This window comes from Cavia porcellus, unplaced genomic scaffold, assembly GCF_034190915.1.
Source record: "Cavia porcellus strain 051 isolate PalLab524CR breed Dunkin Hartley unplaced genomic scaffold, mCavPor4.1 scaffold_1, whole genome shotgun sequence".
NCBI classification, from domain to species: Eukaryota; Metazoa; Chordata; class Mammalia; order Rodentia; family Caviidae; genus Cavia; species Cavia porcellus.
Genome location: NW_026947484.1, coordinates 189,785,895 through 189,928,692, shown reverse-complemented (window position 1 = coordinate 189,928,692; position 142,798 = coordinate 189,785,895). Strand labels below are relative to the sequence as shown.

Here is a 142,798-nt window from a genome sequence, read left to right as displayed (position 1 = left end):
AAAAAGAAAAGACTCAGGAACTTGGCCAGCGGGCATTGCTAAATGGCCTGGGTGTCGTAGAGCTACTTGACCCTCTGCAGAGGGACATGCTGTAGGTGGACACACACCTCGGCCTCTCCATTTTCTCATTCTATCACGGAGGGTCAGCTGGATGACCGCTGGAGGCCCTTTCAGTTTTACTATTCCAGGCAGATTCTGGGCTCCTGGAAAGTGACCAGAAAGAATCCTCCACACTCTTCCTCTTTCTAGAATGATGATGGAGCATGTCGGCCCCACCCCTCAGCTCCGAAAGAGAACAGCAAGTATTGGCAAGGATGTGGGGGACTGGACAGAGGGTACTCCTCAGAGAGGGAACAGAGTCAGTAAGGCACAGAGCTGGCAAGTGTCATCAGGGAAGGGAGTGGCTTGGCATGACAGAATCAGAAGGTGTGGAGATGGAGCAATGTGAGCATGTGCAGCCCTTCGTGCCTTCTGGAGCCCTCCTCACCCTCTTCCTGCCCACACTATGCAATCAGTATTTTTACGCTTCTTTTTCAACAGAAGGAAACAGAGGCTCTGTGGTAGTCCAGCTGGAGATCACGAGGACTGAGCCTTGAACTCAAGTCTCTTTGTGCCCTTCCTCATACCATAGAGCCTTGGATACTGCATGGCTGAGCACCTATTTTGCAAGATTCTAGTGACAAATGAGTGTGTAATTCATTAGACCTGCCTGTCTTTCAGATTCTGCAGTCAAAGTGGGAGAAAAACCAATCCATCATTGCTTGATCCGAGGTGTGCTTTTATTTTGATTCCCTTCCTGCTGCTTTCCGGGAAACCCAAGAGAAGAAAAACGTTTTGATTCTAACAGTGTTAGGTACCCCAATGCCCGTGTGTGCACAGGTGAAGGAGAGAATGTAACTTCTCGCTTGGGGCAGCTGGTTATGTCTGGAAACATTTGAACATCCCATAAAGCTCATTTCTTTTGCAAATGAGCCAGATAACACGGAACACTTCAAAGTGAAATTCCGTTGGGCTTTCCATCTGGCTGGCCTCTGGGGGAATGCGCCTGGGCTGCCTTTGTTAATCAGGTCCTAGGAGTTAGGATTTTATGCTGAAATACAAATAACTATGCATTTGTGGGGAACAAAGCCAAGATATGATCTCAGCTGCATTTGGACTGAAATTCCCCACCTCTTGCTAACTCTCTCCATGCACTTGCCCTCCAGGGAGAGGAGAGCAGTGAAAGTTTCCTGGTTTGTTTGCTCTGAGCAGCTGGACTCTTCAGTCCCTAGGAAGGCAGGCAGGTGAGGGCCTGCCTGGTCACCTGGCCTCGGTTCTCCACATACTCTGGGATAGGACTCTGGCCTGTGGGTGCCTCGCTGCGTTGTCTGTGTGGGCTGCTGGCAGCTTCACAGTGTCCAGGGGAGTTCCTAGAAGATTCCTCTGGTCCTTCCCGTGCTGCTTCCAGTGGGGAGGTTGGCCAGCTAAAGCCACACTTCCCAGAGTCCCTTGCGGTGAAAGTATGGGTGTGAAGTAAGTGCCATCCACTGGGTATGTGAGGTTGGAAGGAGGCAGTGAGGGAGGAGGATGATTTTCCTGTTTGTTCTTGCTATTCCTTTAGGGCAACCGGGTACAGGGGTGCATGCTGTTTTCTTCAGCAGGAACCCTTCCCTGTTCTGTTACTTCTCAGCTCCCTGCTATCAGAGCCTCTTGCAACAGCAGATGCAGCCGTGGCCTCTTCATGTTGGATTCAGACAGCCCCAGTGGCCTTCTCAGAGGCACTGGCCACCCCATGAGTAATGGTTCTGTGTTGTGCCAAGAGTTCTTGCTGGAGGGGCCTGAAGTCTACACCTCTATCTTCCCAACAACTGAGCTAGAGTCCAGCAGAATGGCCTTCCTGTCCAAAGTGCCTAGATGTCGCGTGCATACCCTGTGCTGGAACGATGCACGAGGTTTTCCTGTATTTTATGAGAAATTCTTAAATAGTTTTCAAGAATTTTGTGTTTGGGGTGGGGAAGGGAACTTACATGCTTTGGATTTTGCTTGCCATCTCTGTTCCAAAATTCCATCATAGCATCTGTTCAGCCATGGCTGGTTACCTCTACGCCGTGTGCGTGAGTCAGAGCTCTCCTGAGACACGGGACCAATAGGATGTGTGAATGTGTGATGTCACTAGAGTACACAGATCGTCCCCAACATATGATGCTCAGCCTGCAATTTTCCCACTTAACAATGGTACGGAAGTGATTTGCATTCAGTAAAAACTGTACTTTGAATTTTGATCTTTTCCCAAGCTAGTGATATGCAGGATGAGACTGTTGAGATGCTGGGCTGTGGGAGTGAGCGGCAGCTCCCAGTCAGCCATGCCATCTGGAGGGGAGGCCACCGAGACCTACAGGGTACTGTGCGACCAAGCCACCGTACTAGGTGGGTTGAAGTAGTAAATGAGTCTGACTTAACAATATCTTCAACATAGGGCAGACTGGTAGGGATACATCCCCAACCTAGGTCAAAGAGCATCTATATCTGTATCTCTATTTATCTCTATGTGTCTCTGTAGTCTGTCTCTGAGACTTGGTTCACATAATGCTGTCTCCTGTCATCCCCTTCCTATCTTCCAGCTTCACGAGCTCTCCACACTCTCTGCCCAAGGTCACTGCCCCTTCCTAGCCGGGTCCAGTAACTCCTTCTCAGTCCACTTAGTTCTTGGTGGCTCTTCCCCAGTTCCCATTGCTCAGGGTTTCCTCCTCTCTTGGGGACTGCAGGAACCTGGACTGTCCAACACCTTGGCATAGGGAGGGAGGCTGTGCCCGAGCTGTCTGTGGGATATGGTTCCAAGATGGAGCCCGGGTCACCATCAGAGGCTGGCTCCTGGGTGGGGCAGACAGAGGGGGCTGTTCAGTTCACTTGCCTCAACATCTTACACATTGCTGCTCTCCTCTTGTCCCCACAGTGGCCAGCCAGTCTTCACAGTGCTCACGGCCACTGTTGACCTCTGTTGGAGCTGGGGAGCCCTTGAGGTTGGCAGCTATGCAGAGGAAAGTCCAGCCTCTCCACACTACACTGAGCTTGGCCCAGCACCCTTGGCATGGCCTCCCCTCCTTGTTGCCTGACATTAGTCTTGCTGTCCCCCATCTGTCAGATCTGGTTTTTGGCCCTGCTCAGCTTCTGGTCATCAACACCACAAGAGGTGTTGTGAGCCTCAGAGGTAGAATGGATGCTCACTTTCTTGAGAAGCAGGGGTTAAATGGTAGAAATTTGAAATCAGACAGGGCTGGGTCTGAATCCTGGCAAAGACCTCTGGAATGGATGTGGTTCCATGCTCTGAGCCTCAGTTGCCTGGTATGAGAGCAATTAATCAACTCTATCCAATAAGACTGCTTTGTGGATAAAGTGAGGGAGTCCTTAAGGACGACTCTGCATCTGTACGGTGAACCCATAGAAGCCACTGGGAAAGCACATGATGCTGGGACAGAATGAGGAAAAACAGGTGAAATCACTCGGCATCTCTTGGTGTGCGGCATACAGTAGACGCTCCACATTTCAGAGGCCAAGCCAGATGGAGCCGTTCCAGATACCCAGGTCTCCTGCCTTCGGGGCCAGATATGTTGCTCTGCCAGGTCCTGTGTCCCTTGTCAATGTCAGCAGTTGCCAAGAAGCACACTGTAGAAATCACATCAAATGTGTATCTGATCCTAGGTATGCAGCATCCTCTCCATCTACAAGGATCCTCTTGCTTCATTTCTTGATCCAAGCAGCATCTTCATTTCACATACCTGTGGCTTTAGAGACACTGTCCAGCCACTTTCTGAATAATACGCATTTTATAATAAGCCACAAAAGGAGCTTGAGCACGTCTGGGACTCCCAGAGTTGACACAGACAATTCTTCCCCAGTTGCCTGGCTCCAGCTGTTACACCTCCCACCAGCTGCTCGGGTACAGGAGGAACATGTTGCCAGGCCCAGGGTCAAAGATGAGCTGAAGGAATTTCAGGCACAAAGAACAAAAGGATCCAAAATGTGGAGGTGGTGACTGGAGCCAGCTGCCTGCGTTATCAGGCCCTGCAACTGTGGGGACTCATAAGAAAGAAGGAGCCACCTCCTTGCAAACCTGGGCACTGGAACTTTCAGGGCCCTGGCACGTTTTTTGGTTCACAGTCGGTCTGCCAGGGCTACTTACAGATCATGGAGTGAGAAGCGAGCTGGGCTCAGCTGGTCCAACTTCTTCGTGTCATAAACTGAGGCTCAGTGAAGGAGAGGTCTCAAAGTCAGTACCCAAGGTCATTTAAAGACAAATGATACCACGACCACCACCTAGCCCAGCATTTCTCTCATGACCATGACAAACTAGGCTTTTCATGAAGAAGCCAAGAGTTAAGGGTCATTTCTCTAGTGGCACCGTGAGCATGAACCCCAGAAGGAAACCAACAACGCTTCTTTACCCCTCCCTTCCTTCTCTCTGTTTTTATTCTTTCCTTTTTCCATTTTCCTTCCCGTCCTATTTCTTCCTATTTTCTTTCTCTTTTTACTTCTGGATTCTCTCTCTCTCTCTCTCTCTCTCTCTCTCTGAAAAAAACTAATTCATTTCAAAAATATTCAAGAATCGTTCAAGACATCTGGACCTTTTAAAGAGTTACTGTGATTTCAAGAAATAAGATGTATTTTAAAATATGTAAAACTGAAATTCCATTTTGTTAAGATCAGTAACTCATTAAACAGCCTTTAAGATCATTTCTGTGACTTTTTTAACCAAGGTAAATTTCTAAGAGTTTAGTTATATTGTTTCCATATGGTTCTCTATGATTGTCTTCATTTCGTGCTTTTTAAAGCCTCATAAATATCACTGGGGAAAGAGCTGTCCCTTTTTGCCTCCTAAGTGTAGTCCACATTCAGGAGACATTGAGCAAACACACACTTTGAGAAGGGGCCACGGAGTGAGCAAACCGAGACACTGATGTCACACAACTAAGCTAATGCTGAATTCTAGGGCTTGGACTACCTGGTCACTCTGTTGCTTTAGGAAATCAGAAAGTTCTGGTCTTCCTGCACCCCACATCCCTGTGATCTACACCCACAGAGCCACCAAAGAGCAGAACACCTGGACAGGTCAGTACTACTCCTGCTGGGCCTGGCAGACCCAGCGCCACCCCAGGCTCCAGTCTTCTTTGGACCTTAGTGGTCCCATCTGAACAACGTGGGGCTGGACTGGGCTTTTTCCAGAACCACTCAGCTCTGACGTTCTCAGCTCCTGAACTCAAAAAGCAAAGCAAAACAAAAGCTTTGCACCCTGCAAGCTGAACAGGTGGCCTGCTTGCCAGCCAGTGGCCTGGCCAAGCATGCATAGTTTGTCCTGCACTAGTGCCTGGTGCTAGTCTGGAGGATGGTTTGGGAAGAGGCTCAAGCAGACTGGCCCCACAGATGACTTCCCAGCTGCCACGCCAATGGGAAACCAGGGGAGGCTGGTGGCCAGGGTGGGCAGCCAGGAGGCAGAGCAGGTGGTCTTGGCACAGCAGCCTGAGCAAGTCATGTCTGGATGCTGTTCTGGGGCTGTCAGGCTGCTGGAACAAGAGAAGGGGACAAGGCACAAGTGTTCTCGGTGCCCAGGAAGAGATGGGGGTGCACGACAGGCAGGCTCTGAAGAGCCTGAAGAGCACAGCCTGCACCCAGACAGTGGACACTCAAGGCTGTGGTCAGTGTTGATCAGGTGCCAAACCTGCGATGTGCAGAGAAAAGGACGGACGATAGAAGTCACTTGCGTGAGGATCAAGAGACAGGGCAAGAGAAACAAGTACTGAATGGAAGGGAGGGGACCCAGGATTACTCCATGTCTTGTCATTGTGACCTGGGCCTCCATGTTCCTCCCTGGGCTTCAGTTTCCTCAGAAATAGAAAGGGGACTATTACTGTCTGTTTAGTCTTACCCACAAGAATCAGGTGGAAAGATAAAAGAATGAGACAGAAAATGGATGTGAAAGTGCTGTGCACAGTCAGAACTGAGCTGTGTCCTCTAGTACTGGCTTCACTGGATGCCAGTCACAATTGCTTTTTCCTTCCTTCCTTCCTTCCTTTCTTCCTTCCTTCCTTCCTTCCTTCCTTCTTTGCTTCTCTCCTTCTCTCCTTCCTTCCCTCCTTCTTATTTGAAGTGCTGGAGATTGGACCCGGGCTCTTCATACTGAGTTGCATGCCAGCCTTTGGGAGTTGCCCAGGCTAAGCTTGAACTTTTGATCCTCCTACCTCTGCTTCCCACAGTGCTGGGAGTATGCCACTTTGCTAACACCATATAATTTCTTGGTAATGGTATTTAGTGGAAGCAATAAAGTGACACTTGTGGCAATGCTGGCTGTATTTCCATGCTGTTTGGGGGGCAAACCCCCAAACCATGTCTAAAATTGTAAGAGATTTTAAAATGGGCAAAAGAGATGAGTGGATATCTTTCTAGACTAGAGCGCCCTTTGGTTTGGGTGCTTCTCTCATTGTTTTCAAGGTTTCTCAGAACTTTATAAACTAAAAAACTTATAGCAATTATTCTGTCTGTGGAAACACAGATGGATTTTGCTCATTGGAAGTGCAATTGATTATTGCTGTGTGGGTATTGACAACTTTTGTATCTATTTCTGTAATCTTGATTGCCTACATGTGCTGTTCTGTGAATTCTCCTTTGAATCAGTTGTAACAGATGATGGATTCTTTCATTCATTAGGGAGAGTCAGCTATTTTAGCTGCCAACTTTATATCTATGAAAGCATCACCTTAATTTCCTAATACTGCACAACACATGACCCCCACTGTATTGGTTTAAAACAGCTGTCACATGTGATTTCACGGATCTGTCGCTCAGAGGTCCAAGTGTGACATGCTGGATTATTCACCCTAGTCTGGCGATCTCAAGGTGTTAGCCAGGCCTGGTGTTCTTGCCTGGAGGATCCGAGGGAAGAATCAGCTTCTAAGGTCATCCACACTGCTGGCCATGTGAGCTGTTAGTGGTTGCAGGCCTGAGATCCCTGTTTTCTATCAAGCTCTCAGTTGTGGTCACTATCTGTCTCCCTAACAGATGAATAACTCCTCTAGAACCAGTACGAAGTGCTGCTCATGTCTCACCTGACCTGCTACTTCTAAAGTAAGCCCTAGGGAGTGGTTTGATATTAGGTTGGATATTAATCCATTTTCTGTTGCTATAACAAAGTACCTGAGAACGGATACATTTTAAAGTAAGGAGGTTTACTTAGCTCATGATTTTGGAGACTGAAATCTCAAGATCAAGCAGCCCCATCTGTTCAGTCTCTGATGAAGACTCCTTGTCAGGATCACAGTATAGTGGAGAAGCAGAAAGAGAACTGGCCATGTGCAAAAGGGATTAATCACCTAATGTGCCCTTGCTTTCTGGCAACCCACTCTCCTGAGGACTTGCTCCAGAAGACCAGGTCTACTCTTCCCTTTCCATAAGCAGTGCCCCCTATGACCATCAGCTTCCACCAGACTCCACCTGTTAAAGGTTCAAGTCCATCTCATGTTGCTGTATTTTGCACATGACTTTTGGGGCGCAAACCCCCAAACTATGTCTAAACCGTTGCAGGGGCTAGGAGTGTTCCTCTCTATTTTGATTTATCCTTCCTACAGATGCAGCAATGAAACTAACACAATTCTTTAATACCTTGGAGAAAGGGATCCAGAAAAGTTCCAGTGATGACCATAGTATTGGTTAAACAGGTCTCCAGGGACTCACAAAGACCCTCAGACTATGCCCCCAGAATAGGGGGCAGTGTGATTCTGCTTCCTGTTTGCTGTGACTGAAAGTTCAAGTGTTCAAGATCAAAGAACAAAACAGAACCCGCGAAGCACCCACCTGGTCTGCCTCATGGCCTCTGTCTGATCCGTCTCTGTTAGCAGAAAGGTTGGCAGCCCTCACCCACCACATCTCTGCCCCTGAGCTTCAGCTTATGTTGTCATCTGTATTTCCTTCTCTCCAACTTCCGCAAAGAAACTTCTATTCACTCTTTAACACCCGACTGAAATATCCCAGTCTGGCACACTTTCCTTCAGGGGCCGTTTCAAGCAAATTTCAAGCAAATGGGCTTTGAAACTCGTTAGATTTTGCTCTTGCTCTTTCCAAGCTGTGTGGCCTAGGGCAAGTTACAGAAGCACTCCGATCTTCTAGTTTCTCCTTCTGCGAAATAAATAGAATACAGTCTTTGATGTGGAGCCCATCTTAGTGACTGACACACAGAATAAGAACACTGACAGTGACCGTGTGCCGCATGCTTGGTGCATGCTCACACTGCAAAATGCTTTCTATGCGTTTTTCCATTGACTCTGCCCAATGACCCAATCAAGGAAGGCTTTTATTGTTCCTTTTTTCAGATGAGGAAACTGAGGCTTTACAGAGGTCAAGTCCTGTCTTTCTTGTCTTTCTCGAAGTCTGTGTATATTCCCCAGCATCACCGTACTGCCCTCCAGAAGCTTCCCCTTCTTCTCCAGCGCGCCTGCCCCAGGAAGACCCTAACCGCCTGCTCCTTCTGTATGCCCTCATATTCCTTGCACATGCAATGTCGCACACTATTGTGGAAGACACAGTATTACTTTTTCCCGTGTGTTTCTGTCTCCTGCAACTCCCAGCCCAAAGTCCACCAAAGAGCTGGTACCTGTCATACAAGTGAATTATCAAGTTATCTTGGGTGTTTTTAGGAAGTGACCAGAGTATAATTCACATAGTGAGGTGATGAGGACCTGCACACAGACAAGCGTGAAGACCCCCCTTCCACTCCTTTCCCCTCCCCTCACACTGTCTCATGCAGCTCTGCTGAAGCGATGGCCCCACAGGAACCCAGCAGCAGACAGATAAAATCATCAAGGCCTGTTCCAGCTTCACACCAGACCAGGGAATTTAATTTAACTCCTGCAGACAGCAGTGTTGACATTGTCAGGGGCTCCCAGGGCAGCCTTGGGAACAGCTAGGAACAGCTGTGATAGGTCTGGCTTCACACCTCCAACAGAATCCCAGGGGAATCCGGAGACACAGAGCCCTGGCAACTATTTCCCAGAAAAACCCTCTGGCTCCCAGGGCCTCAGTTTTGGAAGGAGCTGCTGTGACCACCTAATGACCTTGCAGAGTTTTTAGAACTTCAAAAATGAGGTCAAGGATTTCCCTGAGGTTAGCTGGCTTTCCCCAGTTTTGATGGACAGTGAAACCAGAGCACGTTAGAGCCTGGTGCATGTGGTTCTCACATTAAGACCCTGCCTTTCCCCGCCTCCCCGTATGCCCTGCAATGGGTTCGCTGTCACCAGCCCAGGGCAGACATGGGTGGGAAAGGTGGGCCACCTCATTGAGTTCCAGATGATTATCTGAAGCCATCACTGTTATTTTTATATTACATTCCTACTTCTCATATTAAACCATGACTATTTTTATATTAAACTATGATTCTTCCGTATTAAACTCTGATTCTGAAAGCAGATAATTCAGTGACTAACACAGTTTTTAAAGCAAAACAAATGCAGAACATATTTTTTGTGATCTTTTTAACAGTTTTCTATTACCAGCTGAATTTAACCCTGGTCTCATTCCACACATGGATTACAATTACAATTTTCTGATTTGCTGTGCATCCTGGTTGTAAGCCAGAGCACCTTGGAGCTTTTCCCTCCACGTTAATCTTGGAATTAAATTTTCTACGCTTACTTATTTGACAGCACATGGAACTGTCAATTAAATGAAATTTAAAATCGTATTTATTTATTGAGTACTTATCACAGCTGAGGCTCTAGGGAGAATGATTTTTGGAGTTGGGTTCTACAGTTAGGAATAAAATGTAGCCCACACCCTCAAGTAACTCATGATGAACTAAAGAGTAAAATCACTAACTGATTATTAAAAACAAGATGGCAAAATGAAAATGAGGTACGAAAAAATGAAAAAGTAAAGCTTTACTTAAATATTGAAATATCTGTGAGGCAAAAGCTATCATAAGAAAACAAAAGTACAAATGACAAATTGAAGAAAAAAAGGACTTTTAACATTATTACATACTAAAGTTAATAGTGTTAGAGTATAAAGGACTTTCTACAGTTCAATAAAAAAAGAAAAGCATCCTAATAGTAAATGTGCAGAAGACTTAAACTAGAAGTTCTCCTAAGAAGAAAGACACTGTACTGAAACCAATGAAGAAACGCAGATTAAGGCAACAAAAATATATTGTCACCAATCAGATTAGCGGAACACTGTTAAAGATGAATACATTTGCAACAATCCAATTGGTTGAGAAGGGAAAAAATTAAGAGAACATTTTAAAGGCAATTTGCCAGAATCTATGAGGGATTAAAATGTGAATCTCCACTGAGCCAGACATTCTGCTTATGGAAATTTATTCTAAAGATTTCATTATTCAGCCATTCAGAGATACCTGTCCAAGGCTATCCATTTGTAGCTGTTTGCACAAGTGGGGAGTCTGAAACACCGGTCACGTCCACTAAGAGATGTGTTAAATGAATTAAAATACTGTCATAGAGTGTAGTATCTTCACATTAAAAGAATTTATAGGACAAGACACCAAAATATATTAAGTGAAAACAGCAAGAAATTAGATGGTATATACTATATATATAATGCTACAATATACATACACATATGTTTATTGATGCTCGTAGAGTAAGTGATCTGAGAGGACAGACACTATTACAGTGACTGTCTTTGAGGAATTGCAAAGTATTAATAAGTGGTAATAAGAAGTGACATGCGCTGTTTCTATTTTTATTGCATACCCTTGATTTTTAAGACGCATATTGGATAGTATCAAGTTAACCATTGTCTATATCTTCTTTTTAAACACTAAAGGAAGTTAGAATACCATGCATTCTATCATGCCCCTCCTGTCTTATTGTTGCCTGGCATTTGAAGCGGGCATAGTTCTTGCCTAGCATGTGTGAGGCCCTGGGTTTAGTCCCCAGTTCTGAAAAAAAAAATTAAAATTAAAGAGTAAGAGGCACCTTATTTTTAGAACATCCAGATTATAATTAGTCTTTTACACATGCAGTCTAGGTTTAGATTTAACAACATGATTACTTTTTCTTTCCTGACATAGCTTCTTTTTTTTTTTAAGGAGAAAAAGAAAAAAAAAAGCAGAAAAAGGGTACAAGTTATACAGAATTTCAGAAAAAAAAATAAACAGTAGGAAATCACTAGTTAATGGATTACATATTGTCATCTTAGAAATATTTGTTCAAGTTACAAAATTAAAGCATATAAAGTGGACATTCAAACAGTGCTGACATAGCTTCTTAATTTTACTTCTCCTTCTTAGGTTTGAATTTCTTTTTCATAAAATGTACCCTAGCACAATTTGTTCAGAATCTATTAGTTCTTAGTATTTGTCTGAAGATTGTTCCATTTCAATCTCTCTTACCATCTAATTAGTTTTAAACTTTTGTTTTCACTTGCTTTATAGTGGATGAGCAGGTTATAGAATTCTAGGGTGATCCTAGACAAGCCAAGTTATAGGAGTTTCTAGTACTAGACTTGCTTTACCAGAAATTCCGAAGGGAGTTCAAATTGAAACAAAATGATGCTATGTACAGTTAAGAATTCTTATGAAATCATTGTTAGAATATTTTAATACTATAATTGTTATATGTAAATAACATTTAACCTGCATACAAAGGTTAAAAGACATTTGAGGCCACCCTCAGATATATAGTGAGTTCAAGACCTGCTTGAATTACACAGTGAGTCTCTTTCTCAAAAAAAACTAAGGGAAAGGGAATCAAAGCATATGACTACAAAAAAAATTTAAAAATCACAAAGAAAGACAAGAGAGGAACAATGGGACAAAGAAACTATAAAACAGAAAACAGCAAACTGTCAAAAGTAAGTTCTTATTAACAATTATGTTAAATGTAAATAGGTTACATTCTCCAATTAAAAGACAAAGAATAACTGAATGGTTAAAAGGAAACAAAACAAAAACCGAGATGCAACTATGTGCTGCACTCAAAAGGCTTTTAACTTTAGCTTTAAGAATATACACAGGCTGAAAGAGAAGGGATAGAAAAATATTCCACGCAAATGGTAATAACAACAACAGCATCATGATGCCAAGGCATGGCAGGAGAAAGAAAATTGCTTACCTCACGGCAGCCAGAAAGCAGAGAGAGGGAGGGAGAGACAGAGAGAGAGAGAGAGAGAGAGAGACAGAGAGACAGAGAGACAGAGAGACAGAGACAGAGACAGAGAAACAGAGAGACAGAGAAAGAGACAGAGAGAGAGAGACAGAGAAACAGAGAGAGACAGAGAAACAGAGAGAGACAGAGGCAGACAGAGAGACAGAGACAGAGACACAGACAGAGGCAGAGGCAGAGGCAGAGGCAGAGGCAGAGGCAGAGGCAGAGGCAGAGAGGAAAAGAGAAAGAAAGACCCAGGGAGAGAACAGAAGGGGTTGGGGAGAAGTTATGCTGTTCAAAATTATACTCCCCAGTTACCTACTTCTTTGAACTGGGCCCTCCTTGTAATAGCCCATTCAGCTATGAAATCATATTCTCATAATTCCAATGAAATTAGCACACTCCTGATCCAGTCACCTCTCTCGGCTCCGTCCGTGAGCACTATTGCATTGAGGATCAAGCTCTTAATTTCAAAATTCTGGGGGATACTTCATACTTATTTCAAACTGTCACAAGAGACAGGGTGTCATTATGTAATGATAAAGGGATAGATTCATCAAAAGGGTTTAGGAATGTAAATATGTATGCACCCAAATATCAGATCACATAAGTATGCATGCAAATATCTGAGCAAATATTAACAGCAAAGGGAAAAATAGCAATATAATGATAGTAGGGAATCTCACAAGCCCACTTAAAACAGACACATCAACCATACAGAAAATCAGAAAACAGCAGACTTGGACACAAGTGGACCTAACACGCATATGCAAAGCAGTAGAATATGTATTTTCTTTCTAACACACTTAGAGCATTGCTCATAATAGATCTCATGTTGGGCCACAAAACTAGTAATAAAAAATAAGAGCATTGAAACTACAGCAAATATCTTTTCAAAGTGTTGTGAAAATAGAAAATAGCAGAAAGTTGAAAAATGCGTAGGTATTTGGAAATCAAACAGTAGAGTTCTGAACAACCAGTGGGTCAATGTAGAAATTAAATGAAAAATTTTAAACATCTTGAGACAAATGCAAATAGAAATACAATATACCAAAATTTAACACACAGCAAAAACAATTCAAAGACTGATTTTTACAATGATAAAAGAACAAAGTTGGAAGCATCAAACTACCTGATTTCAAAGCATACCACAAAGTTACAATAATCAAAGCAGCATGATTCTGGTGCAGAAATGAATGCATAGACCAGTGGAAAAGAATAGAAGTCCCAGAATAAATCCACACATTTACAGTGAATTGATCTTTGACAAAGATACTGAAAGCACATAATGGAGAAAGGGTTAGCTCTTTAATAAATGGTGCTGGGAAAACTGCACATTCACATGTAGAATAATGAAACTGGATCCTCACCCTACATTATTTTGAAAAATCAATTCAAACTGGATTATGGATTTATATGCAAATCCATAAAACTGTAAAACTAGTAGAAGAAAACATGAAAACACTTCTTTTTTTTTATTTAAAGAAAAGGAAACAAAAAAAATACATGGAGATTAAAAAAAAAGGGTAGAAATAACACAAAATTACAGACAAACAAACGGTAAGAAATCGCCGGTTGACAAGCCACACACCGTCATCCTAGAAATAGCCGCTCAGGCTACAGAACCAAAGCATCCAGACTGACATTCAAAAGTGACTCTACAAACCATTCTGCTCCATGATCGAACAAAAGCTCAGTAACATGACTATCAGTCCACACACTCATCTTACATCTCAAAGAGGGCAAGATCAAACATCAAAAGGTCTAGACAATTATTTTTTGGATATGAGCCCAAAGACACAGGCAAGAAAAGTAAAAAATATACATATACAGGGAATTGAATCAAACTTAAAAGGCTTCTGTACAGCAAAGAAAACAATCAACAGGATAAAGACACAACCTACTGAGCGGAAGGAAACATTTGCAAACCATCATTAAGAAGTTAATATTCGAATATATATAGGATACTCAGGGGGATGTAGTATTATATGCCTGTAATACCACCTACTCGGGAGACTGAGGCAGACGGATTGCACGTTCAAAACCAACCTGGGCAACTCAGTGAGATCCCATCTCAAAAATAGAGAAAGAAAAAAGAAAGAAAGGAAGGAAGAAAAAAGTCAGGATGGGGATATATATAACTCAGTGACAGCTGGGCTAAAATTCCCAATTTATAAAAAAAAAGGAAGGAAAGAAAGAAAAAGCAAGAAAAAAGTAGCACTATTAGAAAATGGGTGAAGAGCCTGAATCAAAAACAAAGAGTGAGGCTGGGTGTGGTGGTGCATCCTATAATTCCAGCACTGGGGAAGCTGAAGCAGGAGGGTCATTGTGAGGTCAAGGCCAGTTTGGGCTACATAATGAACTCAAGGCCAGCCTGAAATATACAGCAAGCCCCCGAATCAAAATAAATAAATAATGAAAAAATAAAAGGAAAAAGTGGTTTAAACAAAGACATGCAAAGATGATAAGTCCAATATTTTTGGCATGATGGCACATACCTGGGGAGGCTGAGGCAGGAGGATTGTCATGAATTTGAGGCTAGCCTGGGCTACATGAATTCAAGGCCAACCTTAACTACATAGTTCTCTTTTTCAAACAAACAAACAAACAAAACCCCTCAGTATCACTCTGTACTTGTCTCACTGACCAATGAGATGTCGTCTCTTACCTGTCAAAATGGCTGCTATTAAAAAGACCAAAAACACATGCATTGGTGAGGCTGTGGGGAAAAGGAAGCCCTTGTGCACTGTGAACCTACCTGGAAAATGCAGGACAGCCTTTCTATTTTAATGTCCTTAATCACATCTGCATAGTTCCTTTTGCTTCAGAACATTTTTATGTTCTCAGGATCCCGGGATAAGAATGGGGATCCCTTTGGGGGTCACTATGCTGCCTGCCAGGAAGTGTTCCAGCCAGGGAAGAAGTGGGGCAAACAAAGATCACAGGAGTAGGGAGGAAGGAAGGGCAGATGCTGCCCAGGTGGGAGGAGAGAGAAGACCCAGCTGCTCTGGGAAGTGTGTTAGGAATGTAAACAGTTCACGACTAGAGGTGTGGGGAAAGGATGCCTTACCAAGGCGTCTTTCCTGGTCCTGAACACCAGGTATGGGCTTTTGTTCTCTGTGTAAAGGCCATGAGCAGGATGGACGTGTAAACACTTCTGAAAAAAACTTAAGGCCGCCGTGTGGGCAAGGGTGCTCTCATGGCACCTCACAACACCTGTCGCCCAACTGCTCTTGGCACAGAGGACCTGGGAGGCTACAGGAAAAGTGGGTACACATTGGTTCCTGTTGCGTTGTCATTTCTCTTGGGTCTGTGAAACCAGTGTCCCACCGGAGCCAGCTGGACTGTGTGCTAAGTAAAAGAGGCCGCAGTCGGTAAGCAGTGTAACACTTGTAGTAGGAGGTTCTTCAGTGTGGCCCTTCCTAAGAGAGGTGAAGGGAGCAGATCCCTGACTTCCTGCCCCACTAGCCACAGCAGGCAGCCAATTAGGGGCCTGCCTCGGGTGCGACTCAGGGGAGCGGGCGATGGAGTGATGAGGGACACTTAGAAATGTGCCTGGAAGTGAGCCATTGCGATGGACCCTCACTCCCGGCCTGACTGAGATGCTGTGACTCTTCTCTCCGCTTTGTGACCTTCTGATCCCTACTCATTTTCCAAACATGTTCTCCTAGCTTCCCCTGCTTCCGCAAACCCAATTATCCTCTGCTGAATCATCTTTGATAAACACTAGTCCCTTTTCCTTGTGACGGGGACCGCAATGACTCTTGCTTCAAGCCTTTGCCAAGCTAAAGTTGCTTCTTTATGCTACTCAAAGCATCTCTGCAGCTCCTAACTGGTCCACATTCTGTTGTGAAGGACACAGGCACCCACAGAGAGCTACTGGCCTTCCCTCTGGCTGAAGATGCAGACTGACCTCTGAAATTTTCATGACCCAGAGACACGTGTCCTCACGCCAGGTGCCAACACCAAAGACAGTCTCTCTAAACAACTGTGTCAAATGCACTGTCAACGCATCTTGTTGCAAAGACTTACAAGGACATGTGTGTCAAATCTCAGTTGCAGACAGCACCTGTGTGGGCTTTGGTGCAAACTGCAATGTACAAAGCTGTCCAGCAGTCATCTCTTGCTCTGAGGTTTGTCCCTGAATTGAGGTGCTCAGCCGGGATTTCCTAGCTCACTCACCCTATAAAGCAGGTTCACATTAGGGCAGAATCGTGACCCTCTTTTTTCCAGAGGTTGCATGTGGAACACTGAGAAGTGTCACCGCTGAGCAGCCATGGTCCTAAGTGAGTTATTTACCTGAGCTGTGTGGACATGTGAAGGAATAGTTACATCCTGCAATATGAAGTCAAATAGAAATTCCTTCTGCAATTTAGTTCTAAGAAAAAACTACCTTTGCCAAAAAAATGATCCGTGGGGTCTCTGCTCTCAGAGATGAAAGAGGATAGCTTTAGTAGCCAGAGTCTTTTACACCGGAGGTGGAAACCCAAATGGAAACAGTGTAAGTCGAAGGGGATTGACAGGCCCTTGGATCCGGAAGAGGGCAGAGCTGAGGCTGGGCTTAGCTATGCCTGGAACTGGGATCCACCCATCCATCAACACCTTTGTGTTCTCCCCTGAAGTCTCTGGCCAATGTGGCTTTCTGCATGTTGGCTTTGCTCTCCTCATCTGCACAACCTTTCTTCACATGCTGGGGGATGCAGGGTTTTAACCCCCATGCCCCAGATTCTTTTCTACTCAGTAACCATAGAAGGAAAGGAATCTTCCCATTCAGCTTCAAACCCAAACATCTCAGGGAATAACTCAGGCTTGTCAGCCTGGGCCAAAGTGTTTTGTCTAGGGAAAGAGTATTTGATGGGTAGTAGAGTGTTAATTGCTCCCTAATATCCCTTCTTCCCTATATGCTAGAACCTCTCTTTCTGATATGGGCATATTACTGCCAGGTGAAATATATTCTCCAACCTCCTTTGCAATTAGGTGTGGTCATTTGTCCAAGCTTTGATCAGTGAGATGAAAGCAGAAATGTTCTGGAATATTTCTAGAAACTTAAAAAAGAAGTGTACCTTCTCTTTCTTCTCTCCATTTCTATTGCTTGACATGCTACAGTTCCAGTGGCTGCATATGGAGGAAAAAGACTGAAAGAGCCTGGGTCCTTGATGCCATATATATTTCCTTCTGGCCTTGAACTGCCTTCTCTACATGGTTTTATTTAATTCCAGCCACTATTGTGACATCTGTTTGCAACCAGGTCTGAAGTGATACACATCTCAGACTAATGTGAGAGTACTACAGACAAAAAGGTAGAGAAGAACAACTCAAGAAATGTGAACCCAAAGCAGTAATAGTCACCCAGTGTTTCCCTTCTTGCAGTGGCCATCGGGAACCCTTGGGCAGCCTGGGGGTGTTTCGTCCCCCACTTTCTACAGCCTTAATTTGCAATGTCCTCCTCATTCATTCTTTAGCTAATGCCAGTCCTTACAAACAGGTAGCTGCCTTTCCAGCCACATGCTCCAGGAAGCCCTCATCCTCTGAATTACTCTGGACTGGGAAGAATAGGTCTCTGGTCTGTGGATCAGGGGAATGTTTCCTGCTTCTATCTTAGAGATTGGCAGAGACCCCGTGACATAGTAAAGCCTTAGAAAAGTCCTTAAAGAAATCAAACTTTCTCTTTTTTAATTATAGAAATCACCGCTCTCCCTATCTAATACCTATTAATATCCCATAAGAAAGTTGCTTGAGGAAAAGTTGGATTAGGTAAACGGTCAGGAAAAAGTAGTAGCTATGACCTTGGAATCAGCTTGGGTGACCAGCTGTTCTAACAGAATCGCTCCTGCTCAAAGTCACCTAGTCCTAAGGACCTCATGGTGCTGGCGGTATCTGATCACGAAGTCCTGGCTAACCATGGTGGGACTTTCATCACTCTCATTCCAGACCCCCTATCCAAAGACTCACAGACAGCCCATTTCTTTTGTGACTTACTCATGGGAAAACTGGGGACGATTCTGAGTCTGTTTTTAACAGGTTCAGCCATCACTTAACCCTACCCAAGAAAGAGAAGAGCTTCCTGCAGATTACCCCTGCAGGTGCAAACCTGTCTTTAACACACAGATCAAAGACAGCGTAAGACTTAAAGCATGAGGCAGCTACCTAAGCTCCAGACATGATGCTTTCATAGCTTTGGCCAGATCGAAGCTGTGGCCCCTGTGGGCTGTAATCTCCTCCACTAGCCTATGAAACGTGAACCTTGCCCTTGAGCAAAGGGCCCAGCAAGCTAAGGCTGCTTGTCACAGATGCTAACAAGCAGATCCAAGGCTGCTGGGTCCAGGGGCCTGTCCTGCAAGCTGTGGGGTGGGAAATTCTATGCTTTGACTTTCCAGCCAGATTGCTGTCTGTTGTGCTCCCCACAAACTGACAGACCAGGGGCTGCCAACGAGAACAAAGCAAAGGAAAAAACTCCGGCAATCCCTCTGTGAGGAGAGTCCCCGTCCCTTCTGTTATGAGGACAGGCGGCAGCAGGCACATTTTGCTGTTTCTTCAAACTGAAGCTCTTCCTCCTGTCACCCCCAAATACCCAGATCTGTCAGATCCATCGCAGACGCAGCGTAGATTGACTACAAAGCTGATAGACATACATTGGTTCGGAAGCTGCTCTTTGTTGCTCCAGTGGCCTCAGGAAATTCCCTGTGACCTCCTTGGACTACAGAGGACATGAGTTATTAGGAAGACAAAGTGGGTTAGAGGCACAGGGAAACACTGCAGTGCTGAGCACATTAGGGGGCTCTCCAAGGCAGTTTTAAAGGCTCCCTGTTCCTAGCTTCCAACTTCTTTTGATTCCTCCACCCAAATCCCCCCATCCCTGCTGTCCTGGGGATTGAACCTAGGCTCTGATTCATGCGAAGCACGTGCTCCACCACTAAGGTACATTACTAGCCCTTTTAAAATTTTACTTTGAGACAGGGTCTCTCTAAGTCGGTAAGTTGCCTAGGATTATTGCAGGAAGCTGAGCTAGTTAGAAATATTATAGGCAGTGGACAGGGCTAGGTCCTCAGTGGAGCCAGTGTAGACACCTGGCGGCTGCTGGGGAAGCTGAGGCCTCTTGCTGTGGGCCAGGCCTCAAGACACGTGCACCCATATTCTGGGATTGATACCCTAAATAGTTCCCATCCCCCTAGGAAAGAGTCACTGCTCTATAAGAATGCCCACTTTCTAAGTGACTCGCTTCCCCATTTGTCCCTAATGTAATCAGTGTTGCCTGAACTATTGATCTTATTGGCTAACTATCTTTATGTCCCACCACATGCCCATCTGCCTTGTGAGCTCCCAGTCTTTGCCCACCTTGAACCTATGATTTCACTCTATAAAATCCCTGGAAATGACAGAGTCCTTGGCAACCCGCTCAAGTCCTCTTCTTTCTTTCTCTCAATAAATATATCCTACTCTCCACCTCTGTTGTTCCTAAAATTCATTCTTCAATTTTAGAGAACATGAACTCATGGACATAGTAGGTTGGGCGTTCCATTCCCCTATATCAAGATGACCTTGAGCTGGCAATCCTCCTGCTTCAGCCTCAGCAAGTGGCTGATGTTACAGGTGCATGCCACCATACAGTGCTGCTATCCTTATCCCTGGGTCTTTCTTAACCATGGCTCCCTTCACCGAGGCAGTGGACTGTCTTACTCTTTCCACTGTGGGAAGGAGACCCCGTCCCTGAAATGGAGCCTTAAGCAGGCTGGATGGGGACTTTGGAGGTAATTTTAGAATCCTTTTGATTAGTTTGAGAGATTAATTCTTGGAGATGATCTGTATGAATTGTGTTGGGGGGAGGAGAGTTTAGGGCTCATCTTGCTTTGCATTGCATTTCTCCGTGAACATATTTCCATCCTAATTCTGTGAAAGATTATCTTGGACCCAGTGTAATTCACCCTCTGTTAGCTGTGGGGATTTCCAGAACAAAGAGATATTGATTCCCGAACTGGGCGGACTTCATATTTTGAACAAAGAGAGAGAGACAGAGAGAGAGAGGACTGTGCCACAGATGAGAGAGTGATTGGTTTCAGATCTGTCCTGCACCCCTAAATTTTATTCATAGAAGTCACAGCTAACCTCGGTAGAGAAAGCAGTAGGCTTCTTTCTGTCTGAAGCTTTCCCAAGCTCTGAAGCGGAGCATGGCTTATGTGCTGTGGGAAAGAAATTAGGTTCTGCTTATTTCTCCTCTTATCTTTGCAATAAAACCCAGGAACTGATGTGGGGTGGATTCCTGCATTCCTGTTGCCCAGGACCCTGACCGTGCTCCCCCATGGACACCTCCTCCCTCTCACTCCTCAGTCTTATTCTTCCAATGCAAATGTGACCGAAGGCCCTGCATTAAACCCTTCCAGCTCCCCTGCGCCTCAGAAAGTGAAACCTGCCTTGAAGAATGTCCTCTCAGTGCCTCACAGCAGATGTGTGACTGTCCCTTTGGCCCAACCCTCATCAGGAGACCCCATGGAAAGCAGGTCCCATGCCTGAGTACAGGCAGATCCCTAATCCTGCACATCTCCAGAAGGCCCCACATCTGGTCCTTGTCAGCCCCTACTACAGGGTGGGCCAACAGGTCCATTAGGGACTTAATGTATAATGCATGCTAGCAGAGTAAATGCTCTGAGAAGTCCCACATAAGGGAACACACTTAACAGTGTTGAACTCGGTGCTTTCCGTGCTTAACTGATGCTGGACTATGTTTCCCAGGAGATGTTCGCTGTCTCACCGAGTAGAATTACACGAAATACAGGGAAAGGCTGAGGAGGATGCAGAAAGTGTCTTTCAGAGAAGCTTGTCTTGGGTCATCAGAATCTACCAGAGAGTAGACGAGAGTTTGTGTGACATGAATAAACGCACGCATTAGTGAAATCCTGCCATGTTTACCCCAGGCTGAACCTGGGAACAAGAACTATGTGCCAAACGCTCTTTTCCAGGGCAATTAAGTCTGTGGCCAAAGCTTAGTCTTGTTAGGACCCAAACCCCTACCCCCAGCGTTTATACCAGTTATGAGCTGGCAGCCCTTGAACCAGATCTGTGTAACATGTGTGGGTTTTTTGGCCGGCGCAGGGGCAGGCGTATTGTTTTTCATGCCTTTTGTACAGGGCTGGGGCTTTACAGTGGGCCCAGACTGCCTGTCCCTACCACCCAAACCCCCTCTCACAGCCACATCACCTTTATTGCTCCTGAGGGCTCTGAATTTGCCAGCTCCAAGAGTTGCTTTCTCAGTCTAACCGTGAATATCATGAATTTATTTTGAAATGGATTTTCCCAGATGACAACCCAGATCTGTAAATTTTAGATCATTTTTAGTGAAATATCTAGGCAGCGCGTGGAGCACTTGCCCTAGTACACTTAAGGCAACCCCCTGAGCTAATTCCGATGATGATATGGGAACGATCATGCCACACATTAATCTTCCTACAGGAACAAGCAAAGGAGACAGGCAAGACACCCTCTGCCGGGTCCTTTTAAGGCCTTTTTAGGGTTAGTGGCAGCAGAGGCAGGGAACTGCTTGTGGGATCCAAGTTGCCGGGCTCCACCCCAGAGCCTGTAGTTCTGCCTCCAGGCCTCAGACCCGAACTTCTGCATTCTGCATGCGATCCAGGAAAGTGCTGAGGCCGATGGCCCAGGGACTGCTTTTTGAGACTTGCTGCTCTTCGTTTCAGAGCCATCATCTCATTAGACCCCAGTGACCAGCCTAGGAGGTGAATAGGACGAGGATGCGTAAGCCTGGGTCACAGCAGAGGGCAGGGCATCTCTAAGAGGGCAGAGCGGTTTGATGGCATCCTTGTTTTCCAGCACCCAGTCCAGCTGCCCACAGGTGAGGACGTGGTTAAAGACTGTCAGGGTCACTCTCAGAACACAGAGACTGAACCAGTAAACCGCTGAGCTTCAAAATTTCAGGATGTCACTGTGTGCAGGAGAGAAAACAGGAGCTCATGGCTATCCTGGGTCCACTGCAGCCAGAGGACCCCACATTGACCCTCTGTCAACAAGGGGGAAGATCCAAAAGAGCCCAGAGGCCCCTGCCTCCAGTGTTTGCCCCATAGCATCCCAAGCAAGACAGGAGGGGAGCAGAGATGCCCGGCTCGCTGGAGCCAAGACTCCTCTCGCTGAGTTTCCCATGTAGCAGCCACAGTGGAGTGAGAGACGGGCACAGACTGCGGGTAGTGCGGACCATATGGAGCAGGAGTGACAGAATTTGGCAGTGGAGGGCCTGCAGATGGGCCTGCTTATGTCCAGGCACAGTCTGAGGCCAAGGCCTGAATCATCTCTCTAGCAATTTCTTGTTTCCAAACATGTCTTTTGAAGAATATGTGGATGCTGCATGCAGATATCAGAAACCCCTGCTGGGAGTGGATAGACAATAGGAGAGAATATCACTTTTGAGGTGGCAAGAGGAGGGAACCAAAGTGCCCTCCTGGGTGGGGTGGAGTCACTGGATGGTGAGGGGACCTGGTGGCTGGGCCCATGCAGGAAGTCTTTATGCGATATGTGCTTTTCTCAGGCACCCTCACAACCCTGGAATGGAGTTAGCCTCCCGCTCCCTGGGGCTCTGCTGCTCTTTGTTATCCTCTCTTGCCTGTGACTTTGCTCCTTTGGCTTCCAGCTTTTGCACCCCACCGCTTGCCATTTCCCTCTGCGCTGCCTTAAGGCGAATCCTCACCCACGTACAATCTTAGGCTTCTGGAGTCCTGCCCCCAGCCAGATGCTCTATTAAGGTGCAAACCAGCTCCATCACAAACCAAGGACGGAGAAGAGAAGAGACCTGAGACCTGGCCAACGTCTCACATCTGGCTAGCTCAGCAGAGCAGACCGAAGCCAGGTTTCCTGTCTCCAAGTGCAGTGCTCTTTCTGCTGTGCCTTGGGACCTCTGAAGATGTGGAGCGCATGGGGTGCGCCCAGCCACAAGACAACAGCAAGAACACAGGTCAGAAGCTCCACTACGGTTCTCACTACTTGGAAGTATACAGGCTGCATAACTCACCTGAACTTTCCTCTCTGTCCTTTCCCATAGTCCTATTTTACATATGAAAGAGTTGGAGACTGAGAGGTAAACTGACTTACACAGCAGGTCTGTCACTTGAGAAGCCCAGATGGGAACCATTCTCCCCAGACACTCACTGAGATAATTCCATTGAGAAACATGCATCCCATGTAACTTTTCAGCTTACAGAACTCTTTTTCCTTTGCCTCTCTCTGATAGCTGTTCTGTCCCTCTGGTTGAATGTTATTAGCACCTTTATTTAGATAGGAGCATGGTGATTCAGAGCAAGGAACAAATCAGCATGTGTATGAGTCACCTATTGCTGTGTAACAAAGCACCCTAAGATGGGCAGCTTAAAACAGTACACATTCATTATATCCCAGTTTCTGTAGGCCAAGGACCTGGTACTGAACTGAATTTTCTGTTTCGTGGTCTCTCGTGAGACTGCCATTGAGGTGTTAGTCCAAGGTCTCTGCTCTCTTCAGATGGCTAGACTGGGGAAGGTTCGGATGCCATTTTCACTTGTGTGATTGCTGGCAAGACTCAGCGTTTGTGTACTGTCCAGCCAAGGGCCTCAGCGCCTCACTGGTTGCTCACTGCCCTCAGCTCCTTGCCAAGGGGGCCAATTAAGGTGGCAGCTTGCTTCATCAGGGTGTGAAAACTGAAAAGAAGAAGGAGGAGAAGGAAAAAGAAGAGGAAGAGGACGAAGAAGAGTGGGGAGAAGGAAGTCCCAGTCTGTAATCTGATCACAGAAAGGACATCCATCTCATTTATTGTAGTATCCGTTAGAAATAAACCGCTAGGTCACACCCTCCACACCTTAGACTCACAGCCTCGGGGAGGGAGTGGCATGAGACATGGCTCCAGAAGGGGGGAATTGCTGCTGATCATAGCAGGAGCTGGAGGGAGATTGCTGTGTCCCCTCCTGTCTGGCCTCTTCCTGCTGGCCCTGGCACTGCGGGCCCCGCACTGCCCATGCATCAGTGCAACATGGCAGGTGGCCATCCTCTTGTGCTCCATGTGCTCCGGGGAGGCTCTCAGGAAGAGAGATGGCCCCATTTTAATTACAGCGCTGCCCTCAGGGAAGCCTATGCTCTTCTTTGGATGGTCTGGTCCTGCCTTTAAATCAAAGCTGTTCTCTGTTCAAGGGCTTCCAGCCCTAGGCAGGAAGAGGATTTATGAGTGGGTGATCTGGAAATGTAATATAAAAGATCGGGACCCAGGCAGTAATATAGACTGGGAGGTCCTGGTGAGGCAGGTGGTGGAGGCCCAGTGACCTCTCAGGCTTAGCCCCATGGCAGCCTCTGCTTTTATGAAAATCTTTCATCATCTTTCCCTCCTGCCTACACCCCACCCCTCACTGCTGCCCACACTGCAAAGCCCAGGCCACCTGCAAGCCTGAACTTGTCTTTCTAGAACTGTTTCCAACCCTGGCTAACTTTTCCCCTTCCCCAGTCCTCCCATGTTCCATCCTGCACCGATAAACTCCTGTCTCCATGCACTGGTGAGCTTGGAGGGTTTTATCCTGGAATTTAATTTTTCCCAAAGTCCCTGTGATTAAACCCTGCTGAGGATGACTTCCATGACCTGTTATTCTGTCCCTTTCTTATGGCCCTGAGTGCTGACCTTCATGTAGAGAAGTTCATTACACGTGCACTGGCCTCTCCCCATTAGACGGAAGTCTCCTGAAGGATCTGCAAGTCACCACCACTGGGCTCAGGGGAGGTGCTCCTCAGTGGTGGACTGATGGGGGAAAGGGCCAGGAGAGGACAGTGCTCCCCTTTGCCCACCCTGTGGCTCAGTGGATGGTCACCCTGCCAGTGCCCCCTCACTTCCCCATATACCCTTCCTGAATCAGGCCAGACCTGTTGAGTGCAATATCCACCCCTGCTGCACACGGAACTCTCCAGAACCCCCTCCAAGTTCTACATATAAATGGGGGACATTGCTACTCAGACTCTCCCAAAGCAGAGCTATCTTCCAACCACGTATATGGGCTGCAGATTCTTATGCTCATTCTCCTTTTCTCTACCTGGCTCAGGTACACTCCAGGGGTTGCTTGGATGGCCTTGGGGACCATCTAAATGAGTCTTCTTCCTCAGTCCCTCTCCATTCAGCCCTGAGATGGGCACGCTTTTTCTTCTGTTGAAGGTACTCTCCACATATGCATGTCTGAAACTCCCTTACAGTCAACTGTCCTGTCCAGCCACCAACTATCCCTTCCTCGATGCTGCTCCCTGCCTCCATGACATCTCTTGGATTCTCCACTCCAGTGACCGGAATCACCATCAGGGCGTTCTTTTGCTTAAAAGCTCACTGTTGCTCGGAAACCAGGTTCATGACCTTCAGCCCTGTACTCAAGCCTCCACCATCTGGATGGCCTGGGACCCGTCTCTCATTTCCCCAGCATCTCTACCTACACTTTTGAAGATCCCCCACATGAAACCAGCTCCTGTTCCTGGTCCTTTCTTGCTGCTGGCCTTTGGGCCAAGCGACTCTATTAGGAATGCTCTTCTTCCTTATTTCTGTCTACCTGCTCCACCATCCTTGCAGGATGGCCCACAGGTGACCCCCTCCATGTCACTCTCTCAGGCCACCTTCCGGAAAGCAGTGATCTCAGGCCTCCAGGATGCCCTCCCCAAGCTTGGTTGGACTCAAGTCCCAGAGACTTTGAATTAAATATACAAAGGATCTGTGTCCTGCCTTTCTGGTTCTCATAGCAAGCTCCCCTGGCCCTGGGATGGTGTATCATTTTGCTCTTTCCAGTCTATCCCCTGCTGCTGCCTTTTCTAGAGACAGGGACAAAGGCGTCCCTTGGGGGAGGGGAGCCTGGCAAAAATCTTTGGGAGGGAGATGGGAGATGGAGACAGCTCTGTCCCAGAAAGCGCCCAGAAGGCGGCCCTCCCAGGAGGCTCTCACCAGAAGGCCCTGCTGGGCCTGAGCCAGGGGCTGTTTGCAGGCGCCCAGGGGTGTGTGTGTTGGTGGTGGGGACTTGGCAGCAGCTCTGGCGCTTCTGATCACTCTAGTTCTGCTTGCCTGATATCTTTGTTTAGAATCCCCAGGCCACTCCTCACAGGAGATAGGAGAGATGGGGACAGCTCAGAGAAGGACCAAGGGATGTCCGGAGAGCTAGCATCTCCTTTATGGGGGACCTGGGAACACAAAGGTGGCCTTTTGTATGGTGCATCCACAGCTGGGCACAATACTCACAGTGAGTGCCTCCTTCCCTTGGAGGACCTCTCAGCCTGGCATCCTCATCCAGCGGGGCAAGTACTGCAGCGGCCCTTGGGGACAAGGAAACCAAGTCTCCGTGGCTTCTGGCTCCTGCTCTTCAGTCTTCCTTTGTGTGTTTGTCCTGAGTCCCAAGCCTTTCCCTGCTGAGTCCCATCAGCTGTGATGTCACCACCAATGACACTGCCAGGGCCAAGTTCAAAGCCCACACACTCCACCTCCTGGGGACCCAGGCATGCTTGGTCCACTTGTGTACCCAGAACACTGCATTCCAGTCTCACTTGCCCTGGCCTGCAGCTTTAACACACAAGGTACCTAGTCTGAGTATAGTCTGGTTTCATTCCCACCTTCCTCGCTTATTAGCCAGGTGTCCTGATGCAGGTCTCTACCACTCAGCACCTCAGCGTCCTCAACTCAAAAGTAGGTGCAATGGAACCTACCTCTTAGGTGGGGAGGTGACAGTCGAAAGTGCTTAAAGCGGGACCAGATATTCAGGACATGTCCCATAGTGAGAGTGGTGAAATCTCAGTAATACTTGGTGGTTATATCAGAATCAGTACCTTGGTTGTGACATTATGCTATAATTTTGCAAATCAATACATTAGAGGAAACAGCAAGGTAAGAGGTCTCTTCACATTGTTTCATACAACCGCGTGGGAATCTGCGATTATCTCAATATAAATTCCAATGGTTAAAAAAGTGTTAGACTGAGTCCCTGTGCACATTTGGTCATCTTCTCAGGGCCCCTCCCTTGGGTCTTCCAGGCTTGCCCACAGGGTGAGTGGCCTCCCAGCTGCCGTATGTCAAGCAGTGAGCTCACTCCTCCGGCTACAGGTGGCTGGGCAGGAGTGCATACCTGACCCAAGCTGAGTCTGGTAGAGTTTGTTTTTTGATCACTTAGGATTGAGCACCAGAGAGAGCCACCCTGAGGATGGCTGGGTCGTTACATATAAACACAGCACTTTGGGTGTCCACGTTCCACCCTGCAGAGCAAAGGAACAGCAGCCTTCATTTGTACACAGGTGATTGGAGTCTCTGTGCAAAGAAACGGGAAGGGGCTGGAGAAAGAGGGGGTTTTCCGTGAGCTTTCCACCACCTGCCTCTAGTATTCTGGAGATGTGGAATGATCCAGCTCCTGAATTGCATAAGATTCCTTGTGCCCCAGTACCAAATCTCTTCTCCTACCCCCCATCTTCCAGCTTTCCAGGAGGATTTGTGTTATTTACAGTACGGATTCAGAGCCCCAGCCTGTCCCCCAACCCCCAGGGGTGCTGGCAAGGTCTGTGTGCCACCCTTCCAGGACTCAGTGCAGGGAACAGAAAGGCCCTTTATATTTTGACTTTGGCTTCACCTTGCCTGGGCAGAACTTGTCGGCCTGTGCAAAAAAGCAGAGGGTCTGCAGACTGCCCCAAGCCTCTCTGCTCTTCTGTGCCACACAGGGTGCACGCAGCAGAATTGGGCAGAAGCCGCCCAGTACTCCACAGAGAGTATCTGTGTTGGAGGATGGTCTGAGGAGCCTGGGTGAGCCTCAAATCCTGTCACTTCTGAGAGAAAAGGAAAGTGAGACGAGCCCAAGTCAGCTCCCACAGGCAACCAGGAAACAATTTGCAAGATGGAATTCAACAAGCAATGCCAACAAGATCATAATGACCATATTTATGGGAGAATGTGGAGGCCTGGGCGCGGGTTTTCATTATCGTGTGTACAAATGTGCTCGTCTCTGCACAGCCCGCCTCCCGCTCCAGGCGGCAGCTGCTGGCTGGCGCATGGTAATTCGATGTAAATTACCCCCAAATATGGTAATTCCCTGCTCTGCCAGGGGAGTCTGAAGTCACAGACCTGGAGAGGTTGGCTGGCAGCAGGTGTTTTCTTACTGCTCTGCTGGCTGCTGGCATTGTCAAAAAAAGGGCAACTGACCAGAGAAACACTGGTTTCCCTACCTGCTGCGTGTACCTCACCACTCTAGTCTCAATTTTCACATCTGTAGAATAGACACGATGTCCTAATTGCTTTGAAAAGTAGAGGAAAGACACTCAGAGCACACAGGACAATGGTTTCATTAATGTTCTTGTGCATCTCAAAGGTACCAGTTGTGGGGCTGGACAGTCAGGGACCAAAAGCATTCCTGGGTCCTCAGTGGTGGGGACCCCTGGGCAGAGAATAGGAGGAAGAAGGAGATTAAGATAAAAGTGTAAATGCTGTGAGGAAAGACCTGACCAGGACAAACTAAGGTTTAACATGTTTATAATCTAAAAGCTCACTGGAGTTTGTAAGAAAAACATCAATACCTCAATTTGTAAGCAAGCAAAGGGTAGAAACAAACAATTCATACCAAAAAAAAAAAAAAAAGATGAATACACATGGGGAGAGATACCTTTTTCCTTTTTTGCTTCTTTTCATTTTCCTTTTAAACAATAGTAGAGGATGTCGACTTAAAACAACCTAAGACGGTCTTAGTCTCACAAAATGAGGAGGATATTGAAACTAGAACACCTGGTACAGATGATGTTTCTGCAAAGTGAAATGCCCTGCCAGGGGCTGGTAGCCGTGTGGTGGGAACATTCTGTTAGGCTAGCTAATAATAAGCACTGGGGAAGTCAAATCAAGATAAATGACCCAGGCATCTCACTAATGTGAATTTCTCCTGAGGAAATCATTCACTAGAAAGAAAAAGACAAATGAACAAAGATGCTGTGAAAACATTGGAAAAGCAGGGCATGCACCCACCAGTGGCAGAAGGTGACACCAACCTGGATGCTGCCACTCAACGTACTCAAGGAGACTCCCTTGAGGCCTGAGATTTCTGCATCTCAGCCACGAAGGGTCGTCAAGGGCAGCAGCCAGTGGCCTTTGATGGGCCCTGCAAAGCAGGCCTAGCACGTGGGAGCAGACTTGGGGCAGATGACAGCTCACCCTGCTCTGAGCCTCCTAACAGGACATGGGCTGGCCCCTGAGGTAGTGAGCTCCCAGAGGCAGAGGCATGCAAGACCAGGCCAGTGCAGAGTCCAGTATGGCTGGACAGCTGGATTAGATGTCACGTAGGGTAGTTTGAAGATACTAATCACATTCCTGCTCATACCACTGCCTCCAGCAAAATATCCCCCAAATCCATAGCTGCATAGAACTCAGGGAAACAAAGAGGAAGAAAGAAAAAAAGAGGTATGGGAGGAAGGAGAGAGAAACAAGGAGGGAAAGAAGAAAGAAGGGGAAGGAATAAAGGAAGGAAGGAGGAAGAGGGGGAAGAAGAGGAGGAGGAGGAAAGAGAGGCCAGGCCTGTCACTTGCTAGCAGGGATCTAATCCCTTTGTAAACACAGGCAGAAGCTTGTATTCCTAATTGAAAAGCCCATGTGGGCTGGTTAATCCAGTCCATGTTAATGAGACCCAAACACATTAAAGCAGATATTGACTCTGGTCGTCACAGTGCCAGGGCTGAGGACACCAGGGAGAACAGATTGACAGAAGAGAGGCTGGGGTCACTCGGGGCCCCACGAAAGCTTGCTTCCTCAAAGCATACCAGGGTGAGGTCCGGCCACACCACACTAGCCACGGAATTTCATGGGGGAAATTCCACTTCCACGAAGGGATCCTCAGCCCCTCAAATGCCTCCCACCACGGGCTCTAAGATAAAATACATTCATTCACACACAAGTATGGCAAAATACTAATCTGTTCATGGAATTTTTTTTCCTGTTTGGTGACTTCAAAGACATCACTACCAACCCAGTGATGGGTCCTGGGGAGGCCGGAGTGAGGCTGCGCTCAGCCCATACTTATTTCCTGCTGGTGACACTTAACCCTTCCTACCAAAGGTTAATGCTCTTCCCACCACCTTGCTTTTAATAGAAAGTCCTCATCATCTGTGCAATCAGTAAGTGAGGCATCAGTGAGGCAACAAGGCCATGGGCCTAGCCCCCAGAGTCATGCACCCCTTGTTCAGGCCTTGGACCCCATGACAACTCTGCACTAGTTTACCTGCCACCTCAGCTCACCTCCCCAATCTGCCTTCTACCTGGCTGCTGGAAGTTGTTCCTGATTTTTTTTTTTTTTGTACCAGGAATGGAACTCATGACCTTGCATTTGCCAAGCAGGCACTTGTGCTGCTGAGCTAAATCCCCAGCCCACTTGAAATTGTTTCTGATTTTTAATCATGCCTTGCTCCTACCCAAAGACCTTCTCTGTTCCCTATCACCTGCTGCATTAGGCCTAAAATCTCTGTTTCTGTTTGTTTGCTTGTTTTTATAGTCAGCAGCTATCACGTACCTCTAACTCTGCTACTTCCAAGTCCTCCCACCAGCAGGCCCTGGAGCTGCAGACACTGGCCTGCTGAGAGAAAGTGACTCGGCCCACACTGCTGGACGGGACCCACCATAGCTAGGCCGATTCATTTTGCTTTTGGTGCAACACAGCCAAATCCATCTGTGAATTTTCTAAGAATCTTCAAGATCTGGCATTAGCCCCATGGCACTTACAGCAATTTCTGCTTCCACCCCTTTTGATGTAGAAGAGCTCATAAGCCCTCAGCCCAGCCCAGGGGCCAGTGTTGTCTGCCTGTTGTATGGATGAGGAGCTGGAGACCCAGGAGACAGGATTCTGCCAAGGTCACACAGGCTGTGGGCAGAGCTGGATCCCGAGGACAGAAGCTTAGTTGAGCTGAGCATTTCCACAGCTTGAGACAACAGTTCTCAGGACCTATGCTATTTCTCCTGTTTTACAGAAGAGGAAACTGAGGCACAAAGGGGCAGTCAAGGAACTGGCCTGTGTCCTGAAGCTGCTGAGCGGTGGGCTACAGTGATCTAGGGCAGTTCTCCTATATCTCAGCTGCTCTTCTGGGACAGCCACCAAGAGGCTACATTGAAGTGACACTTTGACCCTGGTGGTCATTCTTCACTAGGTCCTAGGAGCAGAGTCCTCTGCATTGTAATTTAAATGTGACAGAAAGCTGACATTGAACCAGGCAACAGCTATGAATGGAAAGACTCAATTGTCCTGGAGCATGGAGTCCTCTGGGAGCAGCCCACAGCTTTCCATCCCAGACCTAAAGTAACTAATGGGACCTGGAGGCAGAGAGAAGAGCCTGAAAGCCCCAAGTTCAGTGCTGGTGGAAGCAAGGACTTAAGACTAGTTCAGGACATCACACACCTCCAGCTACGCCTAGGACTTCCTAGGACCTCACGACAAAGAGGTGCCTCACATACACTGCTCCTTCGGTCATTCTCAGGTGTGTATGAAATGCCACACTGTGGTAGGAGCCAGGACTACCACACAGATGAGACCTGGCCTCACCCCCAGCACCACGGCTCCCATGGTGGACCTGCCACCTGCAGAAGGCTTTTCCAGCCACACCCCTTCTTCACCGCAGGAAGGAGCCAAGACCTAGGGGTGTCCTCCTCCCACCCTCCACAGCTTTCAGTGAAGAAGAGATCTGCTAGAGTTTTGCATTCAAGCCGAGGCCTCACTGTGGCATGTGTTCAGGAGGTTGAAGGGGCTGGAATTTCTGTTTTCCCCAAGGCAAGCTGAAAGGGAAAACGGTGCCTTTGACAAGGTAGTAAAACATCTGTGTTTACAAGAGAGATAAGGAGGAATCTGGCGGCTGTGAGGCTCCGCTGCTGCCTCACAAAATCGAGGCCTCAAAGGAGAAGGAGCATTAGAGGTGGGAGCCCACAGGTGGCAGCCTGCACCTGGTCCTGAGCCCTGGGTGCTGGGCTCTTGCTTCTGTTTTGGAGAATCCTTCTGTCTGCCCCCATTGGCGTGCCCAGCACACCTTGGCCCCGGAGGGTTGGAGTGTTGGAGGGTTGTTTAATGTGTGGATTTTATCTCATCTGAGCACTTCTCCATCCAGCAGTCAGCTGCCACTGAGATCAGAATGTGTGACACAAATGCGGCTTCTTCTCACCTCCTCCGTCTCGCAGGAGGCTCTTCCGCACCCCCAAGACCTTTCCCTACTGCCTACCTCGCCAGCCTCACTGCGCCTGCTCCCACACTTCATCCTGATCCCAGACCAAAGGCTTTGCGGTTCCCAAACGTGGCCTGCTTCCCCCTGGGCCTTTGCCCATGCTCTTCTCACTGGCAGAAATCCATCCCCGCTGGCAAAATGCTCTCTCTCACTCTTTCATGCCTGTCCATTAAGACTGCGTCTCTTCTGTGCTCTTCCTGTCTGGGAAGACAAAATTGGTACCGCCTCTCTGAGCAGCCTTTGAGTCTAACAGTTATCAGTAGACAAATTAATGTCTTATGCATTTGTTTTCCCTGTTAGTCTCAAGGGTTCTGACAGCAGAGGATGGAACCTGGGTCCACTGGGTAGCGTCAAAGCTTGGCTTGGTGTCCTGTGGGAAGGGGGAGTCTCTGGATCTTGGAGTGGGACTTGCTTATTCTTTAGTGTGTCACACGGTTCTGGAGAGAGCCTGGTGGAGGTGCGGCTGCTCTGACAGTGAGCTGGCCCCGGAACCCAGATTCATTCAGCAGCCCTTCTTCTCCCTGGTGAAATGACAGACAGGAAGACAACGTTGTCACCATCCTGACTGCATCTCTTTCCAGCACCTCTAGAACTCTCCGAGGAACCAGCAACGAGCAGTTTAGAGGCTCTTACATGTAGCCATTAATTAGGGTACAATGGGCAGAGGGCACAGCCCTGCCAGCCTGTCCTGGCCACTGGACAGCACTGGTTACAAGTGTCTCCTGTCTGGCTTGGCCAGCATCTTATGTGCTAAGAAGGTGGGAGGGAGGAGGATCCTGGACAGAAACCCCAAGCTCCCAGGTCTTTACGAAAGCAGAGGAACTTTGAAAGGCTCATGTAGAGACCTAGTCTGGACCAGTCTGTAGTTCACACCTGAGTTCTGGGACTGCTGGTTCAGCGCCATCCATGGTCCTTACACAGCATGTGCCCAGCTGTCTCCTGACAGGGAATCCCTGCTTGATGCTGCCTCTGTGGTGGCCGAGAGTTCTATCCATCTCCACCCCTGCCTACTTCCCAGACGCAGAGGGACAGGGAGGTCACGAGTGGGCAGCACTTTGTGAAAGGTAAAGTACAGAGCTCTGAGGAAGGAAATGTAATCTATCTGTGCCAACACCTGTGAGACACTGAGGGGTCACAAAGCTTCATTTCCACAAAGCTTTTCCTTATGCCGATGAGGAAGGAAACCACATAACCAAAAAGGGCTCCTTCTAACCACATCCTCTTCCTCTTCAAACTGTCCCTGTGGTCACAGTGCTTACAAGACCTCAAATCTTTGGTGTTTTTTAAAGCAATCCTCAACCTTCCTTGTGTAATATGTGGCTACTTCTGCATGTCTTGGTTTCCTTTGTAGCTTTTCATAGAGCTGCAAGCACCCTGGGAAACTGCCTGGGAATTGGTGGCCTGGGGATGAAACTTTGATGGAAAGAAGTAGAATGTCATACATGTCTCCCTCCCTTGTCCCTGTGTGTCCCTGGCCATCAGCAGAGACGTAATGATGCTTTTCCTGTGTCCTCAGGGATGCAAACTCAGCGGTGAGGGCCACACACCGGTGGCCAGGTCAAAACCACAGCCTCACTGTGGCTTTTCTTCCCACCTCCCTCCCAGGTCACAGGTTTGCCCCCTCTTGGCCTGCACCCCCTCAGCTGGTTCCTGGAGAATCCAGGCTGGACCCCTCGGTCTCCTCCTACCAAACACTCTCTGTAAGTAATTCAACTCGTAATTCATCCCCCCACCCTTGAGGCTCAGTATCAGAGAAAGAGGTCAGAGCCTGGCCACGTGAGTGTGCAGACTGGCCCACACTGGGCTGGTTCGGTGACCTTCAAGAGGTTGCTGAGGGAGCCTAGGGGCAGCGCCCTGGGCACCTTCTACCTGCTGCCAGAGAGCTGACCTCGTACTCTCATCAGCCCCACGCTTCTGAAAGGGGGGTCCTGCATGCACCAGTTATGGGTGCTTTGATGAAAAATGAAGCTGGAGGTAGACTTCCCATCCCCCTGTGCCGGCTGTTCTAGGTTGGGCGGGGCTGTGGAAATGTGAGTCTTCTCTGCCTAGTGTCCACCCACACGTCCCTGGTTATTGGGCAGTGGAAGAACCGCCTGTGTGTTTTCTGTACATACCCTTGGCCAGAGTGAAATGAGCTGTTTAGAGAAAGCACCAGGCCACTCTACAGTTAAGTAACTCCAGAGAACGCAGAGAGATGCTTTGCTCTTTCTAAGCAGACAGTTAAATGAACCCATGACCAAGGTGCCAGCAATGTGGGCACAAACAACCTCCTGTTCCTGATGGAAATGCTCCTCCTTCCAGGGAAGCCTGGCTTGGGGCTGCTTTTAACTGTGTTTGTGCCGTAGGGTGGCTGCAGGCGAGACTTTCGTGCTTTCTGACGGTGTTTTCCTGTGTATGTGACAGGGTGAGGAGGCTCGCTCACAGACAGTGCCCTGCAGACCATGAAGGGCAGGAAGCCCGGCGGGAGGGCCTAGGTACCCAGCGACACCTGAGTTCTGTCTTCTGAGATAAAGAAAACAGTGAGCCAGTGCCAGGCAGCAGGAAGTCTTCCCTCACAGAGGGACTGGGTGTTCTGGGGAAGGGATGTCAGTTGGTTGGATCCGTGCTGGGACCTCGAGGTCCCTGAGCCAGCAGAGACAGGATCCCTGGTCCCCTGTATCCAACACAGCAAGAGACTTTAGGGTTTGTGTCTTAGTCGCTTTACTGTTGCTGAGACACAATATATTTATTGACACCCACATCTTAAAGAAGGGAGGTTTATTTTGTATACAGTTTCAGAAGTGTCACTCTATGGCCGGCTGGCTCTAAGGGGGAAAAGGCCTGGGGGAAGAGTCGGGTGGAGGGAAGTTGCTCACGTCATGGTGGCCAGCAAGCAGAGAATGAAGGCAGGAGCCAAAGAGGAAGGTCCATCCTTCCAGTGACACCCCAGTGATGCACCTCCGACCAGGTCCCAACTCCTAACGGCAAGTCAGCTTAGCACCCTCATGATCCAGTCACCTTCCCTTCCCTTCCCACGTCCCAGCCTCTGAACACACGAATCTTCTGGGGATGCCCCAGATCATAGCACCTGGGCAGGGCTGAGTCACTCGGCGGAGGGCTGGGGGCTCTGGTAGGATGGGAGGGAGGCTGGGAGGTGATCCCAGTCCTCTGCAGGCTGATCTATGATACAGCGATACAGAAGAGGGACAGAGGCCAAGGTCCTGGACATCTGGGATCTAAGCCTGACTTCCCCCCAGCCGCCTAGAGGAGAAGCCCCTTCCTCTCTCTGAGCCTTAGTTTCCCCACTTGTCAAAGAAGAACAAGCTGACCTCAGTGCCTCAAAGGCCCTGCACTGCCATGGGGTGCCAAGAAATCTCCCTTAGTAAGCGATCTGCTCTGGCATAAATCCACGACCATGTGGAGATGCAAAGGCAGACTGTTCTGTATTCATTCACAAACTAATTCCCCAAATCAATCTCTTTTCCACCAAGCACCTGCTGCTGCTTTTCCAGATCTCAACACCAGATCCTGGTAGCCTCACATTTGAGGCAATTTCTCATCAGGCTAGAGAAATCTCTTCTCCCAGACCAAAGCCAACCAGAGCCATCTGTAGCAGAAAGCTGAAAATAAAGATTGCGTGTGTTGTCAGTGGAGAAGAGCCTGAAAAGCTACCAACAGCCACAGAACCAGAGACAATGTCAATTGCCAGCACCCTTCACCACATAGTGGGTTGGAGGAAGGGGCCGTCTGCATCTCATGAAACTGTTCCTCCTCGTAATAGCCAAGGAGTTCGATGCTGTCACCCCCATTTTAGGGTTAAGGAAAGAAGGATCAGAGAGGCAAAGTCTCTTGCACAAGGTCACACAGCCAGTAGCTGACTCAGACTTCAAAATGAAATCTTGAGGTTGTTTACTGTGCTGCACTGCCTGTCTTGGTAGACAGGTGACTTTTAGTGCAGCCTCTGTTAGGTCCAACAGCAAAGGGGGCTCAGCTCTGTGGAAGGGCTCACTGACAGAACCAACGCTGGGGAAAGGTGGTGGTGAATTGGGCTCGATTTCCACTATAGTTCACCTAAGATTTGAAGTTGATGGGCAGCTAATTCCATCTGGGCTCTAGCAGGTTTCACCTCTTGGTGGATCCCAGGGAGCAGACAGGCATCCCAGTGGGAGGCACAGGGCTGACTCTTAGAGGGAATTAATAATATCCAAGGAATTCCTGTGGAACAGTTCGGGGGGGAGGGATAAAGGTTCTTCAAAGAGAGCCTAATAGCAAATTTTCTGGATTTTCCAGCTAATTTGAAGGTACCTACTTGGAACATTTTCTTGTCAGAAAAGATTTTAAAATACATTCATTCAGTGTGACATGATAATTGGGCTTGGCTGCCTGATGAATGCCTTTTATCTGTTCCTGAGCTATTGTTCACTGGGATCGAGCTGATGGGCTGGAACGGGCACTTTGTTAAATGCAGGAGCACAGCCATGTGTGAGGATTCTGGTCAGAGGAGGCAGCGGGGTCTCAGAGGTGCAGCTGAGGGCTTGTAATGAAGGCTGGAGACCAGAAAGGAGCCACAGAGATTAGGGGAGGCAGCTTCCTCATCATCCACCTGGGGAGAGGGAGGTCTCACCAGAGCAGGGACCTGCTAGTGTCATTTGACATGGAGCAGCAGAAGTGTGTGCATTCTGCATGTGCTGACCCAGACCCCAAGCCCCTGCCCCCTGCTTCATGAGGATTCTGTCAAGACGGGCAGCAGCGGACAGCGCATGTCTACGCGGAGCCGCGACAGCCCCTCCTGACCCTCTGCCCCAGCAGGCTTCTGCTTCCCTGCTGCCCAGCAGGACTTGGTTTCCAGAGCAAACTGCTCTCCTGACAGCTGACTTTCCTCAGCCATGCGACATTGTTACCCGAATCAGCTATTTTCACAGGCCTTTTTCTCTCTCCCCCTCTTTTATGTTTTCCTCTATTTTAATGCCTTTGTCTTATCGAAGGCAAATTTCCCAGCCTGGCCATCTGATAATCATTCACAAAGGCTCCATATTTCTTTATCACCCTTCTTGAGAAAGAAGGACTTGTTTGGATTTATTATTCTTCAACTTGACGTGGTTTTTTTGGCTTATCTTGAGTTTTGTATTGAAATTGCTTCAGACTCTTTTTAAAAGCTAGATCTTTCCTGGAGTAGCTCAGAGCCATCCGAATGTTAATAAGGTGTTTGCAAAACTGCAGCTTGGGTTTTCGGCATTGTCAGAACAGGGGCTACTATTTTTCTCTTAAGAGATGAGCTTATCCTCTGCATTGCTTTTCATTAACATTTAATGAATAAAACAGTCCCGCTGGGATTAAGAAGTTGACATTTCCATTGTTTCCCTTAGAAAACAACAACTATTAATCATCTCTCAAGGGACTACATTTTCCACAAAAAGTGAAATTAAAAAAGACTCAGACTAGGGAACATATATGTACACATGTGTTGTTGGTGGTGTTTAGGTATGTAACGCACACCTGTGTTTTCATGCTTATGTCTCTGTGTCTGAATTTATTTATGCCACCATACACATGGCTGTGATTGTCTGCCAAGGTATAATTGGCTATGTCTATATCTGGGCTAATGGTCTATGTGGGTGTGTGTATAAATCTGTGTGTGTATAGGTGTATATCTGAGCATACCTACTGCATGTGTGTATATAATACATATGCATTGTGTGTGTGCCTTATGGCCATGTAACTGTTCATGAGTACATGTTTATGTGTTCATGTGTTAGTGTGTATATACACATAGAAAGATGTACGTGTTTGTGTAAGTGTGGGTGTTGTGACGACTTGTGAGCTTGTGCATATCTACGTGTGGTGGATGGAGGCATATGTGCGTGAATATGTCTTTGTCCATGCTTCTCCACTTGAATATTTGCACGTCTCAAGGGTGATCAGATTTCAGTGTGCGAAGCCTCCTACAAACATATACACAGCACCCTCCAGTGGACATTGGTTGAAAGCACCCCAAAACAAAACAAAACAAAATGAAAGGAAAGGAAAGGAGAGGCAGGCTGGAAATTGTTTCCAAATCCAATTAGGGATGGGTGGGGAAAGAAAATTTGCTGACATAGTGCTTGGAAAAGCAGGTGAGGGTTTGCTTCTGGAGTCGGGCGTGAACTCAGCAGAGGACTGCGCAGGAAGCCCAGTCACAAAGTGCTGCTTCACAGAGCCAGGAGGAGATGAAAGACAGGGTTTGGAGGCTTTCATTTGGAGGGTGGGTCACTGGGGCTCTCACGAGGCTGGAGGAAGTTGCCAGTGCACTATCAGACTACAGTCAGAAGTAAACTTCATCGGTGTGTCCACATGTGTGGGCCCCGGTGTTCTGTGTCAGCCTCATCAGGCCAATTCCAAAAACTTGTTCAGCTCAGTGTCCTTCATATACCACACCAAGGCCCTTCTGCTGGGACACAGGCTCACTTCAACAGGGATGCTATGGTAGGATCCCATTATTCTTGGAACACACACTGTAACAAACTTAGTTGTTAGTGGGAGTCAGATGACTCAAAGGGGTCATCAGGGCAGGATCCTCTGGAAGCTCAAGGAGAGAATGTGTTCTTCTGCCTTTCCAGCTACAGGCTGCTTGTATTCCTTGGCTAGGGGTCACATCACTCTAAAGTTTGCTTCTGGTATCATGTCTCTGACTCTCCTGATTCTGTCTTTCCCTTATAAGGACCATTTGAATTATGCTGGATCTACCAGGATAATCCAGGATAACCTCCCAGTCTGAAAGTCCTTAGCCTTATCCCATCTGCAAAATCTCTTGTTCCCTGAAAGGTATAATTTACGGGCTTTGGGATTAAAACATGGAAATCATGGGAAAGGCACTATCTGGTCACCAAAGACGCACATTCCAAAGTTTTTTCTCTCCCTGAATGGCACTATGGGTTGACCCCAACAAGACTGAGGCACATAGGAATTATGTATGCCTATATCTTGCGCCAATCATACTAAACTTACGCGGTCTCGTTTGAGCTTCTCTACAGCTGTAGGAAGCAAATACTGTTATTATAGCTATATAATGAGGTTGGTGGTATAGTTGGATGTAGAATGTCCCCCAAAGTCATGTGTTGAAGCCTTAATCACCAGTCTGTGACACTGTAGGGAAGTGATGGAGCCTCTAGGAGATGGAACCTCATGGAAGAAAGTTCAATCACTGGGGACAGACATACCCTTGAGGGCAATATTACCCTTCCTCTTGCTGTTGTTTGTCTCCTGGCTGCCACGAGGCAAACAGTACTCCTGTGACACGCACTCCCAACATGATGTACTTTGCTGCCACACAGACCCAAGCAAAAGGACCAGGCAACCATGAACTGAAACTGTGAGCCAAAATAAATCTTTTTGATTGATTACCTCAGCTATTTCATCACAGTGAGAGAACACAGAACTAGGTAGTGAGACTAAATAACATGCCAGAAATTCAGCTGGGAAATTGTGGAGACAGATTTTGAACCCAGAATCATCAAATTTCAAAGTCATGTTCTTCTCTATTAAAAGGCATTGTTACAAAGATCAAAGCTCCATTTTCCAGGAGAGGGAGCACAGATACACGGTGGCTCGTTGATGGTTGTAAGAGGCATCCGTCAATGTCCTGAGAAAAACGTGTACATATGATGAACAAATTTAGTCAGTGGTGGTTCAGGACATAAAGATTTTTCTAAAAGTCAGGTGCATTCTTTGTCCAAAATAAAGCTCGTAGACTAAATGTGAAAGGTTGGGAAGTGATACTCCATGAAACTGCAGCTCAGAAGCAAGCAGGAGTAACCATTTTATTTTCAGAACAACAGCCATAAGCCAAAACGGATCAGGAGAAAGATGGTAAAGAACATACTAGTAAAGAGAACTATTCAGCAGAAAGAGATAACAGCTGACTACACCCGTGCACTGGAAGTCAGCACACCCAACTTCATAAAACAGAAACTACTAACTAGACTTGAAAAGGTAGATGGACACCAATACACTCATAGTGGGGGATTTAATACTCCACTGTAACAATTAGGTGGACCAGACCAAAAAAAAAAAAATCAATAAAGAAACATCAGAGTAAAACTACACCATGGAACAAATGGACTTAACAGATACCTACAAAGTATTTCACCCAACAACAGACTTACATTTTTCTCAATAGCACATGGAGCTTTTTGCAATACGGCCATATCTTAGGCCATGTAGCATAAATACTAAAGAATTGAAATAATCTAGTACTATTGGGTGATACTGTAATTGAAGTTAGAAATCAACAGAAGCTACAGAAAAGCTACAGAAACTGTGCAAACACAGAGATTAAACAGTATGCTACTGGGTAATTAATGGATGACAGAAGAAATCAAGGAAGACATTCTAAAAATTTCTAAAATTAAATGACAATGAAAGCACAAAACATGTGACACAATGAAAGCAGTTCTAAGTGGGGGAAGTTACAGCTGTGAACAAAAAGAATGGAGTGATCCCAAATAAATAACCGAATGATGCATCTCAAGGTACTGGAAAGACAAGGACAATCCAACTCTGAAACAAATAGAAGGAAAGAAATTATACAGATTAGAGTTGAAATTAATGAAATTCAGACAAAAAGTAGAACAGGTCAAAGAATCAAAGATTTGGCTCTTTAAAAGAACAGAAAGAAGATATGAGGATCTGTGAGATGGGAGGTGAGGGAGCAAAAGAGAAGGTAAGAAGGGATTTTAAACAGTCAGGTGAACTGAGGATTTATACTCAGTAAAATTTACCCATTTTAGGGGCCCAGTTTCATGGGATATAGACAGTCCTGTGACCACCGTAATAATTAGCAAGTTGCATAACAGCTAGGCATGGTGGTGCACATCTGTTATCAAACCCTCCTGGGAGGCAGATAGAGGAGGTCTTCAAGTTCAGGGACAACTTAGCAGGACCCTCTACTGAAACAAAACAAGAAAGGCTGGGAATGTAGCTCCGTGGCAGAGCACCCTTGGATCTGATTCCCAGTACCGCAACAAGCAAACAAAAACATACTTCTGTCACCCTAAAATGTTACCTTCTGCAAGGAGAGCAAGAACTCAACAAGAAGCTAAGACCTCCTATGATTCAGTGCCATGGGCAGGCTGACTGGGGGAGAGCCACACGCCAGCCCCTTCAGGTGTGCGGGCAGGGAACAAGGCGAGCCAGTGTTCCCCTCCCCACACCCCACAAGTGACTGGCTGATTCGGAGAAACACAGGCTATGGTGACAGGTAATGAGGCAAAATACAACTTAATGTTTGTAGTATTTGTGTTCACTGACTTTGTGGCTCTCAGGCTGGTGGTGTGATCATCTATTCAAAAGATAACATGCAATGTAGCATCTATGGGGAGCTCCTTTCTGAAGGTGGTAGCCATTGTTAATTCCATATCATCTTATTTTGAAATCCTGTATCATTCTCATTATTTTGTTTGGTTCGGTTTTATTCTCTTTTATTTTGTTTGATTTTGTTGTATCTGGTGGTATGGGCAGCTATTTTGAAGACAACAAGAAGCATTGTGGTAACCATTGTTGATTTCCTATTGCCTTGTTTTGAAGTCCTGTGTCACTTACACTGTCTTGTTTTGGTTGGCTTTATTCCGTTTTACTCTAAAATAAAACTTTTTAAAACATGTTACCCTCTGCTTTTTTGTAATCAAACACCTCTCTCCCTAGCCCTTACAAGCATAGTCAAATTTATATCCCTTTAATTTTGCCTCCAGAACGTCATAAATAGAAGCACAAGTGCCCTTTTAATTATTTTTTATTGAGACATTATTTACATTTATAAAATGAGACATCACTTACATAGAGATATATATAATATGTTCATATGTTTTGCATACAATATACATATGCTTTGGGGTATAGAATTCTATGAGAACTCACACACAGTTATGTAAGTATTGTCACAATCAAGACAGAACCATCATCTCAAAAAAAAAATCCCTCATGCTGTGTCACACACCCTCGTGGGAGTGTAGGTCACCCTCCTGCCACCCTGGCAATCAGTGGCCCATTTGCTGTTCCTATAACTGCACTTTTTCCAGCATGCCTCAAGGTAAAATCGCACAGCCTGTCCTCTCTCCCTCACTAGAATGCATCTGAGACTCCTCTCTGTCATTGCCTGGATCTGCATTTGCTTTATTCAACACTGAGCAGGGTCCCTTAGTAAGAACCAGGTTTTACGATCACTCACTACTTGAAAGACTGGCTGGTTCCCAATGTGCAAATGATGAGGACCACTTTGATAATATTTTACTGAGGATTTTGTGTCTATATTCATGAGGAATTTTAGACTCTACTTTTTTCTTTGGTGGGGAATTTCTTTGTCTGCTTTTGATATTGAGAAAATACTGGGCTTCTAAAATGACTGACAGAGTGCCTGCCTCTTCTATTTTCTGTAGAGATTTGTATAGAATTGGTGTTATTTCTTTCTTAAATAACTTGGTATTTGAATTCACAGGGAAGCCATCAGAGTCTGGGTTTCCTTTGTCAGAAGGTTTTCAGTGTCGATTCAATTTTTTAATATGTTTAGGGCTGTTTTTGTTATTGACTTCTTCAGTGAAGCTTTGGTAATTTGTCTCTTCTAAAGAGTGTGCCCATTTCATCTAAGTTATTAAGTTTATGATAAAGTTGAGGAGAAATCAGTTCTGGAACAATCAAACACACAAATGAATAATTCACTAACGAAACCAAACAGGACAAAGAACAAGGATTCTGGGCTAGGAAATTAGAAATTCATGAAAAACTACAGGCTTTTTTGAAATGAGACAGATTATTAAAAATTACAATTATGCACAGAGATGCAAAGCAAAGTCTTGATATGAAAAAATTGGAAACTTTATAAATGTCAAAGAAAGTGAATATGGTATATTTACTTGATGGAATGTATATTATTTAAACTGTAAAATATGCATAGCAAAATCTAGGAAAAAATACAACAAAATATCAATAGCTATTTTTTGAGGGTTATGATTATGGAGTCTTTTTTGCTTCTTTTTTACAGCCTCCAAATTTCCTGTATAATAATTTTTAAATGGGAGAAACTTGTTAAAACTAAATACATTTCCTTTCTACCTCTATTTGAACGTAGGTAGTTGCTACAAACTTGGGACCTAACACATAGAGCCCCTCCAAAAAAATAGTGCACCAGCATCTGACCTCAGCACACAGATGCTGCTCGCTTCTGGAAACTTGAAGCCTGTCATGTCTGCTGGAAGCCTCCAGAGATGTCATCCTGGATCTTCAAGGGAGGATACTAGCTCTGCCTCTGCCCCTCAGGGCTAGGTGTCACCTCTGGTCATTGTCCCTACCCTAGAGGCCTGCTCTGGGGCTCCTATTCCCTTGTTCCCAGGGGCCCACCCCATGCACCAAGCTCCATTGCTCCTCTCTTGACAAGGACCCCCACCCCGACTATGGGCATCCTCATCCCTGGATGTCAACCCTGCAGAGAGGCTGACACATGGCCCCTCACTAAGGGAGGCTCTGTGAGAGCTTACTGTCCTTCTGGCCAGTCCCGCCACTGCCAGCCCACTAGGCCTCTCTGGGACGCTTGGCAAGATGATGGCAACCCATGTCACAACTGGAGCCTGGCTACAGGTCTGGTCCTTCACTCTACATTAATAGGTGGGGCAGAGGAGCAAGAGGAGAGGAAGAAGAGGGGAGCAAAGAGGGAATGAAGAGGAAAAGGAGGCAGAAGGAAGTCAGGGAAGAATGGGAGAGGAAGGAGTAAAAGCAGGAAGAGAGTGTGTGTGTGTGCGTGCGTGTGCGTGTGTGTGTGTGTGTGTGTGTGTGTGTAGAGGATGGGAGGAGCTGAGAGAGAGGACCAGGAGGAAGAGGGAGGGAAGAAGAAGGATGGGAGGGGTAGGGACCCTGACACACCTGCACAGTGACCGCCCTATGTGTCCTCTCGGGCCTGGCTGGACAGGAGCCCTGGGATTGCAGGCTGCCCTCTGCAGCTTCTGCGTGGACTGGGACTTCCTCCTGGACTCATTTTCCTCCAGGCATGACAGCGGCATCCCTGGGTAAGGCTGTGGCCTCCTGAGCTCAGTGTCCCCGGGGCCATGAAGACAGTGCACCCTGATGGGGCTTCATAGCGAACTTCCTGCTTTGCTCTTCATCCCAGGACAGAGACACTGAAACAGTTTTTGTCTTTATGCCGGAGGGACATTTTGTTAGAACGTCTTGCCAACAAGGGTGTCCATTAACCCCCCAGCCTGGGCAGGGAGATCCAACCCTGTACCCCCTACTCCACACTTCCCTCCTTTGGGCCCCCAAAGGGCTCAGCTGCATTTGTGTGGGATCGCATGCAAAATGAAAAGGTAGCGCCCCTTGTGGAGAAAAAGTGCTGTTAAAGGCACAAAAACGAAGTTTTTCCTTCTAAATTATTTCACTTTAGCCAGGTATGGTGCCGCATCCCTGTAATACCAGCACTGGGGAGGCTGAGGCACTGTGAGTTCGAGGCCAGCCTGGGCTGAATCATGAGTTCAAGGCCAGCCTGAACTGCATAGCAAAACTCTGTCTCAAAAAGACCAAAAAATTTTTTAAAAAGCATTTTTATGTGATGTTTAAATGTAAGTTATGTATAAATATTTATCTAACTAAGCATGTAATTTATTTTATACATAATACTGAATTTATTCTCTCTGTAGAGAGTGAGGTAACAATATGGAATGCATGGACTGGCAGAAACCCTTAAATCCATTGCCTTTTCTCACTGATGAATGCTCATTAATCATCTTGAGGACATCCCTGAGGGTGCCTGTCACCTTCCCACCGGCCTGTATGCTTTGTCTACTAGGGCAGTGGCCTCTCCTCTACACTGACCACACCATAGCCTTCTGCACAGGGAGGAGTGGGACTGTGACAGTCTTGCTCACTAGTCAGAGCCCAGTGCTGGCTTGGGCCTGGGGGACAGTGCTGTCTGGTAGCTATTTGCTGGATGACTGAGTGAGTGAACAAATGCACTCCCAGCAGAGACGGGGTCGAGCTGTCACACACAGCCAAGCGCCCACCACCTCAGCTCATTTCCCCACACTTGCCACCAGCTGTCAGGCAGTCACATCAGACTCAAGTTTGCGCCTAGGAGCAGGAGAGTGCTGCAGCTAAACAAAGCAGGGGATGGAGCCAACCTCCCTGAGGCAGGCTGCTTCCCGCTGCCACCCTGCCTGGCACCCCAGAGCCTACAGCCAGGCCCTGTCCCACTGCCAACCCTCAGCTTCCAAAGCCCCCGGCAGCCAGGGAACATGGGGCTGGGGCTTAGGAGGGAGTCACCAACATGTCTAGCATGACAGGGGCCAACACACCTGAGCCTGGGCGCAGAGGGTGGGCAGGACAAAGGAAAGGAGCCCCACCCTTTCAAGCCCCCGTCAGGAGCCCGGCTCAGCGCTGCCATCATCCTGCCGAGAACTCACTGCAGACCTCACGGCAGGTTTGCTGCTGTCTTACAGATGAATAAACTGAAGCTTAGGAGGTTACAGCCCCACTGAGGTCACCAGTGCAGTTAGTATTTGAGCTCTGTGACTCCAAAGTTGGGGTCTGTCCCCAGTTCATGGAGAGGAGCTGTCCAACCCTCACTGCTGTCTTCCTCTCTGTCACAGTGGCTCCCTCCTTTTCTTCCAGCCACATGGGCCTTCCAGTCTGACAGGCTCAAGAAGGCTCAGGACTAGGGACCTGATGGGGTGTCCCTCCCCATCCCTGCCAGGAGAGAGAAGAGCTATTGAGGCAAGTGGTAAGGGGGCATGGGATGTCAGGCTATGGCAGTGGCTAGGGACAGAGGGGCTCCTTTGTGAGACTCTGGGCCTCATGGGCACAGAAGGTTGCCCTGGGCTGAGATATGAACACTTGGTTTCGGCCCCAATGCAGTTCTGGGAGCACAGTGACCTGACAGAGTCCTTTTTCTTTTTGTGGTACTGGCCATCAAATCCAGCAGCACTCTACCACTGAACTACACCCTCAGGTATTTATTTATTTACTTAGCTATTTATTTTCCTGTTATATAAGTATCTCGCTAAATTCCCCAACCTGGCCTCAGATTTGCAATCCTCCTGTCTCAGTCTCCCAAACAGCTGGGATTATAAGCATGCACCATCATGCCCAGCTCTGAGCAAAATCTTTTCTGTCTCTTGGCCTCAATTTCCTTGTGTCCAGAGGGAAGTACGTCCAGGAACTCTTCCAGGCTCTAGACAGGGCCTGGCCCACTGTATGCGCCTGGGAAGTGTTTACAGCACAGAGGGGCGAGCAGCCAGATGGATGAGGATTAGAGCAGGGCAGGGGGTCCCTGAGTAGAGTTGCTCCCTGGGCTCTAATGCTGATGAGTCTCGTGATTATTGTATATTTACAGCTCTGTTTCCTTCTCCAGTGTTTTCACAGATCCTTACGCTGTTCTGGGGAGGTAAATCAGGAGGGTGGGGCCTGTTATGCAGGATGGCGGATACCGGGTAGGAGTAGAGAAATTGCTGCAGCCAACCCTGTGCTTTCCAGGAAAAATGCTGTCAGAAATGCTGCGGCCTAATTTGGCTGCTATGTCATTGGGATTGTTCACACTAGAGAGATTGAAAATGGGCAGCCACAGAGAAGAGCTGGATCTTTGGCCTGCAAAGGGTGTTTAAAAATTTATAGTTAGAATTTAAACATGGAAAGACATGGCACAAAACTCATCTATAGCTATTAGGGTGTAAATGGAAACACCACTTTAAAAAACTGATAGATACCTTCTACTAAAAGTTCACGCCATGCTTGTCCAGTGAGCCAGCATTTCCATTCATAGGTAAACACCCATCAGAAATGCATGCATGGTTTGGGAAATGAATGACACGTTTAAAACTGTTCAGGCAGCGCGATTTATAATAGACTAAACCCCGAAAGAGGCCCACATGCCCATCAACAGTAGAGTGGATAAATAGGCTCAGGGGCGGGCACCCAAAGCAGCTCTGCTCTACATAACAGAGCAACAGCTACCGTGTGACTGCATCTCACATGAGGTGGAGCATATAAACCACATGCAAACCCTATGACTCCCACTTATAGGGTTCCATTTATACGAACTTCAAAACCAAGCTAGCCTGCCTGATGGTGTCAGGAATGAGGGAGCCTATTGCCCTTAGGGAGGGTGTGCCTGCAAGGGTGCCTGAGCCAGGCCCTTCTGGGGGCTGCAATCCACCTCTCTCTCTCTGGATGCTGCTTTCCCAGGCATGCCCATCTCAGGACCAGTCCTCAGCTGTGCACTTAGTGATGCTGGGTGAACTTCTCCGTATGTCCATTGCATTGTAACAAAAAGATTTTAAGGAGCAGCTAAAGAATTAAAAGGAAAAGAAAGGAAGACTGTTCCTTATTATCTTGATTTTCTGTGTCCCTGGAAAATAGGAAGCACTGAGCATTCTGACCCCACCTGGCTGTCCACCATGTTTTCAGTTCAGTTGCTGCAGCCAGATCACACATGGTTTGGGCAGAAACATGAACAGGAATGTCATTTGCTATATGAGGCAAGCTGAGGAATGGCTCACAAAGATACTCACGTCCTGACCCCTGAACCCTGTGAAGGTGACCTTAGATAGGAAAGGGGTCTTTGCAGAGATGGTGAGAAAGATCTGAAAATGGAGAGGTATTCCTGGATTCTCCAATGGGCCCTCCGTGCAATCACACAAGAGTCCTTAAGAAGAGGAGGCGAAGGAGAGCTGACACAAAGAGCTAAAGCTGTGTGATACTCCAGCCGCAAGCTATGCTGCTAGCTTTGAAGGTGGAGGGAGCTCCCATAAGCAGAAGAATGCAAGAAAAGCAGCTGTCACAGCTGGAAAAAGCAAGGAGATGAATTCTTTCCTACGTCTTAGGAAGGAACACAGCCCAGCCCAGGCTTTGGTGTTGGCCCAGTAGAACTGATTTCAGACTTCTGATTTCTAGAAGAATAGATTTATAGCAGAATAGATGTGTTGTTTTGTGATTTGTTACAGTGGCAACAGCAAACAAATACAGTTTCCTGATTGGCACAATCAGGAAAGTTTGGAGAAGGAATGAATAACACCTCTGGTTCCAGAGCAGTATATGTCAGAGGTTTCAAGCCTCATAAACCTTTGTTGTTAAGGGGACAAATGATTTGACACCAAAGCCATTATTTATTTTTTTAAAAACAAATTATCATTTGGCTCGAACTAATATTAACCGACTCCGTTTCCACCATGTTCAGATGGATGAAACAGAGTTAGGTCTCCTGAGTTAGAGCCCACCAGCCAATAATCTGTGTGACCTTGAGCAAATTGAGCAGCCCCATCTCCTCATCTCTGGCTGCACATTTGAAGCACAGAGCTGGGAGAGGGGGACCCTTCACACCACATGCATAGTCAGGTGCCCTCCCCAGAGACTCCATTCAGCTCATCTGGGTGGGACTTGGGCATTGGTAGCTTTATGAAAACCCCCAGATGATTCTAGCTTGTACCCAGGGCCTAGTGCCACCAGAACCTTCCTGAATCTCAGGTCCTCCTCTAAGAAAGAACTCCCAGGTCGGTCACCCTCTCATGGATACAATGAGCCTTTAATAAAGTAATACATGTAAAGTGCTTAGCACACAGTAAACAGTCAGTCAATACTCATCTCATCAGTTTTCATTCCACACAAAGGAATCGTCTTTCTATGACTTCGGCTGCATCCCCTCTTAAATTTCTGAGTGAATAAGACATTTTAGTAAGCAACTAACGCGGTGATGTTTTCAGGCACACTGAGATCAGACATCTCAAACCTCATGGAGACATACGGCCAGGTCTAGTCCCAAGTCTGGGTCCCTTGTGCTTTGTCTGCTAGGTTCCAAGCCAGACTCACAGTCTGTTTTACAACAGGGGCTTGGGATGTCACCTTGATAGGTACCTTGCTCCTAGCTGGCCTTAAGGTCACAAGACATTATCCATCTATGTGCGTTCTGCTCTGACAAGCAGATCAGAATTTTAAAATCTTCCTTAGGTTTCCCACAGAAAGAGGAAGAACCTGATTTACTGTAGGGCTTCCTAAAAGGGTGGCTTTGAGTTTGGGGCAAGAATTGCTTTCCTCTTCTGTGCTCAGTGGTGCTGATACTATTCTGCTGCCAGGTACAGGAAGGGGGCTTGGAGCCCAGATAGCAGACAGAGATCAGGGGAGCAAACAGGGCCAGCCCCAGGTCTTGTGGGGCCCAGGGCCTATTCATGTGGAGGAGGGCCGCTCTCTCCCAGCCCCTTGCTCTGGGAAATTGATTCTAAGAAGGTGTTGCTTCTAAGACTGATGCAGAGGGTTCAGGTCAGTGAATTTACAGCTTCATTCAGCACATAGCATCTTTGTCCCCCTCTGTCATTCAAATGGGCCTTTTGGTGAACCGCAGTGTCAGCTGCCAGCCTCCATCAGCTGCAGGATGCTTCTGCTCTCTCACTATGCCTCCTCTTTGGGTTTCCTTGTGCTGGAAAACAAGAATGAGTGGTCTTTTCTTTCCCTCTGGGTGTTGAGAGCCAGGAAGCCTGTTAAATAAACATGTCTATTAAAGGCGCTGAGCTGTCCCCAGCAGGCAGTAATTGCACCTCCAAGGCCTCAGCTGGTCTGGTTTCTCATGGGTTGCCCCTCCCCTGCCCTCCCAGATCTCCCTGCCTGGCTAGAGGCAGGTGTGCCCTTCCCAGGAGCTCAGTTTTCTCTGGAGTAGATTCAGGGAGATCATGCTGTTTATTCATGTTCTTCCTATCAGTGTGATGAACCCTCTTGGCTCAAGTCACAAAAGACAGGGCAGGATTTATTTCAGCCGAAAACCGCAGGACAGCCTTGTGATTTCCTTAACACAAAACATTTGCCTTCCAGTTTATAAAAAGCTGATGCCCGTCCCCAGGTGCCTGCCTCCACCCTGGCTCTTCAGCCTCTGCCCTGGGACCCGCCCCCCCTTCAAACCTACTCACGGCATGCATGGCTAATAAAGGAGCATGCCTGAGGCAGCATGGGGAACTCGAGGACCAGGCTGCTGCTCACTGACCGGTCAGGGCCAGATATTCATTAGTGTTTCAAATATTACAGCCGGGCTCCTGCACAGGCTGCAACACCTCTTAGTTATGATCCAACGTTGACAAGAATCTTCTGCTCCATGACACCTAAACCAAGACCAGCTTGAGGAGGAACTAGAGGGTGCAGCTAGGAATAGAGCCATTTCCAACGGCAGGGTGGAAGGTCTGGGCAGAGTCCCCTGTGATTGATTTCCCAGGGTCTATTTTCCTGCTGAGCCACCAAAACAGAAGCTCTAATGTCTTTGCACTACATCTCGGAGCCTTCCTTGCAGTGACATGTCCCTTGTAATCTGTCCTGGCCAATGGTGTATGAGTAGGAGCCTTTGGGGCTTCTTCCTTTAAAGCACATTTTCCCCTCTTGTCTTCACCCCCCTCCCATCCTGCTGCTGGCTGTGGGTGTGGCAGCTGTCATTCTGAATTACAGCAACGGTACCCACTGCCAGGCAGGATGGAATGATGAACTGGAAAGTGTGCATGTCCTTCCCTTGACCGCTTCTTTTACTTATTTGTACAAATCAACTATCATCTGAAGTAAGTTGTTTTTATTAGACCTCTGCTACTCAGAGACGAACCTAATCTCTCACTCTCAGCCATGAAATCTGGAGAAAAGTGATTGCCATCTAAGTCACCCTCCTGTCTTAGCATCCCTGTGTGCCTCCTAGGACAACATCCAAACGCTCAGCCGAACCTATCCGGCCTCTGTGACCTGTCCCCATCACTGCTCCTGATGGGCTCTCTCCCTTGCCCATCATACCACAGGCCCCAGCCACAAGAAGCTGTTCACCTCCCCACTCCCCAAGCCCCCAGCTCTTCTCACCTCTGGCTCCTGCACCTGTAGCTCTGTCTTCCAGAAAAGCCATTTCTCCTCAAGGCAGCACTCTGGACTTGGCTCCATCCTCACCTCTCCCGGGGAGTTTCTTTTCCCCTGGCTTCATTTTGTCTTTTGTTCTCATTTCCTGTTTGTCTGCTCTCTTGCATCACTGGGCTTTCTGCACTGCAGGAAAGAAACTTGCCAGTTGCTGTGTCTATCTGCCTCCTCGTCTGCGAGCCAGCTGAGGATGGGCAGGGAGTCTGTACTGCTAGCCCCTGGCACAGGGCCTGGCCTAGGCCGGCCACTGGTGACGGGAACTGAGTGAAGAAGGAATGGTAGATTGCAGATGCCTGCTAACGTGGGGACTGCTGGGCCTGCGGACAGGCTGTGCTGAGGACACGGTCTTTGAATCAGAGGGAGCTGGCAGAGAGAGAGGACTGAAGGCAAGAACATTCCAAGCTTCTGTTCACTTCTGTTCCCCTCCTCTGCTCAGTCACCCCACGTAAAGCCCCCTGGATCCAAAGAGGCACTAGTGTGTTCCTTGGCAAATCCGCCTGTCCTCAGCAGCCAGGCAGCATGTCAAGCTCAGTCAGTCATCAAACGTGTGAAGATACACTGGATCCCCGCCAGCACTTTGAACTTCAACCAGTGCCTCCTGCCCAGGGCTGTGAGGGAAAATCAATCACCTGGGTTTCACTAACAGTGTGCATTCGGCACCCGAATTGTAGGTACAAGGTCTCTGCTCAATAAACATTATTTAATGACTGTACTAAGTTGGGGGGACTGGGCCTTTGGTGGCTTTCACCTTCCTTTATAATGCCAAAGATGGCTGAGAAGGAGGAGTCACCTAGAGTTACATAGAGAGCCTGAATAGGTACTAGGACCCAGTTCCTGACACCCAACTTCCTACCCTTTGTGCAACCCGTCCCAATTTGTTTACTGCTGTCCAATAATTAACTTTGCATTTAGATAACAGCAAGGACTCCTAGGGACCAATCAGGAGAGTCATAAAGGTCCATCCACACAGTCTCTGAACCAGGAAGATACATTCCACTTATTTGCTAACATAAGCTGTTCCTAAACTTCTTATGAACAAGTTTAGGTACCCACAGAAATAGAGAGGTGGTAATAATGAACCTCTGTGCCTGTCAGTGCCCAGCGTTAGTAATTATCAACACCTGCTGCTCTTGGTGCCCTAACATGGAATCCTATTTCTTTCCAGGAAATGAGAAGAGAGCCACTCTGCGATCAGGATGATCTTTTCAGGTCACAAACTTGATGGAGTCAACTTCCTCATCTTCCTCTAAATTCTACAGGAGAGGGGTCCTCTGTTCTTTAAGCGAAGATGGACAGATACCCTACCCCAGCTTGGACAGCCCATCACTGGACTTTTAAATGAGAGAAAAATACACTTCTGTCTCATTTAAGCCACTTTTACTTGGAGCTTTCTCTTATGTTAGAACCTCACTGCACATTGGAATCCACAGAGAAACTCAAAAATAATACAAGAAGAAGAAATCAGGATCAATACCCAGGATCCCTCCCTGTGGATCAGATGTGTGGCTCAGGTGTCGTTTCTGAAAGTTCTCCAGGGGAGGCTAATGCACAGCCACAGCTGAGAACCACCAGTTAATTCCACTTGTCTGAACAGATTCCAGCCGATAGGTGGGTCAGCTGAAAGGCGATCTTCTCTCAAGGAGTCCAAGGAGGACCCAGGGCTCCTTCCTTTGCTTCCATAGAGCCTGGTGCTATCAGCAGGTGCCCCAGAGCTTACCGTGTTAGTCTGGTTTGGGTCAGCCTCCCCACCACCCCCTGAGCTCCTCCAGGTGGGACCATGTCGGACCTATCTAGAGTACCTGGCCCATGAATCAGAGCTCTTCCAAGATCTTCACAGCCGGGCCAGGGATTTAGCTCAGTGGCATAAGTGCCAGCCTGTCAGGTACAAGGTTGTAAATTTAATCCCCAGTACCAAAAAAAAAAAAAAAAAAAAAAATCTTCACAGCTCTACATGGTCTAGTGTTTGCCTCTTCTATCACTATTAGCCTCTTATCATAAAATCTGTAGCTTAAAACACCACAAACTTATTGCTTTTAGTTCCTGAGGTCAGAATTTCAAATAGTATCTCCTTGGGCTGATACCCGAGTGTTGGAGACACTGCAGGAGAAATGGTTCCCTGTCTTTTCCAGCTGCTCATGTTATTTGTCTTGTGGCTGCATCCTTCCAACCTCTTCTTTCACTACTCTCCCTCTCTGACTCCTGATTCCCTTTTATAACGACCCTTACAATCATGCTGGGCTTAGCAATATAAAAGACTATATCTGTAATGTCCCCATTGTCATGTAAGGCATGATGGGTACCAGTTATTAGGATGTAAGCATCTTCGGGGAGTTATTATTCCACCTATCAAAATCAGCAAACATGGTGTGAAACAAAAGGAAGCGGGGAGATATTATGGTTTAGATCTAGAGTGTTCTCTAAAGGCTCGCGTGTTCGGGGTGGGCCTTTTGAGAGTGATTTCCTCATGAAAGCACCAAGCTTATCAATCAGAGGTGAGTGGGCTTCTAGGAACGGGGCCTCACCGGAGGAGTTAGTCTGAATGTTGTCAGACAAAACCAGCCTTTCCTTCTGTCTGTACCTCACCCCTAACTTCCTGGCTGCTCTGAGGTGGGCGGCTTTCCCCTGCTGTGCTATTTCTGCCTCACCTCAAGCCCAAAAGACAGAGCCAGCCGAAACCGTGAGCCAAAATAAACCTTTTCTCCTCTAAATTACTCTTCTCAAGTAAAAACAAAAAAAAGGAAGAAAAGGAAAAAAAAATCCAAAAAACAAAACTGACCAAAACAACAGGGCTTCCAAATTTTTAAGAAAAACTACAGGGGCTGGGGATTTAGCTCAGTGCCATAAGTGCCTGCCTGGCAAGTGTGAAGTCGTGAGTTTGATCCCTGGTACTGCAAATAACTAGAAAACACTAGAAATACCTTATCTTCTCCCTGTCCCTTAGCCCTGTCATCTTTCTGGTTTTCTCACCTAGGTCTTTGCAGGGCTATCAGGGTGCCACTGGGAAAACAGAAGCCACTCTAGTGTTTTGAGCAGGAAGATATATAATACAGGAAATTAGATTTATATAGTGTTGGGAGCCTGGGAAGTCAAGGGCAGGAAGCCATTTTCAGGAAGTCTGGAAATGCTAGGATTTCAGGGAAGCCATCACTAGTGTCTGCTGCCCATAGTTCCAGAACAGGACACCTCTCTGAGCCGTGGACAGAATCCACATTTACAGATGTCCACACATCTGTCCCTGTGCTCGGCTTCTATCCTAGCGCCATTTATGCGACTGGGCAAGAGCCTGACTTCCAGTCTGAACTCAGAGATGAACCCCTTGTGTGACCTTGGGGGGGTCCCATTCACTTTCTGGGTCTTAGTTTTCTTAACTTTAAACATGAGGTACAGGGACAGAAGGAAAAAGGCTGTTTTTGTCTGACAACATTCAAGCTTTGGCCGTGTACAAAGCATGTAATGTTTACCTTGGAGCTGAGGAAACATACAGATTTTGGTGTGATTTTTACATGCATTTCTATTTAAACTGCCCATTCCTTTCAAATGCTTCAGTGTTGTCACCCAGTCTTCCATGATTACTTCAAACGCAGAGAGAGTATGGAATAAATGGTCCAGTTCGCAGGACTTTTTGTTTGGAATCTATGTGACCTGCTCATTATTCTCAGACCTGGAACCTGCTTCAGGAATTCCCTAGACATGTAAGACTCTAAAACACTGAAGAATGAAAATCATTTCTTTCCCAAATCCCCACCCCTGCCCAGACACATTCTGGGTTGACTTTCCCTTCTAGAACGCCTGGACTGTGGCTTGTGTTATGTAACCCTTTGCCTTTCGATCCTCTTATCTAAACACTCAGTGGCTCCAGCCCAATGTCTGTTACAGAAGCTGGACTTATTCTGCCCTAATTAAAAAGTTGAACCCAAAACATTCCTGAAAAATAGTCAACCCTCTGCAAAACTAATTGGTGCATTTTTCCCTCAGTCTCTGCATAGTTATCCTTCTCTCCAAACCAGAAATGTGAAGCAATGTGGAAGGTTCTTAAGTTTTAAAAATGTTTTATAAATGTCTTCCAACACAACTGTTTGGGGGAATTCTGCGGCTGGTCACCATTTATGAAGTGCCCGGGTGGGTGTCCCGGATACAGTCTAGCTGCAGAGCACACAACATAGAAACAGGAATGACAGGGAATGACAGAATCCCCAGGCTACTTAAACCAGTGCTCCTCAAACACTGCTGCACATCAGATGTGTATCAGGAATTTTTAAAACAATCTGAGCTAAAACCTGTACCTAATAATCTGAAGCTTCGAAAGCTAGGGGATTATAATTTTTTAAAAGTTCCTCATGCTAATAAGCTTGGAAGCCATTTGTGCAGTTCAGTCTTTATCTAATATTCTTTCTACAGGATTCTGCCAAATGTGGTCTCTGTTTCCTTGTTCCCCTCCAGTGATGAAGGGCTCACTACCTTTCAAGGCAGTCCCTTCCATCCTTAGCCAACTCTGCTTTGCCAGCCAGTGTTCCTCCTGTCACTGGTCTGACTCTGCCTTCAAGGACCCACACAGAACCTGTTTTTGCACTTCAGAGATTTGGAGGACATACATACCTTGTCCCTTGAGTTCTGGAGGGACACCCCCAGAACATGACCTTTCCTTATGGGAACCACTTCTTGTCTGCACAGCCTTTCAGACATAACTCTTTCCAAGGCAGTCTGCTGCTGCCTGGGGCTGATGCATGCTCTGTCATGAACCCACCACCCTCCACAGAGAAGGCCTGTTGATGACTGCCCAATTTATCACTAAGTCGATCAACCCCAGCATGCCATGCCAAGTGTCCTAGGGATATTGCCCGTCCACATGCTGTGGGGGAGCTTTGCAAGAGAATAATGTGGTTGCTGGGGAACCCAAAAAAAGTATAGGCATCAGGGTGACAAGATGCGAACACAGTGCCTCGATGAAGAGCTAAATTCTGCAGCAAGTACTGTGAGCATCCTAAAGATAAAATGACAGCAAAAGATTCCTTCGATATGTAGCTTAGGACAGAATTAATGTGTTAGGTTACGTGTGGAGAGGTGGAGATTTAACTCGGAGAAACGGGGAGTTCACATAATCGGCAGACGGGCCAGAGGAAGACCCGTACCGATCCCCACAAGCAGCGTGGATAAGGCCTGCCAACCTTGTTACCACCTGAGGTTATGTGTGCAAGAGACATTCCGGAAGCCATAAGGAGCAGGCAGCTGGAGTTAAGCAGCCCCAGCCACAGCCACCCCTGCACTGTCAAAACACGAAAAAAGGAACAGGAATGCTGCTGCAAACCCTCCTGTTTCTGCCAGTCCTGTAACTGATGCCCCAAAGGGGCACGTGAATACCCTCATCTCACTCCTTCAGTGTCTGGCTGACTGGCAGCACCCGGTTCATAGCCAGAGCTCCAGCTGCAAAGGAAGCTGAGAAACACAGCTGCTGGCTCGTGACCTCTTCAACCAGAAGAGCAGGCCAAGGCGGCATGAGTGAGATGTATTCTCGAGGTCGTCCTGGCATCCTTCAGAGCAACAAGACGGAGGGAGACCAGCAAATGTCCAACCGTCACTCTGGAATGGTGGCACATGCGTGTGACCCCTGTACTTGGCAAGAGGATGCTGACTTTGAGGTCAGTTTGGGCCATACAGTGAGACCCTGTCTGGAAAAACCAAAAACCAAAACCAAAACTAAACTCAAAAACCAAACCAAACCAAAACAAAACAAAACAGCTGTCCAACAGGACTCCCACATTGGACTTGTAGGCTGCCTTGCAGAGCATGTTCTCTGTGGTAATAGGACACAAAAGCTCCTTACATAGTGTTCATAGTGCTATGGTTTATTTTTTTTTTAAGCATTAGAATAGAAACCACTATATGATTTCATTTTTATTAAAAGAGGTTTTTGAAAGATGCACGGGGAAAAGGACCAGCAAGATGAGCATCCAGTCTTAATAGTAGTTACCTTGGGGGCTGGGGATTTAGCTCAGCGGCATAAGCGCCTGCCTTGCAAGCAGGCAGTCGTGAGTTCGATCCCTGGTACCGATAAAAACGAAAAAGACAAAAAAAAAAAAAAAAAAATAGTAGTTACCTTTAGGTGACAAGAGATAGCATTACAGGTAATTTTTCCCACTTCTTGTTCTCTCTCTCTCTCTCTCTCTCTCTTTCTCTCTCTATCTCTCTCTCTATATATATTATATGCTAAGAAAAATGTATTTGTCTTAGGACAAAAAATGTGGATTTTTAATAAGGCTTATATATAAAATCTTAAAGGAACCAGAGAAAACAAGTGACAGCTGGAAAGTTACTCCGCGGTAAGAACGAGAGAGAAGCAATGCAGAAAGGCATGAAAACATGGCGATGGAGTCGGGTGCATGGAGAGCCCGGGAGAATCCTGCCCTGGGGGAGCTGCTTCCCCGTTCTGGGTCTCCGTTTCCTTTGCCAAGCGAGCGCCTGCAGATCGGCCTTGAGCCTCGAAGCCGCCTAGCCCTGGCGGTGCTGCTCCCGGGAGGCGTGGCCGGCCTGGGCAGGCGTGGAAAGTGGCAGCCCGGCCCAGGCGGAGCCTCCTCGGCCGGCGAGTAGCAGCGCTGAACCGGGTCTGCAGCGTCCCGGACCGGCTGGGGACTGGGCCTGGGAGAGCCAGCCCTGCGCTGAACCCGGACTTGAGCTGCATGCGGAGCCCGCGTCTGTCGCAGGTAGCTAACGCCCTTCCTCCCTGGGCCCCGCAGCCCGCCTGCCTGTCCCTGCGTGCGGCCCTGCTCCCCGACCCTCTTCCCTTTCCCGGAACTCCCACGCCTTGCCGAGTTAGCTGGACCCCAGCACCGGCGCGCACTCCGCCCACGTTAGCCCAGCCGGGGCTGTAGCCCAGAGAGGGTGAGGTTGAGCACTGCCAGGGTCTTCAGTACTGAGAAAGCATCTTCCTTTGAGGTCTCCCCCCCACCAAGTGGGGTCCCCATCCGTGCTGAATCCCCAGGAGGCTGCAGGGAGGTTTGATGAATTTACACAGAGACAGTGGTCTGCCCACTGCCAAGTGTGCTCCACCTGTGGGCAGTGATCTTACTATACCCACGTGGAGGTGCTGTCTAGACCCCAGTAGGCCCTGAGTAGGACCTTTTAATAGAAGTTTGCGCGCCTTGATCTGTGATTGGCCCTCCTGCCTGCTTTTCATTTCCAACACCCCCACCCCGTGGGTGGGTGAACTCCCCTTTCCTCCATTCCCCCCCCCGCCCCCCCCCCCCCCCCCGCACTCTTCCTCTCCAGGATCCACCTCCTGGTTGGTTGCAAGGTTGCTTCTGTCCTAGTGAGTGACAGAACCCTGCTCAGAATGAAACTTAAGCCCACCCTTGCCACGGCCACCGTGCTGGCTCTGCACCCTTGGAGGGAAAATTTTCTGGCTCAATACTGGTTTCGTGGGATTCCTGAATAAGTTCTTCATTCTGCACCCTGCACAGGGGTGGCCTGCGATGAGTGCTAGGAATCGGGACAGGCAGGTGCAATTTCACTTTGCTCCTAGTTTGGGCAAGATTCATGTGAGACGCCAAAGATAGAGGCGAGAGATTTTAATCCTGGCTGGAGAATCACAGTTTCAGCTAACTTTAGAACTTTATACACTGTTTGATGTTCACCTAATAAATTTTAGGCACTGTTTAAATCTTCTGGCAGTTGCTGTTTTAATAAACTTGACACTGTTTTCAGAGTCATAGTTGAAAATAAACAGACCAGTTTCCCACTGGCTGCCCTGTTTGCTGCGTCCTGGGCTGGAGGCGGGCTGGGCCTGAGGGGGAGGGCTGGGACGGCTTCTGAGGCCCCGTGTGCTCTGCCTCCATGGTAGAGTGTGCCTGGCTTTTTTAAGTAAGACCCCACTCAGCAGAACCCCAGGCAGCGTGTCACATATCAGGACACTGAGGCTCGCGATGATGCTTTAAAGCAGACATCTCTCTCTTGTGAGTAACTGTCTCCAAGTGCCCTTGGTTTCTACGCAGGTTTTAGGTCAGTCCCTCAGTGGCCTTTGTGAACATCTGGGTGTTCCCTCAGTGTATTATTGATTCTAACTTTTGAGTAACTATGCTGTGGCAGACATAATTCCAGTGTCAGGGACATAGCAATGAATAAAACAAAGATCAGTCAAAACCCCCTGCCTGCCCTCATGGCACTTACAGTGACTGGAAGGAGACAGACAGTAAACATACACACATGTAAACACAGTATTTAGAGTGTGAGCTGGAGGAATACAAAGTTGGGGTGCTTGGGAGAGAGCCTATTGGACGAGAAGAGATGCAGTGTCACAGGGAAGGCCTTGCTGAAGAGACAACATTTGAGCAAAGACCCAGAAGAGGTGTGGGAGGGAAACCACAGAATTCGGGAACATGATGGAATCAGACCCCTTACAGTGTGGTGTTTTGGGTTTTTTTCATCAGTACCGGGGATCGAACTCATGACCACGTGCTTGCAAGGCAGGTGTTTATGCTGCTGAGCTAAATTCCCAGCCCCCTACAATGTGTATTTTTAGAGTTGAGTCAGAATGTCTGAGTTCCTGGTGCTGCGTCTGCTCTGCCTCTGAGGCAGGACCATTCAGTACTCCTCAGCGGCAGCCCTCCCCAACTCCATCCCGAACCTGGACGTCCACTATAGCCAGCTGTTCATCGACAATGTTACAGTCAGCAAGAAGACCTTTCCCACTGTCAACCCCACCACAGCAGAGGTCATCGGGCTTGTGGCTAATGGGGACCAGGCTGATGTGGACCTGGCCGTGAAAGCAGCCCGGGAGGCCTTCCGCTGGGGTCACCGTGGTGCCGGATGGATGCCTCAGAGCGGGCCGGCTCTTGAACAGGCTGGCTGACTTGGTAGAGTGGGATCAGGTCTACTTGGCCTCCCTGGAGACCTTGGACAACGGGAAGCCTTTCCAAGAGTTTTATGCCTTGGACCTGGATGAGGTCATCAAGGTATATCGCTACTTTGCTGGCTGGGCTGACAAGTGGCATGGCAAGACCATCCCCATGGATGAGGAGCATTTCTGCTTTACCTGCCATGAGCCTGTGGGTGCCTGTGGCCAGATAATCCCATGGAACTTCCCCTTGGTGATGTAGGGCTGCAAGCTTGCCCCAGCGCTCGACACAAGTAGCACTGTGGTGACGAAGGTCGCTGAGCAGACCCCTCTTTCTGCCTTGTACTTGGCCTCCCTTGTCAAAGAGGCTGGCTTTTCCCCTGGAGTGGTGAATGTCATCACGGGCTATGGCCCCACGGCAGGAACAGCCATCACCCGGCACATGGATGTTGGTAAAGTCGCCTTCACTGGCTCCACTGAGGAGGGCCACCTGATCCAGAAAGTGGTGGGCGATTCCAATCTCAAGAGAGTCACCCTGAAGCTGGGTGGGAAGAGCCCCAGCATTGTGCTGGCTGATGCTAACGTGGACCATGCCGTGGACCAGTGTCATGAAGCTGTCTTCTTCAACATGGGCCAGTGCTGCTGCTTCCTTCATTGAGGAATCTATCTATGATGAATTTCTCAAGAGAGTTGTGGAGAAGGCCAAGCAGAGGAAAGTTGGAAGCGCCTTTGAACCAGATACCCAACAAGGTCCCCAGGTGGACAAGGAGCAGTTTGAACGAATCCTGGGCTGTATCTTGGCCAGAAGGAGGGGGTACAGCTGCTTTGTGGTGGGCTTCAGGAAGCAAGGTTTCTTCAAGCTGACGGTCTTTGCGGGGATGCAGGATGACATAAGGATTGCTCAGGAGGAGATCTTTGGGCCTGTTCAAGTTCAAGAAGATTGAAGTGGTGATTGAGAGGGCCAGCAGCACCAGGTATGGTCTGGCCGCTGCCATGTTCACTCGGGACCTGGATAAGGCCATGTACTTCACCCAGGCACTCCAAGCGGGGACTGTGTGGGTGAACACCTATAACATTGTGACCTGCCACACGCCATTTGGAGGCTTTAAGGAATCCGGCAATGGGAGGGAGTTGGGGGAAGATGGGCTTCAAGCCTACACAGAGGTGAAGACAGTCACCATCAAGGTTCCTCAGAAAAACTCATGAGAACAGCTCCAGGAATTTCACAACCAGCTGGACCATGCCAAATGAGTTTTAGGCATGGATTTCCTTTTAGGCATGGATGTTCCAAATGCAAGGGAACCCCAACCAATCAGAGCGCTACCCACCTGCTCCACAACCCCTACCCACTTGGTGGCACTTGATTTACTTCTGTGGAATCTTAAGAGTCTCTGGAAGACCAAATAAAAACCATTGACTAGGTGGACAATCACTTTCAGTCATTCCTGCAGGTCCAGGGACTTTCTAGCAGATTAATTCAGTGGCTTTGTGTGGACGGTCTCAGCTCCATCACAGGATTGAAAGGTATTGGGAATTCTGAACTAAGTGGACAGCAAATCTTGGTCCTAATCTTTATGAACTTAACTGGAAAACCAAAGCTCTTTTTTTCTTCAAAGTACCAATTGTTGGGCATTTTGTTTGCTTGTCCTTCATTTTGCTACTGTTTTTCTTTAATTTGAAAGATAGAGTAGGCAAAGGACGCAAATCTATAACCATGCCTTCAAAATAAACTCAAACACCCCAAATGTCTGTCAGCTATTGAGTGGATAAATAGGAGGTTTGCATGGAATATTTCTTCAAACTGTTCACCACAGAAGGAAGAATGAAGTACTTCTTTTGAGAACATCATATTATTCTTTTGAAGATATCATATTATGTGAAAGAAACCACAGATACAAGGCCACCTATTGTGTGTTCGCCTTCATATGAAATCTCCAGATTAGGCAAATCTATAGAACTAGAAAGCACATTAGTGACTGAAGGAGGCTGAGAAGGAAAAAGGGGCACTAACTGCTCATGGGTGTGGAAACTTTTAGGGGGAGATTTTGAAAATATTCTGGAATTGAACAGAAGCGATGATTGTACAAATTTGCAAATGTATTAAAGTGTCAAGTTACCCCTTAATTGTGGTATGTAATTAATTTTATTTAAAAGTTAAACTGAATACATTCTGTTTGCAAATCCATTTTGTCTCAATATTTTCTTGCTGCTACACATTTTAAGAGTTTGAGTGTGGTAGGGACCCATGTAATTATCTAGTCAGCCCCCAGCCAGGTACAAAAGTCCTAACATTTCCACTCTTGTTTTCACTTTCTCTTGGCTAATGACAAAGTGCAAATTTAACACCAGTAGAGAATAGCTCTGGTTCCCACCCAGAGCAAGTCCGTCTCATTTCTAGGCTTCCACTTACATTTTCACTCCAATCTCTATGAAACCACAGCACCCCTCAAGACAAGCCCAACATCTGACATGTTGGGGGTCTCTAAATTGAAAACATCAGTGTTCATTGTCTTGTTAATCTTGCTGCTTTCTTTGTGTTGAAGGTCAAGTGAAACCCAAGCCAGTCAGGCAAGCTCAGAAGCAGAATGCTGAGCCTGTCTTTCTCTTTCCTCCTAAACCATGTTGCTTACAAACCACCCTCTGGTTAAATCCATCTGTTCTACTGCGTGCACACTGGTCACCACTTGAATATCCTTGCATCAATATGATTTTGTGCATTGTTTGACCTGAAACTTTCTTGAGAGTTTAGGATCTGCTAGGTTCCCCTATCTCTTTTCCTGGGGTCACCTTCCTATGCCACTTGTCTAAGGCTGAAGTGACACAGACCCTTCTGAAATGCAGCTTCCAGCTCTGTCTGTTGCAGACTGTGAGCAGCTCTGATGCACAATAGTGGAGCTTCCTGTGGACAGACAGGCGTGGGACACGCGAGTAGAGGAGTGGGTGGGCATGTGTAATGCTAACATCACCACCACAGTGTGTTGACCGGTCCTTGCCTTATCTAATACTTGCTAATTCTATACCAGAGAGGAACTTTGTAGAAGGTATTCCCCTACGGGTCCTCCATTGGGAATGGAGAATCTTTAAGGTCCCTTATCTTGAGCCTTAAAATTCTGACACTGAAGATTCAGATAAATGAGATTAATAATCAGCTCAGGCCTTGAACACCTTTCCATTCACGTTGCACGCAAACACAGTAAAACTCAAAACTACTGAAATTGTCTCTGAATGCAAACCCGTGTGTGGAGAGGTTTCACTAGATGTCATCATGCAGTCCAGGCACGACGGGCAACACTCAAAGTGGTACCCCAGATGCTACAGCTCCGGGCCATTCATCCCACTGAAAGTCTTTCACTGCAATTCAGTGTGCAGTGCCAGGCAGCTTTACACACCACTAAAGCCTTATAACACTACTGGAAACAAGAGTGGAGTGACTCATTTTTCCCTCTCCAGATGAGGATTTGGAAGCCAAGAGGTTTAGAAGGCAGTTTGTTTGGGGTCTGGTTCTCATGAGCGTGCTGCAGAGGCCAGAGAGAGGGACATACTGAGGAGCCTGTCTAGTTCAAAGAACCAAACAACCCACAGTGACGCCAAGCAAGCCCAGTATACCCCATGTCTAGACTGACTGAGCAGGGCTGCAGCTGAAACTTACTTTCTTGATTGGATCTGAGGCCACTTAGGAACTTTAATTTGTACTGGCTCCTTTCTGGGTATGAGACTGACCTCTGGTGGTCACCCTTTGAATTAATTTGTTCGGGTAACATTCCCTGGGGGCCGAGGATGGGAGTGGGGTGGTTTACTCTAGGCTGATTGTTGAGGGAAAGACAAAGGAGCAAGAAAGGCTGCCCTGTGGGAGCTTACAGTCTACCATGAGAGGTGATTGCAGAACAGGGTAAAAGTGCAACGATAAATAGAAGTATAGAGCACATGAGGTACTAGAGGAAGGAGCATCTATTAAACATCCACAGTGTACCATCTCGTTTAATGTTCTCAACTTCCCCAAACCAGTTACTTGACAATACTTACCAAGTCTTGTGGTTTTTACACTTGATAAGCATGGAGCCCTGGAGATGCTCAGCTGGTAATTGGGGCCCTTCTCTCCTCCAGGCTGCTGTCTTCTAGGACACCTGGATCAGCCCTGGACAAGGTTGTACATGAGTGGGACATCCTGTTGGACAGAACAGGACCAGGTAGAGAGACACAAAGGAGCAGAGATGGCAGTCTGTTCCCTAGGGAGAGGCAAGGTGGGAGGGCAGGCAGGGGCTGTGCTGCAAAGGGCTGAGGCCCTGCTAGGAAGTTTTGTAATGGAAAGCATTATGGTTTAAATCTGGAATACCCCCCGGGGCCTCATATATCTCCCTCCCAGCATCTCCTTTTTTTTTTTTGTTGGTCTTTTTGAGGTTGTACTATGCGGTGCAGGCTGGCTTTGAACTCACTTTGTAGCCCAGGCTGGTCTCAAATTTGTAGCAGTCCTCCTGCCTCAGCCTTCCAAATGCTGGGATCACAGGCATATGCCACCACGCCCAGTTAATGCCTCCTTTGCTCACTGTGTCCTTTCCACCATGACATAAGTAGCTTTCCTCCACCCAGGCCCTTCCATGCCGTGCAGTGTTCGAGCCTGCTGATCATGGGCTGAAACTGCCAAAACAAACTTCTCTTCCTTTAACTTGCAGATTTTGGGTATTATGTCTCAGCAACAAGAAAGCAACTAAGACAGGAGAACTTTGAGCGTCTTACAGAAAAAGGGGTAGGGTCACCCTCAGTTTCTAAAGGTAGTCTGCTTCCACATCGAGGGTGAACTGAGGGGGTCACCTTGAGCTGGACACTGCTGCGCATGCCTACTATGATTCTGGCCTAAGCTGGGTGTGGTGGGAGTAGTGGGCGGTTCTGGAAAGCCAGAAGGTGGGCATCAGTCAGTGGTGACAGACAAACTGACAGAAGAGGACAGCGTATTGTTCAGTGAATAAAGACAAGAAAAAGAGTCTGTGTATGTTTGGTACAGTTGCCATTTTTTCCCTAATATTTTCAAACCATCGTTGGTTGAGTGACCTTCAGATCCAGAGACTGACTGTGCTGAGTCAGTTAAAGATATAATGGAGAAAAATCCTGCTGGGAAGGGGAATAGGAAGTGTCAGGGGAGTGGGTCAGAGGCTGTGATTTTCAATCAAGAAATCAGAGATGGTCTTACTGGAGATGATGAAGGCTCGAGCATGCCTGGGGGCACAAAGGACACAGGAAGCCAGGTTTCAGCAGCCAAGGGGCAGATACAGACAGGGCAGTAGCAGGATGTACAGCTTGCTTGAAGGCACTGTGCAGATCGATTGGGACTTCACTGCGAATGAGACAGGAGCCACTGAGGGGTTCTGAACAGGGTTGCAATGTGAACTTGAAAGGCTTACTGGGCAAGGGTGTTGGGAATGGGTTTTGGGGGGAGCAAAGAGAGCTTGACCTTGAGAATGCCCATGGCAAGGCGGGCAGGATCCTAAAGGGGCTCGAGACAAAAGCAGTCTCAGGAATAGAAGCAGAACGAGGGGGGAATCGTGGAAGGTGGACTTCCTGAAGGGAAGGAAATCATATGCTCCCAAGAGATCAAGGAAGGGCACACTGAGTGAGGGGTGTCCCTTGACTGCAGCAGTCTCTGTGGAGTAGCTAGGGACAGGAGTCGGGCTGCTGAGGGGTGAGAGCGCCGCTCACCCCTGAAGCCACAGCAGTGTGCACACTAGTGCTGGGAGTTACGCTAGGATGTGGGGAGCCATTGAAGCTGGAGATTGATCACGGGCGGGGCTAAAGCAAGACCAACCCTAAAAACACAGAGAGCTTCAAACAAGCTGTTCCAGCACCGAGAAGGCCAGGGGCCAGGCCAGCCAGGCGAACAAGTAGCTAGGCAGCAGGCTTGAAATTGACCTTGTCCTTTGCAGGGAATAAACAAATGTGCTACAGTGGTTGAGCAGTTCCTTTCCTCCCTTCAGGAGAGTAAGGGCTCCCCCTGACCCCAGCTTTGTCTCTTCTTTATTTTCTTATCTTCTCATGGTCCTTCACCCCAAGAACCTCAAGAAGCTTTTGAGAGCCTCTCTCACCCGCACCTCATCTCACCAGAGAGAGTAACTGCCCAACGTCACAGGCTCAGTGAGGCCAGAGTGTGGCCTGAATTAAGGTCTCTCGGCTGCCAGGCACGCATTCTCCCCATGTGAATTAATGTAATGAGAGCTGCTGTGAGTGAACCCATAAGTCTGAGGGGTTTAAAACAACAATGGCTTATTTTTTGCTTGCATAATCATCAAATACAAGAACTTGGCTGACATTTTCTCCCACATGGAGATTCAGCGGCAGTTTCCTTCCATCCATCTACAATAGTTCTTACTATATGTGACATGCTTCTGTGAGAAGCTAGTGAAAGCAGTAGACTTTTTCACCAGACTAAAATGCACACATGCACCTATCATAGAACATGACATTCTTTCAGGGGATTCATAGAACCCATGAATTCATCTGTAGAATTCTAAGAGATCCATGGTGCAGGTTAAAAACCCCTGCCTGGGATCTCAGAGACTACATGTTAGCTGCACGGTGGGGCGGAAAGGACAGAAAAGGCACAGTGATTTCTTACAAAGCCCCAGCCTCCCAATGGAGTCCAACAGCTCTATTACATTTCGTTGGCAATATAGCTTGACCCAGTACTGTCAGTGCAAAGAAAAGCTGGACTCAGGTGTTGATGGGACATCACAATACTGTGGAGGGATCCAGGTGGCCGGTGGACAGTGTGCTGCCACTGCTGCCATGTTTGTCCCACTTCAGGCAGGAGTGTGTGACGGTGAAGGTTTCTCACAAGGACGTGCATGCAGTGCCGTCCTCTTGTGGGTCCCTGACATCTAGCCTTGCTCATGTTGCTTCTTTCTCCTCGGTTCATTTATCTCCAGGTTCAATCCACTTTCTTAGGCCCTGGCTAAGACCCACCTTCTTCAAGGCCTTTGATCTTCCCAACTCCCCTCTGGCCCCTTGAGATCACAGCATCCTCTTGTCACTTGGTTTTATCCTATGGCAGCTCCATCATGAAATGGGTCTAATTTTTTTGTCCTACTTGACAATCTCTCGCACAGTTTTGCTTTCTTTCCTTGCCCTCTGCAATCTCCTGCAGAGTGGACAGTGTGTGACCTTTCGCTTAGCACAGCAGGTCAGGGCAATGATGTTCACCTTCTGGGACATTGAGGAAAGAGAGTCTCAGAGTCAATGCAAGTGACCCATACCCATAGGCAGTGATAGCACTTGACCTTGGCTCTAGGCCCTCCAGCTCCAAAACTACTGGCCATTATACCCAAGTGCCCACTGTGAGACCTCTCAGTAGCACACAGACAGTCCATATGTGGCACCACAAGCAGCTCTGTGTACCAGACATTAGACTGACCTATGCAATGCCTATGCACGCAGGTACTCTGCAAATGTGTGACAAGCTGGCTTATGCACAGATAACAGAGGCCTCTACCTGCCACTGCTCCCCAGCAGACAGTGACAGAGACACAGGTGACTTTGTGTCCTGGAGGCCATTGAGGCTGAGTCAAAGGCAGGCCTGACCAAAAAGGAGCTCTTACTGCAGGAGAGGCGGAGCCAGTATGGGATTATGCACTGGGCAATGGGCTCCAAGTTCTCAATTCATTAAGCTGAAGACACTAGAGTGCTGTGGTTCCTTAATTAAAATACCACAGGATAACCACTCTGTGATTTAATGATCAAGAGCCTCAGCAAGACTGAGAGTGAGGAAATTCATTAGAGGAGAGTGTTCACTACTGAGTGATTCTCCTGTTCTTATTCATTTTTCTTATGTCATCCATCCCTCAGGAGGTGGGGAAGGCAATGTTTTTGTAAAGACACAGGAATTAGCTTCACCATAGAGCCTAAAGGAAAAAAAATACACCTTGACATAAAAAAAAAAAAAATCAACCCTTTTTTGGTTTAAGGTAAAAGCTGGATACATGAACACTGACTTTAGAATCACTGGGGCTCTTACCATTAAAGGTTTGTCCACAACCTGTGGAGCCAAACACTGTATGTGTTATGTTTTTTCCTATATCAACATATGAAAAAGTCTAATTTATAAATCAAGCACAGTAAGAATTAACAATAATAAAATAAAATGATTATGATGTTGTAATAAAAGTTATGAGGATTGTCTCTCAAAATCCCTTACTGGGCACCCACCGAGCCCAGCTTAAAGGAGGCCCTTGGTGCACTGCACCCTGCTGACACCACAATACTCCCTCCCCACCTGGCATCTCGTACCTTTCTTCTACCTGCCATTCAATGTGTGTGTCAGAGATGACAGAGTGTGCATCAGTGAGTGCATAAAACACTAGAATGCTGGTACAATGGGATCTCAGAAGGATCAGGCTGGCAGTAGTATAAAATGATCAGGGCTAGTAAAAAATTGCAAATGAGAAATGGCCAGATTGGCCCCTGCACACCCACTACCATTAGAAGTCTTGCCTTCTGCAGGCAGCGGGTGTGGGCAGAGAAGCAGCCAGACTCGCCCCAGTGCCATCAGGTAACAGCATGGACAGGGAGAACAGCCAGATACACTCTGCATACCCACGGGCCATCAGAAGCACTTGCTTCCTGTGGGCAACCAGCGTGGGCTGGGAGAACCTCGTGGACATGCCCCTGGGGACCTACCACCATTGGGGGCTGGTTCCTGTGTAGCCATGCGGGCTGAGAGAAGCAGCCCTGCCATCGAGCCTGTGGCCATCAGGAAGTCACAGTGTAGCCCTGCAGGTCTGGAGAGGCTTGCCCCCCACCTCACTGCCTCCCTGGAGCCTGGGTACAGAGAAACCCAGGTGCCTAGCCCATTCTCCTACACTGCAAAGGGGCAGCCAATGTGGGAGGTGCCTAGGAACATGCTTGTTGGGAACCCAGGAGAATGTCAAGACAAAGGAGCAAAAGGTAATCTCAGATGTCAGCCCACACAGAATAAGTCTGGGAGATAGAGACATGGAAAAAAATGGAAGTCACTCACCTGAAATCTCTGAAAGGATAGAAACTGAAGTAAGGAAACAACTTCATGAGGCTGTAAGAGTAATCAAATCAGAAATATTGTCTTAGGTAAAAGAAGAAATCACAAACATAATGAAAGAATTGCTAAGCATGTCTAAAGAAGACATAGATTAAAAAAAAGAGCATAGGAAAATGACAGAAACCTTGAATTAACAATATAGAAAGGAATTACAATGCATGAAACAGATTCAAAGAGATATCCAGGGAATTTAAAACTTCATTGAAAGCTGGCAAAATTGCTTGAAAGCGACTGAAGATAAACTTTTAGATCTTAAAGACAGGATTGTAATTAGTGCTCATGAATGAAAAGATCTCCTAAAAATAATGAGGAACCAGGATATAACAATTCAATGGCTGCAAGACAATGCAAAGAAAAATAATTTAAGACTGATAGGTGTCAGCAAAAAAGCAGGAGTCAACACACATGACATAAAGAGACAATTTACAGAAGCAATAGTAGAGAACTTCGCAAGCATAGGAAAAGGACCTGACATACAGCCCAGTGAAGCATATAGAACTCCATCTAGCCATTACCAAAACAAAACTATAACCAGACATATAATAATCAAGATCCCAGAAATTCAGTGCAAGAACAGAATATTAAAGGCTGTTAGAGAAAAGAAACAGATCACCTATAAAGGAAGGACCATCAGAATCACGGCAGACTTCTCAACACAAACCATCAAATCAAGAAGAGCCTGGAGTGAAGTGTTTCAAATTCTGAAAGAAAACAACTTCCAACCCAGACTGATGCTATCTTTCAAAACTGATAGTAAAATATGATACTTCCATGATAAAAAAAAAAAAAACTGATGGCATTCATTACCACCAAATCAACCCTACAAAGAGCTCTGAAAGATATTCTACAGAGATAAAGATGACCACGGTTCCAGGAATAGCAGCAGAGGGGGACTGCCAAACAGGGCAGGCAAAGGGGAACAAAGGGGGAAAAGTGGGAGCCAACAGCAAGAAACAAGCCAATGCATCTTGATTGTAATGATTAATGTAGATGGCCTCAGTTCACCAATCAAAAGAAGCACAGGCAGAGTGGATCATGAAACAAGATCCATCAATATGATGTATACAAGAGACACATTTAACTCAAAAAGAAATTCACAGACCAAAAGTCAAAGGAGAGAAACAATGTTCCATGTAACAGGAAACTAGAAAAAAGCAGGAGTAGCTTGCCCATCAGCCACAGAATGAATGAGAAAGATACAGTTTTTTCCTACAAGAGAAAGCTCCTCAGCTATAAAGGACAATCTCGAGGATCCTGTAGATGCACCTTGAGATCATGCTGATGGGTGAAATGGTTCAGACTCACATGGAGGAACATCATGTTATCGTCTAATGTAAAAAACTGAAGATGTTAGTGGGATCCAAAATGTACAATAGATACTATAAAAGTGAGAGGGGAGAAAATGTCTAGAAAGGGAGAGTGGTAACCACTGTTAATTTCCTATTATCTTGTTTTGATTTTCTGTATTGCTTTCATAGTTTGGTTTTATTCTGTCTTGTTTTGTTTGATTTTATTGTGTCTGATGGTTTGGGCAGCTATTTTGAAGATAACAACATGTATCATGGTAGCTACTGTTGGTTTCATATTATCTTGTTTTGAAGTCCTATAATGTTTTCATTCTTTTGATTGGGTTTGTTTCATTTTGTTTGATATTATTATGTCTGATGGTATGGACAGACGATTTGAAGAAAACAAGAGATATTGAGGTACCCATTCCTGATTTCCTATTTGATTTTGAAGTCCTGTATCACTTTTTTTTTTGGTACTGGGGATTGAACTCAAGACTGCATGCTTGCAAGGCAGGAACTTATGCCGCTGAGCTAAATCCCCAGCTCCTTCTGGTATTACTTTTATTGTTCTGCTCTGAATAGCTTTATTCTGTTTTATTTTATTTTATTCTTTAAAATAAAATAAACACAATAAATAAAAATAAATTTAAAAATTGCAAGTAAGCCAGTTACTCCAGAGGCTGAAGCAGAATGATTGCAAATTTGAGGTCAGCCAGGGCAACTTAGTGAGATTCTGTCTCAAAGTAAAAATAAAAAGGACCAAAGATGTAGCCCAGTGGTAGAGCCCTTACCTAGCATGTTCAGTTCCTAGTACTGCAGAAAGGCTTGCGGGGACAAATTGTACAGGCAGTTCCAGCCCAGGTGTGAGAGGTTTTACTAAGATGTTGATGTCAACAGTGAAAGGTCTGGATGCACAGCAAATGATAAAGAAGCCCCGCCCACAGCAACATTCCCAAGAGAGACCACAAAGACCATCCTTCAAAACATTTATTTTTAGGACCAGCATCACAGCATTTATGAAAATAGGGTAGAAAAAACACAGGCTTTGAGGGGTGGGGGTGGATCATGCTTCTAAATGATACTAGCAGCTCAGTACAAATTTTTGGCCTTCAAAGAGGCCCTGGAACACTCAATTTAAAAAACCATGGTTTAAACAGTGATGTTAAAGCACCTTATTGCCACCAAGGCAGATCTGACATGACTTGACTGGTTTCACAGAATGTGCTTCTTCTAAATAGTCTCTTTTTGTACCGGGGATCGAACTCATAATGTCGCCATGCCAGGCAGGCCCTCGTCCCGCTGAGCTAAGTCCCCAGCCCTCCTCGAACGCGCTTCTTACAGATGCTGTTCACTACCTTCTTCCGTGCCCCGGTATCGCCATTCCTTCTGACACAGCTGAAGTGTCTCAGTCATCTCCGAATCATTCAAATTATAGGGGAAGTGCAGGCAGACTCTCAGATGCAGCCCCAACCACCAATAGCTGGGGACAGCTTTCAATTTCAATTCTCATGTTACTCAAAGAAGGGACTCTAATGTTTTAACATTTGAAAATTGGGGCCGGGGATTTAGCTCACTGGCCTAAGCCTATCTGGCAAGCACAAGGTCTTAAGTTAGATCCCCGGTACCTAAATAAATAAATAACAAGTTTGAAAATCCTTTGTCTAGTTCCATTCCCTTCCTATTCAGATGAGGGTTCAGAGGCCCAGGGAGTGAAGGGGACCTGCCACAGTCTCACAGCAAGCCAGGGACCTCATGTTTCCAGACTTCCAGGTTGGCCATTCTGCTGGGGAGTACACGAGACTCATACCCTTCAGATATTTTGGATAATGAATGGCCACATTTAAAGACCATGAAGTTCAATTCTAACAAGTACCTACATAATGGTCAACTTGAGAAGTGTGAGGGTGTTTTTTAAAACCTGAACTTTAAAACCTGGCCAGGCATGCTGGCAGCATCCTTCCCTGCTTTTAAGGTCACCCTTAAAAGGATGGGGGAAAAGCACCATGGAGCAGGAAGTAACCAGGGTCGCTGCTCAGGGAACTCTAGACTTAGACAAGGAATTTCCCTCCCAGAGTCTAGTTTCTTCATCCGTAACAAGGGCAGGACACCGATTCCTGTGGTGCCCACCCTCCTGGGGCTGGGTTCATGGATGGGACAGTGCTTTGTTCACTGTAAGGACTAACAGGAAGAACTTCTAATCACCGGAGATCCACCCGATAGTAAATATTCTCCTTTCTCCACTAAAAAAGGGAGAAAGCCTTATTCTTGGGTGAGGTCAAACTCCACAGATAGAACGCACTGTACTATACGGTGACTCAACGGCCCAGGGGTCACACCTAACCCCTCCCATCCCCTTCCGTGCTGTGACGTCCAGAAGCCAGATCTCACTGCCCACCTGCAGAGTGCTGGGGTAACAGGAGATGGTGTGGTCCCCAAACCCCAACCTAAGGCTGTCCATCAGGGACTAAATCTTAAACTGGGGGGGAGGTAGGAATAGAAAAGCCATACCTGCTGTTCATACCCTGGGTATGAGGTGATAATTTGTCTTTGAGGGAAGACCATTTTAAAAAGAATGCTAAGAGCAGACTTCCTGTACTTTTGTACAGGGCTACCTTACTCTATCTAGGATGGCAGGACTAAAAGGGATTCTGGTGACACCAGTCCAAATGCCACAATCACAGGTGAAGCACCAAGGCCCAGAGAGGGGAAGAGATCTGTAAGGTCACACAGCAAGCAAGAATCAGGCTGAGGAATGCCGGGACCTTCCTCTCTCCTTTACAACACAAACTAAGTCACAGAGAAGCCCCTAACCAGTGATGGGTATGAGCCGCAGCTGATACACAACTTGTTTTGAGCCCTTTAGAATTACAAACATACCAGTACGGGATCTCCCTGTGAGGGAATAGTTAAAAAAGAATTCACATGGAGCAGTCATTCCAAGAAGTATAAAAAGCTACATGTACATCTGTTTTCCCAGTGTTTGTTCTGCTAAAAACTACGTCTGCATATGAATCTAGTTCACATCCATTTTTTAAAAAACATACAAAAGAGGTCATCTACAAACACAGTTTTCCCAAGTCTTCACAAAGCAAAAAGATCCAGTACTTGACTTCTTTGATATCCTGTGATCAGTGTCTCTAAGACCCTAGGAAGAAACAGGGGAAATAATTAGAGGAAAGAAACCTGCTCCATCACAATCCGCTGTGTGTTAAATGGAAGATGATCCTGAAACTCAAATATTTCTTTGCAAGAAATGGTGCCAGGGAGGAGTGGAGAGGGCCTGCAGGGGCCCAAGAAGAACATGCAAGACCAGTGGATGGAGATTTCAGACAGGAGGGACTTTTCAACTATTAGGAAAGGCCAAGGTGGTTGTCTGATGGTAGTGAGCTCTGTGTTCCTGGAGGCATGCAAGCAAAAGCTGGCCAATCCTGCATGTTTTACAAGGAACTCAACATCTGAATACATAATAATATAGGTAAAATATGTTATATAAAATAATACATATAATAACATACGTTTACACAAATCAAAAAAGTCAAGTATTAGGGAGAAAACTTTATAATCCGATTTCCTAACTCTCTGCCGAATTCTATCTTACAGTTTTACAGGTTCACACTTTTCCCCATTTCTATGACCTCTGAAGACCCGCAGATACTTGTCTTTTAGCCCCAATGCCACTTCCTGCCCTCGTTTTCCCCAGTTCTAGGAGCTTCTCCTGCCTCGGACCGACACCCTCCTTCATTCCCGTAGCACTGTGGTCCTTGCGTTCCAGTGATGCTCACCTTGTGTTGTTCTGTGTGTCCCATACAGACCTGAAGAGAGGCCTTGCACACAGAAGATGTGCCATCATAGTGGCCACAAAGTTATGCTTGATTAGAATGATAGCAACATCCTTCTGCTCTTAAGAAATTCCTGTTTCTAATTTTTCCTGCTCTCTTAAAAACTTGTTGGTCAGCCTTGGTGATGGTCCCTGGTCAGGCCTGCTCCTCCCACCCCTCTGTGAGAATCCTGCAACCCTGATTTTTGTCCCCAGTGAGAGGATCACACAATGCCCAGAACCATCCATCCTGGTGTGGTCTGAGGCTTGTGTTGGCCAGGGAACGATAGGTAAATACGACAATGATGTATATTACGTAAATCTGAGTCAGGCCTCCAGGGAGACTGTACACTTGTTTTGGCCTCTTATTCATCCCTTCTGCCACATCCACACTGCTCCAAGTGGGTCTCAAATGAGGAGAGATCAGAGCAGACCCACAGCCAGCCCACAGCAGTGGCAGGGAGTGTGAGCAAGAGATAAACATTTATGGTTAAGAACCAGCAATGCCTGGATGGATAAAGATCCCAGTGCCACCTGTGCGACTGAGAGGACTGAGGCTGTTTGGATCCTGCCCTGTATCCCCTGAGACATGTTGCTAAGCAGCACACTGGGCAGTGGACAGAAAGGTGGGGCAAGAGCCGTCCTAGGACAGGACACAGGAAGCACACTGGGCTTCTCTGCAGGAAGGTTTCCACGTGGATGCTGTCACAGCAACACTGTCTGCCACCTCTTGGGCCTGGAGGAAGTATTCTTCCAGCCTCAGAAACAGAAAAACACTACCGGCTTTTCCATCCTATGGACGCCCATGTTCCCAGCCCCTGACTGTGCAAGCCGGAAGGTCAGAGAAGCATGTGCAGAGCCCAGCAGAGGTTCCACCTGCTCCCTTTCACGTGGCCCAGCTCTCCCTTCTCTCCCCACTTACCTATTTCTCCTCTCATTGCACATGTAGTCAGCCACCTCAAAACTCTCAGGACACAGGGACAGAAATAATGAAATGGCCCAAACAGGTACCTTCATCCATCACAGGCGGCCGGCTGGAGCTGGGGAGCGGGGACTTTTGTATCTGCTCAGATCTAGGACCATCACTGTGCCATGCGCCACGGCTTCCCCAAGCACGTTGGCTGCGTGGCACTGGTACACGCCCTCGTCTTCCTTCTTCAGGGGACTGATCTAGGTACACAGCAGGCACATTTACACAGTTACATGCAGCGCACACACACAAATGAGCTTCGCATTTAGTTCTTAATGATACAGCCAGTCACTCCTCCTTTCAGGATAAAGCCAGCTCCCATTTGTCTTCTTGCCTTGACTGCCAGTGAAATGTCCTTCTTGGGGACCCTTCCTGAAGGGCATGTTCCTTATTTCACTAGAACAATTCCCCTGCATTTCTGCCTTCCACTCTAGCTGCCTGGTCTTTTCATTGAAGGGGACAGCATAGATTTTGAGAAAAACACTGCCAATTAAAAAAACAAAACTCTATTGACTAAAGAAGACCTGTAAATTGTTCCCTATGGAAGCAGCCCTTATAAACAACACCAGAGTTCACTTCTCATGCCTTCTTGGGCAAAAATGAGGAAATGTGCTTCACTTGAAAAGGTCATGGGCCCAACTGCATTCCAAGTCCTTCAGCTGGGTAGAGAATCATCACTAAACTTTCCAGAGCTGTGGAGAAACTGAGGAAGACATCCCTGGAGAGCATCCCTATATCCCTATTCTGTCACTTTTCCAAATACTTGGCATCCCTTTTTTATTTTTATTATTTTTTAGCAAAAATGCTACGAATGGTATAACAACCCTGGAGGGGATCTTTCCTATCTCTTTCCTCTTCACCAGCTATGTCATTTTAGGTGGATTAGTGTCTTGTGGCTACAGTAACAAAACCTTTCCAACTTAGTGGTTTAAAATGCAAATTTGTCATCTATAGCTCTGGAGGTCAGAAGCCCAAATGGACCTCACAAGATTAAAATCAAGGTGCAGCAGCATCCCTATGGCTCTGGGGTATAATCTGTTGCCTGGCCTGGTCCAGTTTCTAGCAGACAGTTGTGCTCATTAATATTGATTGTCACTGAGGCATGGTAGCACATGCCTTAATTCCAGCACCTTGGGAGGCTACGGCAGAAGGATCTCAAGTTTTGAGATCTTCCCGGGAAGTTTAGTGAGACCCTGGCTCAAAATTTAAAATAAATAAATAAATATTTTTTTTAAAAAGGGCTAAAAGGCTAGGGATTTAGCTCAGCGGCATAAGCACCTGTCTGGCAAGTGCAAGGTCATGAGTTTGATTCCCGGTACCAAAAATAATAAAAAATAAACAAAAAGGGTTAGGGACATAGCTCAGTGTTAAGACACCAGATTCAATCCCAGTATCCCGGCTCCAAAAAAAAAAGACTTTCAACTCGACTTGATTAAGAGAGGTGACTGGGGAGTGAGGCACCAATCTCATGAGTGGGATGTGACAACAGGGATCATATGTGGTCCCTGGCCCTTCCACACTGGTGTCTATTCCCTGTGCTCTGCTTCCCGGCTACCACATCCTTCTGTTCTGCCCTTCTGCCATGGCATTTCTGTGCTAGGGCCAATTGATCATGGACTGAAACCCTGCAAACTTGAGCCAAAATAATCCTCTCCTCCTGTAAGCTGGAGGTGTCAGACACCGTGACCAGCCATGGAAAGCTGACCAATGCGCCAGTGCTCCTTGGCTCACGGCCCCTTCCTCCAGCGCCAGACCAGCAGTGGTGGGTGGAGGTCTTTTTACATCACCCTACCTGCCTCTCTGCCTCCCTCCTCCTCATTTACGCTCACCCTTATAAAACTGGGCCCACCTGGGAAACCAGGTTACTTTCTCTACCCTAAAACCAGCTCTTCAACAACTTTAATCTCCTCTGCCACTGGCAGGCTCTGAACAGTGGGACATGGATGTCTTGTGAGGGACTTTACAGTAGATCCCTGTGCTCTCAGGGTTACACAGTCTGCCAGACACTGGAAAGCCTGTGAGACGAACAGGAAGAGCTTTGAGGACTGTCACATCTCACAGAAAGACAAAGGAGGCTCATCAAGTCGGTCAGTAACATCAGGTAACCTGAAAAACTCACCAAAATCCAGGCTGTGGCCTCGTGGTCAGAAGGGCCCCCTCGCACCTGGACAGCTATATTAACGTGGTCCCCTGGTAACTCCTCCAGGACCTCGATGCCCTCAGGAGAGTGTGTGATCTACAGGAGAGAAACCATCAGGCACTTAAAACAAGTATTTCTAATCCTCTTGCCACCGCATCTTCCCAGTGACACCAAGGCTGAAACCCGAGCACCTTTCCTTCACATGCAAATAACGCCAGGTGCCTCAGAAACCTAAATGGGTGTACAAGCAGCACCCCCTGCTGGACAGCAAGGATACTAACGTTGCCACCATCTGGCAGAAGCAGTTCAGACTTTAGTGGCCCTTGTCAGGGCTATTGAGCCGTAGGGACAACAAACATCATGACTGAGTCTTCTGCTCTGAGCGGACTCAGTTTACAACTCAGTTCCACTGTGAAGCTGGGGTTCCCAGGTCCCAGCAGCTGATGGCACAGGCCAGGCTGTACCTGTCCCTCTTCTGGGGTAAAAGTTTTGAGACAGAGGAGTGGTGTGTATGGCTTCTTTTGTAATCTTCTGGCCCAGAGTTACACACAAACACATGTACAGGAAAAATATTTACCACCCGCATCTGTCTGTTTCTCTGTGTCTGTCTGTGCCTCACTCAGTGTGCATGCACATGTCCCCCGCCAGACACACACAGATAAGGGTTCCTGGAGAGAGATACCTTCCTCCATGTAATGACCGGGGCAGGCACCGCCCTCACCTCACAGGACAAGTAAACCTGTGCCCCGGTGACATTGTGAGCACTCCGCGGTGGCAAGGCGATCACTGGAGCTGTAAGAAGAGGACAGGGGAACAGGGGGGCTTTAGGCAGGTCCCCAGCTACCTGCCTCCAACACTGCCCTGGCTGCTGAGGGCCTTTATACCCCTGCACTGAGGGGTGCAGAGATTCCTCAACGGAGGGGAAATATTCCTGTGTAAGGGATTGCCGAGGTTGGTGGCTTCACAGCTGAAAGGAAGCCAACCTATTTCCTGACCCACGGCCATTGCTGTACCACCAGGAAAATGGGTCTTGAAAAGCCAGGCCATTCTCAAGGTCAAGGTCAGAGCTCTGGTCTCACACACTCCCTCTATAGGCACCTTCTGGACCCCAGCTGCCATCTGTGTACAGCTCAGTAACAGGACACTGGTGGCTTCCTACTGGGCCATCACCAAGTCACCAACAACAGACACTTCAAAAACAAGAGTTTCTATGCGACTGTGTGCTGTGTTTCAAACCACAGCAGCAGGACACCACACAGACGCTGCCTGCACCTTGTTTATTTTATACTTTTTTTTCTTTTTATCGGTACTACGGATCAAACTCATGACTAACTGCTTGCAAGGCAGGTGCTTATGCCGCTGAGCTAAATCCCCAGCCCCTAGCTGCCTGCACCTTGTAACGGAGCCCCTTGGTACATCCTGGACATGACGGTCTGAGTATGCACACAGCATGCCACACTCGCTCCACTCCCAAGGAGACCTAGGAACCTGTGCAGGGAGAGGGGGGCTGAGCTTCTGTGACTCTGAATGCAGCTCTAGGGTAGCAGGCACTGTAGGAAGCAGAGAGAGGAACAAGGGAACATGGAGGAGACCTGGGAGTCCGAGTCAGAAACTCAGCTCATCGCAAGGGAGTGGTGACACACCTGCCATCCCAGCACTCCTGAAGGCTGCAGCAGGCCAGTGGGTTCAAACTGAGCCTGGGCAGCTCAGTGACTTAATGAGACTCCGTCTCAAAATTAAAAAAAAATAACAAGGCCTGGAGATGTAGCTCAATGTGAATGCCTCGAGTTCAGCCTTCCAGTATTGAGACCATACAAAAGCAAACAAACCCAAAAAACTCACAATACACACTCTGCCTTCTTCCACGCTTGGCATCTGCTCTGTTCACACCCAGCGGTGACACTCAAGTCCACCCAGCAGGCCTAGCTAAGCAACCACTACGTGGGTCAGGGACTCTGCACCTCTTTGACCTGCGGAGTCATGGCCAGCCTTGTAGACTAGGTGAGCCTACCTGATCTCACCTGCGGTGAACAGCAAGTTCAGCCACGCTGACATCCAAGGTGCAAGGTGGAGGTCTGGCCACGGAAGTGCTCTCAGTTCAGGCCTCCTCGGCTGGACGCTGGGGATCACATACCTCCTCCCCAGGGCTGTGCGGGGGCCCAACCACTGCCAGTGAGAAAGTAATGGCTTGACTACCTGATGTGCAAGTGCGGGCTGGGCTCGGAAACAGGTCTAGTGAATAGACAGCTATATGGGGAAACACACGGCCAATGAAAGAACAAAGGTATTCTTTCAGGGCCATCACACTACAGGCTCAGGACTCTTGGGGCTTTGCCGGGTGACTCAGGGAAAGACTTGCTGCTCTTCTCAGGCCTGTCCTGAGAGGGGAAGGGCCCTCACCCTCTCATCTGCCAAGGCTGTAATAAAAAAAAGGAGCCCAAAGGGAGGAAGATGAGGATGGGGAATGGGGGCGGGGAGGGCCAGGACTGACTGTAAGACACAGGAGTAGAAGGGTGCAGGAAGGTTAGTCTGGCTCCCACAGACAGTCTGGGAGGCAGAGCCCGTCAGGCTGGGGGAGTGTGTGTGTGTGTGTGTGTGTATTCCCTGGGAATTATCTTAGGCCACTTTAAGAGTCTTAAGCTGGAGACAGCATCCCAGCTCCCCAGGATCCTGCGCCTGACTGTCTGACAGACCCATCCAGACTTCACCTCCATGCCTCCAATGACGGAGAGCTCACAGGCCACTCCATCTTTGGAGGGCTCCGCTGGTAAGAAATCTTATCTTCATCCTGAGTGAAAAGCTGTCTCAGCAACTGCCACCTGCAGATTCCAGGGCTGCTCTTTGGAGCCCACATCTCCTGAGAGCCTTGCTTCTCCTTGGAGGTGAATATAAGGACTGGCCCAACCATTCCAGGCCGCCTCTCCCCGTGCCTGCTTAGCCCACTGCTTCCGCTGTGCCCACAGGGCTGCCCTGCAAAGGACACTGCCAGCCCGTATCCAAAGCCCCCACAGATCCGCACTCTGACATACCTAACGTTCCCCACTGCTACAAAGAACCTGGCACTCCGGCTCTGGCAGCAGCCCCATCTGTGATGACAGAGGGAGGCTAATTTATTCACATCCCCTCCAGCGCCTCCCAGCCACATGGGCACCGTGATGTCGCTCCCACCACAGCCCAAACAGCCCTCAAATGGTTCCCTGTGCCAGAACCCCCGTCAGAGCCCTCAGTGGACTCCAAAGGGACCTTCAGTCACCGGGTTTCACTTTCATTCATGTAAAGTCATAAATTTTAAATGAGATTTCATCACTCTCTTTCAGATCTAAGCGAATAAACCAGTAAATCACATTTCCTCTTCCTCGAGCCTGTTCCCCTTACCCTCTCTTTCAATACCTGCAATTAAGGAGGAGTCTCGGAAATACTGCCTTTGCCACTGATTTCACAGCAGGAAATACCATGTCTTTTACAAAAGAGATGCTTTCAGTGTCAAAGAGACGCATCACAATTTTATTTGTAAATCTGCACACAGGACTAGTCATTCTTTCAGATGTGCAATTCTAAGTGTTTCTTCTTCTTTTTTTTTTTTTAATTGATATTGGGAATCGAACTCACAACCTTGCGCTTGCCAGGTGAGCACTTACACTGCTGAGCTATATTCCAGTTATAAGTTTTGACAAATGCATAGAGTCATGTAACTATCACCAACGCCCAGACACGGAATAATTATCTCCAGAAATGTCCTCAGGCTGCACTTTGTCATAATGACTGCTTTTCACTTTAGCACATCTGATTTTAAATTTAAAACATTTTTATCTGAAACAGTTCTTCACAGTCAATAGTATTCGTAACAGCAATGGTGATAATGTCACGTTTGCCTGTGCTAAGCCCTCATCCACTGACAAGGTTGGAGAATCCCTGTCTTTCCAGCAGTCTTACCAGCTGTGCTATGGGGGAGCCTGGAATGGCTGCCAGGCCTTGAATGCTGGGTCACAGCCATGAACCTTGTATCTGTTTCCAGAACCCCCACTCTCTTACCCTGCCCCAATGCCATCTTTCTTTTCCTCAGTGTACCCTTCCTACCCCTGCCATTCTCGAATCAGTCCTGTGAGGCAAGACATTTTACAGATGAGGACAGCAAGGCTCAGCAAGGTGAAGGACTGGCCGGTGGAAACTCAAAGCCAGCTCCCTTTCTGGTTCTACAAACTTCCACACAACTCTTTAAAGTGAGTCATTTAATATCTGTGTGGACCCCATCCCAGAATAAGAGGTTAGTTCTGAGGGATTGTGTCAGGGGTTTGCAAGAGGATCCTCAGATTCAAAGATTTGCTGGAGGACTTAGAACTCATGGTTACACTCATGGCTATGACTCATATCAGCACTAGGCATCAAACAAAGAGGAAGACTACGGTGAGCTTCCACGAACCTATCCCAGTAGAGTCATACAGAGCCCAGCCATCAACAGAGACAGTGCATGTGAAATGCTGTCCACCTGGAGGCTCATGAGGGCTCAGTACTCAGTGTATTAACAGGGGGCTGGTCACATAGGTGCCCACTACGACCACAATTCAGGCTCCTGGAAAGTGAGCGGGTATTTGGCAATGCTGTTAGGTCAGTGTCCTCTAAAGGTCCACGTGTAAAAGGACCAGTCCTCAGGATGGTGGGACTGGGAGGTGGTGGGACCTTTAGGAGGCAGGACCTTGTGGGAGATCCTTAGATCACGGAGGGGGTGCTAACCACTTCCGTATACATACGATCCTGTATGGTGATCTGTCCCTACCCTGCCGATTAAATGGGTCCTTAATAGCTGGAATGAAAGATCTCCACAAATGCCTGTGCGATTTCTTTAAAGTAAATGGTGCTCGGCAAAGAAAGAATATCAGAAGTCATCCCACAGGACCCCGTCTGAAGCACACAACCAAAGAGTTTAATAATCAACGTAACGAACAGCCCAGATAATTTATGCTAATAGTCGCAATACCACGAAGAATGAGAAACAGCTTAATCCTGTTCCCTGCAGCCTGCACTTCAAATCCCCTCCCTCAGCATGAAAGGCTTTTGAGCTCACGGCTCCTTCTTTGTCCCTTTGACAAAGTAGCATTTGCTGCCTCTTCTGGTTACCTGGTAACACACGCCTCAGGTCTCTAAGTAGAGCTGAAATTTCAACCAAGGTGAATTTTCTAAGACTCAGGGTATTGAGAGCTCACTGGGGCTGCTGGGGCTCAACATTCTACGAAGAGCCAGGAAAACCCAGGCTGGGGTCCCATCTGGGCTGAGACTAGAGGGTGGCCTAAGAGAATTCCCTTTCTCAGTGTTCCCACTTTCCTTTCTGTTAAATGGGATGGGGATGGGATAACTACAAAAACCAGAGGAGAAGACAGAGGCAAAGGAAAATCTAACAGTAAGGTTTATTCAGTGTGTGTGTGTGTGTGTGTGAGACACAGGATTACTGCCACTACCAGGCAGCTTGGGGTGTGTTAGAGCACAGGAGAAACAAGCAGCATTTAAGTCTAAGACCTAAAACCTTTCACGCTGTCCCTCAGGGGGCCAGGGGCATGTGTAAAACTGCTTCTCCTCACTGGGACGACCTCATCACTATCCATGGGGGTCTTCTTTCCCTAACATCCAGGGACTGGGGTGCGGAAGAAGCTGTGCAGGAGCTGCGGAGGGGGGATTTTATCACCGATATCCTAGCAGAACAGCCCTGCTCTGTTTTCCTTCAAGCAGAGTCCCCAGGGGCATTGTTAAAATGTGCTCCTGCTGTGTCTTCTGAATTAAAGATGGCTTTAGGGCAGCACGGAATGAGGTGCCAAGTGGCTAGGAAACATCTCCCTGTCCACACCTTCATGCTCTACCAGGACACAAGGGCAGGGGTCACACAAGCACATGAAGACAGAAGGTGACAGGGAAACGGGGCCAGTTCTCAGGTGATGACACAAATGCTGGTGGGAAGGACAGCTGAGCTCAGGAGATCTGACGCCTGTCACTAATGAGGTCAGGAAAAGCCAGCCTTGAGTGTCTCTTTATTCCTGGGGCCTGAGTCTGGGGTGGGTCTCAGAGCCCATAGATCAGAGTTGAGGGGCTGTCACATTTACTTGTCATTTGGTAATTTTCAGTGAATTAGGGGTATGGGGTTTCCATCTGCCATCTGTCCTTACTTTGGTAACCATGGCAACCACCATCTGCCTGACTTAATACTATCAAGTCCTGTTCTGAAACAGCACAGACAGGATATGGGGATCCAGGATATAGATATGGGGATATGGAAGCTGTCCAACCTTCACTGGACATCCTGGACAAGTCCCCTGTCCTCCCTGGGGCTCTGTTTCCTTCTCTTCATAATAGCGGATTTGGCCCATGCATCTTTGCAATGTCTTTCTCCTAGAAGCAGAATACCCCTCTAGGGAGAAATTATCTGAGAGCATCCGCACCATGTAGATTCTGGGAACCTGGTCAGCAATTCTTACGTCTCCTGTGTGTGGAGTTAGTGTTACCTGTCTGCAGACAAAGGGAACTGCCTGTGAACTAAATGCTGACAAAAGCAGATTGTAAGATCCAGCGATAGATACAAAGAAAAAGACTGTGTAAGTGCCACTAGGCAGAAAAAAAGCATTCAGAATGGAAGGGACCTCAACAATGACTCTACAGGAGCTCACACAGCCAGAGGGATGGGGGCGGGGTTAAGCCCAGGGTCACTCAAGGAGCCCGGAAGCAGCTCAGAAGTGCCCTGAACCAGCTTTGTCCTCTACTGGGAGCCCCAGCCAGGAAAAGCCAGTGGTGACCTTCCCATGCACAAGAGCTGGCTGCTTCAGCTTCTCAATGGACCATACATCATCTTTGTCTCCTGGGACAGAAGACTTCCTGGCTCATCTCCAACAATGGACCTGATACCTTGTTCCTGGGGTAATGGGTTAGGGTGCAGGATGAGAGGAGTAACACAATACTGGATATTTCTTAAGGCCTGGAACCCACCCCACCCCTATCCCTGCACCCAGCTTTTTTTTTTTTTTTTTTTTTTTTTTTTTTCTCTTTTAACTGAAGTCATTATACTAACATTGACATTTAGTTTGGACTAGGTCTTCAAGCCCAGGACAGAATTCCTTCTCAGCAGCCTGAAGCCCAGGCCACAAATTTGCCAGCCATTCATTCACCCTCTAGCAGAGTAGACAGGTTGTTTTAAAACCTAAGGGGAGGTCGTCTCTACACTGAGCCCAACAGGCTAGCAAAGTAGGGTGCTTTGCCCGACATCCTTTATACTGTTTTGTTCTTTGAAAACTGCACAGAAAACATAGGCAACTGAGGCACCCCGGGATGCCTGCACTGTGATGCTGTTTACATTTTTATGTCCCTAGCAATTCAGTTTGCTATTCCCTTCCTTAAAGCAGGCTGGTCCTCTGCTTATGTATTCCCTTAGCCCTATAAAACCCAAGTTTGCTCCTGATGGCACCTAATCTTTTTAGAGCCTAAGTCTCCAAAGATCACACCTGTTTGGAAGGGAGCTCGAGTAGGACCCTCAGCTGGGCTTCACCCTACACTTGGGGGCCTGTGCTCCAGCCTAGTGACTCCTGAGTCCCCATGTGGAGCTCCCGCTCTCCAGAGAGCCTCGCCTTCTTTTTCTCTCCATGCAAGCAACCCACCTGGAACCAAGGCACTTGGACATTCAGACCCAAAGGGAATCCTTTCCATAACCCCCTGCTTCCCTGGACCAAACTGCCACAGTGGCACAGAACTGAATCTGCAGGTACCACGGTAAGCACCAAAGGGTGAGCAGGCTCACCAGAACTGTGCTAAGCTCCAGGGCTCTTATCTCTATGAGCTTGATTCAGAGCACGCAAGATGTGGATTCCCACCCCATTCTCCCTGCACACTCGGATAATGAGAAAAACTGATCCAAAGGGGATACTGAGGTTCAAGGGCACCGTGGCTAAGGAACATCATCCACCCCACCCCCCAGGGGACTGAGGTTCCGCTTTCCTGGCCCGCCAAAGTCCTCCACAGCCCCAACCCAACTCACCAAACTGGCAGGGGCCATCGCGTGCCTTGTGCAGGTGGCCGGGGTGCGCGTGGGGCAGGTACCGGGCGCGCAGACGCAGCGCGCAGACGCTGGGGTAGGTGCGGCCGTCGGAGCCGCAGACCGCGCCGCGCTGCGCACACACGCAGAGCCCGGTGCCCTCGGGCGCCGCCCCCGCGGCCCGGCTCGCGCACACCAGCCCGGGCCCGCAGCGCGCGCCGGCCGGGCCCCCGCAGCTCGCGCCCTCGTCGCCCACACAGTGCGCGCAGCAGCCGCACTCGTCGCGCGCCACGATCCCGGGCGCGGGACACCGCGCGGGCGCAGGGCAGCGCTCGGGCAGGCACGGGCCGCAGTCGGAGCGCCGCACGCCTGCGCCGCGGAGCCCGAGGCCGGGGACCAGCCCGGGCAGCAGCAGCAGCAGCAGCAGCGGGAGGAGCGACGGCGAGCGCGGCATGACTTGCTCCAAAACGGCCGTGGCGCCTCTGCTCCGCATTCTCCTCCGAGAGTGCGGCGCCGCCACCGCGCCCGCCCCGTGGCCGCTGATTGGCCGGGGCTGCACCGCGGGGTGCCCGCCGGCTGCTGCCCGGGACCTTCGCGGAGCCCTAGGACGATGTCGCCAGACCAGCTCGCCCACGACAGCTTGGGCTCTTCGGGACACAGATCCAGTGTCCGTGGGAACTTGCCCGAGATCGTTAAGAGGAGTCAAGATTGGATGTCCCGGTCTTCAAATCCAAGACTGGCTCCAATTTTGCCTCTTAATCCTCCCAGAAAGATGCATGATTTTATTTTGCATTGCGTTCAGTGTTTTATTTTTAAAAGCTAATAATGTATGGTTTTAAATGTCAGATTGTACAAACAGATGAATGTTGAAAAAGAGCGTTTCTCTTTCACTTTGTGTCCTAATCCCACCATCCTGACTTGTTACAGAAGCCACTCTTGCTGTCAGGGTTTTGGGAATCCTTTCTGGCTTGTAAAATCATGAATGACTGTGTGGTCCTTCACCCACTTTTAACACGTGCTCGCGGAGTTCCAGAGCTACACCCTACTCTGCACTTGTGTTATAATAGCTCACATACGTGGTTTCCCTGCTTCTTATCATCGCTGAAATTAGGCTCCCCCGATTGGCTTTGTGTGTTTGTTAATGTTACATTAAGCCATGGCCTATGCTATGGTCAACACTGACTTTGTCGACCATACGAAAGGTGATATGTTTTGGAGTTCATGTAAAGTGACCTGGAGCATTTTAACTTTGCGTAGTGTTTAGGCGCACAACATTGAAGTTATTTAACATCCTTTTGTTGCTACAGGAAATACTCTTATGAAGTCCTGTGCACAAGTGGCCATGTACCTGTGGCTTAGTGGACAAAGCATGTTAGAAAGATGCAGATTCTTGTGGTCAGATAATCACGCACCCTGGCCCTGCAGGGAGGGATCCTGCTTGTTGGAATTTGATGTGTGGCCAGGTGACACCTTTGGATGGTGAGAGGAGCTAGCAGACTAGGCTTTATGGGAGCCTTTTTGTACTTTTTCCTCTGTCACCTGACAGAGTGCTAGGAGGTCTCCCCAGAGAGGAGATGGGGACCATGACTCATCCTCTTCTCCCATGAAGGAAGTTTGAAGATTCTCACCACAGAAAAGCATTTGTTAATGAGAAGCATAGATAGATTTAAGCAGAATCAAAGAAGTATACACGCGAGAGCATGGGTATTTGAATGGGAGTGAGGTACCTTAGGGTCTGGGTTTCAGGGTACATATTTCTATGGTCTTGGGGGTGCCATCAGAAGGCATGATCTAAGATGTGCATTCATGGTGTGTGTCAGGCTGTCCCTCAGTGAGCTACTTAGAATGCAAAACATTTGCATGTGTTTGAAGTTTAGAGTTGTGGTTCCTAATTAATGGTGCTGTATCCTCTGGGGTGGAGGTCTATGAAATTTGTGAGTCTGTAGTACATACAGAAAATCAAATTCACAGCTCAATTTACAGGAGAAAGCCACGGCCCTATTTATCAACTTACCGTATCTTTTAAAATTCTTGGGAAGATAGGAGGGACCAGCTTGGAAGGAAAAAGGCATGGGTTGAAAAAACTGCATTGGCACCTTGGGTAACTTTGTGTTCCAAATCTGTAGTTTTCTTACAAGTACAGTTTTAAAATTACAATTTTTCTGGTCTCCTCTCTTTTTTTCCCTTCTATCCTATCCTTCATTTGCCGTGGGCTACTTTTTTCCCTCTTTGCTGATCTAGAGATGGACAAAGCCCCTTGGTGCCTGAGAAGACCAGTTATAGCACTCTCGGATGGTGTAAATTTTGCTTTCTGAGCTCAGTTCTTTCCCAGTTTGCAGTGTTTCAGGGGATGTTGTTATTGCCAGAAAGGAGCCTTTCCATAGGCTACCTTATGTATGTGGTGGCCAGAGCAGAAACACCTGGCCAGCCCACGCCACCCTCAGAGAGCAGGGAGGATGGGGGACCCTGTGGGTGAGGAGGGAAGGAGGGGTGGCACGGAATACACAGGAGACAGTGCTGGTGACGGACTGCACAGCTCTGGGGACTTACCAGTGTTTTCTTCCTCCCAGGCGGCCACTGTCTTTATCAGGAATGGTCTTCTAGCATGTTCGTGTCCCTTGACCCTTTACGCCCATCGCCGAATCTCTCCAGGAAAATAATCATTTTGTGTGAAGATGTCATCCTGGTATTGATCACTAGAGGATAAACTGGGAAACAATTTAAATGTCACTGGGAGGCATTATTAAGTAAATTATGGTCCATATAACAGGAGAGGATGATGTAAGCCCTGAAAATGAGGAAGGAGATGTAGATTAGTTGAAATGAAAAGATACATATTATTTAGTGAAATGGTAACTATAGAACACACATCTAATGTGGTAGAGTATTTATAAATGTGTAAACATGTTTACAGGAAAACCAGGGATCAAACTCAGGACCTCACACTTGCCAGGCAGGCACTGACACGACTGAGCTAAATCCCTGGCCCTATGTACAAAATTTTAAGATTGTTTGACAATGTGAAGAAAACATTTTAAAAGCTTCAGTAGTACATGTTTGCAATGACTGCATTCATTGTGGGGAGCTAGTAGAGCAAATCCTTGACTTATGCATGAGTTCTAATGCAGGACAATGTTCATAAGTTGGGTTTATTTGCAAGCCCAACAAAGAGGCTCTTATACACCTTTAACACAAAGATACAATGTAAAGCATAAAAAACTACCTTTTGATGAGGTCTGTTTGTCTCTGTGAAAGTTCCCAACTTGAATGTTTGTAAGTTACGATGTTAATAGAACACAGAGGAATTTGGAAATGAAAGATAAACAAACTCCATACTGCTTTTCAGGACATCCTTGCTGGTAAACTGAAACTTCTTTAATGGTTTGTTCAAAGAAAGAATAGGATGCGCCACAGATAGTGAGCTTGTCAGTACCAGCATGAGTTGAATGAGATGATCTTAAAGTCCCTCAAACTCAACCAGCATTCTCTTAGTACAAAGCCTGACCCTGAGACCTAGTCCTGAGGACTGGACTCAGCACAGAAAATATATACAGGAATAATTTACCTGCTTTTTATGAAAACATTGAGGGACCAGTAACTGCATGATGTCTCTATCATGAAATTAATTATGCAGGTTTGGATATACAATCGCACTAAGGCAATTTACATATGATCTGCATTCCTTTTAAATGATAGGGAGAGCATTATATATGCATAATGAATGACTCAGAATGAAAGCAAAAGACTTCTTTCCCAGCTCTGAACCAGGAACATCAAAGTCTGACTATCTGGGTGGGAAAAACATTCCAAAGCTTTGAAGGTGATGGACAGGGTCTAATTCACTGACCAGCTCAGAGCCTGGTGGATGTGTCAGTTTTTTTCCTTCTCCCTGGTTCCTAGGGTGCCAGTTAACAATGTGGACCACATGGGGGCGGGGATTGGAGGGGATGCGTGATGCAAGCAAGGGAATGAAATCTCCCAGTAGGGGAGGGGCACCCAGAGAACTGATTTAGCAACAAGGATGGGTGTGACTTTCTGCCTTCTCTGCTCAGAGGCTGGACACCAACACAACACAGGGAAGACTGGTTAATGTCCCAGTTACAATAGACGCCATGCTCACCAGCAGCTGCTGAAGTGGGCATGAGTGTCCACTCATCCCTCCTCTGAGCATAGACATAAAGGGCATGTGTCCCTGTCCTTTTGGCACCCCTACGCAGAGGAAGAGGACAGGAGCTCAAGTGAGAAGAGGCCTCCTCATAAAGGAGCCAAGCATTTGAATCTCTGTCTGCTCATAGACAGCTTTGCTCCAGCTCAGGGAACAACAGATCCTTGTTTTCAGAGCAGGGGGGAAGGTGGGTTCCCAGAAGAAAGTCCTGTGAAGGATGAGCAGGGCTTGCTGGGGACAGATTTTGCTTCAGTGTATGTACAGCCCTGCAAAGAAGGAAATTCAGGTGCTGAGCAAAGGATGATAGAGGATGTTTCCTCCTGTGACAACAACTATAAAATTTAAGCAGCTATGGGTATGCACTGGACAGAATTTTGACAGGGGTATGGAGATAGAGAAGATAGGAGGTAAGCCTCACATCTTTTTTTCTGGACATGTGTGCCAGCTTTGGTGCAGGGATGTGGACCAAGCAGGTCCTCCAGGTCCAACTGGGCAGAGGAGAGAGATGTCAGAGCTCAGGTCTGGGGCAATGAGATTTGGAGATATAGGACATAAAAAAAGGAGGAGCCACCAAGTGGGAAGCCTAGAAGTCTCAGACTTTAGTTAACAATACAGTATGTAATTATAGAACAAGGCGTGGGGACTGGCAGAGGCAGGCTGCCAGGTCTGAAATTAAACAGAAATTCTGGGGCTCACATAGTGCTGGTGGGATGCTGGAATTTGGTCCCCTTGGACCTTTGCTTCAAGCTCCTCTGACATGGTTTATGTCAGTGGCCCCAAGCCTCATACAATTATGTGTTTGTGATTGGTTCATTGTCTAGGGCTCAGACTGGTGGTGTGAGTGCTACACCCGCCTAGGGGTGGAGCCAGGATACAAGGTAAGGAAGGGAAGAAAGTGTGTCTCTCTCTCTTGCCGGTTCACGCCTTGCTGTTTGTAGCCAGCCATGAATGGTAACCCACCATGCCACCTTGCCACTTGGAGCCAACTGAGCATGGACTGAAACCTCCAAGAACTGTAAGAAATAAACCTTTCCTTCCTGAACTTTGGGTGTCAGGTATGTTTTCTCACTAAGCCACCCCCTGAAGAGGTTACGGCTCCAAGCATTTCCTCCTACATGCTTCTAAGTTTGAATCATTTGAGAGACATATCAACTAATACTAGGAGCAGTGCTAGGAAATAAATAGCCCTCAAAGATGAAGTACAACCAGGAACTTAATTAGCTCCTGTAATAGTATGAATTTTATATCTGACATTATTAATGTATATATAATTGATATTTATAAATTTCACATAAACTATAAAATAACACATGAAATCCATTTCTTGTGGCTGAAAGGTCAAGACTGTACACAATGACAAGCGTAATTTAATCGTATGAGTGGCAGAATTACAGCGTAGGTTGAATTCACAGCCTTGCTGCTGTCCTGTGTAAGTCAGAAGGTCAGGGAGGAGGAGGTGCGAGCCTGGGATTGAGCACGCTCTCTGGGTGGACTCTGATAAAACTGAGCACCCTGAACTCATGAGTCACTCTGAACTTCTCTTGTCCAGCATATCTGATTTGTCCATCGTGTCCTTCCCTTCAGTAAGAAGGTCACCTTGGGCAAGTGCCTCACATAGAAATCCTTTCCTCTCCAGACCTACCTCTTGTGGCTACTAGATTTTTCAAGTATGAGCTGGGAAAATAGAGCTTCTGAATGGAAGGACAAGAATTCACTACAGCACACTGGGCAGACTGCGGAATACATGCACGGATGGAGTCCAGGGGCCCGAGGAGGAGAACAGAATGCAGCTCTGTCAGGTGGAGACTCTGGACTCAGCATATTGGTTTGTGTAGCAGGAGACACCTGCATAGCTTACTTAGCTGCTGGAGTGAGATTAGAACCCAACAATGGCCTCCGTATAATGATGTTGAGATGCCAGAACTTCCTGGTGGGTGCAGAGGAAGGCATGAAAAGGCTTTGGGAGATGTTGGAGCAGATTCATTATGGACAACTTGCATACCAAGCCATCACTACCTTCCCCAAGGGGGCCTAGAGGACATTCTCTTCACTAGGACATTGAGAAGTTAACTAGCATGCTTGAAAAGCTCACGGTGATCCTCTTCTGTATCCTCAGCCACTATGATGACAAGGAATTCTGCCATTGAGATGGGCTGTCTGCATCCACTAGGGGCGTTGGGCTCCCAGAATAGCAGAGGCAGAGTGACAGATTTAACTGCTAAGGACTTGGCAGGGCACACGTCTCATCACAGGCCATGGGATGAAGTGGGTGTGACAGTGTTTGAACCATAGGACTCTTGGGCACTGGATAGTTGTCACAGTTCTCCTAGTATATTGGTCAACTTTCTCATTGCTAGAACAAACATATCTGACATGCACAACTTAAGGGGAAGGGGTTATTTTGGTTCATGGTTTCAGAGGTCTCAGTCTGTAATCACCTGACTCTTGAGTTTGAAACTGCAGGGTGGAAGGCCATGGCAAGGAAAAGCTGCTCCCCTCCAGGCAGCCAGGAAGCAGAGCAGGAAAGGGAAGAGTCCAAAAGGAGGGGGCCAGGGGCCAAGTGTCAGATCTCAGAGACCCACCCAGACACACCCTGAAATGTGCTTTATTAATCTCTTAGGTGTCTTTCAAGCCAATCAAGTTAATAATCAAGAACCATCACTTACAAAAAACATACATGTGAATCCTACGGAAAAGTTATACACCCTGTATAACAGGAAAAGCTCTGTGCCTGGTGCCCAAAGGTTGATCTGAATCACCGCCATGAAGAGAGAGGGTCTCTTGTGCAGTTTTCAAACCTATCCTAGACCCAAACCCAGACATCCTTGTGTGAAAGACAGACCGCGTCCACTCAAAGCAACACAGTTGCATTCTATGCTGTTCACCTAAGCCCTCACCGAAGGGCACTCACCATCTGCTGCAGTGAACTTCAGCCAAGGTGGGAGGCTGATGGCTCTCAGCACCCATGTCAACGCCCATGTCTCCCCCCTGCTGTGGTTACTTTCCCAGTTTCTGATTGAACAGATGCATATCACTGTCACCTGAATCTCACGGCAAGTCTGTGTCATATGGAGTTAAGGCCACGATAGAGGCAGGGCCAAGTGGAAGCCATGGACCTTTCTTATGGACAGTAAAACAGCTGCTACTGGTCTCCTCACAAGTAATGAAAGAGAAGTCTTCTTGTGAACCCGAGGATTCATTTTCTTAAAAGACTCCCTGGTCTCCTACGAGGAAAGCATGAGGCACTTTGAAGTTGCCTTTGGTCCTACTCCTTTCAAAAGGAAGATGTGTCCTTATGTGCAAAGGAGCGTTGGCTGCTGCCTGAGTCAGGAGCAACATAAAAGAGCTGCTTTCTCCCTGCTTCCAAAGTCTCTTCTGTTGGGTAGCAGCGTGGTTCTTGGTTCACCCCTTAATTTGTAGATTATTGCTTCACTCACTGTTTATTATGAGTCCTACTGCTCCATGGCAAGCCTGTGCTGGGAACAGTGTTTTGGGAATGGAAGCCATTCTCTGTGAGAGCGAGACGGTAGCCAGACGGTAGCAGATGAGGGAGCAATAACTGTTACTGTAGAAACATGTTGGGTCAAGAGAGTCCAGGAAAGCTTTCTGGAAAAGGCACTTCCTAAACTGAATCTCAAAGACCAATAAATGTTGGCCCGGAAGGAAGGCAGAGGGGAATAATCTAGTGGAGGAAGCAGTGTGGGAGGCTGGGAAACCAGAAAAGGTATGGTGCAATCAGGAGAGAGTCTGGAGAGCCCTAGGGACATGTGGTGACACAGGCAGGGCATGGGAGGAACGGTGAGGACTGGGAGAGAGGTCAGCAAGGGCTAGGTCACCGTCCTGCCTGGCACAGCCAGCAGAGAAGCATGAAAATGGTGAGGCCAGGCTGGTCATGGTGGCTCAGGCCTGTGCTGCTGTCTGACTGGCTGATACTTTATGGGCAGAGGGAAAGGGGCTGGCACAGACCCTCTCTAGGGCCTGAGGAAAGACCTTCCAAGTCCCTTTTGCATCTTCCCAGGGCTTCAGGGATACCCAAGTGCTGTTTCTGCTGTGGCCATTTGCAGAAAATCTCCCCCTTGTGGACAACGCCAGAATTACAGATCTAGGAATGTTTCTCGTAACAATAAATTCAATGCTGTGTATTTTTCCTTCCCTCACCCGTTTGGTACCAAGGATCAAACCCAAGGTCTTGGCACTGAACTACATCTCAGCCCTTTTTAAAATTTTGATGCAGTATTTCACCAACTGGCTAAGTTACCCAAGCTGGGCTCGACCTTGTGGTCCTTCTGCCTCAACCTCCCGAAATTCTAGGCTTACGGATGTATACCACTTTCCCAATAATTATGAGACAGCGAGCTGGGGTCAGGAGCTCATGGTCAGTTGGGAGAAAACAGAGATTCATCCAGAAATCACCCAGTGCTCACAGGAGTGAGCCTGCCTGTGGCAATGCTGTGGGGGAAGAGGATCGGCGTGGGGGTCAGAGATAACTCCTGAGCTGGCTCGATAGAGAGAAGGAAGGGTCTTAACAGGTAACCACTGGCCACCTCGCTGGACAGAGTGGGCAACTACAGCCCACAGGACAGGAAAGGACTGGCACAAGTTTGCTGTCTAGGTTTTCAGCAGATTGGCAAGTAACCAATTTATAAATAAAAAAGTTAATTTTGGTCTCCAGTTCCAGAGGCCAGGATGCCCAGGACCACGGTGCTGGGGTTTCTCAGCTGTGGCAGAGGGCCTCGTGCTGTTTTGACTCAAAGCAGAAAGCGAAAAGGGAAACAGGCGTGTGTGAAAAAGGCAAAATAGGGGCTGGAGGTTTAGCTCAGGGCATAAGCACCTGCCTTGCAAGCAGGCGGTCGTGAGTTCGATCCCTGGTACCGATAAAAATGAAAAAGACAAAAAAAAAAAAAAAAAAAAAAAAAAAAGAAAGAAAGAGAGAAAGAGGCAAAATATGACGGAGACTGGCATTCTAAGGACCAGCTCTGTCAGTGGCTAACCTGGTTCCAGGAGACCAAAAATTCATGACAGAAATCCATTAATCCACTTCATGTCCTAATCACCACAGGAGATCCTCAAACATGACCACAAAGGCAAAACTCACCATGGGTTTTGGAGGAAACAAACCAGCGCAGTCACTCAGCTGTTAGAGCAGCGCTGAGGCAAAAACCCCAGGTTTGCAGGCATCCCGGCCTCAGGCTCTTTTCCTGTAGGTGGTTGGCCTGCAGGGTAGGTAGATTCCACTCCTGGGACTCTCGAAGTGACCTTTGCAAAGCCTGAACTTTTGCTCCTGCCTTGCCCCTGTGTGGCCCCATCACAGTAATTTGTCCCAGCCTGCTCTCTGATGCAGTCATCTCTTATTCTTCACATTCCATGGGGCAGAAATTGCAAAACACTAGAGCTCTCTCCAGGGAGATAGGTATGTCCTGAGAGTATCCGTCCTCAGGGACCAGCACCGAGTATGCTACATAGGTATCCCAGAAGTATTTCGGATGTGAGTGAACGAGTGAGGAGAGGAGGGCTGGTCCCAACCCCTCTGGGGGTTTACGCAGAGGTAAATCTTATCTTGAGTAGACTGGAAAGATAGATTGAGGCCTGATCGCAAAGGTCGCTGAATGCCCAGTGAAAGAGTTGGCCTTATTCTACTAGCAGGGGGAGTCAGGCCCGTGTGTGAGCAGAGAAAGAACGGGATCAGAATAGAAATGAGCTTCGTTCCTTCTAAAGAAAGTAAAACAGTCTCCAGTCATGGATCTTTCCCATCCCAAAAAGCCATTAGTAGCACTTAAGGATTAGGTTGTATCAGATATTCCAGATGTCTGAGTGCTTTGGGGTCCGAATTTAATAATTAAGTCATATCTCTATAGAATAAACAGGAACTGTCCTGAGATAAGTTCCTAACACCCAGGAGACAAGAGTGATCATTGTTACACCTTTGTCAGTTTCCTCCAGTGGCACCATCAAGCTGTGAAGCCCACTAAGTATAGGGCTCAGACACAGTAGCTCACTTTGTAGAAAATGATGCATAGTATGTTAGCGATTATTATTCTTTTATTATATTGTCATGAAATTTTGTTTCATTTTCCATTAAAAAGACAAATGTAAATAATTAAAAGCTGTGCATGTAAAAATATGTAGCAACTCTTCCTAAACTGGGTCCTGGTGTATCCAGCATCACTCCTCACCTCTGCCAACCTGCATTACCCCTCCACAGCTCCGGGAAAGAGTGACATCTCTAGAGCGACGCTGTAGGGTTCTGTTCTATTGAATGTTTTAAACAATAACCTGGATGAACTCAAAGACAGTCTTCCAATTCTCCAAAACTAGAAACAGGAATTGATATACACTGGACAGAAGAAGCAATATTGATGGGGTCTTGCATGGTTGGCATTGTAGAGAGAAATAAAATGCTGACATGTTGCCAAGATGCATGTCAAGTCTGTTTGGATTCAATGCTAGAATGAGAAAACCTGAGAGAGGAGAAAGAAATCCACCAGACGGAGTGGCCACCGAGTTCAAAAGGGTCCATGTGTGGAGCTGGGTAGTCCCTCCGAAATGGGTCCTTCCCAGTCTCCCTAGGCGGCCAGGGACCATTCAATAATCACTCTTTCTTGGTAATAGGAAGAGAATAATTGCAGAGCTGTGAGAAAAACTGCCCTGATCACCCAAGAACTGAAAATGTCCATACGAAGCCTGGGCTGCAGAGCCAGGAAGCACACAGCAGATGGCCGCGCCTGGAAGAGATGGCGTCTCTGCCTGGATGGAAAGAACAAAGCTTTGCGGCTCTGCCCTCTGAACTGACCAAGTTACTCAAAGAAGAAATACCTCTTCTAGCAAAGTGGAGGCCAGGTCCAGAGCGACTGTATACACAGGGCTGCTTTTCCGGTAAGAATCCAGGAAGAGAGCTCTATTGTGCTCAGTTTTTGTACTTTTTTATTCTTTCTTTCATCTTTTCCATGTGGAGAATATCTTGGTTACTTTTCTTTCTCTGCTGGGACAAAATAGCCAACACCCAAAATGAAGGAAGGAAAAATTTATTTAGCTTACAGTTTTTGGAGGTTTCAGTCTGTAATCCGCTGATTCCAAGGCAGGGTGGTATAGCTGAAGGGCAACCTTCAAGGAAGCAGCCAGCAAAAGCAATCAGAACAAAGCGGGGCAAAAGTAAGCCTCTTTTCCTCCCTTGTATTGTGCTCCAGGGCAGGTGTAGTACTCACAAAATCTCTGTGCCCTCCTCTTTCAAGAGATGAGGATACTTACAAAGTAATCCTGGCTCCCTGCTGAGTCCTTCAGTTAAACTTCTAAACTTCTCAAGTTGACACAGTGCATCAACCATAAGCATTTATAATGCCTTCCCTGTATTCCAGATGTTGTACTGATTCAGATCTGGTCATCGCTTCTTCCATGGTCCCCGTGATCCATTGGGGGATCTGAAACTTGGGCACAATGGTAAGACTGTGTGCTCAGATCTCAGCCAGTACCTGCACATAGGAGGTGTCTAGGAATGGCCGATGTGCTTGGAGAGCTTATCACGTGGCAGGGATCCTCCTACACATTTTATCTGTGCTGGCTCCTTTTAAATTCACATGTCCATAAAAAGGGTATAACTCAATCAAAACAGAACGCGGAGAGGTTAGTGATGTAACTTGCCCACTGTTACAAAACTATTCAGTGGTGGTTTCAGCTCCCCAGTACACACGCTGAACTCCAGTACCAGATGGATCTTTAGACGTGTGTGAGGTGGCAAACACAGAAGGTCTATGTGCATGACCTGGGAGGGATCTGGACGAAGCTAAGAGTGCATCGTGATGATCAGGAGGCATTTTGTGGCAGACACAATGCTTGGGGTAGGACTTCATGCACAAATCTAGTGCTGCTGAGCAAGTGTTCCAGGCACTAGTAAAGGGATCACTGACTTGGACCATAAAACAAGTCCTGTACATTCTGTGCTATATCAGACAGGGTAACATGAGCTGCTGTAACACACAAGACCTGCAGGCTGCTGGCTTTGTTTATTGATCCTAGTCTGTGACAGGACAGTCAGTAGAGGGCAGCCACTCGCTCTGGAGCACTGGAGTCCCATCAGCAGATGGAGAAGAAGAAAGTGGCAAAGACATCCTTGCTTCTTAACCATGTTGGCTCATGGCTTCCACTCATGTTCCCTGTAATACCTTGTCTTGCGTTTGCTCATAGATGCCAGGGTGCCCAGAGGGTGGCCCTGGCTGGAAAGCTCCTACCCACAACAGCTTTGATTTCCACGTGGGGAGATGAATACCTAGAAGCAAGTAGTTCACTCTGCCACGAGGGTGGGTTTAGTTCTGAACCTGTCTCCAATGCCTTTGATCAGCTATGGGCCACCTAATATCCAAGGAGACCGTGAGCCTATGTTCCTGGTTTATTGCCTTGAAGCTGAATCCTAGTTTATTAGGTTTTTTTCTGTGGTTTTTTTTTTTCATGATCAAACATGATTGCATGTACATGATTGTACATGCAAGGCAGGAACCCTACCACTGATTCTCATCCCCAACCCCAGAATCCCAGTTTATTGCCTGTCATAACTTTTATAGCTAGTCAAAAGGGCACACCTGCTGGGCAAAGCCCTGGAGCCCGGCAACCAGTGCACACAGCAGGGATTGAAAGAGACAGCAGTCAGGGGACAGGGAAAAGCAATAAGGAGAGAAGGTTTGCAGCGAGAGTGCAGGAGAAAGAGCAGCAAGAGCCAGCCAAGTTGGGAAACAAGGAAGAGAGCTGCCGCCTGCTTTCGTTTCTAAGGTAAATATTGACTATGTGTTTGCCTGTTCGCTTGGTTTTTAGACACTGCAGAGAAAAGTGAAGAGAAGACCAGTTTAGCAGAAGCCGTCATAACCAAGAGCCTCGAGAGCCCAAAGGACAATCCGGGGAGCTTTGTCTGCCAGTGCTGTGCCCACCACGCCTGTGGGCCGGGCTCCTCAGCAAGATGCTTGCAGCAAACACGAGGTATGTGTGCAGAGGCTGGGCTGGGCTAGTCGGACAGCGTGTGCTGTCCTCTTGATGTTGGTGACTAGTGGACACTGGGAGAAGGGCATGGTGTCGGTCATTCCCGGGCAGGCTGGTATGGAGGAAAGGATCGTGGGAGGCTTCCTGGAGCTGTGAATAGATTTCCTTTCTTCTTCAGTTTAGAGTCAGAGTGGAGTGAGCAGAGCCCACATGTGCAGTATTTTGGAATTGAATCCTGGATCTGCAGTGTCTGGCCTCAATTTCTTCATCTATTCATTGAGTGTAATAACCTGTTGTTTTTTTTTTAATTTTGAAAGTAGTAAAATACAACAGAACAAGACAGAATAAAGCCAACTGAGACCATGGAATGAAATTGGTACAGAACTTCACACCAGGTTACCAGGATAACAGTAATAGGTATCATAGTATATTTCATTATCTTTACAATAGTTATTCTTTCAATCACGTATATCAAAATAAAATGAGATACAGAACATTATTTGCTATGTTCAACCTCCCAAGAGATGCTCAGATTTCTGGTTCCCATTTTCCAACGGGGGGGGGGGACAGGGAAAGGTTGGTAGGGGAAGTGGGATGTTTGACTCTAGGCCGTGCACCTATTGCTCACTATTGCTTAGCAGGGAGGCAGGCTGCTTGCTTGGTTTCCCAGGTCCTAAGTTCCAACATGGCACAGATCTCAGGAGACACTGGTGGTTCTCCCCCTGGAGGGGCTGCAGTCTAAATAATAACCTGTTTTTACCTCAGCCACAGCTTTACTGTTAATTGATACTTTCTAATTGCCCGTATTTTATTGGGTACAAGCTGATGTTTTGATACTTGTACACATTGCTCATCAATCCAGCCAGGATAGTTAGCATATCCATCATCTCCTGCATTTAGCATTTCTTCATAGGAGAACAGTTACAATTTTACCTATTTTGAAATATGTAATACCTTACTGTGATAGTCGCCCTTCTGGGGAATGGAGCACAGAACTTATTCTTCTCTCTAACTATAACCTTGTACCCATTGATCTCCTCCCTTCTTTCAGGTAGATACTGTTCTATCCTGTACTTCTATGAGATCAGCTTCTTTTACACTCCAAATATGAATGTGTTCACACAGTACCGTATCTGTCTTTCTGTGTTTGCTAATTTCACTCTGATGTGATATCCTTCAGTTTACCCACATTTTCTTAAGGGACAGGATTTCCATTTTTAAGGCTGTAATATTCCATTTTCTATTAACTCATCCATCTTGTGGACCTTTAGGCTGATTCTATATCTTTGTCACTTTAAATAGTATTGCAAAAAACATGGAATCTTTTTGGCATACCGATTTCATTTATTTTGCTATGCCAATTTCTTTTTGATATACCAATTTCATTTGTTTTGGGTGAGCACCCAGTAGTGGGACTGCTGGTTCTTTTTAATGTTTGGGGAACCATCATACTGTTTTCCAAAATGGTGGCATTAGTTTGCATTCTTATCAACAGTATTTAGGAATTCTCCTTTCTCCACATCCTCACTGACACCCTTTCAGGTTCTCTTTCTGATAATAACCATTCTAACAGAAATGAGGTTAACCCACAGCTTTGAGAATAAGGATGGGACACAACCATTGATCTGTAAATCCCTGTCCAGAGGAGAGTAATTAAGAATTCTTACTCTAACCTATAAATGTTTATGATCCAAGAACTGAAAAGGTAACTCCAAGATATAACAAGAAATGCTGTGCTTCCCTGAAAAGAGACCTAACTGGAAAATAAACTCCAGCTGTAATTAATAGCTGGTTGCTACTATGGTGATGGCCAATGTCATGCAGAAGGTTGTACCTCACTTATCTCTTGCTCATTGGCTGCTGCATAATATAAGGAAGGCAGATAGGTTGACTGTGGCTGGCATTTTTGATCTCTTGATTGGGTCTTATTTTCAGGAAAATATGGTAAGATCACTGCTTCCTGGTGTGGTAGTGTGTGTAGAACACTGAGGGATACAATGGAGGATAAAACATAGAGAGGGAGCCATAAAAACATATCCAGGGGTGATAAGTGTCACTTAGAAAAGATGCATGGAGACCCAGGCACAGGAAAGAAGGGAGCAGATGGAAAAGGTCAGACCAGAAGGGCCCTACAGGACAGGTGGACAGAGCACACTGAGAGCTGGCCAGATGTGCGTGGGAAAATGGAGCTGGAGAAGCTGAGAAACCTGGTTCTTCCTCTCCAGCGGGCGCCGTGGCTGGGGTAGAAGGGACAGGCTAAGCCGAGAGAGAACTGGTGCGGTCCATGGGGAGTTCCTGGAAGATGCCTTAGGACTTCTGGGTAGAAAATGGGTTGGAGGGGGCTGGGGATTTAGCTCAGTGGCATAAGCGCTTGCCTTGCAAGCAGACAGTTGTGAGTTCGATCCCCAGTACCGATAAAAAGGAAAAAGACAAAAAAAAAAAAAAAGAAGAAGAAAAAGAAAAAGAAAATGGGTTGGAGGTTAAGGAAGGGACAGGAGACTACTGTGACAGTCTCAATGAAGACAGCAGTGGCCGAGGCTAAGGTGGTGGCCGAGGGCATGGGCAGATACAGCTGAAGGAAGCAGAGGAGAGCGTGCTGGGAATCTGGTGTGGACTGGGGGGCGTGTGGCATAACCCTTGCTGAGATGAGGGCTCCAGGGGAGGACCACGTGGTGAGGTGTGCAGTTGGCATAGCTGGCCCGGGGAGCCTATGAGACACCCAACAACAGATACCCAGAAAGCTGGCAGTGAAGCTGAGCCACTCCTGTGCCAGCCCGTCGCTCTGTGTGGGCCTCCGGCCTTCCTGTATGGCCAACCTCCACCCATCCCTCAGGACTCCTCCCCACCACGGTTGTCTCACAGGCTGTTCCAGCTATTTATAGCTCTTTCCACAAGACAGACTCAGGCCTGAGTGTGTCATTCAGATTTGTCTATTAGCCAAGAGTACAGGGCCACTGTCCCCGCTGAAGTCCCCAGGTGTGAAACCTTTATCAGTACCCTAATGTGCTTTTAGTGTATGAATATTTCCTGTTTAGAAAATTATAAGAAGCATTTAAATTCCAGCTTTGCCACTCATACCTGAGCGACTCTGGGCTTTTGCCTAACCTCTCCAAAACCTCGGTTTTGTTTTCTGTTAAGTGGGAATACATGCTGCATGGGTGGTTATAGAGTTAGGGAGATAATAACTCAGTGGTGCATGACATCAAGGGCAAAGATATGATGGTGGGTTGCTTTATTGGGCAGTTAAGAATGGCAGTATGTTAACAATCTCGAGGAGATTAGTTGACAAGGGGGAAAGGTTTGCTGTGACTCAGGGTTTCAGTCCGTGGTCCCTTGGCTCTGCTGTCTTTGAGCCCAAAGCAAGCAGGGTAGAACGTCATGGCAGAAGTAGGTGGTGGAGGAGGGCGGCTCACCTCATGGTGGCCAAGAAACAGAAGTCCAAATGCCAATCTGCTCCTCAAGGGCACGCTCCCCGGGGCCTACTCCTTCAGTTAGGCTTCACCTGACAGTGCCATCAGGATGGAGACAAGCTCCACATGTGAGCAAGGCTGTTGTGAGGATGACATCAGCTGATAAACATACAACCCTGCACACAGCACATGGCAGGCCCCGGAGGGACAGGAGCCATTTATCCATTGGTTAAGGACGAAGCAGTGAGCCCTTGGTGTTGCTAGGTAGGGCCTGGGCAGGGATCTGAGCACCTGGGGAAGGATGAGAAGGATCCCAACCTCAAGGAGCTTCTCCTCCAGTGAGGGACATAGATCCATGGGAAGATAGTCTCAGTGGGCTGGCTGCTGTGACAGTAGCCTGTGTTCCACACAGTCCATCTTTCCCAGTTCATCAGTCACCAAACTGAGACTTCAGGTCCCTTGAGAACTTAGCCGCAGGACTAGGATGGACTCAGTCCAGTTTTCCTGGCCTGGTGTCTTCATCAGAGGAGTCTGGGGGCTCTGGATGGCATCTGTTCCATTCTGGGCACAGGTGTACTGCTCTGGGCCACACTTCCGGCAGTGTGGGAGCATAAGACTGGTCATGGGGCCAGATGTGTGTAGCTGACCTGGCTACTGGTTAACCACAGCATGGCCAGGGCCCCAGGGCCGGGAAGCAGTTGGCATCCTCAGCCCTGCTGAGCCTGACACACAGGGAGGCAGATCTGGGAGGAGGGGCAGAGGGATCGGCCACAAGGCTGGAGAAGGGCTCCGAGCACCCTTGGGACAGAACAGCAGACATTCTGGGGGCCAAGGAACCCTTTTGGTTCTGCACAAAGAAAGTCACTGTATCAGTCAGAGCTGTCCAAAAGCAGGGAGCAGTGGGAAAGAAAGCCTGGCTCCCAGGACAGTTGCACAGGCGCTTGGCTCTTGCTATGTTGACCCCTCATAGCACCTAGGAAGGGAGGCAGCAGATCCATTTTCAGGAGAAGAAGAGTGAGGCCTTAAGAGAAAGGCCCAACAAGGTCACACAGCCCTGCGTGGCGGCCTGGCCTCAGACCTGCCTTGCTCCAGTAGCCAGCCCCTTCCAAGGGTCCAAATGGGACTTCCTGGCCACCCCACAGTGGGAGAGGTGTCAGGTATCCAACTCACATGGGGTTGGAATCAGAGCCTGAGTCTCTAAGACTTTATGCCCAGGAGTGGGTGAGATGCGCTACATCTGGGTCAACAGGGTGTGACTCAGCTCCACGTGTGCCCAGGGCACGTAGTATAGCGCTTCTCTCCCTCCTCCCTTCCTCCCTTCCTCCCTCCTCCTCTCCCCTCCCTTATTTGCTCAACAAATACTTGCTCAGATGTTCTCTGCCTCAATCAGAAACCTGAGACAGGGGTGAGGGATGGCGGAAGTTCAAAGATGAAGGAAACATGCTTCTGGTTGGTTTCTTTATTTGCTTATTGAGGTAGAATCTTGCTATGTGGTTTGTGCCTGCCTTGAGCCAGCGGTGTAGCCCTGGCTCACCTCAAACTCACCCTCCTTGGGCCTCAGTCTGTAGGGTGCTGTGATATGGGTGTGTGTCAATGTGCTTGGCTTGCTTTTGGCTTTTGAAAAATGCCAGTGAGAGATCAGATGTGAAAAAAATGTACTTGTAACATGAGACAGAAGAGACACATGGTGGAGAAGACCTAGGAGAGGGATCACACCTTCAAGTGAGGACAGGGCACAACCTTGGGTCAAGAAGAAGAGAAGATGCTATCCCAGCCCCAGAAGGAGGGAGGTAACAGGCCTGCGGTGCACTTTCCAGAGCACCTCACTGGCTGTGTACATATCTGAGCAAGACCCTGTGACTAGGAACTCGTGGCACAAGACACATGCTTGCTGAATGTGTCATCATCTGAGGCCTTCAGGAATGGACGATCACCTGACAAGGAGGCCTGCCTGTGTGTGTGTGTGTGTGTGTGTGTGTGTGTATGTGGGTGTGTTTCAAATAGCTGGTTACCATTAGTGGGCTGTCGAGTTAATGCATTAGTTCTAACCATTATTTTACAAAACGACTGGGACAGAACAGAAATAAATGAAAGCAAATGAAAAATGCCAGAGAGATCATGCATAATTAAGGCGTTGTTTATGCAAATTTATTTTACACACACACACACACACATGTATGCAAACACTTCTGAACCAAGTCGTAGTTATAACTGTGTGTTGTATCTAACATGTGCAAACATGACTCATCAAAAATTTGACAAACAGGGGCTGAAGATTTAGCTCAGCAGCATAAGTGTCTGCCTGGCAAACGCGAGGTCATCAGTTCTATCCCCAGTACCTCCCCTCCAAAATTGACAAACATCAATCTGGCCCAACCTCCTCCTTTTCCAGGGTAAGAAGACTGCCCGGCACAGGAGGGAGGATGAGGTGCTGGCTTCTCCCGAGGTGCCACTCTCTAAACCCCTTGCCTCCTGACGCATGGTTAATCTTTACCTCTGTGCTCCATACTGAAACACTCTCCTCGCTCCAACCTTGCCCAAAGCCAAGGCCACAACTGCATGCTGGGAAATGTCTAACACCAGGCTCCCAGAGGGAAAAAGGGTGCAAACTTATACATAAATTTGTTATGAGTTATGCTACTGATATTACACACAATCTACAAATAACAAAAGATACACTGCTCTTTGTTAAAATTCCAATTAATTCTCACAGAATACTTTCATTGATTTTTTGCTGAACCCTTGTTTTTATAGCTGACCTGTGATTCAGACTGATCAATGAGCATAGTTTCAACACAAATGTTTGACAGTTTTATTTACACTAATGAGTAAGACAAATGGGAAACAACAAAGTAAGAGGATAAAATTTCACTTGTTCATCATTTTTTTCTTTTTTGTACCAGGGATCAAACTTACAACCTCACATTTACCAGGCAGGTGCTTGAGCCACTGAGCTAAATCCCCAGGCCCAACTTGTTCAGCAGTGGAAAAAAACCTTTTTTTTTTTCTGAATGGCACAAGCATTTTTGAATCCTAAATCCTAGAATAATATTTCTTCAGGGTTTAAGTTTGTTATTTACAATGTAAAGGGTACAAACATAGCATCTACATTATTAAAGGTTTCTCTGTCACCTAGTACACAATCTATAGAACAATAAACTGAGCCCTGATTTGTAATGATTACAGAATCTCATGATGTAATTAATCCTTAAGTGACTTACTTAATTAATTAATCCTTAACTGACAGTGTTTCAGACAGTCAGTGGACAGAGCCTCAGAAACATAGATAAAACAACTGGGAAGGAGAGAATTTGGAGTCTTTATTTCTTTTTAAAAATATAACCCAATAACAAGTTTATTTAACTTAGTTTTGGGCAGTTGTGTTATTTAACAATTGCTTTGCAAGTTCCTGATAGTGTTAGTGTTCTTCCAGGCTGGTACAAGTCAGCCTCAGCGCGCTCCTGTAACTACCTTAGAGCTCCAAGGTGTCATTCTGCAGATTCCCGCAATCTCTCAAAAGCAGGCTTCCCCACACACAGGCTGCTGTGCTGCCAGAGGCACATATGGTACACACACACACATACACACACACACACACACACACACATACACACACACACACAATATGCACCTGTCTCTCCCTCTGACCTTCCCCGCAGCAGCTGGAGCCATTCCTTCCACTGGCCACTAGGTGGCCAGCACTCTGCTCACTGAGATCACAGAGCAGTACCTGAAATAATCCCAGCTGCTTGACTCTCCCTGACCCCCAGTCTTCACTGGGCTGAAGCTTCCCGATGGAGATTTCCATGGAATTTAACAAACCTAGCCTGAGCCTCCATGTGTCAAGTGCTGAGAGAGACTCAGGATCAATGACAGTGGCAGTCTAAAGGCTGGGGAAGTCTGGGAGCTAGGAATAGAGTAGCTCGGTAAGCCTGCAGCTGGGTGGACAGAAGGGTGAGCACAGGAAGCCTTGGTTCCAGCCTTCCCTGTTAGTTGGTGAGGCAGCAGAATTCTCCTGGCTTCAGTCTCTCATCTTAGACGGGGGTTAAGAAATCTACCCTATAAGATTCTTATGAGTGCCTGGGACATAGTGATAGACAATAAAGTGATGTCAGTGGGTGGAGTATGGTCTCATGTACTCAGCTTATTACCATACAGCGATCGAGTTAGGACCGAAGGAAGTGGGAGGATCATGGGAGACTGCCCCTATATCCTTGGCAGGCAATCTTCCCTGGTGTTGGAGAAGTGAGGAGGGAGTGGAGATAACTATGTTCTAGATATATGTCGGTACTCAATTGGTTAGCAGTGTCCTTATATTCAATTTCTTACCTTAATGGCAGATTCTTCAGCACAAACTCTGTATGGTGTCATTCAATGCTGAATGTCATGGATGTCTTCCTTTCAGAACAGCTTTCTACTGCTTTGGGATAACATTTAGTCTTCTCTTTTTTACAAAACAACCTATTCATTCCCTCTCCCTGTTTATTATCACCTACTTTGCGTCAGATCATGCTTTACATTCTTAGGGCAGATAGATAGCTGTCAAGTAACACATCTCTGTTGTACTAGAAATTTCAAAAAAAATAAAGAAAAATAAAGCAGAATGGCCTCCAGTTCCATCCAGAGATGGCCACTCTTCACAACTTGTTTCCTATTCTTCTATTTTGCTTACGTCACAGTCTGTCACAGGTACATTTCCAGCCACTCTCAGTGTTGGGCAGACGGTCTACAGTTTGAGTCGCTGCCTTTAGCTCATCCACCCGGGCAGCCCTGATTCCGACAGGAGGCAGTGTGGGGCAGTGTGGGACGTGCATCTCAGCGTCCTTTCACTTGGGTGGACCCTTCTCTGTGCCATCTGTTTATCACGGTGGCTGCTGGAGTTGGAGATTAGTAAGAGGACCAGATTCGGCATGTCTGGTCCTCTTATTTAGAGAGCTGCCTCTGGTCCTTCCTTGAGCTCACCTGTTACTAAGGGACTAGCTCCCAGTCAGTCCTTGCACAGAGGAAGTGCACCCCACAGAGAATCTGCCCAGCAGGGTCACCCATCAAACAAAATTAGGTGTGTTTATATATCCTGGCTTAAGAAATTTCCTTTGTTGATTAATTTTTTACTAACCCCAAACTCACAATGCAGACTCAGTTTCTCCCCATACTCTTCACGTTTGCTTTTGACAGCACAAGCACGCAACCAAACAAATGAAGCCAAATGAAACCAGACCAAAACCATAAGCAAAGGAAATGACTTCATCTGCTGGGCCAGAGACCAGAGGTGGCTGGAAGCCTTGGTGGCCTGAAGCCCAAGGAAGTTAAATTATCAGCCAAAACAAATTGGGTGGGGTGGATAGAAAACAGCAGAAGGAGGACACAAACCCAGGACCTACTGACTCCAGAGCCCACACCAACACCTAGAGTCACGAAGTTTATCACACTTTTCAGATTCTGGCTTCAAATTCCAACTTTTGGGCCAGGCGCGGTGGCACATGGCTGTCATTCCCTTAGCACTAGGGAGCTAAGGGAAGAAGACTCCCCAGGAGGCTGAGACCAGCCAGGGCTCCACAGTGAGTTCAAGGCCAGGATGGCTGCATACAGAGACCCGGTCTCAGAAAACAACAAACAACAAACAACAAACAAACAAGCGGCCTGCCAGCCAGCCTTCCTCCCCCGGAATTTATGCAGGGTTTAAAAGGTTGTTTTTCTTATCAATTTGTAAGAAACATAAGGTCAAGTTAGTACATCAGTTAGTTAGCCACAGGAACTTCTGCATGGAAGAAGGAAACTTTTTGATGTTTTATAACATTAACAACATTAAAACAAAGTTCATTTTTTCAAAAAGTAACTGGATTGGTGTGTTGGCACACATCTCTAACTAGGCAGGACGGACATCCAGAGTTCCAGGGTAGCCTGCTGGTAGCCTGGGCCTGGACTACAAAGGCAGAACCTGCCCCTGTCTCAAAAACAAACAAACAAACAACAAATACCGCCCCCCCAAAAAAAACCCTTCCAAACACAACAAAAAAGTAGTTTTGTAGAAATTCTGAGAAACACACAGTGAGAAATTGAAGCAACAGAGGCAACAAAGAGAACATCACTAAAACAGAAAGAAAGAAAAAAGAAAGAAAGAAAGAAAGAAAGAAAGAAAGAAAGAAAGAAAGAAAGAAAGGAAGGAAGGAAGAACCCTTCTCCCATTAAAACACATGCCCACTCCGCACCTCGGAAGCACAGGCGAGAACATCACCAGTTAAAGGCCAGCCTACAGAATGCAGTGAGACCCAACAGATAGAGAGAGAGAGAGAGAGAGAGAGAGAGAGAGAGAGAGAGAGAGAGAGAGAAAAGAGAAGAGAAGAGAAGAGAAGAGAAGAGAAGAGAAGAGAAGAGAAGAGAAGAGAGGGAGAGAAGGAGAGAGAGAGAGAAAGCCAGAGAGAGAGAGGAGAGCGAGAGAGAAAGCTAGGTGTGGTGGTGCACATGTGGAATCCCAGCACTTCAGAGGTTGAGGCAGGAAGATCACAGTAAGTTCAAGTCCTGCCTGAACTGCAGGAAAAAAAAAAAAAAAAAGAGAAAGAAAGAGGGAGAAAGAAAAGAGCAAAGAAGAAGGGCTGGAGAATGCAGCCCCGCAGAAGCACACCCCCAGCTCCAATCTCCAGTGAAGCAGTAGGCACTCGGGCACCTGAGCAAGTGAGCAAATGGGTGTCTGCATAAATTTACAAACGAATGGAAAACAAGCAAACGGCTGGGGATGAAGTTCAGAGTTCACTGGGTGGGGCGGGAAGTCTGCTGCCCAGTGAACAGAAGACAAAGACAAAGGAGAGAGGGAGGAAAAGAGGGGGAGAGAGGAGGGTGCGTGGGCCAGGCTTGGCGGTGGAAGTCTAGGGTGGGAGCTGTTGTGAAGGTGAGAGGCCAGGCTGGGGGCAGTTAGTGAGACCTTCCCTAAGTCACAGTAAGACAAAGTGAAGCAGGGCTGTGGTTTCCCGCACCTATCATCTCAGCACAAAAGAATGGGGGTAGGAGTGAGAAAAAACGAAAGATGAAGACGGATTAAACTTTTGAGAAGCAAGTTTAGTCTGATCCCATTTTTGCTTAACAATGATGTACAATACCTGGTCCCTGGTCACCCAGTCTGCTGATGCCTACCAGGCGCTACCTGCGATCTAGGAGTCTGCCCCTCCTCTGTGACCCGTGAATTCTATTCCCTAAAGGCATAAACCTCATCACCTCTGGGCAGTAGGCAAGGGTGACAGGACTTTTGCCATCTTTGTGAGGCCCCAGCTTGTCACTCTGTGTGGACTATTCTGACACCATTCTTTCTCTGCTTCTTGCACTGTGGGCATGAAATACTTCTGCATGGTCCAAAAGCCTGTGGTTGTGTTGCCTGGTGCTTTTTGTCATTGGTCTAGTTCAAATTGCCCCATTGCTCAGGATTTTCTACTAGTTTCTGTGTCCCTGACAGATCCTGTTCTTGATTTCAAGTGTGGCTATGGTCTTCCTTTCTCCCTTTCTTCCGTCCTGCCATTGTATATGGATGAGTTGTACTGAGTGAGTTAGTTTGCGTTCCTGAGAGCAGTCTTTACGGTCCTATTACATTACTAATGGCTTGAGTCTCACTGCCTCTACCCCATCACTGAGTGGACCTACCAGCTACATCTAGGGTTAGACTTAACACGGGGTGCTGGCATTGTGAAGAATTACAGGGACATGTGTCACACTCCTGAGTGCTTAGAGGAGTGCTCTTCCTTCAGACCTCTGAGAGAAAAGTGGTCAATGGCCAGGGAAGGAAGCTCAGGAGATGTTTATGGGCATCAAGAACGGTGACCTGGAAGTGCAGCCGAGCAGACTGTGGTGATGTTGTAGAAGTCAGAACAAGGAGAACAAAGTGTGCAGGAGCCCTGGAAGGGAGAGGGTCTCTTTCAAAATGAAGCTGTGAAACTACTGTCACGTGTTGCACACATGAGGCCCCGCCAGCCCTGCCCCACAGACAGTGGGACTGGCGTGGACAAAGTCTGCAGAGTGTAGTCCAATAGCCTCTGGCTTCCCACAGCCTGAGTGGCGCATCCTGATCCTGGCCATGGAAAGGTGTCCACAGACTGACCTCCTGTGAAGCTAACGTGGCCTCAGTTTGAAGACTCCTCACTCATACAAGGCCTTTCCAGAGCTCTGGGAGGGTGAGAGGAACCTCAGTGAAAGCATGCATCATGTGCATTTCTTAAGTTATGAAAACTTAATATTTTTTGTGGTTTTATTTAAAAGGAACACTTAAATTATATAAGCTTTTGGGCCTATGGAAAATCAACCTGCTTTTAACTATGTCATCAAAAAATGAAGAAAAGAAGGGGATAGGAAGAGAAAATAAGGAGAATAAAGATATGCCTTGAACAGAAACCAGATAGTCTCAGTGCATGTAAACATTATATGTCATAAACATGAGAGACGATTAATAATAGTGACAAGAACAAAAATGGAAAAAGGAAGGAAGGATGTGGGAGGGAAAGGGATTTAAAAAACCATCACCAGTCTACGCTCCCACCAACTGTGGAGCAGTGTCCTTTTTCCCCACGTCCTGGCCGACATTTGTTATCAGTTGATTTCTTGATGGCAGCCAGTCTTTCCAAGAGAGATGAAATCTCAATGCTGTTTTAATCAGCATTTCTCGAATGACCAGTGATGGTGAACATTTCTTCATGTATTTCTTTGCCATTTGTATATCTGCATCTGAGAAGTGTGTGTTCATCTTAGATGCCCATTTTTGAAGAAGGTCTTTGAATTTGGGGGGCTTGATGTTTTTTAATTTTGTATATGTTCTAGATATAGGTCCTTTGTCTGAGGGATTGCTGGCTAAAATTCTTTCCCAATCTGCGTTTTCTTTTCACTTTGTTGGTGATTTCTTTTGAAAAATTTAACAAAATGAGATCGCAGTTGTTCATTCTTTGAAGCACTTTCCCTGTTGGCTTGCGTTTTGTTCATGAATTCTTTGCCTATCCATATGTCTCCAAGATTTCTACCTACCTTGTCTTCGAATAGAGTTAGTGTTTCTGTTTCAATATTTAGATCTTTGATGCATTTGACTTTAGTGCATGGTGAGGTGGGTGGAAGTGCAGCCACTGTGGAAATCAGTATGGAGTTTCCTCAAAAAATTCAGATTGGAAGTTCCATTCAACCCAGCTATTCCCCTCTGGGTATTTTCCCAGAAAAATTGAAAAGGTCATGTCACAGCGATACATGTGCACCCGTGTTTGTAGTAGCACAATTTGTAATAGCTAAATCCTGGAAACAATCAAAATGCCCATCAACCACAGAATGAATGAAAAAAAATGTGGTATTTTTATACAATGAAATACTACTTAGCTACAAAAAGGATGATCTGGAGGCTTTTATAGGTAAATGGAAGCAACTAGAGACTGTCCTCGTAAGTGAAATAAATCAGACTCACATTTGTAAATATCGTACTGTCTCTGTAGTATAAAAAATAATAAAAAAACTGAAAATAATGAGATCTAAAATGTATAATAGGTATTTTAATAATGAGAAGGAAAGAAAGTGCTCTAAAAGATATAACTGTATATATGTTTAAGTATGCAGGGCAGACAACCATATTACCAATTTTTTGTTAGTTTATCAAACAGAAGGTTTTTTTTGTTTGTTTGTTTGTTTTGTCTTTTTCATTTTTATTGGTACCAGAGATCGAACTCATGACCGCCTGCTTGCAAGGCAGGTGCTTAGCTGCTGAGCTAAATCCCCAGCCCCTAAACAGAAGGTTTGCACTGTCATTGTTTAATTATCTGTGCACTTTTTACACTTTGATTTTGTAACTTGAATAGCTACTTCTAAAATAACAATATGTAATGTATCAACTAGTGATTTCTTACTGTTATTTTTTTGAATTCTGTATTATTTCTACCCTTTTTTCTGTTTTGCTTTTTTCTCTAAATAAAAAAAAAATCAAAATATATTATGCATATGTACTCATTACCCAAGATGATTGGAAATTTCATGTACTGAAAACACGTACTAAAAAAAGAAGATATGAAGGAGTTAGTTCCTGTTATCAGGGAAGTAGGGTAAATAACTGAACTGGAAAAAGAAATACAATATGATTAATCCATTTGAGAAAGCTACACTATGTGTGCAGCCCTGGTTCTGAAAAAACAAAGCTAAAAATATCCTATGGTCTTAGTGGGCTATAAGCCAAACTCCTGACTAAAGGCTAAAGGCTAAAGAGTCTGTTACTATAGCAATAAATGATTATATGTTGTTGTTTCTGTTTTTGTTTTGTTGCTTTTGAGGGTCTCACTACGTAGTTCAGGCTGGTCTTGAACTCACTATGTAGCCCAGGCTGGCCTTGAACTCATGGTGATCCTCCTGAGTGCTGGGATTATGGGTTTGTGCTACTATAGGCAGCTGTGACTGGTTATATAAATGTGATTTTTTTCCCCATCTCTTTCAGCACCAGGCAGCTAAATGTCAGCTGCTCCAGTTCAGTGAACATGGAACTATTTCTCCATTACTCCCTCATCCCATCAGTAAGTAAAGGAAGGAGAGGTATCTTTGTTACTTTTCTTGTTGCTGGAACAAAATGCCAAACACCCACAAGTTAAAGGAGGAAAGGTATATTTTAGCTCACAATCTGTAGAGGTTCCAGTCGATAGTCAGCTGACTCCAAGGCAGGGAAGCATGGCAAAGGGGCACTGCAGAGAAAAACCAGTCTGTGGCAGAGCAGGGAGGAGGCAGCAAGCAGCAAGCCTCCCTTTCCCTTTTATTCCACCCAGGCTACACAGCCTTTTGGATGCGCCCCCCACCCTTAGGATGGGCCTTCCCATTATCCATATCCAGAACTCTGTAAGCCAATCAATGAGCTAATTTTGTACCACATGCCCTTAATCCCAGTATCACACACCCCAGCCTAGACACAGCCAGCTCCAAAAAGCCCCACCTACGAGCACATGTGCCTGTGGGGCCACATCTAGATACAGCCCAACAGGAGGAGAGAGAGAAATTGAGTAGCTGTGCCACACAGGCTCCCAAAGTTACCTGAATACATCAGGGAGAGACTCCAGTTGAGATTCCTTCTAAAGAAGCTTTGGCTTAAATTTCTTAGGTTGCCCACCAAAAGTACCGGCAGAAGGAAGCTTTTAAGCACCTAATTGGGATACAGACTTGTAGGAGTGTTAAAAACAACAAAACAGTCCTTCTGAGAAAGTAAAGATAGAGCCAAAGTCTGCTGGAAGAGGTCGTAAAGCACATTTCAGGCAGAGGAGAGAGCCTGCGGAAAAGTCCTGTGATGGGAGGAAGCGTGGAGAGGGCAGGGTGGCCAACGGCTGGGAAGCCTAGGAAGGTAGGCAGGCCCAGGCCAAGAAGAGCCCTGTGGAGGGTGGGGGCTCTGGGCTGGGTTTTGTCTTCTTTCTAAGCACAATGAAAAATAATTGAAGCATTTTTAGCATGAGGGTGGTGTGATCATTTGCGTTTTTGAAAGCCCGCTTGCTCAACTTGGAGGTGGGTAAGGGAAGGGGCTGGCAGACCAACCAAGAGGCTGTTGCAGGGACCTGGGGAGATGAGGCTTTAGTTCATCCTAGATGGTGGTGCAGCAGCCAACTCTAGATCCTGGGAAATGAGACCAGTAGGACTTCATAGCGGGTCGGGTGGGATCGTTAAGGAGAGGGAGAGGCTCAGGATGGTTCTAGGTGTCTGTGTAGCTAGAAGGATGTTGGTTGTCATTCACTAGTTATAGAAAATTAGAAGAGATGCCAGTTTGGGGTCAATGAAAGAACAGGGCATGGAGGAACATTCTGAGTTTCGTTTAAAACATACTGAACTTTCAACATACTAGAAAGAAATGTCAGCCGTGTAGTCACATGGTTCCACACCCATGCACAAGAACTGGGGTAGAGAGCAGGTTTGTGAGCTTTTTGTGTGTTGAGGATCATTAAAAATATGGAAATGGATATGGCCACTGAGGAGGAAAAGATCAGGTACAAAGAAAGGTGGCCTTGGATGGGGCCATGAGAAGCTGTAAATTTAGGAGCTAGGAAAGAACACAGCAAAGGAGACTGAATAGTAATAGAGGAAAGGCAGAAATCACGGTTGATGGTAGCCTAGCACAGAATATTTCCAAAGTGGTCATTACCGAGGCATGCTGTTGAGAGGCCAAGCTGGACTCGGGTTTAAAGTATAATTGGATTGAGCAACAAGATTATCAGAAGGGACGTTGGCCATTGGCCATAGCAGTTTCAATGGGATGATGGGGTAGAAACCAGATTAAAGTGGTTAAAGAGCCAGAGAGAGGTCAGGAGATGAAGACAGCAAGTGTAGACTCAAGAAACTTTCGGTAAAAGGAAATCCTACGAAGGGCATGAAAACATGACTGAATCCACAGGAACACAGCAGAGAAGGGTTTGCAGCCTCACGGATAGTACTGTCTTTTTACAGATGAGGAAACCAAGGTGCAGGGAAGGTAGGGGTTCTTTCTGGGTAGATGTGGGAGAGGTTTGATTTGAACCTATGTCTGATCAGGGAAACACAAAGGAAACCTTAGTATAAAACATTCTGGCAGCTCACATGTACATAGTCAGCCCTCGACCATGAACTGGAGACATCTTGACATTCTGAACGTTGGTCTCACCTACACACGCTCTTCCTGTGAGAACCAGGTTGAGGATAAATAGCCCATTAACATGCTCCTCTTTTCTCGCAGTTTCTCATCATTGTGGTCTTGTCCTTCCTGCAAAGACGAGAGCACCGTAGACAGAAAGATGATACCACTTACCTCCTGGGAAACCACTTTGGAATCATCATGTGAGTTGAATGAGGGTTAGTCCCTACAACCTGGGATGCTCTGCGGTTGGGGCCAATCAGAAAGCCGCGTAGCTCCTAAGTTCTTTCACAGCCTCTTCCCAATCATGAGCTGCCCTGCCCACTCTTCCACCCTGGCAAAGCTCTCAGAAGGCACAATGGGCTTCCAAGCCATTGCAACCTTCCACGACCAGGACTGCCTGGATATGAATGAAGCCCTTATGGAGATTCAGGCCACTATGAAAAAGGCCTTTCCACACTCAGGACCATTTTGAGATGACCTAGTATTACTTCCTTCAGCCACATGGTGTCAGCACAGATGACACCCAGCTCCTCCTCAGGAAGACTGGAAGGAAGAATTCTCATAGGAAGATCTGGATATGGGGCAGGTTGCCCCAAGCTGTGTGTGGCATGTTCCTGGTTTTGATTTGTCAAGCCTTACTGTCAGTATTTCATGGACCAAACTTGTCCCACTTTGCCTTGTGTCATAGCTACTAGCATCCTTGCCACTTCCCCTACTAAATGAGGAGCCCTCCAGGGAAAGAATTTTGGCTTCCTCTCTGCAGTACCTTATCCATGCCTAGCTCTAGGCCTAGCATAGGGGGCCTCAGAAAATTTCAGTTGTAATAAAATAGTTCACCATCCAATAATTCCTCCTCCAGGTGGGAAAGCTGTCTTGTAAATGCTCTGTGAGAATGGTGTCCCATACTCATCTTCTGGCCTCATGAGCTGTTTCTGTTGTCCACAGGCCTCTGGACTTCGTGGGGACTTTTAGTAACCGATGGTCCTATGGAGTAGCCTTTGGAGCCACCGCCAATAAGGTCATGTTCTTGTTCTCAGAAGGCAACCAGCTGCCGCAGGTCCCACAGTGGGCCCAAGGTACTAAGGTTACTTCACACCTGCTGGGAATGTCACCATGGAAATTCTTGCTATTAGAGACCACAGGGTTCTCTGGAATCAGGGGTAAACGTTGTGAAACGTGCCAATGATCTCTTCTACAATTCCGGAGTTGTCAATCCAGTCAGTTCCCTCTTATGGGCTATAAGCCTAAATGATCAAATATGTACTGATGTCTCGTTAGTATTTTAAGAAAATATAAATTAAATCTAAAATGATACATTACCACACATTAGAAATATACAACTTAGGAAGTGTTGGCAAATGTTTATACCCATGAAATCCTTGCAGTAACTAAGAGAGTTAACCTCAGCAGTTCCTTTACTATCCTCTGTAATCTCTCCTTTCCTGCAATTTCCTGTCACTACTCTGCCTCCAGGTAATCACTGACCTGAGCAGTTTGCATTTTCCAAGATTTTATATAAATGGAATCATACAGAATGTCCTCAGTTTTCTTATTTGTTGTTGTTAGGAAGGCATCTGGCTTCTTTCACTCAGTGTAATTATTCTGAGATTTATACATATTTAGCATGTGTCAATAGTTTATCTTTTTATTGCTGAGTAGCATTCTTCTATGTGGATGTCATGGTTTATTCATTTACCTCTTGATGGACATGTAATTTATTTCCGCATCCCAGCTACCACAAAGAGAGCTGCTGTGGACATTTGTGTGTGAGTCTTTATAGGCACCTTTGCTTCCATTTTTCTTGATAAATACCCATGAGTGGTCATGTAGATCACCTAGCAAAATATGCTTTTAAAGAAACTCAGATTGTTTTCCCAAGGTCACTGTGTCATTTTTAGATTACTGTCACCCATATTAGCGTCCCACTTTCTTTTCCACCTCCTTGCCAAGCATGGTATGATCTGTCTCTAACTTAGGCATTCTGAGAGGTATGTGTTGGTATTATTTTGCATGTTCATAATAACTACGATGTTGAGCATATTTTTACCTATTTATTTGCTATTCTTATATCTTTTTTGGTGAAATGCCAGTATAGGTCATTTACCTAGTTTCTTTTTTTTTATTTTAAAGGGGGTAAAATTAAACTCAACAAAACAGAACAAAACAGGACATAAGAAAGCAATGTAAGAGATAAATTTCAAAGCTAGATGATCTGATATCTTCACTATCTATCATATTGTCTCTTGTTTTCTTCCAAATAGTTGTCTGTGTCTTTGCATATAGAGAATTCATACAAAACAACATAGTATAAAACTGATCCAAACAGGACAAGGAAGGCATTTTAGGTCTTCAAAACCAGACAATAAATAGGAAAGTCACCAATGGCTGTCGTAGCGTCTCTAGTTTTCTCTAAAATAGCTGTCCATACTTTCATGTATATTGAAGTTCAACAAAACAAAACAGGCAGGGGGAAGGGGTTGCTTGGTTTCCCAGCACTCCAGCTCCCAGCATGGCACGGGGCCCAGTAAACGCTAGAGGCTCCCATCCTGGGCCACCGGAGCCTGCCACCCTCACAGCTGTCACGGGGCGGGAGGGGTTGCTTCAAGCTGTTTCTTTCTAATGAACTGCCCATTTCACTACCCAAGTTCTGAAATGGCCAACAGAACATAGAAAGACATCTCTTCAGGCTCCTGCTTGAAACCAACAGCGTCAGGAAGCTGCCGGCCTTGATTCAGGGCCATCATTTACCTATTTTCAAAAACTGTGGGTTTTTAAAATTGCATTTAAGGAATTTTTTTATATACTCTAGGTAAAAGTACATTACCAGGTATATGAATTGAATGTGCCTATTTCTTCTAACCTCTGGCTTGTATTTTTATCTTCCTAAGAAACTTTCAAAAGGCTAATATCTTTGATTTTAATAAAATCTAATGTACTCTTGTTTTTCTTTTATAGACCATTTTTTATACAGATCATTCTTATGGCATTGTATAAAAAATCCTTGCCTAAACTGAGTTCTTATAGATTTTTTCCTATGGCTTTTTAAAAAAAGAATTGCTGTAATCTTAAATTTTATATTTATATCTATGATACATTTCAAGATTTTTTTTTAATTAGTGTGAAATATAAGTGAAGCTCTTATATGCTTTGGATAGCCAAGGAAATGTGTTCCAGAACTATTTGCTGTGAATTATCCTTTGCCCACTGATTGCTTTGTACCTCTATTAAAAACCAACTAACTACATATGTGTGATTCTATTTCCAGACTATCCATTCTGTTCTATTGATGTGTTTATCTTTACACCAATACGTACTGTCTTTATTATAATAGATTTACAAAAGGTGGTACTTGTCCTTCAACTATGTGACTTTTTCAAAGTTATTTTTGTTATTGCAGGTCATTTACATTTTTGGATGAATTATAAACTGAGTTTGTCAACTTCAACCAAAAAGTGCTGGGATTTTGATTGTTATTGTATGGAATTTGTAGACCAGTTGAGGAAGAACTGCTTTCTAATATTTCCCCTTCCGATCCATTAAAGCTTTTAATTTCTCCCAGCAGCGCTTTGTGGTTTTCTTTTGTCAGATTTATATCTGCTTCATCTTTTCTGCTTTAATTTTGCTTTTTCATTGCTAACATATGGAGATAACTCAGCACGTATAGTGATCTTATATCTTGTAACCTTGCTAATTTCACTTATGACTTCTAGTACTTTTTTTCGCAGATTCTATGTATTTCCTGCATAGAAAATCCTGTCATTTTCCCAAAAAGGCAGTTTTATTTCTTCCTTTTCAACCTAGGAATTTTTTCTTTCCTTTTCTTGCCTAATTACACAGGATGGAATTTCCAGTACAATGTTGAATGCAAATAATCAGATCAAACATCCTTGTCTAAGAATGAAAAACCTATATTTTTTACATGGCTGATTTTGAGCAATTTTATTGTATTGTGCTTTGGTGCAATTTTCTACATGTTTCTTATACTTAGGTTTTACTGAGTGAATCTCTGCATTTTAACTTATTAAAATTTTGGCCTTTATTTCTTTAGATATTTTTGCTCTTCCTTTCCCATTTGAGAATTCCAATTATACATTTATTAGTTCATTGACATTGTCCCAAGCTAAGTGAAGTGCTATTCCTTTTTTAAAAACCATATTCTGTGGTGATAAAATACATATAATGTAAAACATTTTAAGTATACAACTCAGTAACATTAATTATATTCACAGTGTCACGCAACCTATCACTGCAAATACTTATTTCCAAAACCACTCACTCACCCCAAACTTAAATTCTAACCATGAAGCAGTAACTCTTTTTCCCTTTCTCCTCCTAGTCCCTGATAACCTCTAATTTATTTTGTAATTCTATGAATTTGACTATTTGAGACATTTCTTTTCAGGATAACACTGTAATATTTGGCCCTTTGTGTCTGAATTCTTTTACTTAGTACCACATTTCCCAGGGTCATCACCTTGTAGCAGGACTCTGAATTTCATCCTTTTTATGACTGCATAGTACTCCATTGTGAGTATGTACCACGTTTTGTTAATCCATTCAAGTGTTGATAAGCATGTGTAATGTTTTCATCTTTTGATTGTCATAAGTGGTATTGCAGTTAACATTTAAGTACAAGTATCTGTCCGAGTCCCTGCTTTTACTTCTTTTATTTATATACCTAGCAGTAGGATTCACTGGTTCAAAGCTGGGTTAAAATTTGGTGGGAACTACCATATTGTTTTTGGCAGTAAGTGCATCTCTGTTATTTTTACATTTCTATCAGCAATGTGCAAGAGTTCCAGTTCTCCAAATCCTAGCCAGCATGTTTTTTGTTATTTCAGCCATCTTAGTGAGTATGAAGTGTGTTGTCCTGGTTTGTGTTTGCCTAATGACTAGTGACGCTAAGCATCTTTTTGTACCCTTATTTTAGCATAGTTAATTCCAGGAGCTCCAATGACTCCAGCTTCTTGAGCTCTTCCTGAGGTCTGCTTACACTCACTTGTGCATCACGGCCTTCACATCTCACCTGCTTCAGCTCTCATTTCCAGTCAGTGTCTGAGGGACTGTGTGGCAGAGTGGACTGTACCTGACAGAGGGAAACAGAACTCCCAACCTACTATGTCCAGGATGAGTTCGTGTTCTCTAAAATCAAAGAATGAATTTTAGGAACAACAGAGGTTAAGAGCAGAATATATTTATTGAGAGAAAGAAAGTGTCTGTCTGAGGGAAGAAAGGGTCCTGAGCAGATTACCAAGGACTCTGTCTTTTCTAGGGACTTTTATAGAGTAAAAGCATGAAGAAAGATGGGTCAAAGGTGGGGGAAAATGGGAATTTGCAAGGTGGTCATAAGGTGGGACGGAACTGTGGTCAACTGATAAGATTGATTGCTCAATTGATTTACCCCTAATTGATTAAATTAGGGGTAAATGGGGGAGCCAGGTGCATAGTAAGGGGGCCTGTTTAACAGCAGTGACCCCTCCTGTTAGGGGGTGGGGTGCTGACTCCTGACTTCACCAGGGTGTTAGAGACCTACATGGACTATGGATCCCTAGGATGTGGTTGTATTTGCTTTGCCTTTTTTTCTTGAGATCTGGCCCACAGCAGGAGGTGACTGTCTCTTCCAAGGCTGCAAGGTATCTGAAACTTCTGCTCCAGTTCCTTGTCTGACTGCCTAGAATATTTCTAATTAGCTCAGCTGCCTGTAACACACCCACCACTCCTTGTCTAGATCATGCAACTGCCCAGATCATAAACTCTCAGCGTCATAATGAATTAAACAGGCAGACTTTAGATGAAAGAAGATGATTTAGCCACCCTGGAAGAGTAGGGAGCATCAGAAGTGAGTCCCTGTGGATTTTTGTCCTCAACTCCTTTTTATTTAGGGCTAGTGATTTCTCCCATCCCCTACGGGCCACCTGGAAATCGTCACCATCTGACTGGCTCTTTAGCTGTCTTCGGTCCTACCCTGGGGCACCTCTGTCTACATTTTTTCTGGCCATCTGATTTCTTCCTGTCCCTTTGTGATGGATAACTGGGGGTGGGGTATTCTAGAATTTAAAGTCAATGACTAAGTAAAAAGGGCATGTGAGTTTCATATATTAAATAAGAATCCTTAGGCGGTCATTCCTTATCTCCTTTGCATTTTATCAGAGGTGGGTGAAGGGGTTGGTTACCCTCACATTCCTGTCTGTATCCCAGTTTCGCCTGTCACTCTTCCTGGTAAACTCTTTGTATAACCTGGCGCCTTCCTGGACCTACCTCTCCTCTCTTTCTCTCTTTCTCTCTTTCTGTCTTTTTATTGCTGCAGTCTAACTGCAGGCACAAAAAGGTCTGCCTTGAGTAGAATTTCCTATTAATTTCTTTAATGAAGCTTAATGAGATCCTATTTTATTCTTGTTCCTTGCTATGCCCTCCTGTCCCTATAGGACATTTGTGTGCTTCGAGGCTTGGACCCTTGGATACCCCTTTACCTTCTCTTTGCTTCCTCTATTCGCATGTTGCTATCAAATGGGTCTTGTTACCTAGACTTATAGATGGTCACAGTTGCTAGGGCTGTTTTTTCCCAGGGAAAGGGGGTTCAGGGAGATGATGCTGTGCCTGCTATTCTCCCAGCAATCACTGTTTGGTCTCCTTCCCATCAGGCCTCTAGCAACTCTCATTCCCCCACACATTGGCCAGCCACAGCCCATCATCCATCCTTCCATTGAGAAAGGCCTCTCCCTCTCTATTTCTGTCCTTCTTACAAACTCCTGCTTTTACTCCATTGCCTTGTTAAAGGCCAGCTCCTCTAGGAAGACTCCCCTGCCCCACGGTCCCACAGCTTGCCCCTCCGTGCTCCCATGGCAGGTTGAAGGTGACCATGTTACAGTACACGTCCCATCACTGTCTCAGCCACCTGTCTGCCCTGGTGGATTGTCACTGTCTCAGAATAAGAACCTGGTTAGTCCCTCCTAGGCTTAGTGTCTGGCCCTGGACCCAGCTTAGAGTGGACACTTAGTAAAAGTCACCTTGCATGATGCGATTTTCCTGATCTAGGCTATCTGAGAGTTAATTAGTGGCAGAATCAGGAGGATTATTGCCATACAAGGAGAGTATGCCAAGGGGCACACAGCAAGTCATCTCTGTGTGGTGCTAATGGTGACCTGGGATACTTTACTCTCACTAATTTTGACTTGCTCACTTCTGTGATCTGTCTCTACCTGCCCAACGGTGAGCTAATCAAGTGTGAGGAGTAAGTCTGTACCTCAGTGGCATAAAGACCAGGAGGGGCCTGAAGCAGGAAGGAATGGATGACGTTGTGGCATTCCTTTGTCTTGAACTAGAGATTTTAACTCATCTCTTTGGGCCCTGAGGTCCCTGGCTCCAATCAAGCTTTTCTGGACATCCTCTAAGACTAGTGAAGAGAGGAACTCATGGTTTCCCCGGCCTTGTCTCCTCAGCCTTGGTGCTTCTGATTGGAGGCATGGAAGTCGGCCTGTCCCACTTCCCCTTCTTTGCCTGCCTCTCCTCGGAGTTCCGCCTGGTCAGCTCGGTCCTTGGCTTCAGCTACTCCCTCCTCTGGTAAGCGATGCTGCCTGCTCCCGCCCCCAACTCCCTTGGCTGTGACGGAACCCTGGACAGAGAGGACAGGACTTCTCTCGGAGGACACCTTTGCCCAGAACTGAGCCAAGGAGGGTGGGGGTGACTGGTCCTCCGTTCCAGTGTAGCCTCTCCTTGGAATGCTTCAGAAGGTCAGGCTAGGATTCTGTCTGCCTCAGAAGACTGTTCCTGATTAGAGCATTCCCAAAGTAAGGATTTAGGAAAGGTCATTTCTGAAAACTACTGAGGGTCCCACTGGGGGAAGCTGGAGATTGTTTGATGGCTCCTCTTAACGCTTTGATGGCTTCTCTCGGACCCTCAAACAAAGTTCGTGTCTTTGCTTGGCATGCAGGGCCATTACATCCTGGCCTCTTTGTCTCTCTCTCTCTCTCTCTCTTTCTAGATCTGGAGTCTAGCCCATACTTGCAGCCATCCAAGACTAACATGAAGCATGATCAAAATATATGGTGCATGTTTAAATTTTAAAAGTTCATTACAAACTGGGTGTGGTGGCTCACGCCTGTAATCCCAGTACTTGCGAGGCTGAGGCATGAGGATTGCTGTGACTTGGAGGTCAGCCTGTTTCCATGCTTACATAGCAAAACCTTGTATCCAAAAAAAATTATTACAGTAAACAACACAGTGCTGTTAATCCCCCTCAAAATCCTCGCCTTCCCCTTCACATCAGATACACTCAAATATCCCAGCAGTCTTGCCTATTTATTTCCTTTTGTGTGTGTGACCGTCTTACTGTGTAGTGCAGACTGGCCTCATACTCACAGTGATCACTGCCCCTCAGCCTCCTGAGTGCTGCGATTATAGACCCGGGATTCTTTGTCACGTTCTGAAACAGTTCTGGAAGTTCTCTTTCATAAGTGTCTTTATGAGGTGAGATAAAATAATATAGTGACTATTTCTGCTGAGTCGCATCAATCAAAGGCAGTCCTGCATTACCTTATTCACCAGCTTTGGCGCTGTCTGACTTCTGGCTTTTCCCCAAAGTCAAAATAAACACAAAAGGTAAACATTTTGAATCACTTTGGGACATGGAGGTGGCCACAAGAGCTCAGCTGAAGATGAACAAAAGAGGACTTGCAGAACTGCTTCAGAAAGTGGCGGGAATGAGGGGACAAGGGTGGTTAGAGTGTGGGGAGCACTTTCAGAGGGATTAGCGGCAATGTGGCTTTCATTGTAATATATTTTAAAATGTAAACCTATTGTTTGATCATGGACTACGGCTCCCACCAGACAGGAAACTGTTTGGCCCAGTCTATCAGGGATGACCAGTGACCAGCAGAGGCTCCCAAGCCACGGACACACCAGGAGCTACAATCCCACAGTTTCAGAGATGTGTCCCTTAGAAATTTAAACGGGAGGTATACGGGGCTGGATGTAGAGAGACCTCCTCCCTCAGCCTCTGACACGCTCCCACCCAGCGAGGGCAGGCAGTGGGAATTACTTGGCGGCTGGGGTACTACAGGAGTGTGAGGACCAACTTTGAACACAACTAGGAAAGTGGGTCAAAAGGTAAAGCCCTGAGGCTCATGACTGTGAAGAGGCAGGGAGAGCCTACCTAGGCCACGGAGTCAGGAGACCCAGCCCTGGGTGCTGGCTTTCCCAGTGGCTCTGTGTGGGACTGGATTTATTTCCATGCCTTCCATGTCCTGCCTGAATGATGAGGAGAGGGAAGGTGAACTCCGTAAATCTTCCTCTGCCCACGAGGATTCTGAGATTCTGTTATCCATCAGGACACATTAAGTGCACGGAGTGTCCACTTACTTTGTCATGAGTGGGGTTTCCAGTTGGGAAGGGAGCCAGCCCTCCCAAGGGCTGCAGTGAGGGGTGGTAAGTCCTGGGCTGCTTTCACAGCTTCTGCTTGTGCTGGGAGGGAACCTAGAGCTCCAAACTCTGTGTTTCTGTCTCTTTAGGTTTGTTGTCACTGTGCTGCAAATCTCACAGTGTCCCCATGGTCAGGTAAGTACTTGTTGATCTTCTCAGGGTGTTTAATCACTTCAACATGGCCAAGCTGCAGTGTGGGCTTGAACAAGCCTCTATCACTCCTGAGCCTCAGTTTCCCCATGTGTGCGAAAGGGGAGTTGGAGCTGCTGAGGATGCTCCTGTTTGTGTGACACCCAGTGCTCATCGGCTGCTCCTCATACACAAACGTTCCCTCACAGCAGCCCCACCAGGAGGAGAGGCTCATCACATCTACTTTACAGTGAGGAGACTGAGACTCAGGTATACGAAATACACATAGCTCACCAAAGTTGCAGAGTTGGAAGTTGAGATTGAGTCTGGCTGACTCTAATGCCTATTTCTTTCTGCTTTGTGTCACCTCAGTTTCTTTCTATTAAATGAGAGAATTAGACTAGGTGAACCGCTTCTAATGTGGGCTGCATTATCCTTCCCAGAGCTCATGGAAGCTGGCTCATCTCTTTGGCACTGGACCTCAGGAAAAGAAGCCAAATAAAAAAGGGATATCACACTGTACCCCAAAAGAGCTACCAGGCAGATGGTACCAAGAAGGTCCCTTAGGCCTGAAGCCTACTGAGACCTTACCAACCTTTTTCCAGGCTCAGTAATGGGAGGATTAAAGGGATGTGATACAGCGAGGTTCTGTTGAGAAACCGGGCACAGGGACTGGGCTTCATTCTGTATCTCCACACTGGACCTCAGAGTATGTGTCTAGCAGACCTCTGCCCAGCAAGACGTCCTCCACCTCTAAGGCCTGAGAGTCTGGATCACAGCATTTCCTCTAGCACCTTAGACATCTCTCAGTCTCCAGACGAGCTTTTGAAACACAAGTCATTCACAATTAGTTGGAGGAGAGGGTAGGATCTTTCAGTTATTCAGTCACCAACATTGCGACCTGCTGTGTGCTAGGCTTTGTCCTTGTCATTGACCACGAACTCCTCAAAACAGCTTCTGCACAGTGTCCATGCTGTCCTCACACCACTGATCAAAAAGGTGAGCCTCAAGGGTAACTTGACATGACGTCCAGCCGAAAACCATGCGAAGTCAACCCAGACTAAAAAAGTGAGATTTGACCTCCTGCTTTCAAAAGTCTTCACTGAAACCTTATTTTCAAAAATGAGACATCAGAAAGAATATAAAATGCCAATTGTTAGGGGAAGTTTCAATAAAGTTTGGTTCATCCAAATAATGCACTGTGATATAAGCATTAAAACCGATGCTTGCAAATTGTTTGTCACCACGCAGGGAGGTGATGATAGTGTCAGCAGTGCCTTTGGTACAGTCTATAACACGTGCAGGTGAAGATGCAGATGAAGGACCCTGAAATGTTACCAGTGGCCAAGGCTAGGCCAGAGCATATGCTGGAAGGGATGAAGGCAAGATGGGTGCCCCCGCTTCTCAGCATGTCTCTATCCTGTACCCCAATATCACATCAGATTCTGATTTCTATGGGAAAAACTGTCACTCTGGAAATGTGAAGAAATCGGTAAATTTTGAAAGATCAGTCACAATATTATTTGCCTTTAAATGACTTTTTAAAAGCATTTTCAAAATGAAACTGAGGGCTTCCTTTCTTAGATGAAAAATCAAAGACTACTTACGTCACAGCCCTTCTGATTTCCTTTCCCCTTCCCAAAAGGAAACTGAGGTCCAGAAGTATCCAGCTCTTTGTGATCAAATTAAAAGAAACAAACACGCAGGAAGTGGAAGAAAAGAGCCGGGGTTTGAAAGTACTTTTTATTCCCTGGGCTGCCTACATGCAGGATTCCTATGAGAGGAAGAACAAACCTTCTTGTATGGCACCAACCGGGTCAGAGCTCATCCAGAAGGCATTTTGGAGTCAATCAGTGACTTTGCCCTGTTTGTATGCATCGTTGTCTCCAAGCAGCAACAGCATATGCTGGGGAAGAGGCAGTGTCACAGTTCCAAATGTAGCCAGACACTTATCCACACGGATGCAAGTCAAGTGACCTTGAGAAGGTCAGGAAAATGCAGAGTTCGGGGGAGTATCCAGAGGGGCGATGTCTCCTTGATCGTCTTAAACACCGGGGAGGAAGGGGGCAGTGGGATGTACTGGTGCTGCATAGAGGTGCCTGGCTGGTTCAGTGATGTCAAGAGGAACATTCAGCTAGTGCTGGGAAAGCCCCAACAGCTACAAGACAAACAACCTCCCGCCAAGCTACCCACCTCGTTTGCTGCCAACAACTGTGTAAGGCTACAGCAATCTCCAACCCAACCACCACCCCTCACATGCTGGGCTGCCAACAACCTTTGTGACCATGTGTGAGCTCCCAGCCCCATTTCAGACAAAGGCCACCTCTATCTTCACAATGACAGCAACCACGTGCCCCCTGACAAGGCCGAGCTCTGCACCAGAGCCTTCCAAGGAAGGGCTCATGTCCACTGCAGGATCCATAGATTGGGTTCACTCATCAGCATCTCAGGTGATGAGGAAGATGTGGGCAGTGACATCTATGGAGAAAGAGATAATGATTGAGACAGAGACAGAGACAGAGAGTGACACCAACCTGCTGCTGATCATCACTGCTTCTGGCTTGGGACTCATACTCTTGGTGTTCCTCGAGGGAGGTTCTCCTGCAAGGAAAGGTCATGAAAGCCAGTTGTTTACATAAACACAAGAGCTTCCACAGCTTTGGAGAAAGCAAAAGCAACCTCAGTGACGCTGTAGGAACAGGAGGATGAGGATGGTCTCTTCACATCCTGACTTGCTCTTTTTTCTTGGGGCTGGGTGGGGGTCAGAGGCATAGCATTTGAAGGGTCCAAATAATGTTTGGGATGCTTTCAGTTTTTTTCTCTAAAGTCTCACCTCTTCCATTGTTAAAAAAATGAAATCGATAACATTGAAAGACTATCAGCACCGTCTTGAGAGACCTCTACTTTCCCATCAGCTCAAGCTGCTCTCAGTCTAATGGCAATTATAGGTTGGTTCCTCCCTCCCTCCATTTCTTCTTTCCTTTCTTTCTGTTTAATTTCTTCCTCTTTCTCTTTCTTTCTTCCTCTCCTTCCTCTCTTTCTGTCGTCTGCTTACCTCTGTCTCTCAGTATCTCACTGATATTTTTCAAAGAAACGAAGGATATTTTCCAAAAGAAGCATTTAATTTCCTAATCAGAAAAAAAAATCCACAAAAGCTCTTTACATAAAATAAAATGGGAGCCCAAAAACTTGCATGCAAGGCTGCTGCTCCTTCTGTCCATGTGGGGAGCCGGGGTGGCTGCTGACTTCAGAACTCGGAGAGGGTAGGCCCTGGTGGGAGCTGGCTGGGCAGGCAGAGTTCTGCTCCCAGCTTCACTGGGTGGCCTCAGCCTGTCCTACTGACCTGCACCCAGAGTTCCGCTTGTGTTGCAGTTTGTGGGGAGGTATGAGTCCCTCGTGTTCTACTGGCCGTCGCTGCTGTGCCTGGTTTTCCTGCTGGGCCGCTTCCTGCACATGTTTGTCAAGGCGCTGAGGGTGCACTTGCGCTGGGAGCCCCAGGAGGTGAGTACGGGTGCTGCCATGGGTCGAAGCCTCACAAAAGTCATGGGAGGGAGGCGCTGTCATTACTTGTCATATTCTGGATTCAAATCTCAGAGACAGAGAGGTGAGTTGAGTGGTCAAAGGTCCCAGCCAATCTGTTAGCAGAGCCAGAGTTGGAACCAGAAGGCTGAGCTGTGGGGCCTCTCTCTTACCCTGGCATGTATGGCCTCTCTGGCTTGGAACAGTAAGTTTATGCTGGGGTTAAGCGAGGTCTTTTTAATTACTTATACCTTGTTATTGAATCAAAACTTGGGGGTTTCTGTGATCCCTGGGGTTCACTTGCCAAAGCTTCTCCGCATCTTCTGAGTTTGAATGAGCTATGGATGGCTTGTTTTACTGACCTTGAGTTTTTCATGTCCTTTGGTTATCTTTTTAAAATCAGTCTGTGATGGTCAGGACAACATAGCTTATGCCATAGTGACAAAGAAACTCCCAAATTTCAGTGATGTGATAAAAGTTCACTTTGCACTATAGGTACATGTCATCAAAGGTGTTTTGGGGGGGGCTTTCCCACAGGTTTTCTTACTTTGTGACACAGGCTGATGAAGCAGCTTCCACTGGGAATTTAGCTGACTGGGACAAACAGAGAAAGACAACATACTGAAGTTATAACACCATGATTTCACATTCATCCTGACATTTTTTGGGCAAAACGATCATTTAGCCACATATACCTTCAAGTGAGTGAGAGCATACCATCCTAGTGTATCTTGGAAGAGTTAGAACCAGAATGTTTCTGAACAGCCACAAGGCTTAGAATCAGGAGGATGCACCATACAACGGCTTAATAAAAACACAGAAAAACTATGAAGGTGTTACAGATAGCACAAATAGCTTCAAAACTTCAGATTTCAGTATGGAAATCAGGTACTTCTCCCAAATATAATTACTGGGAAGGTGCTGCTTACAAAATAGGCAAAGTTTATCTAAATGTGGTACTTCCTGAAAAATATGAGTTTATCTAAAGGTACCCTTTTAATGGGAAAAAAGCTATGTTGGATATATTTGCTAAGAACCGAAGTAAAGAAAATTTTTCTTCAATAAGAGCGTAACAGCCATCAGTTCATGGATCCTTCCTGTACACGCATGGTGCTTCATACGTAGTATTTTATCTAATGCTTACAGTTACCTTCAGGAAGGTGGCATTTTCTCCATTTATTGACAAGGGACCTATTGAGGATAGGCTTGTGACTTGCCTGAAGCACACAAAAAGTAAGAAGCCAGTCAGGATGTGAAAGTCTTATGGGCTGTACCAAGCACTCTGGATACACAAGAGCTCACTGCGAGGAACATTTACATTCAAAATGTATAGGCAGCCACTGTGGGACTCTTAGGGCACTTGGAGTAAACATTTCAGAGAATACCATTAGATTATACTGAAAAAAGGTAAGAAATTAGCAAGACTCTCCTCTTTGTACATAGTAAAAACATTGGGATCTGAGGTATATCATTCCTTAAGCAATGGCTTGAACTCTGACAGGAAACAACCACATCTTCCAGGGAAAAATGCTTCACCAGCATCTTTGGGAGCCACAGACACAGCTAAGGACAGCCAGGCCTCTGGCATTTCTGGGGAACAGGTACCAAATGCAGGCAACTGGCTCCTCCTCCTTCCTCCAGAAATGGCAGCTGCCTGGGAAAGGCTAAATCTTGTATTCAAATTCTTGCTCTCTCTGGCGATGACCCTTCCAAGAAAACAACCTCAAAAACAAATGTCTGAGCCAAAGCATCCCTTTCTCATAGGAAGAGAAGCCTGTGCTTCTGGAAGCCCACCAGGCCGAGCACGTCAAGCAGCTGCTGAGGAAGGCCCAGCCACAGTAAGTGTACCTCCAACCCTTCACACCAAGGATGCAGCACTGATGTGCAACCCTCCCCAGTCCTCCAAAGGCCTGGAAGGAGCAGAAGGGCCCTGTGACTTGTTTGCTTATAAGAGAAGCCAACTCAAAGTGGACTAAGGCAAGCGCAGAGGCTGGCAGGCCCATGTCTCTGAGCAGTCTAGCAGTGCCCGCTGCAGGCCAGCTGGATTCAGGAGCTAGATTGATACTATCAGAACTAGATCTTTCTCCAATCTTTGTCTTGAGTAAGGGGAGATAAAAACTGTAAGATGAAGAAGAGGAGATGGTGGTATTTCTAGAAGAAAGGGCATTTGTTTACCTATCACAGCCTCCTTTCTTGGAATTTTTTCATTCACAGAGAAGGAAAAAAGTCTTGGTTTCAAACCAGGGTGTATGAGTGGGATCCCTGCTTCCAGTTCCCAAGCAGAATGATTGGAACCATTGTGTTGGCTTTCATCTGCCTGTACCTTGTAAGTAGCTCAGCAAAAGTCCTTTTGCATTCTATAAATGGTTCACGGTGAAAACTGAGATTGTGAAATCTTTAAGGTGAATAACATGTCCCAAAAAGCTGGATCAGCTTGAACTGTGATAAATCAAATACATGTGAAACTTCAGTGCTACCATTTTGATTCCCAGGATGCTTTTCCCAGATGGTGACTGTTACTGGGGAAAATAACCTACATAAAATAAAACTGATAATGTTTAAAGCTCCATGTGATAAAATTTATCACTAACTAAAAATTAGTAGAAAACATGGATTCCAAATCATTTGACAGCAAATTTCAATGCGGAAGTTTGTAGAGCTAACAATTTTAAAATGCTTCTAATGATAGAGCTTTTAGTCAGCAATCCACGCTGTCAACAAAAGTCAAATAATTTTAATATAAAATAATTGATCCTGAAAAAAGTAATTTTAGTGAATTAAAACTAAAAATAGAGGGGCTGGGGATTTAGCTCAGCAGCATAGGTACAAGCGGTCGTCAGTTCGATCCCCGGTACCGATAAAAAGAAAAAAAAATTAAAAATAGAAACCAGATGTGCTGGTTTGTGATTTTAGGTCCATATACTTGGAAGGCTGAAACACAAAGATCTCAAATTTGAGACCACTCTACACAACCCAGGCAGACAGGGTCTTGTAAAAAAACTAAAAGCGCTAGAGAGACAGCCAGGGTGGAACTCATGCTCAAGGCCCTGGGTTGGATCATCAGCCCCGTGAAAAATAAATAAATAAGCAAAATAAACTGCATTAGCTAGAATTAGTTTATGGTACTATATTTTTTAATGGATCAAAAATCAAAACATCTTATTTTAGGTTTTTTTCCCACAAAATTTTAAGTGGTGACATAGTTTTGGCTTCAATGTTTTATTAAGTGTAAAATGAAAATGTTTTGTGTGGTCAAAGTCACCTGAGGTGAAATGGATAGGTCAAAATCAGCATCTACAAATAGTGGAAATAAAGTAGCAGCTAAAGTCTAGTAGTCTTTTTCTCATTGAAAATGTACTGGAACAACACCTGTCTAAGCGCATCTATGATTTAGTTTTTAAGTGAATGAGCTAGGGTATGCTGAGATACTTCTTACCTCCCTAAATTTCAGTGGTTTAACACTATACATTTTTGCTCATGCAATACTGTTGAGGGGAGGGGGCCAGCTCTCCTCCACGTGGCCATTGGAGAGCCCAGTATTCTTTGCTGTGTATTACTTTACCATCACTGGGACAAAACACCCAACACCCACAACTTAAAGGAAGAAAGGTTTATTTGGTGAGCCAGGTACTGAGTGTCCAGTGTGCTCAGTGCAAATTTGGCAGACTTCAGGGCAGAACCAGCATGGTGGAAGGAAACTGCTCATGCCGTGACAGCCAGGAAGCAGCAAGGAGGAATCAGGGACCAGAATACAGCCTTCCACGTCACGCCACCATGACCCCCTTCCAGACAGACGTCACTCCTGACAGCACCTTAAACCAACAGCATATCACATGCAGATGAATCTTCTGGTGAACATAGCACCCGCACCATCCAGTCACCTTCCAAACACATGAGATTTTCGGAGTACATTTTATAGCTAAACCTTCAGCGTTCCTTCCTCATCCTTGAGACTCTCATCACCACCTGCATGCAGTCAACAGAAGGAAAGGAACATGAAGAAATGTTTGTCTGGTATCTTCATGGACAGGGTAGAAGTATCACATGTGCTTTCCCCTCCTCTTCATCTGACAGGATCCTGGTCATGTCTCCTAATATCAGGGAAGCTTGGAAATGTAGGTTAGCTTTGTACTCAAAGAAGAGTGAATGGATTTCAAGGGTTAAGTAGTGTTCACTGCAACAGAGGACAACCCACTTGAGTTTTGGCGTTTCTGAAGTATTTATTGAGCATCTACGAATGTTGAGCACTGTGCTTAGGGCTAGGAGAAGACAGAGAGCCCACCTAGCACAGTCCCGGGCTGGGGGATGTTTATGGTCTAAGACATAGTATGAGGCACCTGCCAGGCTAGATGAGAAAAAAGATGACATAAAAGTGCTCTAGAAGTTTACTGGATCACTCTGCATTGAGAAGCTGCCTAAAGGGTGGCAGTGTGTGTACTTCACTTCAGAGGAAATAGATTTGATTGGTGAAGAGAAACAGCAACATGAACTCTACACTGAATGGTGGTAGGGCGGTGAATAACCACCACATTTGTGTCCAAACACTTTTTCTAGTTTGGAAAGACCAGTGAAGCGGGGAACAACGGGAGATGTGACTGGGATTGTCCCCAAGGTCACCCATTCATTTCACTCTGTCTCAACATTTAAAGAGACCTTTGACCCTTCGTGAGTCCTGGTCTTGCATACCACAGGAAGAATAAGAGAGTGTGAGGTCTTCCAATAATGTACAGTTCCACTCGTCTTAGACTAACCAGTGTCTAGAGTCATTTTCAGAAGATTGGTGGATGCCCGGAAGAGGCTGGCCTGAAACCACAGAGAGTCATGTTTTTCCCATGCTGAGCCAGGTTCAGGGTAGAACTTTCAACCTTTACTCTGTGTCTCCAGTTCATTGTCATTGAGTTCTGCGTGTTCGTGTATGTGAGAGACAAGCTGGATGAGTTTGAAAGCGACCTGGAGAACTACATCACTAACATGAACCAGACGGGGGTCCTGACCCCGTTCATCCAGCAGGTGCAAGAGCTGCTCAGCGTGGCCAAAGGTAAAACCATCTGCTCCCAACGTTCCTGTCACCTAGGGGGAAACTCAGGAACTTGTAAGTGGTGGCAGGGTATTGCTGCTAGTATTAAAACTACTTAGTAGATGTTGGAGAAAAATGTGTTAATTTGTGCCTCCCTGAGTTGACTAGACAGACAAAAGAGGTCAAAACACAGAGGTCCTTTTGTTAAAGCCTACAGGGAACATGAACTGTGAATTAATTAGCCTATTTTTTTGATGCCAGTATGAAGAACTAAAATGATCTTGTATTTTTCACTTAGAAAAAATAAAACACCAAATCATGGCTTTTCTTTACAATACTATAGAAAATTTTTAAATAGCTTTCAAGTAAAAATCATTTTTAAAGCTAGATCTCTTGAACTTATTTCTCGCATTTCACTGAAATTTTGGATTATTTGACTAACATCTTCCAAAGCTCTCCCTGCTCCCACTGCCCACCCCTGGCAACCACCATTCTACCTGTGCTTCTGTGAGTTCAACTTTGTTAGATTCCATGAGGAAGTAGGATCCTGCGGGATTTGTCTCTCTGTGCCTAGTTTGTTTCACTTGGCATAATGTCCTCCAGGTTCATGCAGGTCATCCCAAATGAAATGATTTCCTTCAGTCTCCTACCATCAAGTATGCTGTTCACTGTGGGTTTTAGCAGATGCCCTGCACAGTCTGAGGAACTTTCCTGCTATTCCTAGTTTGCTAAGTACTTTAATCACACCGAGATGGTGGATTTTATCCATTTTTTCTGTGCCTATTGAGATTCAGCTTCTATAAAACTTATAAGCTTGGTGCAGCATCTGTCTGGCAAGTACAAGGTGCTGAGTTCAACTCTGGGTACCCACCCCTCAAAAAAACCAAACAAACAAAAACAAAACAAAATGTTTTAAACCAAAAGTCTCCATCCTACCCTGTTCTTACATCCTTCTCTCATAACTACAGAATATTTTAAAAACCAAATTAGATTCTGAATGTCAAGAGCTTCCGCAAGGATGGATAAATGAACAGTCAGGACTTCTTGATCCTGGTTCTCCTTACACCGAATGCTGTGTAACCACCCACCTCCCTGGAAATGGCAATTAGAAGTGAAATAATGTTTTCCATGGACTGGGTCTACTGGTGATGTCTACACTCCAGAATTTTCCCTCCCTTTTAATCACTGTAGAGTGAAAATACTGGCACTAAAAAAGAGATGCCTTGTATCTCTCCTGCATGTGCAGGAAATATAGTATATCAAGAGTGTGTATGACTAAAATGGAGTGGAAAATGAGCAAAAATTAACTATACAAGAAATGTGGTGAAGGAAGTATAATAGATTTTGCCTAGACCTTTCCTGTGCAGAATTCTGCATCTGAAACATTCCCTTTCATATTTACTTTTCAAGGCCTTTCATGTCGTTTCTCGTATTTCAGGAGTCTGGGTGGTGACCATCTTACCTGCCTCGCTCACGTGTGTGAGCTATCTGTTCCACATCCTGGTCTGTTACAGGTAAGGGAACTCCGGAAGTCATTTGTTTGGCCTTAGCCCAAAATGTACATGGCATATTTTTCTCAAAACTCCTGAGCAGTGCCTACAGTGCCTAAGATGAGTCCATGAAGTGAACACAAGGTCCAGGGATAGCCACATCTTTTGGCAGCAAGGAAGAAACAACTATTGACTTGAATATTTATGGTGAGCTAACACGATGCTTAGAAGGCTCACCTGAATTTCAGCACAATCTGGGGGTTATATACTTTCATTTCCACTTTGACAACTGGGAAAACTGGGACCCAACAAAATCAAATAACATACCAAAAATTAGCAAATGATCAAGCCTTTCTGACCCCCTCAGACAGAGACCTTGTTATCCTTGTTATTTGTTGTGTATTCTGTGATCTCCATTGGCTGTCAGACCTGGTATCTCTGATGGGTGCTATCCGGGCCTAATGCCACTGGGCTCCCAGCAAGTAAATCTGGATCCAGGGAACCAGGAACATCAATCTCAAGAACAGCAGTACAGGAAAAGGGGATGGCTTTAATCACACAGTGGACATTTGCGTTTTGCTTGCAGGTGTCAATTTTAGAATCGTTCTCTATCTCTCTCTCTCTGTCTTTCTCTGTGTGTCTTTGTGTGTGTGTGTCTCTGTCTCTGTCTCTGTGTATCTCTCTATCTCTCTGTCTCTCTCCCTCTCTCTCTCTCTCTCTCTCTCTCTCTCTCCCTGCTCCCCTAATCTACATGCAGTTCAAAGATATTTAGTGAGACATCTGAACACAGCTGGAGACAACACCCTTCACAGGGAGCTGATGAAGTTGGAGAAGGCTGACTAAGGGGAGGGAAAAGAAAAGACAGCTGGACCCAGGATGACTTTCCCTGTCACCCAGGAGTGGTGATCTCTGTCCTGCCTCCTTATTAGGACCATGGGCACTGGAAATTATGGATTTTTTTCCCCTCCTTTCCCTCTGCAGGGTACTAGCATTTTAACTTCTCCCAACCCCATTGTAACCTACACACAGGTACTTTAAAACACTATGTAGAAATAATGTTTGCCATGGAATGGGTCTACATTATTTCTTCTTTCTACTTGGATCCCTAATTTGTTATTCCAAGTGATCTACTGTGCACTATTTTCTGTATATCCTTCCAGAAATTTTCTATAGACACTGCAACTGCTTGGTGCATGCATACATGTGTCCATGCATGTCTGTGCATGTGTGAATGTGTGTGCATGCCTGCATGTGTGTGTGTGTGTGTGTGTGTGTCCATGTGTGTGTATGCCGGTAGTAGCCTATTCAACTCCATTGCTGCCGAGCAGAGACGTATTGAAGCATATACCTGCAATTCAGAAACTTCTAATAGGCACTGTTAAAAAAGTAAATTCACTTTTTCAGGTTATATTCATTTTAGTAATATATTTAATTTTACCCAATATATGCTAAATATTCTCATTTCAATGTGTAACACATATAAAAATTATTGAGATATTTATATTCTTTATTTCATTCTAAGAATTTCTCATTTAGTGGTCATGCAGTGTGCAAAAGAGCCTGAAAAAGTGCTGGAGAGAGAACATTGAGTATAAAAAGCAGAGTACGAATGTGAATTTGGACTCAGAACACAGCAGCGACAACATGAGCTTCTATAGAGGGTCATGGACTAGACCAGCACATGGGGGAGGAGTGGGGACACCATGGGGTCGTTGGTCCTTTAACTAGCCTCCAATAATACTGGTTTCTGCTTTTAAATCTTTTTAAATCTTATTGTGGCAGAAATATTAAAATTCACAGCCTGACACTATGTTAAGGACAGAATATGTCAGACTGTCAGACCCGATTAGCCTTGACATGCCATGCCAGCTGCCACTTAGAAGATGATGTGCTAGCTTATCTTGAGAACTTCCTACCTGGGACCGACTAGTCCCGTCAAAGATGTGATTGATTCTACCTGCTTCCTCAAACTCCTGACCTTCCTAGCACATGATAAGCAACTCCCTCCCAACCAAAACTGCCTGAAATGTATCTTCCTAACAACATATGACAAAATACATGTAACTAATTATAAAATAATTGTACTTCCTGCTTTGCAAAATATATAAGTTTCTGTTTTACTCTGAATCAGGGCTGATGATTTGGAACTGAGTTCCCACCAGCCCACTGGCATAATAAAGCTGTTACCTTCCAAGTACTTTAGTGCTGGGTGTCTTCCATTCAGTTTGGTTCCAGTTCTGCAGCATTATTACCTAGATAAAACATAGTGGTAGGAAAATATAGAAAGCAAAATGAAGTAAAACAACACACAATCTCACCTATCATGTACACTCACTATTGTCACTTGATCAATATCTTATTTTTACAAAGTGTATTAAACTTTCAGATTTTGAAGGCAAGTCAGAACTGCACTGTGAGTATAGTTAGCATAATGGACTGCACTTCCCCTGCACAGGTTTTGCTGTTTGTCTGTTCAGGTAGGACATACATACAGAGACACACTTATAAGTATTATTTAATTTCCCACTTTTCCTCCAGAAAACACATGAAGAGACTGTGGGCAGGTAATAAACACTTCCTCCCTTCAAAGTTTCGTGATCCTTCCCCATCTGAGAGTGTGGTAAGTCCCCTGTGCAGGCGTCTCTTTGTTCTGAGACTGTTGATGCTGGCACAGGGTCAGAGGGGTCTGAGTCCCCTGTTTCTTTTAAACTTCAGGCAGCCATCGCAAGGTACTCTGGCTGGCAGATAGCCTACATTCTGTGGGGTAAGTGCCATCTCGTGCCCCATGCAACCCAAGACACATTCCTGAGCACCTGTGGAGGGGGTTGTGGGGAGGAGGGGAGCAGGATGCTCCTAAGCGACCTTCAGGATGGGTGGAAAAACATACCCCATACATTGTCTGGCCACTTGCACTGCACTCTCAGGCTGTGTATGCTAAAGCGGGTGGTGACTGAGGGGAGGGAGTGACTGTCCACCCCAGGGTGTGGCTCAAAGGCTGTGGAACTTGGCCTTTGAACTGAATCTGTCAGAGTGGTAGAGGTGAGTGAGAAGACAGGGAAGTTGTGCCAGGCAGAAGAAATGTGGTAGAGAAGGGCCAGGGTGAGCTGCAGGGAAGGGCACAGGGGTCTTGAAGGGCCTTGGGTGATCCCTGTCCTCTCACTCTCAGGCTACCTCATCATCCACGTGATGCAGAGCCTGTGTGGCATGATGATCATGTACGGCCTGGTGCTTCCCATTACCCACGACCGAGGTCTGGAGATGCTTCAAGGGCTGGGCCTGGGGCTGTAAGTGCTGGAGGGGTGTCGTGCCCTCTCAGTCCTGGGTGCCAATCCTGGGTTTCATAGTTTTGGCTCTGACTCAGAAGGAACTGTCACAGCAACTCACCTTACAGTTTACAAAAGGCTTCTTCTCCCACCGTTATGTGTGGCCTTCACAACACTGTGTTTGTGTGTGAGAGAAGATGCGTTACATCCATTTTCAAGATAGGAAAATCAATTTGTGGGGCAGCAAAGGAAGAGACAGGACAGCATGATGGAAGGAGGTGGAGAATCCTGGCTAAGCTTTTAGATCTGCTGATGTAACTTGGTGTAAATGACTTCTTTTCCCTGAGCCTCAGTTTAGCATTCTAGAAGACCAAATGATTGCTGGCATCACTGAGCATTACAGTGATACCTATGAGCTGGGTCCTTGTGTTTAGACCAGGACTGCAGCCCCCGGAGCTAGGCAATCTGAAATCAGAGCTCCATTTTACTGTTACCCTACCCTGCTGCCACTCATGGGGTATCAACATAGTCTGTCACTTTCGGGGGACCTCCCTGCCCCGAGCTCTGTGGTTCCACACTTCTCTGGAGCTGGTGTGAGTCTGAATCTCTGTCTCCTAGACTTCTCAGGCATGCCCCAGCCCCATTCCTGCCTGTCATTCTTAACCTGTTAAGCCACTCATCCAGCGGCCACCCCTGCTAAAAAAGGGACAGTGACTGGAGCCAAGGGGTGTGATATGAAACCAGAAGAGCTGACCACATGGCCTTAGGAAAGTCCCCTCCCCTTTGTGAGCCTCAGTTTCTCAATTTGTGCAATGGGCATGGAGATGTTTTGTGAGCCTAAAGTACAGTGCTCGTACCCCCATTGTTCTGTTGGGTGGCCAGCATCTCTCTTCTCTCTTTCTCTGTGGCCATCAGAGAAGGCCCTTGAAGAGTAGAACAGGACACCTCAGCATGGTCCTGCCCTGTGTTTCAGCCTCACCATATCCATTGTCGTGGGTCTCATGATCCTGCAAGTGTGGATTGCTGCCAGCTTCTTCCTGCAACCCAAACTGGGCACAGCCGACAAGCAGAAGCCCTTGGCTCTCAACAACAGGTGAGGATTAAGGAAGGAACGGGGCAGTTGTGGGGCTTCAGGGGAACCCTGGACAGCTTTCAGAATGTACTCACACTCTCTAAGTGACTGTGGTGCAGGGAGCAGGGTGGGCCCTGGAGCTAGTCTGCCCAGGCCCCAATCCTGGCTCTCTCCTCACAGCCCTGGGCTCTTGTGTGAGCAAACCACACCTCTGTGAGCCTCGGCTTCCCACTTAGAGATACTTTTGCTTACTACAGATGTGTTGTAAGGATACGTAAAAATATGACTCAGAACAGCAGTGTCCAGAGTATGGGTAATTCTTTCTAACTCATTCATCGAGGAGAATTGGGTACCGAGGTTAAAGAGCTAATTCTAATACTGGCCTGTGAGAAGCTCACAGCCCCCTAGACTGGAACAGGCACTCAGATGGCAAGGATGGAAGACTCCAGAGGGTGCAGATGGCTACAGGAGAAACGCAGATGGAGGAGGAGAGGCAGAAGTGGAGGGGGAGGGCAGGGGGGACATTCCACTGCAGACTGAAAGTTTGAATTGGTGTGAGCGTAGAATCAGGGATTTCTACAGATGGCAAGGAGGACAAGCAGTAGCCACCGGCTGCCACAGCACAGATGGGAGCAGGAGGTTACAAAAGAGCAGGATGTGTTAAGAGGAGAGTGGAAATGAAAATGGTCACCATAAGTGGCCTATGACAATGAAAGACGGAAGGGAACTCAAAGTGACAGTATCAAGACACTGCTCTCAGGGGGAGCTATGACACCCAGGATTTAAAGTTCCAGCAGCAATGAGAGCCATACGACTGGTGGCCCTTTGGGAAGTTCCCCTCTAGTACCAGGCAGGTCCTCGCTGCAGCAGTGAAGAAACACCACCTTCTTTTTGCTCAGGAACCTCAAACCCCAAGGGCTGCATGAAACCAGCACAGCTCCCACTAACGTTCATCCCATCTGGCACTCACAGCCCTCTCCACTAGCCCCAATCCAGCCTCACTCCAGGTCTGAGAGGTGCCACTCAGTCTCCCCTATGGCACAGCAAAGGGTACAAGGCTGGGAGATGGAGTGGCAGTGGTGGACACGTCTAGGACTGGGGGACTCCAAAGCCTGCCTGCCTGATTAGCCACCTCACCCTTCTGAGGGGCTGCCTGGGCTTCTACCTACAGGAAAGCCTTCCACAACTTCAACTACTTCCTCTTCTTCTACAATGTTCTGCTCGGCCTGGGTGCTTGCCTCTCCAGGCTGCTCATCAGTTGCATTCTGGGCACGTGGCTGATTGCGCGCATTGACAGGACCATCATGCAGAGCGGCTATGAGAGAGCAGACATGGGTAAGTGACCCGTCTCTGTTGACCATCTGCTCTGTGGTGGGCTGGACTTGCATCTTTGTGGCAGCCGTCTTGGGAGATGGATGTGAGAAGCCTGGAATCCACGCCTTGCTCCTGCTCCGAGCTCAGCTTCTGGAGAAGAATGTAAAGCTGTGCAGTAGAAATGTGTACAGGCCCAAAGGTAGGACAGACCTTGGAGGTGCCAGTGGGTCCTGATCAAAGGTAGCGAACTCTATCCAACATTTAGAAGTTAGTTTATGAAAATTTTGAGAAGGAACATGTCTTGGAGTTATCAGTGTTGTTCGTAGGAAAGTTATGGAGTAAAAATGTCCTAGTCCATTGAAATACTCTAAAACCAAAGCCATTCCCAAGAAAACTCAAAGGCAGTTTTTGTTTGCCTTCTGGCCTCCACTGACCATTTCCTTCACTGTTTAATATCTGCACAGCCCTTGCTTGGGCTGCTTCCAGCTTCTTTAAGCGTTAAGTTCTCCATGAAGTGGACAGACTAGAATGTGATCTTTTAGAAATACCTAGACCTTTACAGCTCATTTTCTAGATTCTCAACCAAGACTTAGGCACCACTGGGGCACAAACTGTCAGATACATCATAAAGCATGAACTGGGACATCCTGGAAACTACCACCAAACCTAGCCTTCCTCTCGGTTGCAGGGTTCAGTGCTTGGGTCGGCATGCTTTATGTGGACCATTATCACACCAACCCTGTGCTCGTCAGCTTTTGTCACATCCTGCTCACAGACCACGAGGAGAGGAAGCTGCAGAAGACTACCTACCAGTCAGCAGGTAATAGCTCCCACTCCACCCTGCACTAGGTCCAGAGAGCAGGAAATGAATGTCCCCAAGGCTCCCCGGGATCCCTGAGAGGTCCCAGGTGTCCCCTTTCCTGTCTCCTTTCTCTATACGCTTCCGTCTACGTGCCCTCCTGACAGGATGCTCAGGACGCTTAGCTTCTGGTAAGCCTGGGTAAGGACTCTACTGAGGCTTCGGTGTCCTGTTAACCAGCCTCCTGGACTGGAAATGAGCTCCAGTTCTGCTGATGGAATCCTCTGTGCCCCATGTATTTAAGATTCCAAACCATGTTCCAGGCCACACACCAGATGCCCTCCAAGGTGAGGCTCAGATTTCATTGTTCTGTCCTGTTGCTTTTACAAACTCTCTGAGGATCTCCTGCCCCTTTAGAGCTTAAATTGTTCTCTGCTGTTTCAGTACTGCAGGTACCCAGCTAGGTCTGTGAAACAGTTCACGTCCCTCTAACCTCCGTCTTGCTTCCGGTTTCTGATCTAGCTCTTTCTGCCACACTTTACACATTCTAGGCAGTTCTCCCAAAAGCCTTTGAGAACAGCAGAGGCAAATTTTCTCCCAAACATTTCTACCCGTGATCTGTCTGCTCTGATTCTATCCTAGGTCCTCACATCTCAGCTAGAGCCAGGACGAGGTGGCTCCTGCTGCAGACCCTGATCAATAACCCCAGACTCACCGTACTTAGAAAATCAAAATCAGTGCGTGGTTCCCAGGAGTTCACCCAGACTCTGCTGATGTGCCCAGACTGCTGACACCGGCCACCAGCAACTACTCTGAGACCAGACCCAGCCAGCCATCTGCTCCCAAGAGAAGGCTCCATCTAACCAGCTGCTATTCCCTGCAGTGGGCTGAGATGGCACAGGCCCTGTGTACAGATATGGTAGACAATGTGGGTCACCTGTGGGATGGGCACCTAGTCTGAGGGTTGAAGTCTCAGGACTTCATCAAACAAAAAAAGGTGGGGGGAGGGAGATTTAAAAAAATACTAAAGAATAGTCTATTGAACAAACTGTGGCCTTTGGTGACTTCCAGTGTTCCCTAAGGGTAGGCAGCTGGGTGTTGCCTGTGAAGAAGCACTGTCTGACTCCAAGGCAGAACTTTGTCACTGAAGAAGTAGTATCTTTGGTAGTATCTTTTAAAGATACTACCAAAGGTGCATAAATATCATACGACTCAACAATTCCAGTATTAAGTACACCCCTAGCAGAAATGCCAACTAGGTCCACCATGCAAAAGAATGGTCAGAGCAGCATTACTGGTATGGTCCCAAACTGGAAAAAAAAAATCCCCAATGTGCATTATGAGTAGAAAGGATAAATACAGTGGAGTATATTATTAATAACTGGATACCATACTACAGTCACATTTTAAGAGAAGTATGTGAAAGGGTTTGGCCCAGGCTGGATACTGTAGCCGGTAAAGCCAAGGAGCTCCTACCTCCCCCACGCCTAGGAATCTTCCTCTGGCGCCAAACTAAGACCAGTAGGCTACCTGTGCATCCCTAATGCCCCTTAGGTTCCACCCCAAGCCAAGGCTACTTATGTGCCTCACTCCACGTGTTCCGCGGAGAGATCGCCGACCTAGGGTGGAGATGCCACGCCCCAGGGGGTCCGGGGTGTCTCTCCCACATTCTCAAAATAAAAGTCATTTACATTTCATACTTCTTATCTTTTCAGCCGCCGCCGCTCTTCCCCCCACAGTTCTATCAGTATGAAACTCACAAACATAATGGAGGGAGCCCAAATAAAAGGGCCTATTGCATATAATTCCATTTAAGTATGAAAATTTAAAGCAAAGCGAATTCAGGAGTTAGAACATTTGTCATCTTGGAGGCAAGCAGAGCATGACTTGGGAAGGGTACATAAGAAGGGCTGCTGCAGAACTGGTAGTGTTGCTTCTTGTGCATGCTGGTTCCTTTCAAGTAATTCACTGAAGTAAGCACATAGGGTTTCCATATTTTTAGATATGCACACTATGCTTCAACATGCAAATTAAATTAGTTGGACAAAGAACTTTTTTTCTGGTTACAATGCAAGGTGGCCAATGCTTAGTTGAAGATTCTAGAACTATAGGATCTAGATTTATATGTTGGATCTAACTTTCCTATATCAGGAGTCTTGGACAGGTTACTAATTTCAGGCTTCAGTCTTTCATCTATAAAATGGATTATTTACGGTACCCTCTCACAGTTATTGGAGGGATTTAACCTTCCTAATAAATAATAAATAAATAAAGAAACTCTGGTGTTAGTCCTTGTGATTCTTCCTCGTGTAGATTCTATGGACAAGATAAATAATGATCTGGGGTAGAAGATGGAGAAAGATAGGTTTCAAGTCAAGAAACT

General features: G+C 46.7%; 3 protein-coding genes, 1 long non-coding RNA gene and 1 other non-coding gene across 6 annotated transcripts; 2 read left to right on the top strand and 3 right to left on the bottom strand.

Moving 5' to 3' along the window:
* Window positions 1–48,812: 48,812 nt before the first annotated feature.
* LOC134473981 (uncharacterized) lies at window positions 48,813–51,664 on the bottom strand. Its single transcript, XR_010044502.1, has 2 exons — window positions 51,123–51,664; window positions 48,813–49,777 (listed from the first exon to the last, which is right to left on the bottom strand). It is a non-coding gene; the product is annotated as an uncharacterized LOC134473981 (long non-coding RNA).
* A 5,844-nt stretch (window positions 51,665–57,508) lies between these two features.
* On the top strand, window positions 57,509–70,992 carry Aldh1b1 (aldehyde dehydrogenase 1 family member B1). Its single transcript, XM_063225107.1, is given in 8 exon segments — window positions 57,509–57,871; window positions 59,594–59,950; window positions 59,953–59,985; window positions 59,988–60,645; window positions 60,647–60,789; window positions 60,792–60,834; window positions 60,836–60,922; window positions 60,924–70,992. Coding segments are annotated over 7 exon segments (1,500 nt in total). The 5' UTR covers window positions 57,509–57,871; window positions 59,594–59,697; the 3' UTR covers window positions 61,207–70,992.
* A 324-nt stretch (window positions 70,993–71,316) lies between these two features.
* Igfbpl1 (insulin like growth factor binding protein like 1) lies at window positions 71,317–85,747 on the bottom strand. The gene is made up of 5 exons (XM_003470711.5): window positions 85,283–85,747; window positions 77,957–78,066; window positions 77,254–77,370; window positions 75,176–75,334; window positions 71,317–73,492 (listed from the first exon to the last, which is right to left on the bottom strand). The coding sequence occupies exons 1-4, from the start codon at window positions 85,731–85,733 to the stop codon at window positions 75,185–75,187; spliced, it is 828 nt and encodes a 275-aa protein (XP_003470759.3). The 5' UTR covers window positions 85,734–85,747; the 3' UTR covers window positions 71,317–73,492; window positions 75,176–75,184.
* A 12,315-nt stretch (window positions 85,748–98,062) lies between these two features.
* Window positions 98,063–142,112, top strand: LOC100735001 (stimulated by retinoic acid gene 6 protein-like). 2 transcript variants are annotated; one of them, XM_063225091.1, is made up of 19 exons: window positions 98,063–98,405; window positions 98,726–98,822; window positions 112,251–112,326; window positions 114,495–114,595; window positions 115,341–115,471; window positions 121,835–121,955; window positions 123,902–123,947; window positions 127,314–127,442; window positions 129,225–129,298; window positions 129,675–129,786; window positions 132,345–132,498; window positions 133,916–133,991; window positions 136,506–136,587; window positions 136,683–136,731; window positions 137,134–137,251; window positions 138,204–138,323; window positions 139,474–139,637; window positions 140,305–140,436; window positions 141,058–142,112. In XM_063225091.1, the coding sequence occupies exons 2-19, from the start codon at window positions 98,773–98,775 to the stop codon at window positions 141,204–141,206; spliced, it is 1,884 nt and encodes a 627-aa protein (XP_063081161.1). In that variant the 5' UTR covers window positions 98,063–98,405; window positions 98,726–98,772; the 3' UTR covers window positions 141,207–142,112. The 2 variants fall into 2 exon arrangements, with proteins under 2 accessions (XP_063081161.1, XP_063081170.1); XM_063225100.1 differs by lacking the exon at window positions 98,726–98,822.
* Window positions 117,000–117,136, bottom strand: LOC111757107 (small nucleolar RNA SNORA2/SNORA34 family). Its single transcript, XR_002791490.1, has one exon. It is a non-coding gene; the product is annotated as a small nucleolar RNA SNORA2/SNORA34 family (small nucleolar RNA).
* Window positions 142,113–142,798: the final 686 nt, after the last annotated feature.

Bases quoted from the DNA above. Each gene is read 5' to 3' on its own strand.
- Igfbpl1 (XM_003470711.5), bottom strand. From the start codon at position 85,733: ATGCCGCGCTCGCCGTCGCTCCTCCCGCTGCTGCTGCTGCTGCTGCTG. The intron at 78,067-85,282 runs GTGAGTTGGGTT...CTCTTCTTACAG, and splicing joins CGATGGCCCCTGCCAGTTTG to CTCCAGTGATCGCCTTGCCA. The intron at 77,371-77,956 runs GTATCTCTCTCC...TCTCTCCTGTAG, and splicing joins CGGTCATTACATGGAGGAAG to ATCACACACTCTCCTGAGGG.
- LOC100735001 (XM_063225091.1), top strand. From the start codon at position 98,773: ATGAAATTGGTACAGAACTTCACACCAGGTTACCAGGATAACAGTAAT. The intron at 112,327-114,494 runs GTAAGTAAAGGA...CTTTTCTCGCAG, and splicing joins ATTACTCCCTCATCCCATCA to TTTCTCATCATTGTGGTCTT. The intron at 114,596-115,340 runs GTGAGTTGAATG...TGTTGTCCACAG, and splicing joins AACCACTTTGGAATCATCAT to GCCTCTGGACTTCGTGGGGA.